This window comes from Haemaphysalis longicornis, unplaced genomic scaffold (genome assembly GCF_048455015.1).
Source record: "Haemaphysalis longicornis isolate Haplotype H1 unplaced genomic scaffold, Haemaphysalis longicornis Haplotype H1 scaffold_6, whole genome shotgun sequence".
Classification (NCBI taxonomy): domain Eukaryota; kingdom Metazoa; phylum Arthropoda; class Arachnida; order Ixodida; family Ixodidae; genus Haemaphysalis; species Haemaphysalis longicornis.
In genome coordinates this window covers 199,747,591-199,891,769 of record NW_027526407.1, presented here as the reverse complement: position 1 = coordinate 199,891,769, position 144,179 = coordinate 199,747,591, and the positions used below count along the sequence as shown (strand labels likewise).

At 48.4% G+C, this 144,179-nt stretch overlaps 2 protein-coding genes and 1 pseudogene across 2 annotated transcripts; all 3 read right to left on the bottom strand.

The window, feature by feature from the left end:
* Positions 1–35,080: 35,080 nt before the first annotated feature.
* Positions 35,081–112,059, bottom strand: LOC144143433 (juvenile hormone acid O-methyltransferase-like). Its single transcript, XM_077675189.1, has 5 exons — positions 111,898–112,059; positions 110,096–110,400; positions 105,774–106,068; positions 38,674–38,842; positions 35,081–35,256 (listed from the first exon to the last, which is right to left on the bottom strand). The coding sequence occupies exons 2-5, from the start codon at positions 110,377–110,379 to the stop codon at positions 35,081–35,083; spliced, it is 924 nt and encodes a 307-aa protein (XP_077531315.1). The 5' UTR covers positions 110,380–110,400; positions 111,898–112,059.
* LOC144141696 (uncharacterized) lies at positions 40,494–89,642 on the bottom strand. Its single transcript, XM_077673212.1, has 4 exons — positions 89,316–89,642; positions 45,703–46,007; positions 41,256–41,550; positions 40,494–40,508 (listed from the first exon to the last, which is right to left on the bottom strand). Exons 1-4 carry the CDS (start codon positions 89,640–89,642, stop codon positions 40,494–40,496), a joined length of 942 nt encoding a protein of 313 aa, XP_077529338.1.
* A 15,932-nt stretch (positions 112,060–127,991) lies between the features above and the next one.
* Positions 127,992–129,506, bottom strand: LOC144142156 (uncharacterized; annotated as a pseudogene).
* Between the last annotated feature and the right edge of the window lie 14,673 nt (positions 129,507–144,179).

Below are 144,179 nucleotides of genomic sequence, written 5' to 3'. Positions count from 1 at the left end.
GGGGAAAGTTGCTGGGATTTTCTTGGCAGTGCAGTTTTATCTGACTTAGTTTTGGTTTGTGGATTAGGTTCATTTCGAAAAAAAAAAGATGTCTCATTTGGTGATCAACGTGAGATAAAAAAAACAAACAAACAAACAAACAAAAAAAACAGGCGAGGTATGTTTACTCCGTTCACGCGGAAGCCAGTACCGCTGTACACTGGCTTCGCGCTCTGCTGCCGGCCTGCCACTTGCAATTCGCTGCACCCCCTTTACCCTGTTCGTCTGCAACCGGTGCTTCGGTTCTCTCGACGGCAGTACTTATCGCCTGTTTCGCCAGGGTGGCGGTTTCAGCGGCTCGGGTCGCATATCCCTCCATGGGCCCTATTCTCGACTGCACAAATTGCCGGCAATTCAGGCAATTTTCCGGAAGTCTTTTCTGATTGGCTTTCAATTTTGGTCACGTGCTTCCGGTTGACAAAGCGGTTGTGTGTGCTGTCGTCATTTTGACGTTTCATGTCGTCTACGGACACCAGTTCTAAAGTTTGCCTTATTTCTCGTTACTAAAGGCGCATAATTCTTGACCGGCAATGAAAAACCAGACTAAATGCAGCGGACATGACAACGTAAGCCTGTCTTTGCTATTCAACATACCTCCTGTGTGATTGGCTGAGAAGGCGTGACGTAATTTAAACAGTTGGCGGGAACGATTACGTCATGCATTGGCAACTTCAGCCTGCGTAAAAGTGACGTAATGCTACGTAACAGCTTGAAAATGGCGGCTGTTTTTGTCGCAAAATACAAGCAAAATAGGGCACAATATTGCCCGGCTTACGGCGCTGCGAAATGTGCGGCAATTTGCAGCAGGTGCAGTTTCGCATGCGCGCTGTTTAAAGCATGTTTCCTACCGAAACAAATTATAGTTTCAACTGCTTCCAAGTCAGCGATCATGGAACATACAAATAACATGCAGTATATTGCTTTTAGGTTTGGCAATGAAATAGAAATTATTTGTTTGGCGTAACCGCAACATAAGAGGGCAGTACAAGCCTCTCCATGACAAAGAGAACCCAATGCATGGCATTTGTCCATTCTTGTCCTAGCAAGCTGCTGGGTCACATGATCGAACTCAAGAGAAAAATAACAATGAAAAGTGACTATTTAGTTCATTACAGCGCTGATTGCAGTCGAGCTTGACGAATGAAAGAATCGGCGACATCGGTGCGCTCCGCTGTTATCAGGCGTAGTGCTTCGCTGCTCTTATGTCTCATAGAAGCGATGGTCGCGGCCGTCTTTTTCTGTGATCACGCCATAAACTTTTAACATAGCAGCAGACGATGGCGTGGCGGCGGTGGCTGCAGGGAAGGTGATAACGCAACAAAGCTTGCATTGAAGCAGAGAGCCCAGCTATGTTAATAAAAGCGATTGAAAGAAATAAATCGATACGGTAAAAAAATTGTGCGGTGTTCTTTAGCTCGACATCTGCCTTTCGCTCGCTTTTGGATCAACGTTACTCGATCGCCTTGTGGTGTTGGCGCCAAATTTGACCTCCAGAAATGTGTTTTTCTTGTCAGTCTCAGCTACCGTCTTAATTTTTATAGTACATGCCAAGTGTTTTTATATCTTTCTTGCACAATATTTGATACCTTGGTAGCTATCTTCATGAGTGACTCGTCAAATTACACTGCATGTCGTCATCGCTATAGGTGCAGCACGTCACTGATTGCTTACGTCGTGCTTACGCAAAAAAACATGGGCGAAATGCCGGCAATTTGTGCAGTCGAGAATAGGGCCCCATCATAGCGCGCCGTGGTGTCGGCCGGTACTATCGCCCATGCCTAGTGTTTGTGGCTCAACAAATTCCTTCTCTGAGCCGAACTCACAGCGCGTTTTTCACTTGTTTTTGTGGAAATGCTGCTTTTGCGTTTGTCGGCAAGAAGGGTAAAAAGTCTTCTGCCCGCAGATAAACCCGCTGAAGGGCTTCTCTACGCAATGCCTTCCAACGTCCGGCTCGCGCACGTGTGCAGCGTCCGCCGAACAAGCCAAGGCGACACAAGGGCTTGGAACCGGATGGCGACGAGCGGAGTGGCGCGAGGGGATGCTTGACCCCACCGTCCGGCGCCTCTAACATTACGCCCGCTTAGGGAAAGCTGCCGTGGGAGTACAAAAGCCTTGTTCCACAGTCGGCGCGTCCGTCTGGACAAGAAGGATCGCTCAAAAAGGAAGCGCAACAACATCACCAAGCCCGGCGACGGCAGGGTGACAAAGTGAATGCGCGCATCGCAGTTGTACGGCGGCAAGAGACACCGGCGGTATTCCTTTGGACAACTAAAGGCAGTGACAGCGGCACTGTTGATTGACAGCCAGTGTGGTTAATGGCTGCTATGCACAGCGGCGGTGTAGTGATGCCAGCGCCGGTGGACCCCGTCGGGGCGATGACCCTCCTCCCTTCTCGTCGCTTTGCCGTGTCCCCCAAGGCGTCGGCGGAGTGGCAGCCCTTTGGGACGGCCTTGCCGGCAACCTTCTACGCGGCTTTTGGGAAGACTCGTTTCCTCCCGACTTTCTGGGTAGGCGGATGGGGGGAGCGGGGGTCGAAATCCTATTTGGTACGTGTGTTGTTGTGTGGAGGCTGCTTCGCTTGCGACTGCATGCGCAATTTTGCTGAGTTTGTCCGGAGCTGCGGCCAAGAGCGGTCGCATCAAGAATTGCTCTCGTGGCAGTTTCTGGGCGCCAGAGCCCCACGAATTTCTCGCCAACCGCGCGGCGGTTCGGCACCCGTTTTGGACCCCGGGCCCCCATCAGGGATCATGCCGCGATACCCTTTTTGTGCGCGACGGCACTTTTTAATTGTAATCCAGTTTTCATTGTCTTGTGTTATCTTATGTTCATGCTTCGTCATCTCCTGCCAATAAGTGTAAATAGACTTTTTCTTCATCATCTACTTGCCTCGTCTCATCATCGGGTCCTTCACCATTCTCCACGACGACACCACCCACCTCAAAAACGAACCAAACTTTACTGGCGGGTTTACGGACCCCGAGCTGCATTCCTATGAACAGACCTCGAGAACACCGGGCTTCAGCGGGGAAGGGCACGGAGTCAAGGTGGCCAATGGTCAACATGAGAGAGACGGGTGTGCAGCTGGTGATCGGTGAAAATGAACCCGGGCCGGACATCTCGACGGACACCAACTAGACATTTGGCCGAGAGAAATTTCGGCTTGAAAATTGGACTGCGAACTGTCTTTGTATTAGAGAGGTTATAAACACACGGGTACATATGATAGCTTAATCTCGCGATGTCGGGGTGTCGTCAAGGTGTCGGCAGAGAGCACCGAGTTTACTTCACCAACCGGCCGAACGAGAGGACAGAGCAGAAGCTCATTCCCGCCTTGCAGGACAAGCCACGCTGCGACGCCGAGGAAGCGACAAGACGCATCCCTGGATATAACAAGGTTCTTTACAAAACTGCCAGAGGTAAGCGCTGATGCGGTGGCGCGTGCCACCGTTTTTTTATTTCCATTTACTGCAGTCCAGTGCGTCTCGATCGTGCAATTTCTGAGGCCTGAATCATTGGTGCTTTGAATGGCAGACCATTAAACGTCGAACTCGTAGGCTGTTTAAGCGGTAACCACATGCACGCGCCTGCGCGCTAGATTTTACGCGCTCGCGCGTTCACGCGCTACCTCGCACCGGCCGGAGACGGCGCCTGGCGAAGCGCGTCGCGTTCTCGAAGATCTGGCTGTGCCAGATATTTCGCGCGCTCCTCTACGCGCCTACCGGCCGGGACCAATCAGAGCCGCCGCTCGACGCGCTTGCGTTTCCCGGGCCGGGCGGGCTGGGCGGGCTGCGGCGGCCGCGAGTGAATCCGCCGGTGGCCGCAGCTGACAACGTCGCTGCTTCAAAGTTTCCGTCTCCTCGTTGTGATAAATCGGCGTAGTTGCTTCGTTAGCTGCAAAGGTTTATTGGGTGTATGCGCTTCCTCCGTGTCGCACCAGCAAAATACACCATCGGCGAATAACAACGCACGCGAACAAACTTCGTCGCCCATCAGCCGGAGGCAAACATGGCTTTCCGCCGTCGTGTGTGCCTAGCGACGCGGCGATGCTGTTGTGTTTTAGTCCGAAGCTGGCGTTATAGGTAATGTTGCTCTGCTGTAAGACGAAAAGCCGACGTTTGTGTGTGTTACGATGACAGTGTAACAGAGTTGGGAGCTGTAAAGTTGGGCCATGTCGACAAGGCGGCCCCGTCAAGCGCGGGGCGGAGCATGCTCACGCGCCTCCGTCGCCTCCGTGTGGCTGCGTGCCCTCGCCCTCGTCAAGCGCTTGGGCGCGTAGACACGAGAACGCGTGTGGAATCGAGCGCGCGGGCGCGTGCGTGTGGTTACCGCTTAATTAGGGTAATAACACACGGAATTAGGCGTATGACATCTCCGATTTAACTAGCATTTTGTTTCCTTCCTTCATAACTAGTAGCCACAGGTTTTGTTTGGAGAAAAATATGGAAGCGCAAGAGGTTTGCCACGGAGATCTGAACTCTCGAGTGCCTACATGCGCTTCCGTTTCTGCCGACTTCGATTGCGTATAACATGTGGGATGCTCCGGAAATGTATAGTTACTGTGAAGTACGCGTATTTATTCCCGTAAATATTTTAATTACTTCCGTTCTTTTTTTAATTTTGCAAACTACGCGTAGTGATCTTTAACGTGCGCAGAAATCTCAAACATACGAGTGTTTTCGCTTTCGCCTCCATCACAAGGGCGGATAAACTTAATTTCATTTCTCTATGCAGGTTTACGCGCATTTACGGTAAACGCTGGGCGTTCATCGTGTTTGTACTAGTAACGGCGGGTACCCTCGCCCTGTCCCCTAATTTGCATAAAAAAGTTACCTTCCAAGGTCCCCCCCCCCAAGAAAAAAAATCCTGGGTACGTGCCTGTCGAGGGCTAAGGGTGAAGTAGGATGGGAGAAAGGGCCTGCTGTGGAGGTGATCGGGGGGCCAGCGGGGCTAGCCATAATTACACAAGCAGTGGAGCCCAGAGTAGGGTTATATGCGGCGTCAACATAGCATGTGGCAGTGTCCGGAGAGAAGGGTTGGTGGTGGTGGGCATGAGCTTGTCGTCTTCCCTCGAGAGAACGAAGTTGGTTCCCAGGATCTAACCCCAGCACTGCGTCTGCGTCTCCTTTCTCCGCGGCCCTGGCCCGTCGGCCACAGGCGCCGTGGAACATTTGCGGGTTCCGTCTGCCGGCCTCGCGTATACAGAACCTTTAAGCCTCCCTAAGCACCTATGAGAGAAAACTTGCAAAGGAACAATTACAATATGTACAATGCTGAGGTACAGGAATTGGAGTCATGGATTGCAGAACGACCAGCCTTGGTGGCCGAGTGGCTAAGGCGTTGGGCTGCCGAGCCAGAGGACGCGGGTTCGATCCAGGTTGCGGTGGCTGCTTTTCTGATGGAGGCGAAAAGCGAAAACACCCGTGTGTCGAGATATCAGCGCACGTTAGAGATCCCCAGGTGATTAAAATTAGTCCGGAACCCTCCGCTACGGCGCGCTTCGTAGCCCAGGTGTGGCTTGGGTGCGTTACCCCCATAACATAATCGTACTGGGGAACACGTCTAGTGAAAGGAACCTTAGCTCCATTAATTAAGCGTAACTTGTGGTCACGTAACGGACTCCATCGCACATAATGAATAAAATCGTACTGTTTTTGAGATCAGGAGCATCCACTACCATCGAGTAAAGCTTGCCAGCTGGAAGCTTTCGGAGGAGGAAATATGGCCATGCTCTTGCGGCCCATCGATCCCCTCCGATACAGAGAGGAGTGCGTGATAATAAAGTGTGTGTGTGCTTGTGCGTGTGTGCGCGCGTGCGTGCGTGCGAGGGCGTGTGTGTGCGTGTTATTTCCCTGCTATTTGGTTGGCCTTCGTCTTCTATTCCAGCTTAGTAAAAAGTCCAGCCGTGCAATATTCTAATAGTGAACTTTAGTACAATCCGCATGGTAATGAGCTCCTACATTTTACTCGTACTGTCAATTTGTGGATCGATGTTACCTATCGAATGCGCTTTTGTAGTACATTCATGGTTACTTTGGCCCGTTTCGGCGTGTGAAAACAACCGTCGCAGCGGGCAAATCTCAAGGTCTGCTGGACTAAGCGCCCGCCCCTCTGTTGATTACAATACACGCTTTCCGTCCATCCATCCATCCATCCATCCACCCATCCATCCATCCATCCGTCCGTCCGTCCGTCCGTCCGTCCGGTGAAGCGGAATTCCCACGACGGAGAAACCCTCTCTTTCTGGCCCGCGGGGCCCGCTCACGTGACCAGTTTTAAGCTCCGCCCCTCTGTGGGAATTGCCCGCGGATGCTCCGGGAAAGAAAATGCCTCCGCATGTTTTCGCTTGGCGGCGGCGGCCCTCCGCAGGAAATGGAACCTGCTTTTGGCACATATGCCGGCACTGAGTCTGGCAACGCGTGGTCATTGCGGTCACGTGGCTTTATGTCGAAGCGGGTGGAATAGCGGCTTTTTCGACGTGGTGTGGTCGACACGTGGTGAAGTGACAGGTGCGGGCACCGCTTGGAATATCGCCATTACTGCAGGTGCTGTTGTCCGGAAAAAATGCAAAAGAGCGCCTTGGCGTTCGGGGGCGCAATGGGCGAACGAAAGCAAGGCAAAAAAAAAAAAAAAAAACCGGTCCCGCAGGGTGCCTCGCCGAGAATCCCCTCGCTTCCTACGTGCTGTCGTCTGCTAGTCACTCCGCGTAGCTCCGCACGTGTGGATGCGCCGCCAAGCCGGAGAATCCGGTCACGTGCTGTTGACGCCACATATCCGTCCGCCTCTGCGCGCATCCTAATCCATCGTGTGAATTCCGCTTGACGGACGGACGGACGGACGGACGGACGGAGCGCTATTTGCTCTCTCTTTGTCAAACGTTTTGCGCGCGTATGACTAAGGTGTCATGTGTACCTCGCTAGCCCAACGTCAAGCTTTAGTGCAGAGAAGAACAAGATTTCCGCAATACGAACTATGTAAAAGTGGCAGATTTATCATTTGGGAATGCACGGATGCATAGAAAGGCCGCTAGATCGCAACGTCACCAGCTGGGCACCATGGCACTCTACTCTTTTTGTACTTTCCTGGACTTCACCACCAAGCACAGATACGAAGTACAAAACATCTAACATTAAACTAAGCTCTGAGGCCACCGCTTCAAATGAATTGACATTGTTATTTTTAATGCTCTCAGTTCAATAAGCGGTTCATTTCTGGGTAGTCACTCGCACACACTCCGTACACTTTTAGTGGCTTCAACAAAGGAAGAGATGATCTCTTTGAAGTACTGCCATCCCAACCTCGCATCAACATCGTTGTAAATCCTGGCTGTGCGGCTTAGCCGTATACTTTGGAGTCCAATAAATATGGGTAAGTAAAAGGGTACGCCGTAAAGATTACCCATTCTGATAAAACGGATTTGATGGGTGTATAGGAAGAATTCCTTACGATGTAATGGGATGAACAAGGCATCCGTGCTGGAAGTCGAAACGTTAGTATACGCTATTGTTTGGACTGGTGGGCATCTCTTCTTGCTCCGAATGTAACCTCCCGGCCAGACGGAATTCCCTTTTGCTCTCGATTTCACAAAGCTCTGTAATCCTAGCAATGTCGTGGCTTTGTGGGCAGCATGCCACGAGGCGACGGCATAGTCAGTGTTTGGGAAGCAAGTAAACTGCGTAACTATCAACACCTGGCTTGCTTCTTTGTTTGAAAATTGCTTAGATTTCTTTTCTCGTCGAAAAGAGTCGTAGTAGATAAAGTTCTTACCCAGATACCTTGTATTCTCATCGTGGGTGTTTTGTTGAATGGGCATTGTTATGTGGTGTTGTTATTAACTTGTTGAGAACCATTTCTGTATGCATGCAATTGCTTTTGAATAATTTGTATACCGGCAGAAAACAAAGGTCCTGCGTTTTGCCATTGCAATTTTCAAGAAATCCCAGAAATTACTCCCAATACGGTGTAGAGGAGGGTTCCGAAATAATTTCGACCACCAGGATTTATTTTGTGTGCACTGGCATTACGCTGCACGCAGCACGTGCATTTTGCCTCTTCGGAATTTCGTCCACAGCTGCCGGGCTTCAATAGCGGGACTTTGATCTAGTTTTCTGTTGTCTTTTTTTCACATATATGAATCTCGTGCATCGAAGAGACGGTTCAAGCATCCGCCCAGAAAGCGGGTCTCACGCACCCAGCACGATCGTCCTACTATCCGGCAGCGTACTGGACTAGCGTCCCAGTCTAGTCTACTGCATTATAATGCATATATTATTGGTTGCGCTGCGTACCTGGCTAGGTATTGGGAACAGCGGCTCTACCCTTTGTTGCAATCTTCTCCGTATCCTTCTTTCGTTTGTTGGTCACATGAGTTTGTTGTTCACACTAGAGTCGCATCAAGCAGTCAGCGTACGCCTTCGGGCTAGACTGAGCTGGTGAACGCTCCGATAAACAAAAGTCAGCCGGATGTCATATCTTGGCATATGGCCATTTGCTTTAGAGAGCACACGTAGAAAATAATGCCTTGCTTCGCGAAGCCATTTACTTCCATAATGCAGTCAAGTCCTGAGAATGCCCTACCGCGGTGTCTCACTGGTTACGGTTGTTGTATATACTGAGCTGAGAGACCCATGATCGATCCCGGAGGCAGGTGACCTGTTTCCATATAGGTGAAATGCAAGAACGCGCGTTTGCTGCGAGATATCAGTGGTCGTTATATGTCCTCGGGTGGTTATCCCGAACCGTCCTGTACAGAGTCTTCTTAGCCAGAATCGTTTTGAGTCGTTAAACCCGGTAACCGGAACCAAACCAGTCTTAAAATGTTTGCAACGATTATGCATTTAAGTGGGATCGTGGCACTGAAAAGAGGACGCGCTCAGTTGTCGTACGCAACTACAGAACCGGGCGCAGAGGGTGAAGAACGCTTTCCCGCAACGCGGTCGCGGCACGCTAAAACGCTACAACCAAGCGTGCCGTGAGTTAAGCTCTAACCACATGGACGCGAAATCACGCGTGGAGCGAGCGGCGGCTTCGTTCGGCGGCAAGCGCGGACACGAAGGATAGAGTAACCGCATGAGACCGGTGAGCGCATGCGCCAGCCGCTCCGTCGGCGTACGTTGCTGGGAACATTTGTATAAATCATGCCATTATGTTCAAGGTATTTATGAGAAGTTATTGTCGATTGTTGAACTTTAGTTATCACGACCCTAGCTTTACAAAAAGGATCACTTGGCAGTGAATATGCATTGCTAAGTATGTTTGCGGGCAAATATTGCAATGCTGCGAAATGTATTTTAACTAATTAGCATCAAATCTGAACAAAATGAGATAGGATGATAAACGAGCGCACACTTCGCACAAGTTCTTTACTTGCTACTTGATTTAACCTTGATGCTATGTACCGAATGCAGCTTGATGAATTCAGAGTGTAAGCAAAACAAATTTCAGCGCTGCCTTGATACTGAAGTTGGCGTCGAACGTCATCTGTATGTTAAAAGGAAAGGACCTCTGGCACCCTTTGTTTACCCTGTAAAAAGGAAAGAGACCAAACCCTCACCGCAAAAAAAGAAAATAAACAGCGAGGTTATGCAAGATTCGAACCATGGACTTTCAAAACAAAAGTCCAGCATCAAGCGCACAACCGCTCGGCCACGTCAGTTTTTTTGTCTTTATTTCCTTTTGAACATATTTACAAGTCATCGATGTAATAAAACGCGCTTACCATGTTTTGGTTTGCGGAAACTACTAAAACGTCATATGATGCCAATGTTTGAAGTACAGGCAAGATTCCAGCGTCCGGATTTTGCACTTTTGCAATTTACACAAATAGTTCACTTTTTCACTGAAATATGCGCTCACGGTTTGCGCATTGACATCGTCATGGTGCACCGCCATTCAGAAACGCCAGATGCTGTACAATCCTAAAAGCATACACAATCATATCATGCGGTACATCGTCTTCATTATTTACTCTGAGGAACCTCATTTCGTGGGGTGTCACCGGTTCTCATAAGGACGCCCCAAAAGAAAATGGCACCTCCACAATCCATAAACACCTGTTCTGTAGTTCCATGTTTTTGACAGAGGACGCACAAGTTGTTCCAAGCGATGAAGACCTCGCTCTTCCATCCCTGCTTTCACAAGAAGTTTGTTGGTGTGCAATTTAAAAAAAGGTTTTCACTGACGCTGGGATTACCATAGCTTTCATCCTGTACAAAACATCCTTTCATCTGCCAGCAGACTACACTGCTCGGTACAGAGGTACAGGAAAGACAATTTCTTTCAGATCTTTTTTGAGACCCTTCTTGGAAAAATTTGAGAGATACTCAAAAGAAAACCGCACAGAAGGCAATGCGGGGGCCAATATTCGGTACACACTAAGCTTTCTTACACCCTTTCAGCCAAAAAGGATGTAGCATAAGTGGAAAAAAGGTAGTTGCGATGCCTTTACACCATTTTTCTTGAATCGCAACACCATTTTCCTAGCTCTGCACCCTTTTTGTGAAAAAAGTGTGTTGATCAACTTCAACACCCTTGGTTTTTTCTTAGGGTGTTCAAAGAGTGTGGAAAAGGTGTTCAGCTGTTCATTGAATAAGGCCATGCTTGTATGCATAATATCACTGTAAAGAAAATGACATCCCCTCATATACCTCTACTCGGAATAAATTTTCAAACGCAAAAAAACAATTGCTGGTATGCAATGATCGCTCGTTTTCGTATGCGGTGCACCTCATGCCCAAAGTTTAGCTTTGGCACGGGAAACACCAATTTGAACCTTCAAAATTAAAAAAAACTATAGTCGTGGGGTGAAACGGGTGTTTACCGATATCAACACGCTTGGATTTCTGTAGGGAGTTGAAACGGTGTGAAATAGGCGTTCAGTTGCAAAATAACAACAGCGGAGTGGGAGGTCGACCTTGTTTCTTCCGGTGCTGCTAAGTTTTGTTATGTTTGCTAAGCTTTGCAATGTTCTTGCTAAGCTAGGATGACCGCTGAGTGGTGAGGCCAAGTTTAACCGGATATTACAAGGCTGTTCCAGTGTGCCCCTCATCCCCCCCGCCCTACTGCCAGGGGATCCAAGGTGGAAATAAGTTAGGTCGGCCACCAGCTATGCTGTTTCTCCAGCCTTGCACCACTATTGCAAGGTGTGCCAATTTTTGGCCTTTTAGAATCCAAAAAAGACTGGTACCCTTGTATAGTAAGAGGTGCGCATACCCCTACGCCCCTTGTGCTCACACTCTAACAAAATCGAAAGCTGACTTCCCTGTTATAATAACCTATATGCGGTGGTGCACCCTTTACAGGTGCCGCAGCTCTTTTTCTTTGTATTGTTTTGCTAACGCCACCGAAACTAGCTCAAGCTTAAACAGCTTCACTGATAATAAATTATGCCAATTCATATTGCTTTAAACATCGTGAGGTACAAAACACCACCGCTTGTAGAAATGTTCAGTCCACCTGTATAAACAGGTACATAATGCCTCCAAAGTTTTTGATCTCTTCACCTGATTTCTTAGTTGGCGGTCTTTTCTGACGCCCTTTTTCTCACACCCTTTTTCTTTACGTCCTTTTTGTTAGTTTCGATCACCCTAATTTGTAGCTTTACACCCTTATGGGAAAAATGGTGTTGAAGTAATGAACACCCTTTTTGAAGGGTGTTGATGTGGCGCGGAAGATTTGTTTGGTATTTAATAAAATTCTATAAGTTATGAAACATAAAAACTACCTCGTGTATAAAATGTTTCTGCAAAACCGCGCGTTGATTTGTATATTTTCGTATTAAAATTCATAGTTACAAAATTAGCGCTAAAATATCTGTTTTTTGCGACAAGCCCACCGAATCGATCGGGGGGCTTTCCTCTGCTGGATATAAAATGCAAGAGCACATTTATTACTATGTAATGGCGAATTCCATTGTGAGAACAGGAGCAAGTGGAGCGAGCAGCCAGAGCAGCACACGGGAGTAACGGGGACGTGTGCTTTCGTTCCGCGAATGAAACATTCGCGCTGCTCCGGGAGCAGTGAAAAAGGGAGAGGGGGTGATGTCAAGAGTCATGTGACCAAACTTTTCCTGCTCTCGCTTCCCGGAGCATGTCGCGCGCTCGTGTTGTCCGCACGCTGTTCCTCGCCAGTTTTGCCAGATACGTGCCGGTGGTTTTGTGTCTGTCTTCCATATGGCGACGAATGAAGAAGCCGAGCGGATGTTCATGTCCATGATAGGGTCACCATCGTATCTCCCAAAAATTAGCTGCGAACGATAACAGCATCCGCCGTCTTTTCCAGATACGACTCTACCTTCGGTCGCTGCTCCGGCGTGGTGAACAGGTGCTCGAACATAAATTGATGCAATGTCAAATCGTCGTCGTCGTCGCTGCTGCTGCTGCTGCTTTCCGATGATGAATTTGCGCTTGAATCTGTGGTGCTTTTATCATCTAACTGTAGCAGCATCGTCCAGACGGCCGCGCTTAGCTGCTGCCGTACGCACTGAGCGACTATCGCGGCTGCTGGATTCCGCCATTTTTCCTCCGCCGCCCGGGGTTAAAACCAGAAATGACGTAAAAGAGGTCATGTGACTTCCTCGGCGTTCCCTGTTACTCCGCCGCTGGCGACGGAGCACCGAGAACCGCTCTCGGCTGCTCTCGGCGCCAAAAAAGTGCTCCTCCTCGACCAATGAAACACAACGCCCCTGCTCCTGCCCGACCACTGGAAGACGCCAGAACTCGCGAGAGCACTTTGGGTGCAGTTAGAAGTGCTCCTGTTCGCCCAATGGAAAGCGCTATAAGTATGCACTCTCTGTACCGCTTGCATCCCGTTGGTTTCTTTTCTCAATTCATTTGTGTTCTAAGTGTAAATTGTGCGTATTGACTGCTTGTGTTGAATGCTGCGTGCTCGGCCGAATCACATTGCCATGCGTAGCGGCTGCCCTGGCCACACCTTTACTTTAGGGTGTTGAGCAACCTTACACCCTTTCTTAGGGTGTTCACATTAACACCCTTGTTTCATCCGTGCACCCTTTTTTCGCCAAAACACCTCTTAAAGGTGTTCGCCATGGGACAAGATGTTTACACCCTTTTCGGCCAAAAAGGGTGGAAGAAAGTTTAGTGTGTACCCTAACCAAGGCTGCCAACGGATATTGTCGGGTGTGTTTTGTTTTGGTCGTATTTGAGAGATTTAAGCAGTGTTAACGCTTGTTTTTTACGCACTAATCTTGCAGCTGAGGACAATTATGCAAGCTAGCACTAGAAGTGATGTAACCACAACTCCCTTGTTTGAGTCCCGCAAAGCTATCGCACGTCCTCGGTCACCCGTACTAAAGCCACGGTAGCCACGAGTGGAATGGATTGTGCCGCTAGCATAAAGCCACGGTAGCCACGAGTGGAATGGATTGTGCCGCTAGCATTCTGGCGTGGATAACGCTTGGTCATCACGCACCGATCTTGCACACAAGCCCCTTCGTGCTAACACTACAAGCGATGTAGCCAGAGCTCCGTTATGTAACTCAGAAAAGGCTATCGCAAATCCCCGATCTCCGCAATGAACGCCGAACAAGCCACAGATGAATGACTGCTTTCGGACAGAAATAGCTTGCAATTTCTCTCAAGGCAACCGATTACCACAAGTTAAAATGACAATGTTTTCTGCTAAAAGGAACAACCCCAAACCACGAGAAGGACCGGAAACCCGGCCGCTGCCACCCGCTTTTCGATGCTTCCTCGCGCTGCGTCGACACCGATATCTCGCGAGCGTAGACATCGGCGGTGCTCATGCCTCAGCTCGCGTCGCCATACATTTCTGGCGACGAGCGCTGACGCGAGTCGACGCGGGACGAGGTCGCCGGATGAAAACGCGGAACCTAGGCTGGATGTGATTGGGTCTTTAGGTGCGCTTCATAGAAAAGGAAGCACGCTTCGCTCCCGCGCTTCAGCAGACGACACGAAGCCCTGCCTCCAAGCCCCTGTGCGCCTGCGCTGCTTAGCTTAGATGCGAGGACGCCGCCTCCGCGCAGGCGCTGAGCAGAACGTGGAAGCGGCGTACGTCTTCCACTACATGATCAGCATGTGTAGCGGTGAATACAAAAATCACAACTGGTGGCTCTTTCGACACCGAAATCCGGTGACGTTTTTCTCCAATATTGCTAATCCACGGGGCGCTCCCGCGGTTGTAGCCCAAAAGCTTGGAAGTGAAAAATCGCAGTCACCTGCAAGTCAAAATAGAATGTGTGACGTTTCGGAGCACGCACAACGTCCTTGTCCACAGTGAAGCGGCCAAGATGCTGTCATTAGGTTATATGCACAGGATACGCACGATGGCCTCGAGTAGATTGTAGGCCAATTGTCATTATTCCTGTTCAGATATGTGGGGTGGCTTGAATTATCATGTGACTCGAGAGAAAGTCAATTAGCCAAATTTTGTTCTTTTGATACGATAGCACCGTCGCCCCATTGATGCGGTGATTATGATAGCAGGCGTGCTCTGCTTGAACATTCGTTTTTTTATTTTTTTTTGGCTACATGACGTTGATGCTTCCTTATTCTTTAATGAAATAAGCCCGTTTAGCCGATATAAACGCATTCGCCATCAGCACGAGATATCTTCTATACGACTCCCTGGAACCTGACCCTTTGCAGCTCACTTAACTTTCATCAGCTTGTTGCGTAGATTGCCTCAGGCGCGTGCACTACAACTAAATCGTATTTCGAGAATACGCAGGAAAGTGCTTCGCTGACACCAAGAATATAAGGAATAGCGGAGCCCATGGCTGCCGTCTTGCGGGCGATATCGCTAGGTAAAGTTAGGTAATCCAAGCCGTTAGGTAATTCAAGCCACTTCACATACTTTCAATCACACTGATGGCAACTTGCCTACAATCTACTCGAGGTCATTGCGCCATCTTGCCCGCTTCATTGTGAGTAAGCAAGAAACCCGTGGGGGCTCCGAAACCTGAGTCATTCTATTTCGACTTGATCAGCGATTGCGATTTTACACTCCCAAATATTACCCCAGGATAGACGAAGTTTCGTTGAACACCTGACTGCGCTAGTTATCGGAGCAAACATAGACAAGAGGTTGTCACAAAGGTTCCGCGATTTGTTTCCTTCACTTCCCGAGTAACGGCTTTGAAGAAGCATCTGAGCTTCTTGAAGCGCCCGTACGAGGTGCATGATGACGCAAGTACGCGGGCTATTGGTGTTCTCTAGAGCTGAAGAAGCGAACACAGGGGCCGCGATGTAGTTCTGTGGAGAAACAAGCCATTTAAAACTTTGCAACAACGACAGTATTGCCAATATAGCTGCCGACAAGAGTAACGCCACCGCTACTCTCAACCAAAGCGACTACCCCGACAAGATTTTGCACCTGTAGAGCGATGCAGATACCTACGCCCTTCTTGCAAAGACTCCAATCAGCAGTCTGACCTTCAAAGGCTGACCTTCAAATCCTGCTTTACAGGTTGCTTAAGTTGGTTCCTATGCGATATAAATATTGTATTACGGCTTGGTATGAACAAACGAATGTGCTACCGACAGTTATGGCCGCCTGAATGTGCACAAATCCCGGTGTACCATTTAGGCCGACCATGGAGAGACAGACTAAACATGTTTATTGTTTCTTATTAAAGAGTCCTTAGGGTGGCCTCCTCATTCCAGGAGTCCATTGGCACGGGCCGCGTCTTCTGCCCTCTCCACCAACTTGCGCTGGACGTCGAGGGAAGAGCTGGCCAAGGGGCTCTCCCAAAGCTCATAGATGTGGAAGGGATTGGGCGGGTCAAGTGGGCTTTGTGTACAGCCGCCGACCACGTGAAAAAGTGTTCCGAACTCCCCGCAGAAGCGCCACAAATGGGGACACAGGGTGGGGGCTATGCAGTCGTTTCTGCTAGGGCGGGGGTAAGTATTAGTTTGCAGGGCACGAAGTATTCTATCGTGGCCCTTGGGTAGTTATTTGTGCGGTGGGGCGTACGTTTGTCTTTGTAGCCGATAGTGCGTGGCAATCTCACGAAACGAGACTAGAGGAAGCGGACGCAGATCTTCTTCTTCAGGTGCTCGGACGGTCAATTCTCGAGCTGTGAGATCGGCAATCTCGTTCCCTGAGAGTCCAATGTGCGCAGGCGCCCAGATTATCTTGGCTGGTCTTCTTAGTGGCTTCTGTTGAAGTATTTTAAGTGCAGTTTTGTGTATTCTCCCGTTGGAAAAGTTGCGACAAGCCTGTTGAGAGTCAGTAATTACGGTCTCAACCTGAATTTGGGTAAGCGCCAAGGCAATGGCCACTTCCTCGGCGAGTAGAGGGTTGGCTCGGTCCAGTGATACGCTGGTGGGGTGCTCTTGGCCTATAATAACTGTTGCTACTGAGGCCCGCCTTCCGGGATAGAGGGCCGCGTCCGTGTACGCCACGGCAGAATGGCTTCCATACCGCTTTGAGATAGCACGGGCTCTTGCTTCTCCATGGACTTTACATGGTCCCCGCTGCTCCATCTATCTTGGTGTCTTCACTAAGAGTTGAGCCCGGTAGATGGCATGACAACGACGCAGATTTCCAATTCAGCGGAATTTGTCGAACTGGTATGGGTCGTGGCTTTTTGCTAAAACGAGGATATTATGGAGTCTTTCAACGTGAACGCTTTCTTCATTAGCATTCCAGTGGATCTTGCAGTGCAAACCTGGGCAGAAGCCCTGCGTTTCGGACTGTAAACTCCGTGACCAGACTCCCTTCGATGTTCCTAAACTGAGTGAGCTACTTCCCTATGGCCACAGAAATACATACTTTTCTTAGGGGTGCAATCATCATCATCATCACCAGCCTATCTACGCCCACTGCAGGGCAAAGGTCTCTCCCAATTTTCTCCAATTACCTCGTTCCTGTGCCAACTGTGACCAATTTATCCCCGCAAACTTCTTGATCTCATCTGCCCATCTAACTTTCTGCCGCCCCCTGCAACGCTTGCCTTCTCTAGGGATCCACTCTGTTACCCTTAATGACCAGCGGTTATCTTGACTTCGCATTACATGCCCTGCCCACGTCCATTTCTTCTTCTTAATTTATACTAATATGTCTTTAACACCCATTTGCTCCCTGACCCACTCCGCTCTCTTCTTGTCCCTTAATGTTACACCTATCATTTTTCGCTCCATTGCCCGCGGAGTCGTTCTCAATTTAAGTTGAACCCTCATAGTGAGCCTCCAAGTTTCTGCCCCGTAGGTGAGTACCGGTAAGATGCAGCTGTCATACACTTTCTTCTTCAGCGACAATGGTAGGCTGCTATTCATTATCTGAGAATGTCTGCCATATGCACCCCACACCATTCTGATCCTTCTAATTATCTCTGCCTCATGGTTGGGATCTGGGGTCACAACTTGGCCTAAGTAGATATATTCGCTCACCACTTCCACTGCCTTGCCACCTATATCAAACTGCTGTGCTTTCCCGAGGTTATTGATCATTACTTTAGTTTTCTGCATATTAATTTTAAGGCCCATGGTTCTACTCTGTTCGCGCAGTGCGGAAAGCATGCTTTGCAATTCGTCCCCCGAGTTACTTAGCAAGGCAACGTCATCAGCAAATCTGAGGTTACTGAGATATTCTCCATTAACCCTTACTCCCACCTGTTCCCAATCCAACGTTCTGAATACTTCTTGTAAGCATGCTGTGAATAACATTGCAGAAAATGTGTCTCCTTGTCTGACACCCTTCCTTATAGGTATTTTACTGCTCTCCCTATGGAGGATGATGGCAGCTGTAGACCCATTGTAGATATCCTCTAGTATTCTTACATAATGCTCATCTACCCCCTGGTTCCGTAATGCCTGAATGACTGCTAGGGTTTCGACCGAGTCAAATGCTTTCTCATAATCTATGAAGGCTAAATATAGGGGTTCAAAATACTCAGCGCACTTCTCTGTCACCTGATTGATCGTGTGAATATGGTCCATTGTTGAATAACCTTTACGCAACCCTGCTTGTTCTTTAGGTTGACTGAAATCTAAGGTTGCAGAGATTCGGTTAGCGATTACCTCGGTAAATACCTTGTAGACGACTGAGAGTAAGCTGATCGGCCTGTAATTTTTCAAGTCCTTCATGTCGCCTTTCTTATGGATTAGGATGATGTTCGCGTTCTTCCAAGATTCCGGTACCATTGCGGTCATTAGGCATTGCGTATACAGGTTTGCCAGTTTTTTAAGTACAATTTCTCCGCCATCCTTCAAGAGGTCTGCTGTTATCTGATCCTCACCAGGTGCTTTGCCCCCTTTCATTTCTTTCAAAGCCTTCCTTACTTCTTCGGTCGTTACTGGTGGGATGTCTATCTCCTGTGAACTACTGTCTCGTTCGGCATTATCCTGTATGTCCCGGCTACTGTACAGATCCCTATAGAACTCCTCGGCCACTGTGACTATTTTATCCCTATTTGTGATGACATTGCCTTGCTTATCCTTAAGTGCATACATCTGATTTTTCCCAACGCCAAGACGTCTCTTCACTGCTTTCAGGCTACCTCCGTTCTTTACAGCGTATTCGATCCTCTCCATATTACACTTCCGTATGTCAGCTGTCTTACTCCTTATTGATTAACTTCGAGAGCTCGGCTGGTTCTATTCTGTCAGCTGCGGTAGCGATTCTCATGGTTTGCCGTTTCCTGATTAGATCTTTCGTCTCCTGTGAAGGTTTACCAGCATCCTGTCTAGTCATAGTGCCCCCGACTTCTACTGCATACTCCGTGATAATGCGTGTAAGGTTGTCGCTGGATTACTGTGTCGTAAGCTCGGCTTCCTCGTTAAGGGCGGAATATCGGTTCTGCAGTGCGATCCTGAATTCTTCTACTTTACGTCTTACTGTTAGCTCATTTATTGGCTTCTTTCGTACTAGCTTGTTGCTGTCCCTCCTCAAATCTAGCCTAATTCGAGATCTTACCATACGGTGTTCACTACACCTTACCCTTCCGAGCACTTCCACATCCTGCACGACGCCTGGGTTATCGCATAATATGAGGTCTATTTCATTTTTGTGCTCCCCATTCGGGCTCCTCCAGGTCCACTTCCGACTCTCCCGTTTACAGAAGAAGGTATTCATTATGCGTAGGTTATTCCGTTCTGCAAACTCAACTAGTAGGTCCCCCCTGCTATTTTTATAGCCCAGACTATAGTTCCCAACTGCCTTGTCTCCAGCCTGATTCTTGCCTACTTTAGCATTGAAGTCCCCCATAACTACGGCATACTGTGTTTTTACTTTGGCCATTGCCGATTCCACATCTTCATAGAGGCGTTCCACTACTTGGTCGTCATGGCTGGATGTGGGCGCGTATCCCTGCACTACCTTGAGCTTGTACCTCTTATTGAGTCTAATTACAAGACCTGCTGCCCTTTCGTTAATCCTACAATATTCTTCTATGCTGCCAGCTACGCTTTTATTGACTAGAAATCCCACTCCCAGTTCTCTTCTGTCCTCTAGACCACGGTAACATAGGACGCGTCCATTTTTCAGAACCGTAAGGGCTTCGCCTGCCCTCCTAGCCTCGCTAAGCCCTATTACATCCCATTTAATGCCCTCTAATTCCTCGAACAACACCTCGAGACTTGCTTCGCTAGATCAGGTTCGCGCTTTAAACGTTGCCAGGTTCAGATTCCATTGGCGGCCTGTCCGGATCGAGGCATACTTAGCACCCTCTGCTGCGTCACAGGTCTGACCGCCGTCGTGGTCAGTTGCTTCGCAGCCGCTGGGGACTGAGGGCCGAGGGTTAATTGGCGTCTTCATGGGAGGTTGTGGCCGTTACTACACCAGGGTGGCCAATCCTGCTCTGGTGAGGGAGTGCAGTACCGGCAATGGTCGCCGGGGTCAGGCCGCACCCCAAGCCCCTTTGTGCAATTCCATCAATACGCGGATTTTTTTTTAATCCGGTGGGAATTGTTCAGCACCGGGATTCGAACCACGGTCCTTCGGCACGCGAGGCGGGTGTTCTACCTCTACGACATCGCTGCAGGGGTGCAATATGTACAGACCAATCCACGGAACAGCTATGGGCGCCTCTCTATCGGTCGCCACCGCAAAAATTGTTATGGAAGCGGTCGAGCAGAAAGTTCCGGACAATTTTACGCCCGCTCAAAATGTCTTGCTACGTGATGTTGGCAAGTGCCTCTGCAACCTCCCTAAGGAAAATGTACCGAGATTTTTGGGAGCTATAATCTAGGTTCAGCCTCACATACAATTTACGTGTGAAGAAAAGACAGAAGAGGGCCTTCTGTTCTTTGATGTATGCGTTCGTTGCTCAAACGGCTACACATCGTTCACCGCTTACCGCGAGAAGATGCATACCGGGCGCCACCTGCAGTAATTTTCGTGCCAACTAATTGCCCAGAAGAGGTCGGTGGTCTCTTCACTGATCCTCAGATTCACATGCATGTGCTTCAATCAAGAGAGCTTGAAGCAAGAATTAACGGCTTTGCAACAAGAGCCGTCAGTGAATGAGTACCTTGGGCATTTCGTGGTGGCTATACAAGGACAGATTGTACGACCTAAAGCCACCGCCAGCAATACGACAACCATGCGCGCCGGCATTCGTTATGTTCAAAGTGTCAGCGAGGCACCTTCAACATTGAGCACTTGCGCCCGTCGCCTCCTTCTGTCCTTGTCCATTTTTAAAGCAAAGCTTTTTACCTCTACCCGCCAAGGGTTCTTTCGCGACCGTTGGTGTCACCAGAAAACTCCAGCGAACAAATAAAAGAATTTACTGGCACCGCCGGCAATCGAACCTGGAACTAATAGACTAACAAAGCGAGAGCCCGCTGTCTTACCGATGTAGCTACGAGCCCACGCAGAGACAGAGAAGACAGGTGGTGTACTCAACAAGCACATCTACGGGTTTACCCCCTGCGTTCTGGCTTAATGCCACGTGAAAGCGTCACGCGACCACTCACACCCGTCTAGCGTCCCTGTCCGCACCTTGCTCATGTGCTAAGAGTTACAAAAATTAAAAGAAGCTCACACCAATGCATGGCACCTCACTTCTACTACGCCAATGTGCTAAAGCCTGTGGTCTCCAGTGTTCACGTAAAAAATCACAGCTCCTTGTCATCCGCCCTCACGCCAAATCAAGGAATACATTCAAATACTCCTTGATGGCCAGGCTATCACTCCAAGCCCCAACATCAAGAACCTGGGCCTACATCTCGAGGCTAACACCAAGAGTGACGTCTCTTTGCAGCGCCTCAAAAGCAGCATTAATCAAATCCTACACATGATCAGGCGAGTTGCCACCAAGAAGCGAGGCCTAAAGGAGTCCGGTACTTTTCGATTAATTGAAGCTTTTGTCCTCTTGAGAGTCACTTACGTCAACCCGCTGTCTTCTTCTCGACAAGGAAGACATAGAGATGCTTTATATAATAATTAAAAAGGTGGTCGAGCGGGCCATTGGTCTTCTCATGAGTGCCTCCACACAGAGGCTGCTTAGCACGGGGCTCCACAACACGGTGGAACAGCTAATAAAAGGCCATCTTTCTAACCAGAAGGTCCGGCTCAGAACTGCGGTGGGTAACCGCATGCTTCACCAGATTGGCTGGGCAGCCCACAATGTCACTCCGCTTGACGTACTCTCAGACTCTTGGCGACTAAAACTAAAGATGCTCCCTTTGCTCAGAAATATAAACCCCTCACATGACGAGGGTCACCGAAAAGCACGGGCTCAAGCGCTAAACACCACCCTCGGTGGGGATCATGCAGTTATCTACACAAAGGCCTCCAAACATTGAGGGCAGCAATACGCCGTCATCGTGGCTACCTCCAGAACCAACCTCTTTGCGTGTACCTCGCTTAGGACCCAAGAAATGACGGCAGCAGAAGAGGCAGCCATCACCTTGGCTCTCACTCAACCAGGGGTTCGGAGGGCAGTCACCGATTCCCAGCAAGCCTACTGGAATTACCAGTCGGTTTGGGTGGCCTGACCTGCGCTGCGCGTGCTAAAAAACCACTCCCCAAGTGGTTCCATTCAGCTCATCTGGACACCCCCTCACGCTTAAATGAAGGGAAACAAATACGCCCACCCAACAAGCCTGCACTTTTACCCACCGTGCTATGGAGCTGCACGACGACAGTCACCCGCTTGTCACGTTCAGAGAGATAACGCAGCATTATCGCCTTTTGAGACAGACAGTACCTTCGCCTTACCCTGACCTTTCCAGAGAACAACAAACTACCCTATGGCTCATACAATCCGGGCTCCTTCCCACAGCCTACGCGTCTTCACTTAATGCATCCGAATCGCTGTGACGCTGAATGTAAATTTTGCTCAGAAGTAGGAACAGTCCACCCCGTAATCGGGGTGTGCGACTTTAGCCCTGAGCACCCTCCTCTCTTTCCGTCAACTACCCAAGTAGAGCAATAGGAGATGCTGCTGTCCAGGCCCTCTATACGTACCCAGCTTCAGCGGGTGGACAGAACACATGCCGCGCGGACTGCATATGGGCCCCACAGAAGAAGGAATCACTACCCAGGGCTGCACTCTAGGGCGTTCAGAAATCTGAACAGAAGTATTTCTTCCTCCTGCTCTCCCTTCCCTGCCGCAAATCTTTGTCGCCTCCGTCCACGGCTCCGAGACGGAGAAGTCAGATCGTCTAACACTGGGTTGGAGCTTACTTTAATTTTATAAAAAAAGTTTCCACTCTTGTGCCACACCAATACAACTCAACCAAACACCGTTCATGCATAATGCCCTGATTTAACCTTACCAAGAATATCTCTTTGAAGTAATAAATGATGTGGTTAAGTGCATTTCACTTCTTTCTGGTTTTACTATTTGTAGAGCGATGTGAGTGAATTTAGGTGACGTCGCATGGGTAATCGTTATGGGTGCCGTTTAGTGCTTTGCTTTCCAACAACATTCATGGGGTGAATTGGCGCGATTTTTTTTGCGGTACGCGAAACCTTGCAGGCACTTTTCCGCGTATTTTCGAAATACGATTTAAATGGAGCGCATGAGCCTGCAAGGAAGATACGCAAGAAGCTCATTAATGTTGAGGACAAGCTCGAAAGTAATAACATTCGAGGAGTCGTATGCAATATTCCTTGAGCTAACGTTTTGCATTTGTATCGTCGAAACAGAAAATTTTCCACAAAGAGTGAAGGAGCATCAACTTGATTTCGTCAAGCAAACTCGAACAGCGAATGTGCTAGCAGCGCACGTCTGCCAGCATAATCACCGAATCAATTGGGACTACACTGTTATCATAGAAAAAGAAAGAAATTTGGCCTCTCAACTTTGCTTCTAGTCACTCAAAATTGACACCACAACATATACACTTAACCCGGCTAATGACAACCTTCCTGCAATCTACTCGAGGTCGTTGTGCTTTATCTTGTGCATATAAATTCACTACGGCACCGTGCCCACTTCATTCGAAACAAGGAAGCAGTAGGGGCTTTGAAAACTGAAACTTTTCATTTCGACAATGTCAGTGACGGCGATTTTACACTCCCTAATATGACCCATGACCAGAAGAAGTAACGTCGGGCACATGAATAAGCAAGCTTGTTTTGCGTGCACACCCTTATGCGCTGTTTCGTAATCAAGGCTTAAAGTCAGTCGTTCTTTGTGGGCGCTGCTGACGGTATTTGGTACGTTTCCCAATGTCAATGATTGGCCGTCCAACGAATTAACGCTTTGAGGGGGACCAGCAAATGGCAGCCATAATCAGTCCCTACTTGAGCCGGGTGCTCCCATGGCATCCGTTAGAAGCGGCGATACCGATAAGAGGAATCCGCCAAAAGGAATGACCGTCTCTACAACCACAAGCGCAGATAAATGTAGCGGAAAAAGCCCATTACAACGTCCGTTGTAATGGGGAGGCCAACAGTTTGCTTCTCAGAAACTCGCGTGCACTTTTGTCGTCTCGTTACTGCTTCCGAGATTGCTATGCGTCGGAGATGAAATTTATACAACGTTACTTGTCTCTTTACGGGATGCACAACTGAGGCAGATGTTGATAGCGAGATGAGCGGAAGGAGCGGCGGCGCGACATTTTTTGGCTTGCTCAGAGAGTGATTAACAGCTCTACATCTCGTTTTAGTATGGAGGCTTTCAAATACGGTTACAAAAGAGCGATAGTCGCATTTCTGCAGAAGTATTTCGGCTTCCTTTTTCATTACTATGAATCAGAAACAACCTAAACATTCTTGTCGATTACAGCTCCCAGCCGGTCGAAGCGACGTGCAGTTCGGAAGCGGCGGCGCTCCAGTGAGGAGATGCGCGCGGCGAATGCGTAATCTCTACCAATGCGCACTACGCACGAGCGATGCGCCGTTTAGCATCGAGGTACCTGTTGTATGTGGTACTACGTCCTCACGTCTTCACCCAAAGCCGGCTCACGGCCGTATAGGTGACAGTCGGCGTGCGCGTCCGGAGTCCGTTGCTTCAAATATGCGTCCAGTAGGTTTTGGTGAATGTTGACTTCTTCAAGCTCAACAAGGGATATTCAGTGCATTTCCTAGGGGACTCTGGGAATGCGATCATCCGCCGCAACGGGCGTGATTGGTAGTGGTGGATTCAGAATGGCCCTGGGTGGCCTGCTAAATGCACTATGGAATGAATGTGCAACCAGTTCAGATTTTGTGCTGGTCTTTTTGGTCGCCTTGACGAGTCCGCATCACCAGCACCGTGTTGGTAACCAGTGGTTGAAAAACCAGTATTTGAACTCAACGTCCTGTTGGTATGGAGCAGTTCTAGGAAGGAATAGTTCGTTAAATACACTCGTGAATTGGGTGTGTTTTGATCAATTTACCGCTGACAGAATTAGCACGAAAGAGAAGGTGGATCTGAATGATAGGAAAAAGTAGGGCGGTGCGTCGGGCTGATGAGTAAAACATACGGATACGATAACAGGATGCGTTCCTAAATGTAGCAAATGATTGGTTTTTGGAAACTGACACATTTTATTTCATAAAACGCTGGTTTAGCATAAACATACCAGGTCCGGGATACTTCAGTATACACTTTTCAAGTTCCCTCCGGCTTGTTTGACAGCAAACTGGAGGTGTACTCCGCACTTGACTTCACCTATACGTGGTGCTTTATAAAAAATGACACGAGAAAAATGCTAAAAAATTAGTGCCTTTCAACTCTGTGAAGGAGTACCTGCAAAGCTGGACGCAGTCCACGGAGCGCACGAAACAAAACACGTTTGTCGTAAGTTGCGATGGAGCATATTTCCTAGTCCATTAGCTGAATCGCCCTCTGACGGATCCAAGCTTTGTTCTTGCAGATAAACATGGAACTACCTGTGTCCCTCCCGCGTCGTAAGCATCTTACTGTTTGTGTAAGGCCGGGTTCAGACTGTTGCCCCAACTGTCGCATTGACCTAAAGAATGACGTAATTTCACATCTCAGCTAACCGAACTGCGTGACATGGCATTTTTTACGTCCATAGATCACGATATGGGTTTTGCGTCCGTGATCTGAACTTAGCGTAATACACAAACCCAATCCGCTCTACCACTATGGACTCCGGACAGGTCCCATTGGGAAGTTTAACGTCGGCGTTTAAATCTCGTACCAGCACAACAGACATACCATCCATCAGTACGGGCATGAAACCTATAGCTGCGCGTGCACGCCTCCCCTCATCCCTACCACTATTTTTCACTACAAAACTGCGCACGCATAAACTGGGAACCGCTCATGTACGCATGCTTAGAGGTGACATACGCCGCGACGGCGGGTTTCAGTCGTTTTAGGGGGTAGCCCTTTGGCAGCCGTGGGCTTCGCGGGAGCGGCGTCTGTTTATGTCTGCGTAACCGATTGAGCGAGCGCAGCAGCGACGAAAGAAAGAAAATGGAGAGGAGCGTCTAGCGAAGAGTGAAGTGGAGTACGACACGTGCGGCTACCAGGTCATCTCTCTCACTGCCTTTCTTTCACACAAGTTTCATGTGTCGCCACCAAGGAGCGTCCTCGCCCTACACTTTCCCCAGACGCTGTTCCTTTCTCCGTTAATCCAAACTTCTTGACGTTTGCGTGGGAGGTTCAAACACGATATGCAACAACATGCTCGCTGCTCCCTTGCGCGGGGCTAACCTTAACCACGGGAAATTTGCGCGCTGAGATTCGAACACGATTTGCAACATGCTGGCCGGCGGCGGCGGTGCGCTGCAAGGTAGCAGCGGAGTAGCGCATGCCGTCGTACGTTCGCTGATCACGCGAACACTTCCTTAGACGCAGTAAAAATGCGCCGTGACCGAGAAGACTGCCGCTCGTGCTGTGCACAATTTGTAGTAATCGTCAGTGCATTGTTTAACGCCCATCCGTGCTTCAGTTTATTTTTCGCAATCATCTGATAGCCGCATATCACCGTTACCTGCCGCCTGCGCTACTTTACCAGGGGGAATCGGTGGAGGCGAGAAGGAAAATAGTTGTGAAAGAGGTGCCAACGGTGGGGGAAAGGAGCCCTGAAACGGCTCCGAGTAAATCGAGGACACCGGAATGAAAACTGAGGGGGGGGGTGTTAGACATATACTGCTTTGCCGTAATAGGAGAGTGTAATGGCGTGCATACACCGGGAGAAAACACATTAGGCCGCGATGCAGTAGCCTTGGCAAACAGGCAGAACGCGTCTCGACACTCCTCCTTGTCTTCCTTTCTGTCCTTTTCTTAGACGCGCTATGGCACATGCCTAGATGGGGGGATTCTAACGGGGAAGCCGCCGTGAGACATACACCATACACTCATGGGCTCGCACGATGACAGCACTGCGGCATTTCCTCCTGCCTTTCATTTACGCACAGGTTTTTTAAACGGAAAAACAAGAGAAAGGACACTTTTACGCAACACCACAGTTGTCCGAGGTTGAGTTCAACGAGCGTGAAGTGAGTTCACCCGTGCAACCTGGACAACCTCAGCTCGCACAGGGGCCCGCGGGGAACGCACTGTTCCTTCAGGAATAACCTCCTAATTTACGCACTCATCCGGCTGTGTGGTCTGAAGTAGCGTCGCAGTAAATTCCCAGAGTGGCCGGTAAGTGACTTCTCTGTGCCGAAGGTTGCACCGCCGCGCATCACGGGTTTGCTGGTGTCGAATGCGCTGACGTGCTAGCTGGCGTGAGGCTTCTGCGTGCTGAACGATTTCTTCAGCACCATCAGTGACATTCGCGCACCCTTCAGGAAGAAGCATCGAGTCGACATTGTGATGTCATCCCGACCATATACTAAACGGAAAGGAGAAAGCACATCGTTTCTTGAGCCGCCGTATTGTAGGCGAACGTCACATATGGAAGAATGTCATTCCGGTTACGGCGGTCTATGTCTAATTACATAGAAAGCATATCTGCAATGGTCTTGTTCAACCATTGTGTAAGTCCATTAGACTGAGGGCAATACGCGGTTGTTTTACGGTGGCTGGTGCAGCAAAGCTTCAGGACTTCGTCAAGCAGTTGCGCAGCGAAAGCAGTTCGTCTGTCTGTTATGACTACCCGTCTGAGCACCATGGCGAAGTACTATGTTTTCAACGAAGAACTTCGCTACCCATGTGGCAGTGTCCCAGGAAATAGCTTTGGTCTCACAATAACGAGTCAAGTAATCAGTAGCAACAATGACCCACTTGTTGCCAGACGAGGACAGAGGAAAAGGACCCAAAAGGTCCATTCCCACTTGTTGAAATGGTGCTTCTGGGGGATCTATGGGCTGCAGAAATCCCGCTGGCTTTGTCGGTGGCGTCCTGCGCCTCTGACAGTCACGACAGGTTCTAGCATACCGTTTCACGCTCTGAGTCAGTTTCGGCCAGTAATACTTGAGGGGTATGCGCGCCAAGGTGCGGGAGAAGCCGAGATGACCGGAGGACGGCTCGTCGTGACAGGCGCCGACAATGTCCTCACGGAGTGTTTTGGGAGCGACGAGCAGGTACGTTGTTTGCGTGGGACCAAAATTCTTCTTGTACAGGACGTTGTTCAGGAGACAAAACGATGTACGGCAGCGTGCGAAAATTGGAGGTAACCGAGAGATTTGCCCTTCGAGGTAATCAATTAGGGGACTGAGCTCTGAATCATCTCGCTGCTCTTGAGCCAGATCCATTGGGTTTATGGCACCGAGGAAGCCGCCATGATCGTCTGCATCGGTTGAGTCGTGAGCAACAGGGGCGCGAGACAAGCAGTCTGCGTCGCTGTGCTTGCGGCCCGACTCGTACACTATCGTGACGTCGAACTCCTGTAATCGGAGGCTCCAGCGGGCTAGACGCCCTGAAGGATCTTTCAGGTTCGCCAGCCAACAGAGGGAGTGATGATCTGTTGCCACTTTAAAAGGTCGCCCGTATAAATATGGCCGGAATTTGGTGACCGCCCACACGACTGCCAAGTATTCTTTTTCTGTTGTGGAGTAGTTGCCTTCGGCGCGTGAAAGCGTTCGGCTGGCGTATGCTATTACACGCTCGACACCATCTTGCCACTGTACAAGTACCGCTCCTAGGCCGATATTGCTTGCATCGGTGTGTATTTCCGTTTCTGCATCTTCATCAAAGTGGCCAAGGAGAGGCGTGCTCTGTAACCGATTTTTGAGTTCGCCAAATGATCCGGACCCCTCCGGGCCCCAACTGAAGAGAACGTCGTTTCTCGTCAAACGGGTTAAAAGCTGTGCTGACAGACAGACAATAAACTTTATTGTAGACAATGAACTTGCTATTTTAGAAAAATTCTGCACGAAGCGTTGATAGTGTGCACAGAGCCCCAAAAAAGCGGCGGACAGCTCCTTTGCCATTTGGAACTGCAAATGCGGCTACCGCAACTGTTTTCTCTGGATCGGGACGGATGCCTGCAGTACTGACAACATGGCCTGAAAATTTCAGTTCCTTGTACCCAAAGTGGCACTTTTCTGGCTTGAGAGAAAGTCGCACAGAACGAATGGCTTGCAGAACTGAACGGAGTCGCACTAGGTGCTCTTCGAAAGTTTGAGAAAGCACCACCACGTCGTCTAGATAGACAAGGCACGTCTGCCATTTGAGGCCATATAAAACAGCGTCCATCATTCTCTGGAACGTGGCAGGAGCGGTACACAAGCCGAATGGGAGCACTTTAAATTCGTAGAGCCCGGCTGGAGTAATAAATGCGGTTTTCTCGCGGTCTTGTTAGCCGGCCTCAATTTGCCAATATCCACTGCTAAGTCAATCGATGAGAAGAACGTAGCTTGGCGGAGGCGATCTAAGAGTCGTCGATGCGCGGGAGAGGATACACATCTTTTTTTGTCACCGTGTTCAGTTTCCTGTGATTTACAGAGAAACGGAGAGTACCGTGTTTCGTTTCTACGAGGACCACAGGTGAGGCCCAAAGACTCGTTGACGATTGTATGACGTCGTCGGCGAGCATTTCTTTCACCTGCCGGCGAATAGCACCCTGTTCTTTTCCCGAAACTCGGTAAGGGCGCTGGTGTATCGGTCGGTCGTTTTCTTCTGTAATGATACGTTTTGTTATGGTGGTCTGCCGTACTTTAGATGACGTAGCAAAGAAATCGCTAAAAAAGCGCATAATCTCGAGAAGCTGCCGCTGTTGTTGTACGGTCAGGTTTGGGTTCACGTCAACCTTTGCAGTGCTTGCGACATGAGTTGAGGTGGATGACTACGCTAAAATGGGACCGTAGCTGGCTTCTTCGAAGTAGGCGACGGCTGTATGGAATGTCAGATGCTGGTGTTCTACGCTGAAATTCGTCAAGAGAATTTCGGTTTGTCTGTTAATAAGGTCAACCAAGCCACGGGCGGCGCAAACTTGCCGAGCGTGGAGATGCGAAACGTTTTGCTCCACAATGCCACAACTTGCCGGGGCTCGCTAGCATTCAACCGTGACAAACATGCTGGCTTGAGGCGGTAGCGTCACGTTGTGTTCGCAGAAGCGGAGTGCCGGTCTTGGCTGAGCCTTCTCGTCGTACAGTTTTTGTGGGGCGGAAAATGTGACGACCAGCTCCCGTAGGTTTATTATTGCGCCGTACTCGCGAAGGATGTCCAGGCCGAGTATACGCTGCTTTTAGCACTCATGCAGCACAACGAAACAACCGGTTAAGGTCACACCGCGAATTTCGATCCTCGCGGTACACATGCCAATGGGCTCCACGAGGTGACCGCCCGCTGTACGGATAGCCGAGCCATTCAAGGGTGTCGTAACTTACCGGAGCTTTGCGGCGAGGAAGCCATTTATGACAGAATAATCGGCACCAGTATCGACTAGATCGGTTAGTGGGTGATTATCGACGAATACTGGAATGCCGGCGCAAATTATTTCGTTTTCCTTAAAGTTCGTTATTTGTGTCGGGTCAGCTGGAGGAGTTCGTCTCGTCGATGGCGGCTCCGGATCTTGATACGCAGCGGCCTTGTCCCCGGAGGTCGCAGGCGTCAGTTTCCCCGGCGTGGGCTCGGGGACCTGCTCCCAGTCTGGCCATAACTGAGGGGACGGCCAGGCGAGGAGTACCGGCGGGGTGAGGGAGACCTGGATTGGTGCACTACTCAGGGTGTTGAGGGTAGCTCGTTGGCAGCCAGGTACTCCTGAATATCCCGTGGACGTTCCCCATAGCGCGGTCGCGGCGCATCCTGCGAAAACCCACTGAGCCTCATACGGCGATGAGGGCTGTGGCGGATTAGATAATCGCCTTCGCCACAATTGTAGTAGAGGGGCCGGTTGCCCGAAATGCGCCACAAGGCCGCTTTACGTTCCAGACATATTGGTTCGTAGCGGATCGCAGGTTTCAAGACGCGCTGAAATGGCTGTGGGGCAGCAGGCCGAAACACAGGCGCTACAGAAGCAGGAGTGCGGACCACATCAGCGTAAGCTGTTACTGGGCGCGTCATGTGAGCTGCTGGTCGCAGTAAATCCACGCAGGTTGGAACCGGTTGTTCTACTTAAGATGTTGGTGGTTCCGCTGCTCGGCGAACTTGTTCACGGATAACATCGGCAATGGCAGCGACGGTTGGCTGGTTGTCTCCTCCTTGTTGCAGCTGCAGTTCTTCGCGCAGAACGCTACGCACAAGTTCCCGGAGGGCTCTCATGTCGTCAAATGGTGATCCGCAATCGGCAATCTTCACTTGCCGTCCGTACTGCGTGGCGCGTTGCCACAGCGAGCGTTCCATTGTGGATGCTTCTCGCCCGAATTCGGCTACTGTCGTAGGAGGCCTTTGAGCAAGTCCAGCGAAAAGCTGTTCCTTGACACCGCGCATGAGGTGGCGCACCTTGACTGCTTCACTCATTTCGGGGTCAGCGCGCCTGAACAAGAACGACATGTCTTCCACAAACATGGCCACGCTCTCATTTGGCTTCTGAGCCCGGGACTGAAGAGCCCGCTCTGCCTTCTTTTTCCGCTCGTCGCTGCCGTAGCTCTTCAGCAACCTACGCCGGAACTCTGGCCAGCTGGTCATCTTGCGCCTAATATTCACGAAGCATATTCGAGCGGACTCTTCCAGCGAAAAGTAAATGTGGCCGAGCTTGCGATTGTCGTCCCAATCGTTAAACTCGGCTACACGATTGAAATCGTCCAGACAGTCCTCCACGTCCTCAAAGGGTTCTCCGTGAAACGGCCGTGGTGTGCGTGGTGCGTGAAAAACCACCGGCGAGGTGGAACCGCTGCACTGGGTGGTTTGGCTGGCGGTGCTGGTCATGATGGCCCTTGTTCGAGTTGTGATACAGCCGAACTCGGGTTCAAGGCCTCGCAGGCGGCCGCTGACCTTGTGGACGGGTGTTGTGTCCACTCCGCTTGGTTTGAAGGCGACAGTACTTTCGGGGTCGAAGTGCATGGGTTGGTACCCAGCACATCCACCAAAAATGCCACAGAAAAAATGAAATAGGAGAGTTTAATGGCGTATATACGTCGGGAGAAAACACACTAGGCCGCGATGCAGTAGCACTCTGAAACAGGCAGAACACGTCTGGATACTCCTCCTTGTCTTACTTTCAGTCCTTTTCTTACAGGCGCTAAGAGGCATACCCAGATGGGGGGATTGTAATAGGGAAGCCGCCGTGAGACATACACTCATGGGCTCGCAGGATGACAGCACTGCGGCAGTGCCCCTGCGGCAATATCATACAACACATTTCGTAGCGAGTAAGGTCCGCATGATCATTTTTAAACAGCAAATCTTTTGAGGAATGTGTCACTGAAAAAAACGGCATTCGGGCAGCCATGGCATAGTTTCAAGGTGAAACGTTCCGAATCCCCCCTATACATTGCTCCCGTCAAAGCGTAGCGCCCACTAGAGTTCCTGGACACTAGCGCCACATTTGTATGTGGGTATTATGGTGTAACTCTATGCTTTATTGTGGATCGTACAATAATAAGTCAGCAACATTCATCAAATGCGTTTCAATTTTCGGTTGTACTATAGATTTGATGGTTTATGGGTACGTTGAGGGCATTTTTTTTTCAGAATAGTTTCGGGCCTGGTTCTCATCAGGCTAGCAGTTAGGACATTCTTGAATGGCGGCTGCACGCCAAGGAAGAGGACCCTGCGGCGGAGTCCGGCAGTTTATCGAACGTCCCTTTAACGCACGACGTTTGATTCAACGGTGTTTTGTCGAAGTTGGTTTTACGGAAGCCGTTTTATCCAAAATGATTCTCGCAGTGTTTTTAGCGAACAAAATTTGCAGTATTTCATTAATTAGTCTCTCCTTGCTTTTTATGTGCGTGAATTGAACGAAGTTTTCTTGCACGCCGTGTTTATTTATTTAACGGCACGAGGTTGCGGGTTCGATTCCCGGCCACGGCGGCCGCTTTTCTGATGGAGGCGAAAAGCAAAAACGCCCGTGTGTACAAGATTTCGGCGCACGGTAAAGATCCCCAGGTGGTCAATTAATCCGTAGCCCTCCATTCCGGCATGCCTCATCGCCTGCGCTGCGTGGGCGCGTTAACCCCCACAGTCCATCAATCATTATTTATGTAACAAAAATATTACTTTCTTTTTGTATGATCATTTTACCTTGAAGTAATCACTAAGGGTAATCTCCCCAAAATTCTATTGCGCTGGTGGAACTGTTATCAGAAATATACTTTTCGTTCTCGTTCCGCCTGTGAACCGGAGCGTTTCACAGCATTCCATGCTATAGGCTTGTAGGCCGTTGTTTCATTACTGTTTGCGATAGGTTTTTAGCGCGCGCCTGGTGAAGCGGCGTACGGTTTGGGAAATGCATCTCCAAGAACAGGTTGCCATTTTCTTATCTGGTATCGTGTTTTTTTTTTTCGCTTCACTCTGTCAAAACGAACATCTTACATTTCCTTCTCTGAAAGGTAGACAAAAAGACAGGCTAACTGCGAATTTCGTTTTTAAAGTCCTAGCAGCCTGCTGCACGCCATACCTGTGTTGACGCAGTTTTTTAGCACAGGGCACTAAAAATGTTCCGTTTATCACTGAAAATAACGCGAGAAATAAACAATATGCTCACGGAGCCATTCCGGTACAGTTTATCTTTAACACATGAAAGTGATGGCGTCATATGTTGCTTGGATGTTCCGACAAGTTGAAACTGTTCATTGGTTATCACAAAGTGAAAGCGCTATAGAAAAAAATGGACGCGGTCCAGCCCTGTGAATGTGTATGCCGCGCGCGGCTGTTGTAAAGCGTTACACACGGTTATGGGGGAAGGTATGAAATGTTTTTCGTTGCCTCGGCGGGCTTGTCGCTTCCGCTCGGCTTCTCTGACGGCAAATGTTTTATCCTGACGCATGCGCTCGGCGTCTTGGGCGAGAACTGCTGGGTACTACTACCTTGCCTGACACATGCGCTAGCCCTGGAATGACGTCAACCCCCCAACCTTTCCTACAGGAGCTGCAAACGTAATCTTTACAACCACACGTGCAGTTCCCGTTGTTCATCGGTGCTTTATCATCGATCACGAGGTTTCGATGGTCCTTTTGTCGTTTTTCCTTACACGTATACTCAGCTCTATGCTGCATGCCTGATTATCCTGACGCATGCCGAGCCTTGGACAAGAACTGCTGGCTGTTGTTTGGGTTTTATGTTTACGACACGAAATATTCCTACCATGGAGAGGCTAACAGATTCGATGTAAAATGGACGCTATCCCGCCCTGCGAAAGTGGATGTGCAGCGCAGTTGTTGTAAACCACTACACTTGCTGTTGGGGGAGGGTATGAAATGTTCCTCTGTCTCGGTGGGCTGGTCTTGCACTCGGCTTTTCTGGCTGCCTATGCTAGGTCCTGCCTGCCCTGAAGCATGCGCGCTAGCCCTCGAATGATACCAGCCCTTACAAGAGCAGCTGCAAACATAACCGTTTTCCGTAGGGGCTGGTTCCCATATTCACCAGCGCCTCACCATTCATCACGCGGTTTCAATGCTTGTTTTTTTTTTGTTACGCGAATGTTGAGCTCTATGCTGCACGCCTGATCAGCCGGACGCAAGGGCCGGGCGTGTTGGTTGTAGACTGCTTTTCCTTCCGGGATTTTTTGTTTGCGACAAAAAATCTTCCCGACCGATGAGGAGCTAACAGCTTTTCTGTATAATTGTGTCAACCAATGAAGTTGCCATTGCGGTTATTCGTGAGATAGGAGCCATTTCGTGCGGGGTGCTTCCGTGGGGTGTGGGTGTTTCTTTCTGATATATGTTTCTGCTACATTAAATGCCTTGCCGGAGCCCCAGGAACTACAATGTCGACAATATACATATAGTAAACTAGTCGAAGAAATACGTCTTTGGATTCTAGCTCAATCCCATGTTTTTTGTTGCCATGACTTGAGCGGTATGCCTAAACAGCGTCACCTCTTTTTACCAAGTAGCCTGTGTATTGCGGTCACATTCCTGTTCAGATGACCTGGTTATAGCCCCGATTCACTCCACTTGTTTTTTAGTTACAGCATAAATATTGTCACTACCTTCAATGTAGGTAGCAACTAGGATGTGTGGTGGTGACTGCCCCTCATTTTCACTTCTCTCCTGCAGATAAAGCAGAGATGATAAACGTGATGTAGACGCTCATACACAGCAACAGGAGTGAAAATATCTCATGAACGATGTGACGAAAACTACATCTGATATGCACTAGTGGCCTCATTATTTCTAAAATACCGGGAAGGATGACTAAGCAGATGTTGCAGGCAAATTTCTCAGGCTTTTAATTGACGCCGGGCTTTTGTGCATGGACAATCTCCAAAGTGTAGGTCACTTCAATCTGCCCTCCGGTTGCTGTCCGTGTTCTTTGCAGCATGAGTTGAATCCAGAGGTCCCTGAAGGCCGTGCGATCTTCGTGCGGAACACCGTCGTAGGCGTTGAACGACTCCATAAAATTGTCTGCAAAATATACAAGCAGGGAGCACAATAATTTATTGGAATGAGGATCCTTTTTTTAAGAATTAATTTTAGGAGAGGGAGTTGTCACTTCTTTAGTAGCAGCTAATCAGAAAATGAGGGGATGCTCAATCCGTTCCTTAGCCCGCATCAACAAAAAGGAGATCCCTGTTCAGTTCATTAGAAGTTCGGTTTGTGAATGTCGAGGTATTTTATTCAAGTAGAAATTGTCCGAAGACGGTGTCATAACGAAAATATGTATTTGAGCATTATCTTGCCATCATCAAATGGACATAATGAAGTCGTTGCTGACCAAATAGAGTGTATCGTTGGCAATATTTCAAGGTCGCGCTTTTTCGTTTTGACAAGAAGATAATTTTTATTGTAATTTTGATACCTACTGGTACTGTAAAAATTTATTACTTCCTTTTGGTGCACAACCACGACTGATATCACGAAGCTACACCAATTACAAAGACCCTCTTTTATGACAATACGAAACTTATAAAATGCCACCCATGCTCTACCTACTTTTAGGGAACTTTATGTTGGTGAATTTTCGTCCTTCTAAAACTACAAGTAGTTCACGTGCCACCACGCAGTAGAAAAATTTACGGGCCCAACCACTCATTTCTTGGATGATTACCCAGTGAAGGTGCTTCGGATTCATTGGCTTACAATACTTCTCAAAACAAAAGTCCGATGATATCTTTGCACTTTTTATGTTTATTTAGGCACCTGCGGTGCCTCGCTCCCGCCTCGCGTTGCCAAAAGGCTTTGTAATCTTGCCAGTTTCGACGCCTTGTTTTGCTATCTGCTTTAATTCTTTGGAATTGCTTCGATCTGCCTCACACGCGTTGCGCTGCTGTTTGCTCTGGCCACAAGGCAATAGGAGAGTTGACGATGATGGCGACTTCTGTGCTTTTGCGTTTGCTCTGCCCACATTTTTTCGCTTCCGTCATTTAAGATGTACTGGTTTGGCTGGCCACATTTCTACTGCTAGTGCAATGAAACGCCTTGTGCTCTAGGAGCCATAGTACAACAAAACCTTCTCTCCGCGCCCTATCTTCCTACCAAAATTTTTGTTCGCGGACAATTCCCGGGTGGGTTACCTCCCCTCAAAACGCATGCAGGTCATGAATGTCGGGGTGGAGTGTACCAGGTTCTCTGTAAAAAACAACAAAGCAAATTTATGTACACACTCTTTATCTGCCAAATAAACTGTCATAACCATAACCCACGTTGCAGTGAACATGGCCTCTTCCTTAAGTTCGAACCACCAGCCTAATCTAAAAATGTTGGTACCAGCTATGAGCGTGAGTTGTTTTAAACGTTACCTTCATTTCTTAATTCATCCCAGTACAGCTTCGTGTCCTATTGGTACTGCTGTGCGGAATAGAATAAACTAAACCTATATGACTACGTTACACATTTCTTCGTTGCATGTATAACCTTATAATTTTCTTTTACGCCCGTCGTCAAATATCGGCCATAAATGACAACCTCAGCGTTTTGTAAACCCTGCATTGCCCCTGCTGCAACACCCATTGAACGCCGAACTTGCTTAATTTATTCTGCAAATACGCTAATTTGATCGGTGGTGGCACGTGGTTCTCAAGAAATGACTGCCCAGCCACGACCGAAGGGGACCCCAAGAAGTGAGGGAGAACGGATCCTTCACTTCTTGAACAGTTCGTCGAATACGCCTTAGCGAAAGGTTTATACAAGCTGTTTGATCGGTCTGAGCCGAATTCCCTCATGACTGCTACCCTGAAAAACGACGTGCACCTTTCAGTAAATTATGACTACCAGCTGGGTGCTCTACAAAAAGCCAAATAGACACGTGAACCTGCCGTTGTTGAGTGAACTTCATTGTGGCCAATGGTTTTTAGGGGCATCTGGAGTTTTCGAAGTGCCTTTCTTTTCCAAATTCCTCTCTATGCTCTCCAGGACCTACAAAGCTCATTTTTATAATAAATGTTTACTAGTACTGTTCAATATTCTTACCGGTGTGAAACGACAGATCCTAATATGTTAAATCGCTCTGCTTACTCGGTATAATTATCACGCAGTTGTTGCAGCTAGAATTCCTAATCTAATTATGAAAGAGCCATCTGTATCTATGTCATTGATGATTGGACGTTTGGCATATTCATCGACAATATTCTTTCATGTGCTACGTCAACGCGAAAAATTTAGTTTGTTTCCTGCGCTTCAATTAATTCTTACACTTCGCGAACTTTGATACAATCCTTGAACAATACTTACATGCAACACTTCCCAAACGACTAAAGCTTGTGACACGCTTCATATATGTTCAACTTATGAGGCAAGAAGGAAATATTAGGCTTATTTAGAACAGAAAAGTACTGCATAGCTCACAGTTTTTTAATTTAGAAAAGGACGTGGGCTTGGTAAGAAACATGTGGGAAACGGCGCTGAAGTCAGGTGGCATAAACCAAAATTACAAATTGACTAGCTCAACTTCGTGCATCAGGGTTCCAAGCCCAAGAGTCACCGAAGGTCTCTACAGGTGTAGGGAAGCAGCGGGAACTCATAAACACTAATCTTTCGACGCAATTTGCCACGAGTGAAGCGGATATGCGACCATTTTTAAATGTATAGATATCTGTATGAAGGGGCCCGCCAAATCGCCGAGGGGCAAGCCTAATTAGCTTGCAACCCGGCAAGCCGAATCTTGGTAAACCTAGAGGTGTCCCCGTCATTCATAACACCGGTCCAGAAAAAAATAAAGTTTGGTTTAATATTTACAGCGAATCGCGTCCACTGGCCACGAGAGGGCTCATTAACAATCTGTTTAACCAACCACTGTTACACTGTATTCATGGTCCTTTAATACACCCAACACAAAAAGAAAACGGAGCCACATTGCACATCATGTAGGAGTTGAGTTTTGGCTTCGCTATCGATTTCCGACGACCCGTCGGCGAACCGGTCAACCAGCGGATTTGGTCCGAGGTTCAGCGAGGCCAAGCTGAACCAAGCTGAGGCGAAGCTGAGCAGGGCACGCTGAAAAGAAGTCGCTTGACTTCTGAAAAGCTTTCCTATCATAAGAACCTTTACAGGAAATCAAGAAACCCAAAAAATGAGCCTCAATGCACCTAGAGTGGGGGAAAAATGAGGCCTACAGACCCTCGACACGAGTATTCTGCAGAAGTAATCCCATTATATTAACAAACAGTTTCATAGTTCCTTTAATTATATCTTGTCCGCATTTTTCAATATAGGCGTACAATGTGCATATTGAACGCGGGCGGAAACTTGATTAATCGATTTACAGTGTTGCGTAGCCAGTATTTGAAACCTATCGTTCGGCAGCCTGAAAATGTATTTGAGTTAGACACATGTATATATCCATTAAAATAATCGGTATTTTCACTAGATAGGGTTTATGCTCACCAAGGAAGTCCTCGATCCGATTGAACTTCCACCGAGTCTCGTATTGTCTGTATGCCACGCAGCGAAGACCAGCTGCCGCAAGGCTACTCCTGGTCTCAGCATCCCTCTGCGCTGAATACCCGGATTTGCCACCGCAGCGATACATCCCCGGGAAAAGGTCTCTGGGGTTCTGAAAGCAAGTGCGCGAAAATTGCATCTGTGCGCCGATTTTGCAAGAGCTCTAAGACAATTTACTGGTGAAGTGGTATTTGTATCAAAATAACGCTTGGCAAAGTAAAAATCCGGCCGAGGTGTTGATGGATGTTGACCTAAAGCGCGATGACTCGAGATAACATCGAAGGAAAACAAATTCACGCATCTCCACGAAGTGAATCCTGATAAGTGGGCGGAGCACTGGGGATCATTATTACCGTAAATCCCCCGTGACATTACCCACTCGCGCATGTAAGTGAGTGACAACGCGTGTGTACAGTATGTACCCCGGAATAGCTTGTTGTCGGCTTTGCCGTTGAGCCGCTGCTTCCCGAGCTCTCAACTCCATGTCCGCTTGGAGTTTTGGCCGTTTTGCCGCTTCCCGAGCTCTCGCCTCCGGGGTAGCTTGTTGTCTGTGGAGACGTTGAGCGGCCGCATGCCGCGCCATACGTTCGTTTTCATCCATGGCAGAAAGAGAATGTGTTGTCTGTAAAGCGCTTATATACGCATTTGCACCGCAGCGCTCTCTCTCTCTCTCTCTCTCTCTCTCTCTCTCTCTCTCTCTCTCTAAGTTATTGTGAACCTTCTATTTTGTTCTTGTTAACCTTTTGTGAACCTTTTGTTCACAGATATTTAGATTTACACAGTGCTGTGCGTCTCCCCCTCTCTCTTTTCTCCCCCCCCCTCTCTCTCTCTCTCTCTCTCTCTCTCTTTCTCTCTCTCTCTCTCTTTCTCTCTCTATCTCTCTCTCTAACCTTTTGTGAACCTTTTATTTCGTTCTTGATACCCTTTTATGAACCTTTGTTCACAAATGTTTCGATTTGCATGGTGCTGTGCCGTGAGCACGGACGCTGGACGGACGGACGGACAAGCCTCGTCCTTAAGGTGATTCGCCCGTAAAACTAGCATCTTCGTCTATCTGTAATTTGAGTGTCGTGAGTGCACCCAAACCTATAAACAAACACAAAGATACGCACGCCTACACACTCAGTGTTGCTAAATTGTGCGAGACTGAACCTGCTTCGTATACAAACCAAGGCACAGCAGGTTCAGAGACGCACGCACAGGTCGCTGGCAATGGAAATGCTGCTAACAGTCGTGTGTTTTCTTAGGCGCTGCTGGTGATTCTTCTCACACTAGAGATGTCGCTTTCGCCGATTCTGGACCTAGCATACTGCCGTTCTCATGTGTCTAGTGCCTACATGCGCTGTCTGCAATTATGGAGCCGCTGCTCTAAGCCGCCACATGTGGATATTTAGTTGGAGAAAGGCATTGCTAGACTTCAGCCTTGAAGGTGTCTGTTGGAGCAGTTGATTGATTGTAGTGTTTAACGCGCCTACGCTAGACAGGCGATGAGGCGCGGCGTAGTGGAGGGCTCCGGATTCATTTTAACCAGGTGGGAATCTCTGACGTGCACTGCAATCTCGAACTCGCGGGAGGTTTTGCTTTTCGCCTCCATCAGAAAAGCGGGCACACCGGCCGGGAGTCAAACCCGTGTCTTTGTGCTCAAAACCACAACGCCATAGCCACTGAGCTAGACGGGTTCTGTTAGAGCAGTTACTGAAAAACAAAGCGAGTCAGCCTTTCTAATTCGCTACTACAGTTGGTTGGACGAATTAAAAATTGCATCAAATGATCTTGACCTGTGGATTTGACGTTTTAAACCTAGTTAGGTTTCTATCACACGAAGAAAGGAACACAGTGCTGCTGCTTATGATTGCTAGAATGTATACTGTGAGCAGTTAGTCGTGCGCCAGCCCTTTGGGACATTGACCGCTACCACAGTTACCTAGGGGCCACTATCCCATACCTCATCTTCCTCTGATAGTCATCCTCATCATCATCTTCCACCTCGGGGCTCGTGTCCGCCTCTTCGCCGCCAGCTGAGTGTGTGTTCCGCGAGAGCTGCTACGCCTAATAAACGTCCTTTACCGGCCGTCCTTCAAGGCCCTTACAATACTCACACCTGATATTACACAATGTGTGAAACGTGACGCAGTGCAGCGGCTTCCTCAGAGTTTTTAAAAATATTTTTCACATTTCAAACAGGTGTTTGGATACCTGATAGTTCAGGAATGTCATATGTGGTAATTTCTATACGACTTGAATGGACAGGGTTTCTTCGATAATGACCGGTTAGTTCTAACAGCTGGCTTTGCAGCTTCGGTAGTTTCACCTCCCGCACAGTCTTAACAAAGCTCAAAGCTCGAAATGCAAAAAATGGCTCTATTGTTGTTAAGCTTTGCTTAACAAAAAAGCAAGCTTCGAATAGAGCTCCGACTGGGCAACGTCAAGCACTGCGCAGACGAAGCTCATTCAGCCTTTCCATGGGTCTCGTGAATTCGACATTGGGAAGTGACATGTATGCACGGGCAAATTTCAGTACTCACAATCATTTGTCTCCACTCTGCCATCCTGTACACAGCATCCCAGACGTCGATGACGTCACCGCCGGTCAGAGCTGCGATAGCGCAGTCCCCTCCCGGCTTCAACAGCCCAGCTACGTTGCGGTACGCTTTTTCTAGGTCCACGATGTAGTGGAAAGTATAAAAGGAGTATATGCGGTCCGAAGGGCCGTAGCGTTGCAGAATGGGTGTGAAGTCGTCGTACTCCACGTCAAACACGTCATAGGCGATGCGGCTGTGAGAGAAGTTGGCTTTGGCGTAGTCCACTGAATGACGACTTCTGCATAAAAAAACAAGAAAGGGACAAATCAGGCCTAAATTTCAGTGTTTCGTTTCCATGGCACGTGAATATGTCTTTGTGATAGCCCCAGGGGGATACCAGAAAGAAAGAGATGCTTCGTGTGTACTTGTGTCGCGCCTACGCACGTGCTCTCAACTGCCTCTACCGAGAATCAGGGACTGCGGCATAGTGACCTCAACCCATATCGTTCCGCATTCCCGTGTGACCCCTGGGTTTTTAGCAACTAGGTCACTCTTTTGCGGTCTGAAATTCTCGTCAGGGCAGACTGCAAACTCATGCAGAAGAACAACTTGTTGGGTAGGCATTTGGGAAGGAGGGGTATGAAAAGCTTGTTTTTATTTATTTATTTATTTATTTGCAGGGTACTGCCAGCTTCATTTAAGAAGCCCTAGGCAGGAGTGGACAAACATAATGATACAAAAACAGGGAAACAGGAGTAGTTTTAGCCAACTGCGGGAAATAACGCGCATAGAACAAACAGAGGAACGCATTTGTTCGCGTGGCAAAATAAAACAGCAATAAAGAACGGGGAACTTCAAAGACGACAACTTTGTCACTCGGCACAACATCAATTCAACACGCAAATCACACAGGGAAGCAAACCAGTGGAAAACACAATTGCAAATAATTTAGAAAGAACCCTGAACAAGAAAAGCATTCAATCAGGCACAGCCAATCAGGCAGAGCCAGGCACAGCCAGGCACAGCCTATTTTTATAAAAATAGGCAGCTGCGGCTGCTGGACCGCCCAAACGTGGCCGGGCAGACCTTTTGTGAGGCACAGCACCACGTTGTGATGTTATGGGGCGCGACTGCTTTTGGACACGCCGCATACGCGCGAACACCTTTCATCGTTTGCACCTTGACGAAGCTCGAGAACAAATAACTCTGAACAATAACAATGGCTGTGCTTCGTTTCGTCAGTGTGCAGAAAGCTGAAGCATGGTTCGTTTTTCAAGCTGATTTCCAGATCGATCCACATACGTACGCCAGAATCTGCAAAATCTGCAACCTCCCTAGACGACGAATACCTGTGGAAATAGTTTTATGTGATGTGAGTTTTCCAAAACAGTAGTTAAAATTTGAGGCAGCTGTACACAGTTTCACGTTGTAAAGTCTTGTTTGTAAAAAAAAAAAAACATGTCTTCAACTTAACAGACCGAACAGCATTAGTGGCTTTGGTTTGCTCGTCGAATTTGGTGGTAATTTACACTAGTGATCATTATCAATGGTGCCTACTAGAGCCTCTGAAAGGGTGCTTCAACCGTTGTTGTCCGTATATGAGGTGGTATTACCAACATGGCTTAACATAACTTTCTTTTACTTGAACCTTTCCGGTAAGAAAAATAATAGAATATGTGTTACTCGCGTGCGAATTATCTTCCTCTTAAATTATCTGTCTTTTTCGTATTAATTTTTGTGAAGGGTTAACTTATACGTTGCATATAGACGGTGCTGGTATGAGTTGTTTACATTGTTGATTTGGGCGAGCCATCCGATTGGCAGGGGCGAGGGCCTTGGGCCTTGGAAATATTGGCCTGTTACACTGAAAACATTTGCTGCAGTAGTAACCGGAAACGTTTTCTGATACACATCACACCACACAGCAAGTTATTAATGATGTTGATGCTTGATGTCACGTATTCCCATAGTAGTCTAACTCCTGTCACCATAACCATGTTTGGTGCCGTGCGGGCCACAGTCGCGAAGTATATGTCGAATTAACAGCGAATAATGTGCGGTGGTTCTCTAGAAAACAATCCGGTCATATCGAATCCTTGCTTCACTGTGATAAAGTTATTCCACTTTTTAAGCTAGATGTATAGGTACAAATATTTGAGGAAAAATACAGTGCCAGATCTACTTGTTGCTGGTTCTCAGTACAAATAATAAACTGATATTAATCACAATAATACAAACTTTAAATTGGATAAATGTATAGATTTAAGGTAATAGTGGAAGATAAATAACGCTTGCCACATTGAAGAACATGAATGGTATATATCAGTAAAGAGCACTGCAGCCTCGAGGATCACTAATTAGCACCTGGTTGTAAGGGTTATACTCTGACGATTATGCCTTCAGATGTATGTAGATACCCGCTTACAGTTGAGGACTAACTAAATGTGTTACAAACGTTCGCCGATTTCTGACCATGGGAGCGAAGAAAGTAATAGATTAGGTGCACATACGTTCAAAATATATGTAAAAAACTGCTGATCTGTCTAGATAAAAATTTGCCTAAGATGTCGTCCGCTTCATGCATCCTTGGTAGCAGTGGTCGAACTAAATTGAGGCCCTGCGTGACCTCCTGAGCCATAATACTGAGTAATTACCACATTCAGAATAACAGATAAGGCTACAACTGTAACCAAAACTTACCGAATAATGCCGTTAATAATCTTGTCACCATTATTACCTACTAGCGCCATTCACGAAGGAGGAGGGAGAAACACGTTGACCGGAGCATCCTCTCGAAAACCTCCTGTGCGACTTACCTCGGCAATCCGATTTGGTAGGCAGCGCCATCTACCCGCTTGCCTAGCGGCTCCATTTCTGCAGTCGTCGGTGCAGTGAAGCCTTAACTAGTGAATGACGCGTGCGTTTACTTTCCCGATGACGTTGGCGGGGTCCTCTGCTCAAGTACACGTGGAAGATGTGAGAAAAAAGAAAACGCTGGGTATTCCCTAGCTCACAATTGAACTCGGGTTCTCTTCCCTACGAGGTAGGATTCTAGCCGATTTCTCCACACGACTACTGTTGGTTCAGCTGTATCCGCCCTAAGGCATGCGATTACGTGAAACGCGCTCACAACGCGTAGGATACAAATACGTTGTGCTGTCGGTGCAGGAATTTATTGGAGGTAGGGCAGCCCTGGCGGATCACGTTTCTAGAGTGGAACTGTATATGACTGGAATATCATGAAATTTCTTGTTTGCGAACAAAACCAGGTAGCGGGCACACGCACGTTTCTATAAGAAAACACTGGGCTGAGATTTACCTAGATTTAATAAAGGCTCCACACACTATGGTAAGGCTTCTGTTCTTCTCTAGTGTTATCACCGAGAGCGACGTGCACGGGACATTCCATCTGAATCCTAGACGCCCCCTAAGGGCCACGGATAGTTACGACTCCCGTAGTGCTTTGTGCCAATGAAAAAAAAAAAGGAACCGAGAAGGCACTGTGATCGACGCGATACTGTGTCGCAGGAGGCCAAAGACTCCACGAGCAGGCGCAAAAGTTTTCTTAGTGAATATTTGGAGGCCTTCGTGTGCCTGAGTAATAGAGGCTGGTGCCGCTCGTCTTCGTCATCTTCCTGTCCTTCCACTAAACCATGGCTTTATTCAAAGATATCAATTACTCTTTTTTTGTAACTAAGCAAAGGCTGCTTTTTAAATGCGAAAACCTTGATTAGGCTTAGTAAACGCGAAAGTTAGTCTGCTTGTCCCTTTGCCAGCCGAATCAGCCGGCAAAATTTTTAAACAGGAAGCCCTAAATGCGTCACCAAACGCGAACCTCCCCGTCATCCTAGTGCAGCTACTGAATGGTACCGAAGAGGCCGCCACTATAACCGAAAAGAAACAAAGAAAACACATTTGGGATTGCGGCGAATATGAAGCCGGGTCCCAAAGCCGTAGGCTATCTTATTAACCACTGCTCTATTTTGACACTCTGCCAGAATGGAAGCAGAATCAGTGTTATGCTTGGCCATTTCTTTCTTAGCAGTTTACTTTAGAGGGGTGAGGCTTAAATGTGTGCTCATTGCGCTCATACGCTTTTCTCTTGAGGCATAGCGAACTGTTAAGCCAAATTTCGAGCGTCGGCTTCGTGAAGTCACTGCGAGTACATAAGGCATCAAATGTCGTGCGTACAGAATGGCTGCCTGCTAATTCAGTTGCTTATAATCACTCACAGCGACTAAGGTACCTACGATATACCTCATATTTACACGGCTTGTCAGATACGTGGGGCATTCGATTTGGAGATGAATGAAGAGGATACGGTGTTGGAATATGCAGAGGAACCAAAATTTTGCAGGATGACCCTTTAACGGGAATAGAAAAAGCAGTACTAGCCCAACGTATTGAAATGCAATATAAACAATGTATAAAAGTGCGCCATGAATGTTACCTGTCCAGGGCCACGATGCGAGAGGAATCGGGATGTGAGATGGACAGCAGCTTCTCTTTGGTGAAGTTGCCCGGACCGCAGCCTATGTCGACGTACTGATGCCGGCACATGTTGTTACAGCGCGCCGTGCATATCGGTTCGCAAAGCTGAATTCTTGTGAGCGCCCTTAGGTTTTCCTTGTAGACGTATGACTTGAGCCCTTCGTAGGCGTCTTCATCCATGTGCCAGTCGTCCTTGAGGGTCAATCGACTGGTGTCAAGTTGGATCAAATGCGGCGTGCACATATTGGTTGTCGCAACGGGTGGCTGCCAAAAGAAAAGGAAAGAAAAAAGAAAAATAAAGTTAGAAAGCTGTAAAAAGTTTTTTTTGTGTTCTATAAAACACGAAGACATACGTTGTGGTGCCTGTGGGTAAGACAAAAGTTAACAAAAGGGAAGTCCAGTTAAGATTGTTTCACTTCTTTGGGCACTGGCGCACACAGACGCCAGGGAGGTGGGCTCGGGTGCCGTCCTCGTCCTAAACCACAACGACTGCAAAAATGTAACCTATAATGCTAGCCATGGTCTGGCATCACCAAAAACTACAGGACGTCTGAAAAATAGTGCCGTGACATGACAGGCGCAATTTTTAAATTTCTCTCGCACGTATAGGGCAGGGGAATAAATGTGCTCGGAGACCATCATGCGCTTTGCTGGCTCAACAATTAGGGATCACTTTTACCGTGTAGCGCGATGTATCCTGCGCTCGGAAGAATTGAATGTCACAATTACAATTGAACCCCGCTAATACGTCCCCCAGACTTACGACGACCCGCTTCTTACGACGGATCACGGCGGTCCCGGCATACTCCCCATAGAAACAATGCATTAAAAACCCCGATGATGTGACGCTCGGGAGCATGCGGTCCACTTCATACGAAGCACCCTGGCGCGTATAAACCGGCGCTTTCCCCATATTTCACCCCACTTCACCGCTCGTACCGATCTTCTTTATTATGAACCACCGTTTTACGCTGCTTGATGTGCAAAGGCCAGCGGGCGGCCCAGATCACTTGCTTAACAGATGCAAGCAAGCAGGCGGGTATTCGTGAGCGGGAGTAAACCTGCGGCGGCCCCACGCCGTAACAGTACTCCAATGCGCCAACCGCGAGAAGTTCAAGTGGCCGGCGGACCGTGAATTTGAAGCTTCCTTCGAGCCGCCGACGAACGCGAAAACGCATACGACGCAACCCCACGGCGATGAACCAACAGGCGCTTTCCCCGCCCTCTCGATCCAAGTTTCTTCGTTTCACGACGCTCCCTGTCTCAAATCACGCTCTTCCACTGCAAGGGTGGAGACGCATACCAGTTGGCACCACCGTTCTGGGTAACTCGCTGGCCGCCGCAGAAACTCAGTGTAGCAACTGTAGTAAGACCCCGCTTTAATTTTTCCGCTACCCGGCTTATTCCCAAAGTTTGAATCATCTTATCTATTTCGCGTGGCTGGGTCTTGTGGGAAAAGAAAACAGCTATGTATTGGGCACTTTGACCCAATAGCGACGAATGTCTTTTTTTTTCATCTCCGCCTTGCACTATCAGTCGTTTCGCATGGCCTTGACAGTTTCACACTCCCCTTTTCTCCTCTCAATATGCTTGACCACGACCACGTCGGCTTTATCTCGCGCGCACGCACGGCGCGGGGCTGGCGGGCTAGCTGGACGCTATGGCGAGGAGGGAGGCACATCATGTTTTTTTTTTAAAAAAACTCGGGATTTCAGTTAGATGTTCGGTTATCACGCGCGAACGCGTTAGATATAGTAGCCTAAATAAGTTCTTAACCTACCTGTCGCATGAGGCCGTCTATCACGCCGGAATTTACCCGCACCGCGGTTGTACGACATCCCGGTCATACGACGCTTTCTCACGGTCCCTTGAAAGTCGTATTATCGGGGTTCCACTGTATCTACAAGTCGGGCCTAAGCCTTTCGGATGCCGATTGCCCATGACGCGTGCAGGAAGACTGCCGCCAAAGGACCCTGAGGAACACAACGCGTTTTTCAGCATCGTGTCATAAAGCCCTAGCCACCATGCAGTGTACCGAACCCGACCTGCGCGACACGATTGATTACCTCGATGGGCGCAACGTCACCATTATGAGGGCCTTCAAACGCAACTCCCCTGCATCTCTCTCAAAAATAAGGTGCTAGTCAAGGTAAATGTCGACCCTAAATCGAGAACAAACTACCTTCTCGTGATCCCTCATAGTCTCCGTGATTAAATCTTCGTACAGGCCACTACGACTCATAAATAGGGTTCCTCGGCACAGCATGCACGTTGCAGGAGATCTAGACGACATCCAAGGGACCCCCTACTCACATCCGGCGTCGTCCAGTACGTGCGTACCGGCGGTTACTGGCAGCGAAGGAAAACACCGGTGACTAGACCCATTGGACTCCTGCTGCCCTTTGCCGCACCATCTAGAACCTTCCACCAGATTGGAATGAACCTCCTATGCACTTTCCCTACATCACGAGCCACGTGCTAAGGATTGTCGTAGCCGCAGACTACCCGACGCGCTCTGCAGTTGCCGCATCTCTTCCAAACAGGCTTTCTTAAATGTCTTTAAATTCTCCATCAACCAAGTTAGTCTGCGTCATGGAGCCCCTGAAGCCCTAACACAAACTACGGAACAGCCTTTACTGCAGAACTAATGCGAACACTTTTGTGGCACAACACAGATCACCGAACAACCGCGGCGATGCACACTTCAAACAAATAAACGAACCGAGCACCCGAACCTCACTGTCGCGTATATGCTGTCTGTGTGTGTCTACGTTACACACAAAATGGGGGACGAAATCCTCTGCATGTGTGAGCTGCGTACCACCATGACGAACAGAGTAGAACCGTGGGCCTGAAAATTAATATGCAGAAAACTACTAAAGTACAGATCAATAACCTCGGGACAGCAGAGCGGTTTGAGATAGGTGGCGAGGCAGTGGAAGTGGTAAGCGACTATATCTGCTTAGCCCAAGTTGTGACGTCAGATCCCAACCATGAGGCAGTCATAATTACAGGATCAGAATGGGGTGGAGTGCATCCGGCAGACATTCTCAGATAATGAATAGCAGCCTACCATTGTCCCTGAAGAAGAAAGTGTACAACAGCTGCGTCTTACCGGTGCTCACCTACGGGGCAGAAACTTGGAGGCTCACTAAGAGGGTTCAACTTCAATTGAGAACGACTCAGAGGGCAATGCAGCGGAAAATGATAGGTGTAACATTAAGAGACAGGAAGAGGGCGGAGTGGGTCAGGGAGCAAACTGGTGTTAAAGACATACTAGTAGAAATTAAGAAGAAGAAATGGACGTGGGTAGGGCATATAATGCGCAGGGAGGATAACCTGGGAGGATAAAGGGAGGATAAAGAGGGAGGGAGGGAGGATAAAGAGGGATAAAGAGTAACGCAGGGAGGATAAAGAGGGATGGCGTTACTCAAAGAAAACCTAGTGCATAATGTTTGCAGTGCTGTGGAGAAGCGGACAGTAATTTTTTCGTTAATGAGACTTAACTAATTAGTTGTAATTAATTATCTAACTAGAGAATTACTGTCCTAATCACTAAAGTGTCAATGAGGCACTTGTAGATACCCACGAGGGGCATCTAACTGCGGTATTTCCAGCGACGAACTAATTGCGTGCTCATTTATTCTGACTGATAAAGAAAACCAGCGAAATACGAAAAATACCACGTGACGGCGCTTCCGCACGCATCTTCCACCTCAACGACGTAGAATCACGGCGTCATATATCTAGACTGTCTTTTTCACAAATTTTATCACGCTCCTTTTAACGTTCCAGCTATCTTGCCCGCTCATCGATTGTCCAGCCGTACAAACCATCACCGAGCCGTTTATCCACCACCAGCACAAACAACTGCACATCTTCGCTCCCTTTTTGTAGCAACCGCCCGGGACTGCAACAACTTCTTGGATAAAACCAGCGCGAATTCAGACGAAGACGAAAGAAGTAACCACAAGTACAGCCGCTGGTCTAACAACTTTTAATATCAGTAAGGGTGAATATAAATACTGAACACAAACAAAAAAGAAATAAAAAGACAATGCGCATGGGCAAACAAGTTTGCAAAGGTCACGCTGATACCACAAGTACATGTGCGCATGTTACAATCAAGGCACACGCAGATACGCAATCTCTTTAGGATGGAGACACATGCTTGTTTGGCTTATACACTTGTCACCTCCTTCGGCTATGTGGAATGCCTCCATGATTTCGCGGGTTGCTTGATTACGGTGCCTAAATAAAATGCTAGTGGCAGGAAAATTAGGTTCGCATTGGCTGGACTTAGCGCAATGTGAAGAAAGATGGGATGATAGAGGGCCTTTGCACTTAGCTCAATGTGAAGAAAGATGGGATGATACAGGTCCTTTCAATGACAATTCATGTTCTCTTAAACGCACGTTGATACAGCGGCCAGTTTACCCAACATAGGTTCGGCCACAAGGCAAAGGAATGCTATACACAACTCCCGTTGCGTATGGGACATACCGGTTCTTGTGGTTGACACCACAACCAACCCCTTTCTTCTCACTTCCCTGCTCGAACTTTCGGTCAAGCCTGCCACATACAGAACGCAACTTGTTGCGGGCCGGGATAGCCACTTGCACTCCATAGCGATGGCCCACTTTTTTTTAGGCGGTGTGTGATCGTATGAATGTATGGAATGACGGCAACTTTTTTGGTCTTTTGTGTGTCCTCAGCAACATCCCGGCCGCCGGACTTTGTTTTTAGGATTTTTACAAGTTTTTCACACGACTATGACAAGGGATGCTGTGGAAATCCCGCCTCCCTTAACTTTTTAACTTGCTCATTGAAGCTGTGTGTTATCAAGTGCTGGCACGATTTCGAAATGGCTGAGCGAAAACATGACAAGGCAATAGCGTTTTTTACAAGCTTGGTATGGCCCGATGAGTAGTTCATCAAAGGCTTGCCGATCGTGGCGCATACATCCAGCAGACATGCTCCTTATCAAACCGAAGATAGAGATTCAGATACTGGATGCCATTCTGCTTTGTAGTTTCAATCGTGAAATTGAGTCCCAAACCCCTTTGCTTAAATACCTTTAAAATATCCACAGTCGCTCGTAGGCTGGAGGAATCCTCAAAAATAACCAGGTAGTCGTCTACGTAACGGAAAACTTGAGGGGCCATACCGTTCAGGTCCCTCTCAAGAGAGCGATCAACTTTGGCAAGAAAAATGTCGCTTAGAATTGAAAAAAAAAGCTTGCAACCCAGCTGCAACCCTCCTGGAACAACTTGCCTGGCTTCGCCGTGCACAACTCCGACCCACATCTATTGAAGACTGTTGTGGAATCGCTAATCTGTTGCTAATTATGCCCATCCCTCATGTAATACCCCGACTGGGTACTTTGAGGAGAAATAAATAAATAAATAAATAAATAAATAAATAAATAAATAAATAAATAAATAAATAAATAAATAAATTGTAGTGTGAAGAGGTGACAGTGGTCAACAGCTCTATGCTAACTATCTCCTACCCTTGCAAGGAGATTGGCCGTCGTGCAATAACGGCAAGGAAGATGAAGCACCGGTGAACTGGACAGGTATCATCTTCAGCTTCAAGAAAATTAAAAAGAGCGCAAAGGACGAGGACAAAGAAACACAGTAGACGGGACGCGCGCTACTGTGTTTCTTTGTCCTCGTCCTTTGCGCTCTTTTTAATTTTCTTGAAGCCATGAACCAACTCGCCCAACAATCCATTTTATTAAATCATCTTCAGCGTGGACCGCGAGAAGAGCGCGTGAGAGCCAGTCGTGTGCCCCGCTTGCTTTGCACTGCCTTCTCTGAGCATCCTGCCGCATTTCCATCCGCAATAAACCCATCTTACAGTTACGTAACAAAATAAACAAATAACACGTAACAAAATAAATAAATAAATAAATAAACAAATAAAATGTTTCACCACCACCTTCACAAATGGCCTGCAATTTAGACCGGCTGCACAGGGCTTACACCTTTTGAAGACGTTCGTCCAGTGCTCTACCCCGGGTTGATGTTGAGTTTACCTCGGCAAAGGACTAGCGGAAAATGCCATGAGCTGTATGAAGTGCACAAGAAGGGAGAAGCAGGCGGGAGTTGCGCGTGAGGACGCAATAACGACGCAGAATTCCTTCGATATCGCATCAAGGCTGTGGGCCTCTTCAACTGCATGAGATATAGGCGTTCTTTTCTTCTACTTGTGTAGAACAGCCAAGAACAGCAGCAACAACAGCTGGTCACAATAATTCGATAAACCGATCGAGAAAGAAAGGGTTTCCGCCAAATTGCTTCCAATATTGCAGTTGCTACTTTATAACAACCTCTGAACACCACAATTCGGCGACGTCGGAGATGCGGAAATTTCGATCTTTCTTAGAAATAATAGCAATACTGCTTAAGCCAATTATGAAACAGACGACCCTAAAGTTGAGGCGTTCCCCCTAAACCTATTTAACAATACCCAAAAGCTGTTCTCAAAGAACATTGAGCATGCATTGTCCGGAGAATACATATTGAGGCTTTCTGTTCAGACGCAAAACATTTCCAGACACTGCTTCAATCCTCCACGATGGCACCACATGGTTTACAAAATCATACTCCACACGAACTCCGTCTGCCCTATTTTAAACAACAGCGCTAACAGAGCGAACACTCTCGAGAGCTCTTTCTTGATTGCTATTCTCGTCTGCGAAAACAAGCATTGTGAAATGGATAAATTAATAGGCAGTTTTAGAATAGCGGAAGCTGGCGTTGTGAGCCCCCAAGAAGTTAGGGGATCCCAAACGCAACGCGCTAGCGCGCGGCGAGTTTTAGAAGAGGGTCGTCCCCAATAGCCCGCAAGCGGCTTGCGTTGCTCAGGTCGGTTCGGGTGATGGGAACTTTAGGCTTAGCATCGTGGCGGACATTTGATCGCCGCTATCTGTGCCACTGCGGATGACAATCCGTAACACAACTTTTCACCAGACCATGAACCCCTTTCTCGCATGTTGAAGTTTATTTGAGCTATAATTGCTGTTTGAGCGATCGGTGACCCAGACATCTGCCGTAGCCTGTTTCGGTGATGATGATCATTATTATTATGAGTGGCTCTCCCATTTTATCAGGTGTCGGTTGTCAGCAACCGACTTACCTGTGTTATTACACTTATTTGCCCTACTTCTAGCTAACTTAATAGATGTGCTTCCTCCGCTGTCCTCCCTCACCCCTGTTTAAATTCTCATCGTTCCCACCCCCTTTTTTTTCTCCTACCGCTGTTCTAAATTCTCATCCGCATGATTACTCCACTTGCTTACCCATCCATTCCCTACTTTTCTTCCGCCACCACTCCAGTCGCCTCTTCGTCACCTCTATGGCCTTGAAGTTGACCGTGCCCCTCGCCCCAAATCGCAAAGCCTCTGCCAGCGTTGTTTCGCCCTCACCCCGCGGTAGTCGTATGTCCGTGCAGCCCCTTACAATATGGTGTATAAATTCCCGATCACTGCCGCAGCATGAACATGTGTCATCCTACTGCCCTTAGATACCCGTGTATGCCCGGGTTATCAGGCACCCCGCCGTGCTTCGAAGAGCAGTGCACTGCCTTTCGTATTGCCATAGAATCATTCCTTCCTAATTTTCAGTTTCTCTGTCCTATAAGTCTCCAGGGTTTTTTTTTCTGCCATTCTCTGTGTCCACTTTGCGTCTCTGCTGCCTTTACCTGCTTCTTAAATATTGTGTAAACCCCACTTTCCCCTACCGACTTTCCGTACTGCTTGGTAAGATGTCTAGTCCTCCGTCTCCACCGCGTGTCCAAGCTCCTCATTAACAGGTACTTAAAGACCCTCGCTGGCCATTTTTCGTCCACCATGCCACGAAGTCGCTCCTCGAACTTAATCTTGCTCAGCGCCTCTCTTGGCTCGAAAGACGGCCAGCCCATATCCAGCAGTACCGCTTCGTTTGTAGTTTCGCTGTGGGCCTCTCGGGCCAATCAGCCTACCGCCCTCTCATTTACCTTAAGGCCAACTTGGGCCTCTAGTTTCACCCGCAGAACGGAATTTGCGAAAATTAATCCTGGTAGCATGACCACCTTCCGAACTTCCCTTATAACCTAGTGTTTGTTGAAACCCCAGAGGGCTCTATGCTTCATTATAGACGCGTTCCGTCTTCCGTTCGTCTTAAGGTGAGCCTTATGCGCGTGCGTGTAATCTTCGCTTTCGTTCCGCCATAACCCTGAATATTTATACACTTTTACCCGTGGTAATTCTAGTTGTTGCACTGATACTGCTTTGTGCTTCGTGCCGGTGCTTCCGCGCAGGTAGCCCTATCTTTCGGCTGCTCGGCGCACCGCACGCCGCAGCGACTGTTCGGACGCCGAACCTTCACGGCCGGTCAGCGTAGGCTTATGATCGCGGCAGATATCTCATCGCCGCTTTTAAAAAAAGCTCTGATATCAATCCCCAGCACAATCTTTCACCACCCTAACACCCAATTTCTCGTCAGTGGTAGTTGTTTTTAGCGATCAGATTGATTCGGAAGAGCAGCAACAAGGTGCTGCTACCGTGGCCTGCGCCAGTTCGAGCCGCTTAGTGGACCCAGCGGACAGTCGCGGCCGGTGTGTGCGCGGACTGTTTCTGAAGGCGGAAAACGCTTCACGATTGCCTGGTTTATCCATTTTGCACGAACGACCCGCGGAATCTACAAATTAAGCTCGGCGATCGTCGTAGTTTATCGGGTGTATCATGGCCTTGTCATGATACATGGCCTTGTCGTGATCGAGGAACGAGCCGCAGGTTTCACTTCAACGATGGTCACGCACAATCTCGCTGGCTGCGAGAGCGACGAAAGAACGCAAGCTCCAGCTTGGGGCGCCCGCTATCTCGACCAAAGAGCGTGCGCGTTAAACGCAAACCCAAAAATTCCAAGGACGGCTTGGGTTCCGCGCATGCGCAGTACGGCGCCCCAAGGCTCTTTGGGACCCCACAGCATTGGGGCCCCCTATTCGAAAACTCCCTAATAAAATTGACTCCCGGAACAAATGCACATTTAGCGTAGTGGGTACCCTTTTCCAGAATAGATAATTTGCTTTCAAATGAGTTCTGGACATGATAACAGAACAGGAAAGAAGTGCTCGCACAAACTCTTCCGGACGGCTCTCTTCTTTTCACTGGCCCTTCCCACCTCGTAGGTGCAGCAAACCTGTCCTTGTTATAAGATCCAAATGTGAGGCAAGTAACGCAGGCAACAACTAAGAGTGCAGGGAATGGCGCATCACGGTTTCGTATCTAGCTTCTACGCAGAGGAGGTGGGGGCCGGGTCAGTCCAGAGCCACGGCGCCCTTCGAAATAGCCACATCAAGCGTGGTATCTTTTAACCTCTGACGACGCGCCAACAACCCAGCATTCTACTGTACATCGGCTGAAACACACCACAAACTTACCTTTTTCACATTCGCGAAGACCTCTCGTTAGTGCTCCATGGGGTTATAAGAACGACCGAGCAGAAATGATAACCGTATGCTTGATCTTCTGCATTTGATCTATGATATCTTCGTGATTATAGCCGCTCGGCTTAACGACGAGCAACAAAGTAAAGTGGACTACCATTGCAGGAGTGGATTTAGATGTAGGAGCACGTCATTAAAGTTTTTTCTCAACGTCACTTGCAGCGCTGTCATTAAGTGGTACCGACGGTGTCACGAAGAACGAGTTTGCGAATAAACCCGATGTTTCTGTCTCTTCAGACCCCAGTTTTCCTGAAAGCGGATTCTCGCTGAGGGAAATGTAGAGCATCAAGACCACCACCGCAGTGACAAGGCCAAGGACTATCGCCAGAGTGGTTAGGCACGATACGGTGCAAGGAATGTCCGGAAGGTTTGGCGAATCACCGATTGTCTGTGTGGTCGTAGCGGAATCGTCCATCGTCCGGTTGAGAAGGGATGCCCAGCGTACACGCTCTCCCGAGCTGGGCCGGCCCCTCTGCCCATGCTGGTCTCTGGTCACAAGAATGGGATCCACACCGGCCGGCTCTATCGGGTCGACGTCCACTGTAGGAACTACGTTGAAAGGTTCCAGGTGTGCAGGTCCTGTTGGTGGTGTCATCAACCCACTGTAAAAGTATTCCTTGTACCGAGGGTCCCAGTAAATGGATCTAGTTTCATCGCAGTCAACGCGTCCTTCGTTAGCCATGACTAGCGACGTTCTTCTTCTCTTCTTCTTCTTCGGTATCTTTAACATAAAAAAACGATGACAGGCTCCGCTTCTGAATGTTCAGTTATCTGCTCTAATAAAGTGGCGTCTCCACTCTCCTTTCAAAACAGAGCACTGTAAGGTTGAGAAAAAGTGAAACTAAGGAAGTGATTGATTGATTGTGGGATTTAACGCGCCGATGCAACGGAGGCGATGAGGCGCGCCGTAGTGGAGGGCTCCGGATTAATTTCGACCACCTGGGGATGTTTAGCGTGCACCGAAATCTCGTACACACGGGCGTTTTTGCTTTTCGCCTCCATCAGAAAAGCGGCCGCCGCGGCCGGGAATCCAACCCGCGACCTCGTGCTCAGCAGCCCAACGCCTTAGCCACTGAGCTCTAACTAAGGAAGTGTATAAAGTTTCCAGTACAGTTTTATTATTTTCACTTTATACTGCCAAAAAATAGTGAAATAGTTTTCCGCATTTATCGATAAAGGAGTGATCGTCGTCCTAATATCATTCTTCAATGAAGTTAATCACCTAAAATTGAATGGTAACGACTTTCAGCTCCCAAAATAGAAATACTCTAAGATGGTCCAGCTTCCCACCCCCCAAATCCTTTGAATGCAGCATAGATGCAGAAAGTCAGTCATTAAATTTTATTGATGTTCCTTTATGCCCTCCGCTAACCAATACGCAACAGCGGGTATGTGCTGCCCTGTGGAATAAACGAAATTTTCTTGTTAGGACGTCTAAACTGACGGATCACCGGGAAGAAGAACACGGACGACTGGGATGCCTAAAATCTGGATTTATAGTGCGAAGAACACGTAATTTATTATGCATGCAGCGCATGAATCAAACACACAGTGTTTAATGTCATTCGCCGGAAAATATGATCAAGACAACCACTACACCATTTAAGGGTCAACCGACGCTTGGCTAGGAAACGTTAGTGTACGCTTTGGGACAGACGCGACATTTTTCGCGAAACACCAATGGAATTCGCTTTAGTGGAGTGCTTTTTGTACCATCGGCCGGCACTCTAGACAGAGCCTAATTAAACCGTTTCTGCCATCTCGCTCACAGTCTGCTTCGTGGGCCTGTGCATCACAACGCACACAGGACAGAAGAATCTCTCCAGTACCAGACCGTAAACTCCATATTCAAAACTTTCCTATTCCCGCTTGCGCATACTCGGACTCACCATCCCGCAGTACGGATCGGGCTCCCATACAATCCTACAACTTCAACGCACAATGACTCCGCTAACTCAAATAATTCACCGTATCACACACAAACGGACCGGAATGAAGGAACTAGACCACATCGGTCTCATTGAAGCCTTGCTTATCAATCGTGTTACGTACGGTACGCCTTACCTGTCCCTCAAGACAGCCGAACGGTGAAAGCTAAATATTCTTATACTACAAACACACAAGACGTCCCTCGGACTTCCAACATGCACATCGAACGCCAAGTTGTTGCAACTGGGCTTACACAACACCTGGGAAGAGCTCTGTGAGGAGCAACGCGCTTCACAACTCGAACGGCTCCAACTCACTGATTCTGCACGTGCGGCCCTAGTGCGCCTTGGATATTTATCGCCTCCGGTCTCCAGATGCAGAGTACGTGTTCCACTGTCTTTATGGATGCACATCCGCGTTTCCAGAATTCCTAGAAATATGCCCCCTCCCTATGCCACTCGAAGACAAAGGGCTCGCGCCAACTATCTTCAGGATGAATTTAAAAGTCAAAATGATGTGCTGTCCGCAGATGCCTCTCCCTACGTAACCAAAAACGTCTATGCGACATCAGTGGTGAATAATACACTTGAGACCGTAGCCGCAGCAACTGCCTTTTCCACGGACACCGCCATTGCCGAGGAAGCAGCAATAGCCATGGCATCTAGCACAACGCAGAGCGACTACGTTACCATACTGAAGATTCTCAAGAGGCTTTTCGCAACTTCCTGCGAGGCACTCTTTCTCCGGCAGCCCTCCATATTCTGTAAAACAAGACTTACCTACCTGACCTCTGCATTATCTGGGCACCAAGTCATTCAGGCATAGTCGGCAATGGAGCGGCACATACCGTGGCTCGAGAAGCAGTACACTGGGCCATTGCGGATAGCCACAACCTTCTGCCAGCCACCCCACTATCTCTACGCCTCAACCCCTGCTAACATACAACGACATCCTCTCTCACTACTGACTATCCCGCCAACAGTGTACTCCCCCACATAAGCAACTCACCAAAGAGGAAGGAGTTATACTTTGCCAGCTCCAAACTAACACCTTACCAGTGTTGTACACGTTCCTCTAAAATAGGAACGAAAGCTCGTTCCTCGTTCCTTCCCCATTTTGAAACGAGTTCCCGTTACAAGTTCCTTTATTGCGAAAGGAACGCGTTCCAGTTCCACTTCGAAAATTGGAACGTGTCGTTACATTAACGTTACCATTAGGTTTTTAAATTAAAATATAGTGTCGGATAATCCTGGGGCGAAATTAAGTGAGAAATTTAAAACTCAACTCGAATTACGTATATTATACGAATATTAACACCGCCGGCAGCAGATTATCTGGAGATAAAAATAATCAAAAGAAAATCTCCGAGGCGAATTTTTTCAGCGAGCACCGGACGAACTCCAGACGGCTCTAGGACATTTTGGTGCAGGATGTTTCGGTGCGGAAATTCCGGCGTACGGACATATCAGTTACGGGCGTTTCGGTGCACGGACATTTCGGTGTACGGACATTTCGGTGCGCAACCTTTTCGGGGACCAAATTAGCCGGTGCTTGTCTGTTCGCGACCGCCGTTATATTTTTATTCCCTCTTAACGTGGGTTATGGACAACAATCTGGAGCAGTGAATTTACTTTTTTGATTGATGCCATGTTTGATCTTTCCCAGGTATTTTTAGAAATTCTACATTTATATATTTTTGTTTAATACCTATTCCTGGGGACACCTGTTATTCAGCCGATTGAATTCTTTAGCACACGTGTTTTTTCATTCACAACAGGTTGTTATTTATATTCGCACTTTTTCAGCTAAGACAATTAACCGGTGCTTACGATGGTCCGACGGCTTTTTTGTATTTTTTTTAAATTTACACACCCTCAAATTACATAAATTACATGCACACTCTCAGTATCAAAAACGTAACGTTAGCTAGCCCCCCAGAATGCAGAAAACCCTATGAAGGGCATTACGTAGGCTGGGCTGTTTTGCTAAAATGAATTGGCGGACTCTGGCCTAGGATATTCTCGTGGAGGAAGAACAGGCCTATTTGAAAACAGCCGCAGCTTCTAATGTCCTAAATGTTTATTAGGCGCGTACGGGTTGTGCGTACAAATTCCACCCATCCTGTTCGGGAAAACCAACCTTCTTTTGATGTTTACATGCCTACATTCACCACATTTTAATTATTTGTCCTAGCGCCCCTCCGCCCACCTCCCCGCCTGCACGCTCGAATCTCGGCCAGATTTCTGTTTCAGTCATATTATTTTCGGTTTCCTCTGAAAATCCTACACGCGTGGCGGAGTTCACGGTCTGCGAAGCCTCACCGCAGTGATACAGGAAAAAGCTTTACATTCGCCAGGAGCTCACGAAACCTCTATAATGTGCAACAAAAAGCCACCCAAAAAGCCGCTGAGAACACAATGACCACTATCGTTTGCTGGCTACGCCCTTCCGCGGGTCGCGGTCATACCGATAGCGCCCCCACTCCAGGAATCGCTCTTTCTTCGCCTTAAGTCGCCCCATTGGGAATTAACTCTTCAAGTCTCGCATATCATGGAAACCCCAGGCATACATTGCTTTCTCCCATTATAAGGAGCGAAAAAATTGAATAGGCTAGTGTGACGAGAGCGGCAACAGCCGTCTTCAAGTTTTCGAAGTGCAGTTGACGCAATGGTGAAGCACAAGTGACACCCCTCTCTCTCTACCAAGGGGGCTGGTAGCCGGCGGGACTCAGCCTTCCCCTCCCCTAAGTAACGCCACCGTAAGTGCGATCGTTGGTTGGTTTGTTTTAAGTTGAACCGACACCGAATGCAGCGAATACGAGATTGATCGAGAAAATAATTAAAACGGAATGCACACGCGCTTAATCTACCTCGTTTTTCTGTTGTTATTTTTCGCGGATGTTTTGCTGAGGGGGGGGGGGGAGGGAGGGGGGATAGACTAAAAGCAGCAGCGCTTAGGTAACACTTAAAGTAGTAGGGTTGTTCACATGAATGTTAAAAAAGGGTTGAACGGATGCAAATTAACAACGTTAATTTTTACCATCTACTACAGAAATTGGGTTTTACGTAGCAATGCTCCGCCAGGTTTTAGCGTTCGTTTCCACGCACGGCGGCGCAAGCACAAGTCTCGAACGTAAAATCATATCAAGTCACGAAATTACAATATTAAAGCTAAAATGTTCAAAGAATGCCTGGGACATCCCGTGACTCAAAATGTCTGGCCCAAGACGTCGTGCACCAAAATGTCCGTGCACAGAAATGTCTGCACCGAAACGTCCTGCAACTAAATGTCCAACACCGAAATCTCCGGATCCCGTATTAGACAATCTTTCCCCGCCAGGGACCAATTCTATCGGCCAGACGCGCGTCCTGGCCTCGCCAGGCAAACGATGGAAGGTGAAAAGCGTTCTCGCGGCTACGCTATTCACCCGTCGAACGCCGCGTAAGTTCAACCAGCATGAAAGCAAGCACAAGCTGCGGCCTGCTGCGTGGTTATTCTTCTGCCTTTGACCTTCGAGGAAGCACTTACGGCTGAAGGGCGGGCAAATTGACCAGCTTATAGGAAGAGAAACTCAGTAGCGACTTGTCGATTTTTGTACTCGAGCCTTGGCATCAAAAACAGCCAAATGCTAGCGATGTAACGGCAGGAACGCCGTTCCTGCCGTTCCTTCAAAAACCTAACGAGTTCCCGTTACAGTTCCACCGACCCTTAAAGGGGCACTGACACAAAATTTTGAAGGCGAGATAACTTCGGAGATAGATTGGTGGGAACACATATACATCATCTGCAAAATATCAGCGCTGAATACAGCCTAGAACATATTTAAAATCAATTTTGAAGTGTGCGAAACGCAACCGAGCGGCCAGCAGAGGACCACGCGCAAGTGTAAATAAACAACATCCAAACACGTCACGAGTTTGTGTTTGCCGCTTCCGCACTGCCGGCTCGCCGCTCCAATCGGAGGGCCGGAGGGCGGAGCTTCTGCTCTCGAGAACGAACGACCCGATCGTTGGCGGCGGAGGCGCCGTGATTTCGTCAGCTCATCGGGCAGCTGGCCGCGACCAAAGTTCTACAGCGATTCCAGGCACTCTGTTTCTATTACTGTTTATTACCATTGGATGCGGAAACGCGCCGGAGGCACAAAAGCCCACTGAGCAAGCCGCACGGTCGCTGTGCAGGCGGCGGCCACGGCCGCGAAGTGGCCCACGCCGGCGCAGGTAGCTCGAGTGATAGCTTGTTACCGCTGCACGAAATTGTCCCCAAGTCCCGACCATGGTGGCTTACATGAGAAAGGAGTTAATGATGCCATGGCGGGTTGCATTAAAAATTGTCATCTGCACCGCTTACGAGAGCGGCACTCGAATATCCGCCGCAGTGCTAAGCCGAACACATCTGTAGGCGGACCTGTAGGCAGACCGGCCGGCTGCTCCCAGCGCGTGTCTTGCCACCCACCGTCTCGAGCGTCGCGCCTCGTTCGTTAGCCGCGGTAGCATTTGCACTCGCAGCGCCTGCGTCACATCCACGGTCGCTTTTTAATTAGGCGCCTCACGAGATCAGTACGGGGGGGCATTCGCAGAAACTGCCGTCGATGCGGATTCGACAGTGCTACGGCGGCTCTGCTCTGTAACTGTGATATCCCTCCGACGGTCACGTGGTCAGCTTTGTTCACACAAAATCCACAAAATCCATCGTTTCGCGGCACTCGCTGAAACCGAAACTGCGACTGGCCGCATTGAAAATGCCTCTAATTAAACAACCGTCGCACGCTGAAGCAAATGAGGTTTCTACAGGTTATAAGTAGGTCACTAGCTACTTATCGCAACAAAAAAAACAAGATGCAAAATTTTTGTGTCAGTGCCCCTTTAATGGAACGGTGGCGTTCCTCCGTTCCTCCAAAAAGGAACTAGTTCCAGGAACGCCGTTCCTTGTAACGCCGTTCCGTACAACACTGCACCTTACCCCACAACACGCTCTGGCACAAAACATTCCCCACCCAATTCTCCCCTTAGCGCATCTTCTTCCGCACATTACAACACTATACCACATAGTGTGGGCATGCGCGAACAACCCAGACCGCCCTACCAGCGCCGCCGCCCACGGCTTCACAGTGGGCGGCGGCGCTGGCCAGCTTTGACCCCTGCTTCCAGCTTCGGCTGGTGAATAGGGCATGGAAGGCCGGCTACAGGCTGGGAGTCCTGGACGGAGTACACCCCTCACTGGCCCGGAGTGACTGCACTCAACGGATGGGATAAATAAAGTTTTCCTCCGTCTCACACCATGGTGTACACCCGCAAGTCCTACAGTGACTGGCTGAGCTCCTGCACCAGTGAAAAGTAAACCTGCGCATCGTCTCCCTCTATCCAGTAGGAATAGTAAAATTGCAATGTCATTCTTGTTCAGCGCGGGAGTAAGCATACAGATGCACTGCTGCCATTCAAACACACCAATGCATCAGCGATGTTTTATTTACATACGTATATATTGTTACGTGATGCTCCAAATACAGGCAAACGACGAAGACGAAGAGAGGCACTGGACGGTGCTCGGTTCGAGAAAGAAGAGAAGGTTGATCGGCCAGCTTGAGAACCGTTCCTTCATGCGGGACGTCATCATCACCCTGCTCCGGCGGACGTGTCTTCACCGAGCTCCTGCTTCTTCAATAAATTTCGGTGGTTATTATGCCAACGAAACGCCAAAAACATCACCAACGCAAAGAGAAGCCTGTCCGATCACCACCACTGCAAACGTTTCTTCGGTGAGTGGTTTTTACGGCACTTTTTGTGAAAACCACGCCACCGCTCGGCTAGGCCTAACCGGCTATGCCAAGCTGCGCAGCGGCAGAGGCGGCTATTGACATGCCAGTAACCTACAGCAGCATAGAAATTGTTGAAGAAGAGGTAATCTCCGAAGAGGGGGCCCGCCTCCCACGCTGGAACGAGCAAACGCGTAAAAAGAAGCGCGGTTTTGAAGAAAATGGCAGAGTGGTTTGCCCGATGAGCTTCGGCAGGGACCCGCCGCGCCGCAACGGCAACCCTACAGGCACCCTCAAACGCCTAACTACCGAAGCCAGGCTCTCGAAACTACCTGCGGACCATTTTCGGGTCATCGTCCGCCAGGGGGATGGAATCGGGGTAAAGAAAATTGATAAAATGACCTTCGTGAAGGCGACCGCCATGGCCACCGGCGTATCATACGAGCAAGGAAAGCTCGACATGCTCTGCCCGAATAACGGGCAGAACTTTTACACCATATCGACGCAAAGGATGGAGAACGCCAAATGCGTACGTGCAGCTGAAGCAACTGCAGATTGGGGGAAAGACTTCCGGAGTAGCGGCATATCTGGCCGTCCAGGAAAATACATGCAAAGCAGTCGTGCGAGAATGAGGCCTACTGCACACGGACGAAGACCTCGAGAAAATGTTCGTGAACGAGAGGAACCCCCCCATATTGGATGCGAGAAGAATCACGAACTCGAAGACGGTGGTCCTGCTCTTCAATTGAATGAAGGTGCCACGATATGTATTGATTGACAAATGCCTGGTGTAGTGCTCGCTATTCCGTAGACAACACGACGTATGCTACGCGTGCGGGAAAGCGGGCCATCCGACCGATGTGTGTATCAACCCCATGGGTAATGCGTGCAAGCACTGCGGTACGCAAGTCCCTCAGGAAGTCATCAATGCACACCGACATGTAGTCTATGCGGAGGGGCGCGTGCCACCGGAGACAAAAGGTGCAAGAAAGGATTCTAAGTCCCCTGAGTCGAGGCCACTCAATGACCCCGCCAGGGAGAACGATACCAGAGACAACCTGACCTGGGCCGAATGAGCAGCGGATGCGAGAGCGGACAAAGCACCCATGGACAGGGAAGAGATCCAGGTAACGCGTGCGGCTTTGCCAGAGCATGTAACAGCACAAATCAAGGGGATAGAGACAATGCTCCAAACGGTAATGAGACAAATTGAGGAACTTAAGCAAGCCAACACAGAAATTAGAGCGGAGATCGCAGAGATCAAACGTAAACAAACCGAAGAACGAAGAGATTACAACCAATACAGGAAAGTCGCCAGACACCGATTAAACAATGGTGAGACAGAGGAGAAAGAGGAGGAATCATTCACGAAGATTCTAGCAGCAATTAACAGACGACTTGACAAAATTGAGGATAACATTACTAAACATGGGGAGGAGATCCCAGCAGTTCACAGACGTCAATCAGCCATAAAGGACGGTATGGGAAATTATAACCTCAGAATCAGAGAGGAATCTAGATATACTGAACAAAGGGGCGTCACCGATCACACATACAATGGCACCCAAAACTAAGGAGTTCATTATATGGCAGTGGATTTGTGCGAGCTTTAAGCAAAGAAGAGAGGTACTCAAGCAATACATACAAGCACAGAAGAAGAAACCACAGGTGATCCTCCTCCAGGAAACACTACCCAAAAAATGCGACTTCCCGGGGTATAGAACGGCCAGCAGACGTGAGCAAGATTATCGAGGAATAGCCACGCTAATCAACAAGCAATGTTCCTACATTATACATCAGATACAACTGAGAAGCAAAAATTTAGAAGCCCTATTAATTGAAAATGATCCCGAATCGTGAATGGATAGCAAGAATATACGTACTCAACATATAGACGGTATTCGTTGAAAACTTTAGCGGTCATTTTCTTCGCTTGGCAACACTGGAAACGGCCACAAAAATGGCCGATGCGCCACGTGCACGGCGCGGCTTGGGAACCTGCGCCCGCACACCGAAGAAAAAAATTTCCCCGCATTTCCCCGAGGGGAAGAATGTGAAAGTGCGAATGCACGAGTTGAATTTGCGCGGTTCGGTAATGTTCGCGAAAGAGAGATCACACACACACACACAACTACAAAGAAAGAAAGATGCATTTATTCACAGACACCTATTTGTGTTGTCGTTGTACTTGATTGCTAGAGCGGATCTGAGCTTTGAAATGTCGTGTCAGTACTCCTTTAAGCGGGTGCATTAGCCCTTCTCACGCCCGATTCCTGGCCAATCCCCCACGTGGGTATGTGCCATGTCAGCGGCCAGGCAGCGCGCGCTCATCTTCCCCTCGTTGCCAAGGGAGACGAGGAGCGCGCGCACCCGCAGCTGTTGCTATGCGGACGGCGGCGGACGCTTCAGGCTCGCTTAAGAAGTGCATTCGCACTTAAAACACCGGCGTGCGTCATTTGCTCCGTTCCATTTCGATGCGTGAGTGTGGAGTCAACAGAGATGTTATTAATCGCACTCACATTGAACTCGAGGCAATACTTCGCGTTCGTGAAATAGAGTTTCTAACGTGAAACACAGTCATGTGTTTCACAGTCGTGCTTAGCATGGACAAGTACCGCCATCCCACGGAGCCGGACGTAACGAGTGACGGCGCACCAAGGCCGGCTAGAGCGGTGGCGTGCGATGTGTTGACACGGCCTTCGCAGCGGCGGCGAGAACAATGCAGCCCAGTCTCGACATAAAGTTCCGCCACCAACGCGCGCACGCCGCTGCTCTTGGCTGCTCTAGCACGGCCGTGGGAGCACTCACACGGTTGCATGGAGAAGAGGGGTGCCTGATCTGCGGGCCGTGCGCACAACGTCGCCAAGCAACAGACGCTTGGCCACAGATATGGCGGCGCACACCTGATTTTGGGTGCCTGCATGCATTCCACGCCATTGAATACCGGCTATACAGCCCACAGTCGGACTACCAGCAGACCTTCACGGAGATCCTACACAAGGCAGTGGCAGTTTCCAAAGACGTAAAGAGGTCAAAACCTGATCGTCGCCGGCGACTTCTACACGAAGCACGAAGCTTGGGGACAATTGAGACAGGCCAGCACAAAGAAGGGAGCCGGACTACTACAGGCCACAATCAACCACTCACTAACTCTAATAACTGACCCAAACTTTGCCACTAGGCTAGGTAACTCTATAATAGTGTGCAACACGACCCCGGACTTAACTTTTGTCCGGAACAGCGGGAATGCCAAATAGGTTAACCTGCAGGACAACCTGATCCATGACCACGCAATACTCCAAACAACGATAGAAGGAGACACTGTCGACCCCGGTACCAGGAAACACAAAATCATAGACTGGTACGCCTTCAGAAAATGACGCCAAAATGACAAGCGGGAGGTCCTTAACCGAACTCATCAGGATCATCAAAGACGACGTCCAAGCGGTCACTAAGAAATTGAAGCACCGGCGGAGTACGAAGCGATGGACAATAAAGTAGCGCACCTGCTACAAGCCAAAAACGAACTCAGGAAGAGGTGGGGAACGCAGAAGCCCAATAGGAGACTTCGAAAGAAAATCGCGCCCCTAAACAAGCAAATAGAAAAGTATGCCAGGGAACTTAACAAGCAGAAGTCGAATGAAATATGCACACAACTGGACGGCCGTATGAGAGCGGGGTGGATGGAATCTCCTCAAACTTCTCATCGACGCTACGCAAACCAAGAGCAATCAACAGATATCGATCGACAGGATCCTACATCAACAGCGCGAGACAGACGACGACACCGTACAAGAACTAGCAAATAACTACCTCCCCCTTGGGACAAGCGGAGAGGAGGACTACCCGGAGTACAAGGGCGAAGCGAACACTGGAATGGACAAGCTGACCTCGGAACAAGAAGTCAGGGAAGCCTTGCAAAACCTAAATTGCAGATCGGCCCCGGACTGGTTGGGATCACCAACACGCTCCTCCACAACCTGGATGCTACGTCAGTAAGAACGCTGACGAATGCGGCCAACCAGGCGTGGGAAACCGGACATGCTCCTGATTAATGAAAAACGGCATCAATGATACTGATGCCCAAACCAAGCAAACCTCGGGGCCCCAGCAACTTGAGACCCTGATCGCTTGCGTCCTGCATTGGAAAGGTACCCGAGCACGTCGTACAAAACAGTGTATCGGACTACATAGAAAAACACGATATCTTCAAGCACAACATGGTGGGTTTCCGGCCGGGGTTATCGACCCAGGACGTGATGCTAACGCTAGGCCACCAGATACATAACAACTACTCCGAAGACGTTAGAGGCGTCATAGCACTCGACTTCAAAGGCATTCGACACTGTTAAGCACAAATTCATACTTGAAGTCATTTCCAAAGAGAGCCTGGGGGCGAAATTCCATTCGTACATTAAGTCGTTCCTCTGATACCGGAAAGCAACGATCAAGATCGGACTCCTCCAATCACAAGAATTCAAGCTGGGGCCGCAAGGAACACGGCAAGGAGCCATCGTGTTTCCCTTGCTATTTAACCTCACTATGGAATGACTGTCAGACAGACTAAGTAAAATTAAAGGAATGAACCACGCCATCTATGCAGACGACATCATGGTATGGAGTCTTCGAGGATTGGAACCAGAAACCGAACACGCCCTGCAGATTGCACAGGAGACAAAGGAGAGCTACATCCGTGACTCGGGTCTCAAGCTGTAGCGGCGACATCGGAACTGCTCCTGTACTGATCTATCACGAAGGGCGGTAGAGGTCAACCACCCCCTAACCAAGCGAGCATACGCATCGAAACACAATACTGGCAAACATAGGTCGGCAAACTCACTCATGAGTGCACTCACACACCCCCCCCTCACCACTCACGAGTGAGTGGTGAGTGAGCCTCACCGTCGCTTTGGCCGGGTGAGTGCGAGTGCGAGTGAGTGCGAGCGTAACTCACGGCGAGCCCCGCTCACCACTCGCGAGTGCGAGTTCCACTCGCGGCGAGCCCCGCTCAGCACTCGCGAGTGCGAAAGCCACTCGCGGTGAACCACACTCACCACTCGCGGGTGCGAGTTCCACTCGCGGTGAGCCCCACTCACCACTCGCGAGTGCACGTTGCACTCGCGGGAAGCTCCACTCGCCACTCGTGAGTGCGACTACCACTCGCGGCGAGCCCCGCTCAGCAATCGCGAGTGCGAAAGCCACTCGAGGTGAACACCACTCACCACTCGCGAGTGCGAGCCCCGCTCGCGGCGAGCCCCGCTCATCACTCATGAGTGGCCAGTGAACGTGCGCTTGTTGCGCCATGTGCGGGGCTTACCGCGGTGAACATCACTTGCTGTTGGCATTCGTCGCACGAGCCGCTCGCTATGGCAATTGCTGCTGGCGATATCCACTCGTACGCACAGCCACTAGTTAATGGAACGACTGCCTTTAGCTTCGGGAATATGTGGCTACTCCCCTTTATAAATAAGGCACCGTGGAATCAACTCTCCACTGACCTGTTGATTTAGGAATACGATTTGGATGGACGTCTCACGCCATAATGCACTGACACTCTCACTGTCATGATTTATTGAGGGGCTGTTGCGCGCACTCTCGCCGAACGATGTTTCTGGCTCGCAGCGTTTTGTTTGGGAATTAGTGTCGGTAACGTCGTCGCAACAAAGCAATTGCACTTTACTACCGCTAAGCGCTGCGACGGAGGCATTAGGAAGCACCGTGGTCTAGGGCCGTAGTACTTGGTGTACATAATTGGCCGGCTTACTGCAGCTGTCACTAGGCCGGCTGTTCTGAAGCGCAAATTGTGAGTGCCCGCATTTGTTTGAAAAGGTATCGCAGATTTTCACGGATTCGCGTATCAGGATGGCGAAACGGTTCGGATGGGTGAGTTGCGTGTCATGGAAGCAGTAGCTCATTTTCGAGGCCTTGGCGTATTAAACGTATCAGTGTTTGCCATTACTTGTTACGGCGGCGCTCTGTTTTGATGCTCGCTTCCACGCGGACTTGGCGTCACACATACTTCTACGGCAGTTACGGTGCGTGCATGTTATTTGCTGCTGTCCGGGAGTTCCACACACCGGAAAACTTCACCGCTGCTGCTTTATTGCAAACTTCACCAGAATGTTTACGTTTCGTTAGGTTGCGTGAATGTTGCATTGACTCATATACGCCGATGCGCGTACCTTTCGCAAGCAAACAAAGTAAGCTCGCCTTAGCATCACCTCACATAGTATTTGTCATGATGACTCGCCGACTGCACCCCTTCGTTATGTTCCCTGCCCCCTGATGAAGTTTGTGTATCCGTTCGTGCAGATTTACAAGAATCGTACGTTATGTCTGACTCCTCATTCGCCTTACCGAATCGCGGAGTTCGAATCGTTCCTGCTGCGTGCATTTTGTGAAATATATATTTCATATCTTCAGATCGCGAAACCTAAGATACGCGCTGTTCGCGCTGCTCTGTTGTCATCGACCGTCATTTACCATTACGCTTGTGAATTTCCCTGCCAAAGTTGAAATTGGGGCCATGGGCTCACGCATTTTGCTTTTTTCATTCTGTCCGTTCACGTTCGCCAACCAGCTAGTTATGAAGGCGAAATTGCTTCTGCTGCTTCATTTTCGTATTTAGCGTTGTGGTCAGCCCAAACACTGTAGTCCCTGTCATTCTTGCTGCGCTGATTCGCTGAAAAGGGCTTCGCCGTCTAGTGTTCTTCATATTTTGTGCCCCGTATGTAGATCGTCGTCCGCGTGCCGATGGTGTGCAGACTAGAGGAGGGGTACTGTGACCCCTGTGGGGCGTGACGAATAGTACGTGTTCTCGGCAGTCGGATAGCGTAATTTGTGAGTGGGTGAGTGAGGGAATTCGTGCGTGCGTGCGGGCGCGCGTGCGTGCGTGCGATTTCGTATGTGTGTGCGTCGGTGTGTGTGTTGCGTGTGTGTTCGTGCTTGTGTGCGTGCGTGCGTGTGCGTAAGTGTGCGTGTGTGTGTCTAATGACTTATTCTCCCCGTTATTTTGTATGAACTTTCGACATGAACTTGTCTCGGTGCCCGGTGCCGGCGCCTGACGGTGTAGTTTAGGATCAAGCTGAGGTTTCGCCCTGTGGCAGGTTGGCGCCGTTTAGGGAGGAGGACGGAAGGGAGGCGGGCGCCAGGCAACTCGTCTCCATGAGGACGCCTGTGTTAAAGTCAGGCGGCGCCGATTTGGCGCGACCACGTGGCACCGCCTGTCTCCGTCGCCTTGTCTCTGCCAAGTGCTCAAGGCCAAGAGCTCCAGTAGCCTTCCTCCACCTTGCTTGCCGTTTTCAATCTTTTCGTGGCGGGGTTTTTCTGGATACTCTTGCTCTGCGCCCCTTTCACCTGGGATTACTCTTGAAATAAACCGTTTGGACGGTTGTCAAGAGCTTATTGACTGCGCAACTTTAGTGGCTTGGATAGCGCGCTTCGAGATAGGAATAGGTGCGCGCGATAGCCAGTATTTTGACAGATGGCAACAGCTTATCCAAGCTTTCCTTCCGAACTGGACTATTTCTTTTGAGTTTTCCACCACTTTCAAAACTTGCAGTGTTTCTTTTGTTTGGTAGAATCTGAGCGAAATAGCATAGACAATATTAAAAAGTTATGATGAATGGCTTCAGGCAAATTTGCGAGAAATTGTTCGTTTCGTAAGAGAGTTCAGGGACGATTACCGCTTGGAAAGTGACATATCAAGACATGTGCTTATAATACCCGAATACATAATTAGAAAAAAGTGAGACCCCATTCCTGAGAAAGGTGAATTTTAGCTCAAATCAGTAAGTATTTTATGACCGAATATATTTGTATTGCCGACAGCGAAATCGACGAATGCCGCTCATAACAAAATGGACGTATTAGTACTTGCAAAAATCACAACCTACTTTAACGTCGACACAATCAAAGTACAGAAAAATAAAATCAGGGCCTATTGATGACCACGCGAGATAGGACGTGACAGATAGGACGTGACGCATCTTTTGTTGACCAAATGTCTACATAACCCATATGAGCTGCTACATAGGCTAGATAAATAAAGGCTGTCTTACCCTCTTTGAATGTATTTAACATCTTTATTTCTGACGGCTACGCAGTTTCATTAAACGGAGGGCATTTCAGAGAAAAGAAGTAAAAACGGATACAAAACATGAGCGCACAGACATATAGATATATACACGAAAAGTAATCAGGAACGAAAGTAATTGCCTTCAAAACTCGCCACATTTATTTACTCATTTATTTATTTACAGTGTCCCTAAATGTCCTCGTGAGAGCATATTTTACACAATGGGGTCACATGAGAAACAACGCTCAAGTTACGCTAACAGCCTAATGCAAAATGATAACAAAAAAATTGGGACAGCTTCACACCAGTGGAGCGAATGCTTGGAAAACAGCGAAGCTTGCGGCGCCATCTATAGCTTATTCTTGGTTCGGCTAAGTAGATGCCTGGTTATGAAGACTCGGCCAAGTTTTTGCGTGGTTATGCTTCAGGATAAGGTCAAGATCAATGAACCCTCGGTCATTAATGTACCTACAATGGACGTGAGCTCGTAACTCCGGATATTCTGCAACTCGCTGATGTTTCGCCGCCATTTCAACGGCGCGATATTCGGGATTGGACCAAATTCTTCGCCTCCGTTTTCAAGTAGCGGCGCTAGTGGCTTTTGCACCAAGCTTCCTCTGTTTCGGAAATGACACTCCTTTTCTGTCGCCCCATCTCTCCCTTTGTTGGAGACCAGGCTTTTTGCACCTCACACGGATTTCCGAACTTGCTGCTGAAAGTTCCCTATGACTGGCACGCGCGGACAGTGTTCTCCAAGGTCGAGAGGTTGTTTTTCTGCGCACAGTCGCTGGCTCAACCGCCAGCCAAAACAGCATTCGCTGTTGAAAAATTATAAATTCCCATTCGTATAACCACAAAAATGGTTGGAACGCGAAGCTTTTGAGGCGTGGACGTGAGCGCGATGAGTGAGCGCAATCAGGCGTGAGCGCGGATGAGTGCGAGTGGTGACGATGAGTGGTGAACGTGAGCAATTCCCATTCGTATAACCACAAAAATGGTTGGAACGCGAAGCTTTTGAGGCGTGGACGTGAGCGCGATGAGTGAGCGCAATCAGGCGTGAGCGCGGATGAGTGCGAGTGGTGACGATGAGTGGTGAACGTGAGCGCGAGTGTGAGTGATGGGGATGAGTGGTGAGCGTTGGCATGAGGGAGTGCGAGTTGTGACGACGTGTGTTGAGCGTGAGCACGAGTGAGTGCGAGTGATGAGGACGAGTTGCGAGTGTGAGCACGAGTGAGTGCGAGTGGTGAGGGCGGAGTAGCGAGCGTGAGTGCGAATGAGTGTGAATGGTGACGACGAGTGGTGAGCGTGAACGGGAGTGAGTGCGAGTAGTGAGGCCCGAGTGGCGAGCGTGAGTGCGAGTGAGTGCGAGTGGTGGGGATGAGTGGAGAGCGTGAGCGGGAGTGAGTGGCGAATGGTGAGGGTGGAGGGGTGAGCGTGAGCGCGAGTGAGCGCGAGTGGTGAGAGCGGAGGGGTGAGCGTAAACGTGAGTGAGTGCGAGTGGTGGGGACGACTGGCCAGCGTGAGCGCGAGTGAGTGGGAGTAGTAAGGGCGGAGTGGCGAGGGTGAGTGCGAGTGAGTGCGAGTGGTGACGATGAGTGGTGAACGTGAGCGCGAGTGTGAGTGATGGGGATGAGTGGTGAGCGTTGACATGAGGGAGTGCGAGTTGTGACGACGTGTGTTGAGCGTGAGCACGAGTGAGTGCGAGTGATGAGGACGAGTTGCGAGCGTGAGCACGAGTGAGTGCGAGTGGTGAGGGCGGAGTAGCGAGCGTGAGTGCGAATGAGTGTGAATGGTGACGACGAGTGGTGAGCGTGAACGGGAGTGAGTGCGAGTAGTGAGGCCCGAGTGGCGAGCGTGAGTGCGAGTGAGTGCGAGTGGTGGGGATGAGTGGAGAGCGTGAGCGGGAGTGAGTGGCGAATGGTGAGGGTGGAGGGGTGAGCGTGAGCGCGAGTGAGCGCGAGTGGTGAGAGCGGAGGGGTGAGCGTGAACGTGAGTGAGTGCGAGTGGTGGGGACGACTGGCCAGCGTGAGCGCGAGTGGGAGTAGTAAGGGCGGAGTGGCGAGGGTGAGTGCGAGTGAGTGCGAGTGGTGACGATGAGTGGTGAACGTGAGCGCGAGTGTGAGTGATGGGGATGAGTGGTGAGCGTTGGCATGAGGGAGTGCGAGTTGTGACGACGTGTGTTGAGCGTGAGCACGAGTGAGTGCGAGTGATGAGGACGAGTTGCGAGCGTGAGCACGAGTGAGTGCGAGTGGTGAGGGCGGAGTAGCGAGCGTGAGTGCGAATGAGTGTGAATGGTGACGACGAGTGGTGAGCGTGAACGGGAGTGAGTGCGAGTAGTGAGGCCCGAGTGGCGAGCGTGAGTGCGAGTGAGTGCGAGTGGTGGGGATGAGTGGAGAGCGTGAGCGAGAGTGAGTGGCGAATGGTGAGGGTGGAGGGGTGAGCGTGAGCGCGAGTGAGCGCGAGTGGTGAGAGCGGAGGGGTGAGCGTGAACGTGAGTGAGTGCGAGTGGTGGGGACGACTGGCCAGCGTGAGCGCGTGAGTGGGAGTAGTAAGGGCGGAGTGGCGAGCGTATGCGCGAGTGAGTGCGCGTGGTGAGGGCGGAGTGGCGAGTGCGAGTGCGAGTGAGTGCGTTAGGATAAATATACTTTTTTTGAGTTAGTGTGAGTGAGTGGCATCCGGGTTTGCCGAGCTATATCCCTACCTGAACTGGACCGATGTGATAAAGGCGCGATCCGCGAGGTTGCGCGTGAGGTTCCCCAGAAGGAGGTGCGGAAGTCTTTTCCCACTGGACAACGAGCAGCGTCCATTTCAATTGCAGAGATGGTCCGAGAAGTGCGACGAGCACTCATTCTTTAAATCGCCTTCGACCAGCTCCCGAGAATCCTGCCGTGATATACGCCATAGCTACCCGCCATCCGCCAGTCACTCGGGCTTATGCACGATGCACTCGGGCTTATGTACGACTAGCGGTAGTACCAGGCGGTGCCCGGGTGGGCCATTATATGAAGGACAGCAATGGGTATTTGTTAGTCGCCATATTAGGCTACTCCATTGGGAAGTGGTGCACACTCGGAAGCGCCTGCCCGCTGTCAGTACATGGGCTCTAACTGCAGGCGCGTCGTGGTAATGTGCAACGACTGGCACTCGTGTTTTACTCCAGCTCTCGCTAAACAAATTGCACCAAGATGGTGCGCTCGAGCGAGTGAGTCAGTGAGTGAAAAAATTTTATTGAGCCGGCGAAGTGAGAGTGGTTCCCATTTTCAGAAAGCCATGTGATGAGCGGGCAGCCATCGCTCTGGAGGAAGTATTGTCTGGACATCCAGATCGCTGTTAGTCACCAGGATCCTTTTAGCGGCGTCGAAGGGCTAAATCCTTAAAAAGGGCTCTGTGTATTTGTATGAGTAACATATTATAGCAAAAATCAGTTGGGTAACTGAATCCGTGAAAGATTTATTTGAGAATCTTTAGCAACACCATTTGATTTCCGGAATGCGGAATCACCTTGCTGGTGTAGGTTAGGGCTAAATCCAAAAACAAATTTTTAGATATTCTTAAGGGCTACTTATATCAGCAAAAAGCGCTTCTATATGTGAATGGGTGACAGAGAAAATCACGAATTCGTGAAACCACAATTTCGCCCTTTTCCTCGGTTAGAGGTGCAATTTCTTTAAAACCCGCCTTGGTGAGCACTTTCTCAATGACGTAAATAAACTCGCGAAATTTCAAGTCTCTAGATCTAACAGTTTTGGCTGGGCGTTGATGAGTCAGTCAGTCAGTCAGTCAGTCAGTCAGTCAGTCAGTCAGTCAGTCAGTCAGTCAGTCAGTCAGTCAGTCAGTCAGTCAGTCAGTCAGTCAGTCGGGCACTTCTTTTTATAGGTATAGATAATACGATGGCCCCTGGTGCATCGTATTATCCGCCACACCGGCAACAGCCATGCAGTACACGAAAAAAAATTAGTAATGGCTTAGCTCGGATATGCCAGGATATACGCAGCGTGAGCTAAGGTTCAGCTGGTTATTCTTATCTTTCCTGGTTGTCTAGGATTAGCTTGATTTTCATGCTTACTTGTACTGCAATAACATACACACGGTATACGCATCATGCGACACACGTATATTTATCAAGCTGCTCCAGTTCATTGTCACCAATCTCCCTAGAGCTAAGCTGGTTCCACAGGCACATGCCGGTGTTGCTGCGACGCACGAGCTATCGGTTTCACATCCGGCCACCCATCGCATGATCCTCAACGGAGGTCGGCGAAGACGCTGCGCGCGTGGGGTGTGTGAGTTACGCCGGGCAGCCAGCAACGTTCTGTGCGCCGTGTGACGTCACTGCTCCCCGCGCATGCGCAGCACGGCTCTCCAGGTTTAGCCACGCGAAACTGCTCAACCTCGGCCAGTGTAGCTTACGCTACGAAACCAACGTCTGGAGGATGGCGGACAACCACCCGCTGCGCTTCCACTGCGGCGTGGCTGACCACGTATATCGCCGCTGCCCCTATTGGTAACTTGGGCTTCGCGGTTCCCACCCGAATGCTCCATGTCCCCGGCGCGTTGACGAGCTGCGTGAAATCGAAGATTATACCTCCGACATCTGTCTCCTCCGCTACAGGGCTCAACTCGCGGTCTTCGCTCGCCATCATCTCATCACCCGACTTCGCCTCTCCGCCGCTGCCGCCGTAACAGCCTGCCGCCCCGGCCTCATCGGGAAAACTACACTCTAAGCTGGGTAACCCTTAATAGAGGTGCACATTTTCGAATTTTTGTAATCTATAATTTATAAGGTACAAAGGTAACCTATATTTTGGTAACCTTTATATACGTATACACGTAAACGTTACTTAGTTATAGGTTACTTTGCAGCTTTCAGCATGTATACCTTTATATAGGTGACATCTACCACCGTTTAAGGACGCCTGGAAGTTATCATGTTGCGTGCCACGCGCGCTTTCGCCGGTGCCGCTGTGCAGAGCCCCCGATGGCGCCTTTCGGGCGCGGTAGACAAACAGTGGGTCAGTGGAAGATATTTGCGACCACGGTCTCCATTGCGTAATATGAACTCAGAAGGCCTCGGGTGTCTTTCTTCGTCCCCTGAATAAACTTTCGGCCACACAGCTGTGGCTAAAATTGAAGTATACTTTTATACATCCTAAAATGGCGGTGCCAGAAAGATTGAAAATGTTCTCTTAATATATATGCATTGCATGACCTGTTGAGATAATCATTACCCATGTTGTAATTAAAAAATCTTCGCGAATGTTGGCAACGCTTAAGCCTTATGGACAGGCATAACTACATTTGATGTTTGCATCAGCTTTGTGCCGTTTACGAAACGAGCATCAAACATGCAGATAGTTCTTTTAGTAAATTGTGGGCATAAATTTGAGCTTTAGTTAAACAACATTAAGCTTTAGTGAAACCAAGCTTTAGCGGAAACATGCACTTGACAGCGTACTTCAAAAGGCCCGCAATGTTGTGATAACATAACTTTAAGCCAAAAATTCTTGTGTGACAACTTAGGTCATGATTACCAAAAAAGAATTGCAGTACATGCACACATGTTTGCACATTAAACAGGAGCACATTTCCAGAAGTTTGGCATCAGTAGTTTTGAACATTCACATTTAACATTATGAAACACCTGTCGTTTATTTATTAAAAAGCAAAGCAGCGAACCACTATAATGGTATTATCGTACCTTAATGACTATTAGACTTTTCCTATATTGCTTTAGATTCCCAGGTAAAGTTTAATGTATTCATATATCCTTATCACACCTATTTAATAAATGTTGCGTGAACAGCTTCACAAACGTGGGCAAATGTACAGATTCTTTACCTTAATATTTGCACGGATGTATGCAAAGTATTTAGAATTGTTTAGATACTGCCATTGAACAATTTGTGACGAATTCGAATTTGAGCTAAATTGATGACATGGTTCTCAGATGTGCATTTTCCCAGTACAGAGTTATTGTCATGGTTCCGCACAGAAAAACCCAGAATGTGGGAAAGTAGAAAGAACATTTATAACAAAAGCACTGGTTCATCCAAAGCAGTGTTTATGACTATATTCGCTACATTTTCCGGGCCACTCAGAGTCTGTAATATTACACTCGGAATTCATTCGTCTTTACGAATCCATTTTTACACTTCCCTCTTAGGTTCCTCTTTGCAATTCCACCAGAGTTGTGATTCCAACGCCAAGTTATCTTTTTTTATGCAGCACTAACAAGTTTTTAGGCAGATTGCAATCTGTCTTCTGGAAAAACTCAATGGGATCTAAAATTTCCTGCATGAAAAAAGGCACTTGAAAAAATTCAAAGAGATCAGCTTCGCAATTTACGTAGTACAGAAGCAGGCACAAAATCAGGGCACGCTGAAGATTTCCCGAGGTCATCTGAATAACTTGTTCCCTGCTGCCATAGATGGAGGTGTATATGTGAGGGGTCGTCACTTGGATTTCCCCACCTTGAAGAGCCATCTACAGAAAACTTCAGAAGAACAAAATCCAGTGCAAGTATAAGCCCCTCACAACAAACCACAGGCATATGTAGTACAAAAAATATATTGCACGGAAATGAAGACGCAGACCAGAGAATGAAATGAGAGGCCACACCAGAGATTTACGGCCTTTGAAATGATTTCACATCACTTCAGTAATCGTTACACAGAGTAATTTGGCCGCATCGTTCAGAACAAGCGAAAAAAACTGTAGTCATACCAGCTAACCCTCCAGAGTTTTAATCCCGCCGTGTTCCAGTTTATCTCGCGCAGTGTTTCTCCATGCTCACCCAGAACAGGCAGAAACTTTGGGCTACGAGATAAACTGGGGTGCCGAACATACATTTGCAAAAAAAGAAAACAAAAACATTTCCTTGCCTACATGTGGAATCACTAGCACACGCAACAGAGCGAACGTCGCACTAAACCGAGGAAACGTGCTTGCACGATGCTGACCCCGTCTGCGTCACAATTTTGGCTGTACTTAAGCATCGCTCTCCCCCCCTTGTACTGGCAGTTTCATTTTGAACAAGAATTCCTCGTGGAAACCGAGAAGTTTTTCATTTCAGTAAAGTGTTCTGATCGGGGGTTTCTTCCTCGGCTATCAGTAAAAAGGAATCGCCAACTTAAATATTTTCTTCGTCCAGATGTGCTGTGGGAGTGGACCCATTTAGAACTTGCACCGATCTTCAAGTGGCATTTCCAGAAGGTCTGTTCCTGTAATGACCCGAAGGGTTATTTGGGTTAAAACGCAATAGGCTTGACAGCTGGGCAGTTGGTATACATTTATAATGAAAGAACACCACAAACTTGGCAAGACGAAGAAAAGAACACACCAAAAGCACTCACTAACAACTGCAGCTTTATTAAGAGCTCTTTTTCGTTATAAGAGCTCTTTTCGAAAAAAGAGCTCTTTTTCTGGTTGGCTCTGCAAAACTACCCATCTTATAGGATAGCTAGAGTTGCTCAAAAACTACAAAGCTCCATGCTGAGGACATTGTTATGTAAATTCATAGCCTACATGCAGTAACGAACTGATAGAAAGAGTCACTAAACATTAGGCAAAATAAGATACGAAATATAACACCATAATACTTGAAGAACGAAGGCCTCACATTTTTACAAGTGAATCATACTTTTGTCTGTGCAGGCCTGGTTGCCATCTTTACAAAGAATGAATGTGTTTTAGTTATTGCATTTTCATGCCGTTGTTTCCACTTGAATCAGACTTAATTTCGACTGGTGTCATACCCAGGGGAGTCCTGGTTGTTAGCTCAAGGAACACTGCCTGCAAGGAAAACAGTAGTGCTGATAAGTCATTGCATCGGTAGTCAGATGCAACGACACTGTTCTAACAGCCAGGAACCGATGAGGGTGCAGCAGCCATTTTTACACCTGCGCCTGTCTCTGTGTAACTTGGCCAGCCCATCCTGTAACCAAATTCGTCACAATTTCTGTATCATCGAAAAACTAACAACAACCAAACAGCCTGCATGCTGGCTCATACATACCACAACTCTGTAAAGTCGCTTTACTGCATTACACTACGATACATTACTACGATGCATTACACTACGATACTGCATTACACTACGATTACACTACGATAAACACCGCACATAGGTCTCGACGTTGACTCGAAGCTTTTATCCCAGCAAATGTGGAAGTTGTTTGATATTCTGGCCGAGTTTTCGGACTATTTTGCAACGTCTTCTGGTGTTGGCCGCACGAGCATCGCTAAACACAGAATACAAACTGACGACGCTACACACCCAACCCGGCAGTCCCCATACCGAGTTTCGCCGAAAGAGCGGCAAGAGATAGAGGATCAGGTGGGAGACATGCTGAAAGACGACGTAATTCAGCCATCCAACAGTCCCTGAGCTGCGCCAGTGGTGCTCGTTAAAAAGAAAGATTGCGATTTTGCGTTTATTATCGGCGACTAAATAAAATAAAAAAAGGATCTGTACCCACTACCCCGAATAGGCGTCACCCTTGATCACCTGCTATTTCTCGTCGATAGACCTGAAGAGCAGATATTGGCAAACATAGGTGGATGAGCGCGACAGGGAAAAAAATTACACCATCTTCCCACGTGGGAACCCTGAGGAGATGCAAAGCCTCTCGAGTTTGCATTTCCTCAGGGTTCCCAGATGGGAAGATGGTGTAATTTTTTTGCTTTTCACCTCCATCAGAAAAGCGACAGCCGCGGCAGGGAATCGAACCCGCGACCTCGGGCTCAGCAGCGCAACGCCTGAGCCACTGAGCCATCGCGGCGGGTCACTGCCAGAACCGAAGCAGCAACTGAAGGGAGCACGGCGCGGACCTGGTTTATCTGAAGTGGTGGGGAGGAGGGGAGAGGAGGAGCAGCGCGAACAGCGGTTGGGGAGATGAGAGAGGGACGTTATCACAGCTGGCGTAGAGAGGGGGAGAGGAGAAGCAGCGCACGCAGGTGGTGTGGAGAGGAGGAGGGGAGAGACTGACGTTATCACAGCTGGCGTGGAGAGGAGAAGAGGTGCAGACGGACGCCGGAAGGACAGCGGACATAGTCCCGAGCAAGAGATGCTTTGCATCTAAAATTGGTCGCCCCCCCCCCGCCCTGCGAAAGTGATGTCCAGCGAAGCTTTTGTAAACCACCCCACATGCGGATATGGGAGGGCATGAAATGCTCCCCGTCATCTCGGCGGGATTAAATGTCACTTGCACTCGGCTTCTCTGGTGGCAGAACCTGACGCATGCGCTCGCCCTCGAATGACGTCAACCACCCCTTTTCGCGAGCAGCTGCAAACCTGCTTTACCGGGAACCCATATGTAGGGGGGGTCGCATTGTTCACAGGCGCCTTATCATCTATCGTGCGGTTTTGATGCTTGTTTGGTGTTTTTTAACGAATACCTATCTCTATGCTGTATGCCTGATTGCTAAGAAAGATTACGCTGGGATACTCTGGCGGCAAATGCTGGGTCCTGCTTAGCCTGACGCATGCGCTCGGTGTCTTGGACGAGAACTGCTGTGTCTTGCCTGGGTTTTTTGTTAATGACGAGAAATTTTCAGACCAACCAGAGGCTAACAGCTCCGCTGTAAGACAGTTTTATCACCGCAATCATACTTTACGAATTTAAGGTCATGCCGTTTGGACACTGCACTGCGCCTGCAACATTTCAGCCGTGAGTGATGGACACTGTTCTCACCGGCCTGAAATGGCAGACTTGTCTTGTGTATTTACACGATATCGTCCTCTTTTCTCAAACGTTTGAAGAACAGAACATTTAAGTCGCCTTAGAGTGGTCCTACAGCCTCACAAAACCGCCGGTCACATGCTTAACCTAACGAAATGTCGTTTCGCCTATGATGAACCGAAGTGTCTTGGTCACGTCGTGAGCCACAAAGGTGTCAGCGCTGACGCCACTAAAATGGCTGCCGTTCGTGCCTTCGATACCGGACTGGAGCGGCGAAGCATCCTTGAATGTTGATCTTGTTGCGTGAAAAATTCCGCAATGTCACCGGTGTTGGCTGGAACGGTGGTGAACGCTTCAGTTTGGTGTACGTGTAGGCATCCATAACTGAAACTACAGACCCTGTGTCCACGAGAAGATCGACGAGCGTTCATTTAACGTCTACTTGTATGCGCACTCCGGTGCTGTGCTCACCGTTAAGTTGCAGTCTCCTGAGAGCTTCTGAATCGCGGTACTCAACTTACCAGCGAGCGACTTGCTGCTAAACTTGTCGCTGCGACAGACTCACTCGAAGTGGCCTACCTTGGCACAGTAGTTACAAGTCTTCTTCCTAGATTTGTAAATACTAGAATTGGTTAAGTGTTTCGCAGAGCCGCATCTAAAACAAGTGTTTTTTTGGCCTGACGAGGCGCGCTCATCTGACCCTGGCGCCAGGCGCTTATCCACTTTTTGCGCGTACCCTGTAACAATTGCGTGGCTGCTTCGATACTTCTCCTAATGGTGAGGGCCCTTTCAACGCCAGCGAAGAGCCTTCCAAGTGTAGCCGCTGTCGAAGTGCTGTTCTGCTCGTCCTTGCACAAGTTCGTCGCGTAAGAAGGCGTCCTCCCTGTCATTGACGGCGCAGGTAAGCGAAAGTTCTCGTAATGCAGAAACGAACATATCCGCGGCCTCGCCCGGCAACCGAACGTTTTGACCTAAGCGCACGCATTCGATGACAACGTTTGTACTTGCTAGATAGTAGGCCTCGACCGTCTGTAGAACAGTCTTGAATTCGTCGTCCACCTCTGTAGATTTCCTCTTGTCTGGTGTGTAGTATTTTCATTGTCACGTGACCCCCAGGTAATGTAGAAGGAGCACCTCCGGCGTACTGGCCGGTACGCGTCGCTTGCCGACGCTACGACGCAGTTATCGAACATCCGACGCAATTCCGTCCATGGTATGACGGGCTTCCCCGGCGTCAGTAGAAACGACAGCGGTGGTGTCAGTACCATCGAAGACGAGTGCAGTGTGCGCCTCTGAACTTGAGTGCTGAAGTGGCGTTCTACCCGCAGCCAAAAGTGTTACGCCGTCGCCGTATGCTCTATACAACGCCCGCCGAGTCACCGAACTAAGAAAGGGTCCCGCTGATGCTACCTCGAACCCACAGACAAAGACCTTTTGTTCTTTTTACAGTGTATATAACTATAGTGCCTAGAATATAATATAACCTACCTGCAGTCAATAATGATGATGGTGGAACTTAGCCACCTTAACACTGTGCGCCACGTGTGGTACGAACGTAAATTGAATTACACATTACCACGCTCCTACCGTTGCTTCAAGGGCGCACGATTGCAGCGCCAATTTCCGTTCCCCGTTGCTAGCTCTGAAAAAGCTGTATGCACACGATTTCTTTTTGTTTCAACAACCCAGTGTCATCGCACATGCGTTCTGCGTTTTAAGGTTTTCTGGTGGTTTCTATGTCATTTTTGTTTAGATTAATGTTATTGTGGATTAGGTTGACAAGGGTCACATGCTTTGGTCAATACCACAGAGTGGGTACGTGCCACCATTTTTATAAAATTGACATCACCAACCATTAGCTGACACCCTGCAGGTAGAGCGAAGGGACCTGCTAGTAAAGGGACAGCTCCACGACTGGGAGAGCTGCCTCTGCGAGAAACCTTCGCGACATTGGTCTTCTCTAGCTGCGTCTTCTAGCGCTTGAGGAGGCCCCGTTCACGGCATCGGGGAGCCGACCTAGGGCCGAAGGAACCCGCCGGGTTGGAGCTTCCGGTGGTGCTAGCCGGAATCATCGATCTTCTCTTGACGGGACTGAGGCAGGGAAGGCAGGTCTACACGACGTTTCCAGAGGAAGGCGCACCTGCCGAGCCATGGCGTAAGCCTCGATCTCTTCATGAACGCTGTCGTAGGGCCATCCTCGCCCGGGCTACGCTACGGGGACTGAAAGGCTCTGACACCCCCGAACTACCATCGATTATGAGACACCGCCTAACGACGCTTAAGGCTAAAGACTATGTAGAGGTTGACTGTGCACCTTTTGAGGACACGTTTGATTGTTTTCTCTACCACAGGACCCTTGCCTACCGCGTCCGATGCTCTCTGGATGGCAGCGAGTACATGGCTACGTACGGGGGAACCTGCAGGTTGATGCAGCTTGCTCAATACTTCTGGAGGTGGCAGTGGGTCGACGTGATGCACAAAAACGTTATGTGCATCTACTCCGTAGCCCTAGAAAAGCGCACTTCGAACCTTTTCGCCATCATGGACGTGCCGGAGATGACACTGGAAGGACTGGAGATAGTCGTGGTCTTACGCAGACTATGCTTTCCAAAGCACTTCCTATGGAAAGTCTTCCAGCAAACCACATCCGTCAGCAATTACGTCGAGGAACACCAGCTCTCGTTTGGGCGCTTTGAACGTAAGAATATTTATATTATCCAAAACAGGATCCTAATGTATAACCAACTAACCTGGAAGTCAAACATAGACATATCGTCGCACCAGAACAGCGCACAATCTGTCATTCTGGGAGACAAGGTTAGCATCGGCGGATGGTATAAACTTCAGACCAACTCGCCATGGCATGTATCGGTCAATTGGCTGGGCATCGTGCTCTCGCGTCTCGCCTACAACGGCCTGGTCGACAGGACAAGGCAGCTGCCACCGCCACTGGTGGATCTGGAGACCGCCGTTGGTGCGAGTACGGTGCCGTACAATATGCTCGACGACATACCCGTCTTTGACGCATTCAAGTCCACGGCTCCCGAAGGCTCCTTCACGTACTCCAGAGACCTCTGGGACCTGCTCTCGTCGTTTCATGCTACGAAGCGGCCGCCTCTGGCCGCTGTCCATGCTAAAGCCGTGAACATGATGACATCAATTGCGGCCCAAAGGCCCACTTAGCGGCGCAGTGAAGGCTAAAGTGGCAGTGACGTGTTTAGAAGGATTAGCATGTGTAATGTGACGCACTAGTCCATCTTATCTTGCAGGTGATTCGTTTTCAACGCTGCAGCGCGTTTATACTTGGCCCGTGTCCAGGATCGCTCGTGTTACTCCCTTTTAGTGTCTCCAGCAAAGTAAAAAAAACCTTGTAGCCCATTGAACGCTGTGTCGTCTATTACTACACGTGGCTTTATAGCCAGAAGTTGCTGGAAATGCTTTAAAGCTTGCAGTCTAAATCTTCTCTGCATGTGGTAGGTATACGTATACACAATAGTAGTAGTAGAGCCACTTTATTTTACACTGGGTTCAGGGTAGGGGGTGGCGGAGGCCCAAATGGCCCCCGCGACGTCCAGGGCTCTGTCCGTGACGGCTTCTTGCGTTGCGAGGTTAGAGCTCCCCAGAGCCTGCTCCCAGTGAGAAGAGGAGGGGAAATGATTGATTGATTGATTGTAGGGTTTAACGCGCCGACGCAACGCAGGCGATGAGGCGCGCCGTAGTGGAGGGCTCCGGATTAATTTTGACCACCTGGGAATCTTCAACGTGCGCCGAAATCTCGTACACACGGGCGTTTTTGCTTTTCGCCTTCATCAGAAAAGCGGCCGCCGCGGCCGGGAATCGAACCCGCGACCTCGTGCTCAGCAGCGCAACGCCTTAGCCACTGAGCCACCGCGGCGGGTAGGAGGGGAAATGGGGGAAGGGGTCGCGCGGACACTCACAGAGCGAGTGGAAGAGAGTGTCCAGCGCGCCACATGAGGGGCAGTGAGGGGAGGTGAATTGGTGTGGGTGAGTGTGCACAAGGAGAGTGCGGTGTGGGAAAGTGTGGGTTTGTAAGAGCCGCCACATGTGCGCTGCCGGCGGAGTAAGTGAAGGGTGCGGGGGAGGAAGGTTCCTGCGGAGGAGGCGGTAATGTTGAGTTATGTCCCTGTACGTAAGTAGGTACGCGTGGCACATTTCGGGGATGCCGTGTGTAGGCGTAAAAGAAACGGGAGCCCGGGATATCAAAGCTCGGGCGTGTTGGTGTGCCGTCTCATTACAACCTACGCCGGTGTGGGCCGGAGTCCACAGCAGCATCACGGGGTGGGCAGGGGGATTCTGAAGAAGAACTTTGAGGGCAGCTGTGGAAATGACACCCTTTGTGTAACTCTCCAATAAATAATTATTTTTCTCTCTCTCGTATGGCAGTTTGGGAGTCAGATAAAATGATCTGGGGGGTAGGTAATTGAGTTAGGGCAAGGGCAATGGCTGCCTCTTCCGCAGTTACCGATGAGGTGGTGGCGACTGTAGCTGAAGCCTGAGGGATTTTCGGAGAAGCGCCTACTACAGCGAGTGCGAAGGTCGGATGGGTGGGGTAGGCCGCTGCGTCTACGTAGAGCGTATGCTCAGAGGGAGGGTAGCGGGAGAGGTGTACTTGGGCTCGAGCTAGACGGCGTCCGCGGTGGTAAGCTGGATGCATATTTCGCGGGATCGGCTTAATGTGGAGACGCCCGCGGAGAAGCCGGGGGATGTGAGCTGGAGGATCTAGTATAAGCGGGGGGTTGGCATGAATTCGATCGAGGATCTGCCGACCAGCCGGGGTCTGGGAAAGGCGCGTAAGCTGGGCCAGGCGATGGGCTTCGATTAGTTCGTCTATGGTATTATGTATACCAAGCGCGAGGAGTCGTTGGGTGGGTGCGTGGGGGGGCAGTAGCAGCACGGAGCGATAGGCTCTCCGAAGTAAGGCATCGAGGGAGGTACGTTGAGAGGGGGTGAGCTGTGCGTACGGGAGGTGATAGCAAAAACGGCTCACCAGGAAGCACTGCACAATTCGCAGCCGTTCTAATTTCGTTAGCCCATGTTTCCTAGACGTGATACGTTTAATGAGACCAATAGTCTGGATGGTGGGAGTGCGCAAGAGATGTATGGTGTCTGTGCTGCTCCTGTTGGCTTGGAGATGCATGCCGAGAAGGCGAAGCTGGGAGACCCGGGGGATTGGTTGTCCGTCCAGCATTACCTGAATGGTGGTCATGGGAGTGGGTCTAATTCTAGGTGGAGGAAGGAGTAGGTGGAACAAGTCAAGCCTGCTTGTGCAGCAAGACGGGAGACTGTGGCAGCCCCTGCTGAGAGTGTGGCCTCTATGTGGGCGTCGCTGCCTTGCGTGACCCAAAGTGTAATGTCGTCCGCGTATATTGTCGAGTGGAGGGACGGTATATTTTCTAGAGCATTCGCGAGAGGGAGCATGGAGAGATTGAATAAGAACGGCCCCTTGGGGGTGCCTCTGTTGGGCATGTCGAAAATGTTTGATTTGACGGTGCCCAGTCGGAGAGTGGCGGTGCGATCAGTGAGGAAATTGCGTATGTAGGTGTATGTTCGATCGCCTAGGTGCAGTGTGTTGATGGAGCTAAGAATGGCGGAGTGCCCTACCTGATCAAATGTCTTATGGAGATCTAAGGCGAGGATTGCCGCATAGTCTCTGGTGGGGGGGGGGGTGTTGTAGAATATCATGGTGGATTTGCAGAAGGGCGTCCTGTGTGGACAGTCCGGGGCGGAAGCCTATGAGGTTGGGGGGAAAGAGAGAATGTTCTTCAAGGTGTGCGGATAGCCGATTATGAATGACGTGTTCGAAAAGTTTTCCGAGACAGGAGGTGAGCGAGATTGGTCGTAGATTGGGCAGTGCGAGGGGTTTGGCTGGCTTAGGAATCACAGTGATATCGGAGTGTTTCCAACTACGAGGTAGTGTACCAGCGTTCCAGTGTGTATTGAAGAATTGGGTGAGGTGGTCTATAGATGTGTCATCCAGATGGCGAAGAATTTTATTCGAGATTTTATCCGGGCCGGGAGCCGTTTGCCGTCGAAGGGCGCGTAATGCTTCCTCTACCTCCTGGCGCGTAATTTCAGCATCTAGCTCCGAATTAGGGGTGCCGGTGTAGAAAAGGGGGGTGGAGTCAGAAGGAAATGGCTTCGGGATGTATGTAGTGTGGATCTGTCGAAGGATGGCCTCTTGGGACAGGTTTAAACCATGGAGAAGCTGGGTTATACGCGTGTGTTGATGCGTTCGGGATTTTGTGGGATCGAGGAGATGACGGAGTAATGCCCATGTGCGACCATGGAAAGCTTGCCCCTCATATCGTCGCATAGTTGGATCCAGCTGGTTCTGGCCAGATAGGTTGCATGTTTCGTGATTTCCTGCCGAAGTAAATTTAACTTTCGGCGGAGGCGATGGCGGTGTTTGTGACGCTTCCACCGTCGCTCGAGACTGGAATATGCTTCCCAAAGGTGAAGCATTTTGGATTCTACATACTCCGCTGGAATGTCGGGGTCGATTGGGCGATCGTGCTCTTGTTTTGTACGCAGAATGTTAGAGACCCACTCATCTAAGTCCTCCTCTGTGCTCCCTTGTGGGGGTGGTATGTGTTGGCTTTCTAATCGGAAGGCGTCCCAATCTGTGATCGTAGTGTGGGTGGGATGTTCATGGGGGGATAGCTGTAGCGAGGTGCTTAGCTCGGTAATATAATGATCACTTCCCAGTGTATGTGGAGTAGGTTGCCAAGCGGCCGGACCAAAGCAGTGGGAGAGTGTAAGGTCGGGTGCCGTGTCGCGTTGGACGCTGGTACCAATTCGGGTGGCTAGATCGGGCTCATTGTGTGCTGTAATGGGGAGGGTTAGAATAGTGTCCCAGAGGAGGTGACCCTTCTTGGTGGTGCGGTGATAACCCCAGGCGATGTGAGGGGCGTTAAAATCACCTAGGATGACGAGTGGGTGACGGTTGGCGATTGTGAGAGCAGAGTGGAAGAGGTCGCGGAAGGCATGTTTTGTTTGCTTTGTGTGGAAGAGGTCGCGGAAGGCATGTTTTGTTTGCTTCGGAGAACTGTATATATTGTGAACGTGGAGCCTGGTCTGTCCGAGTTTCTTCGGCAGTATAACGGTGAAAATGTGGGGGATGTCCGAAGAGAGAGTGTGCTGCTCTACGCTATAGTTGCGTTGAATTAGCGTGGCCACTTGAGGAAAGTTAGGGTTAAGGTAGGGTGTGTAATTAAGTAGTTTTACATTGGGTCCAGTCTCTTGTAAAGCTATAATATCAGGGGTTTTGGGCAATGTGGTGAGGAGCGCCTGCAGAGTGTACCGCTTGTGTCGGTATCCACGGCAGTTCCGTTGCCAGAAAACAGTGCATTTAGAGTTCTTGGTCGGCGTCAGCATCAATAGGAAGGGGGGCGTCTATGGGTGCTAGTAAGGGAGGAGCTGTGATCAGGGGCTGTTGGGTGACGGTGCGCATCCATTCAAGTACCTCTGTGTGAAGGTCATGCATTAATTGTTGGAGCGCAGTTATTTTCAGTCGTTTTGTTTTGAAATGATAGAAAAAGCTCTTGATATTCGGCACGTAGTTCCTGCGTGGTGGGGGCAGAGGCCGCAGTTTGGAGAGGTTGATCGGTTTCTGCTTTTCGTTTGAGAGGGGGAGGGTGGGAGTCCGATGCAAGGGTAGCTTGTGCTTCTGGCTGCGTTGGTGCAGCAGGGGAGTTAAGGGTGGGGGAGTTGAGACGTTGGCGGAGAGCATGGTTTTCCTGCGCGAGGCGCGCGTTCTCTTGGCGAAGTTGGAGGATTGTTTCGCGCATTGTTTGCATTTCGCGAAGTAAGTGTTTAGTGTCTAGTGCACTGCGCGCAAGGTGTGTGGAATTGGATAGAGATGGAGGGGATAGTTTGGGAGGGCTCTGGGGGCTCACTTGTGATGTGGGGCCTCCGGGTGAGCGAGAAGGGAATCCTTGTGTGACTTGGCTGTAGGAAGGTTGGCCGGTGGTATTGGTGATGGTTCGGGTGAGTGCTGAAGTGGCAGGCGGCGTGCTACTTGTCTTCAGGGAAGCGAGGTGTTGCCCAGTCATGGCTTGTGAAGTGGTCCTGCGCCGTGGTTTGAAGCGGTTGGTGCATCCAGTCGACCCAGTGAGGTGGGCCGCGCCACATGGGATACACAACGGCGTGCAGGGGTGGTTTGGCTGGGGTGCTAGCGTGCCGCAGGTGGTGCAACGGTTCTCGGTGAGTGGATGAGGGCATACGTCTTTGCGGTGGCCGGGGCGCCAGCAGGCAAAGCATGCCTCTTGTTTTCTTTTGAAAGGGTAGCAGCGCATAGTGGCTGCCCTGTAGCGGATCCAGTAGGGTACTACATTGCATTGAAAGAGCACTTGCACAATTGTAGAGCCGTTCAGCCGCTTTGCGTCGATGATTCGAAGTGACTGGTTGTAATTCAACAGGCTCTCAAGGATAGTGTTTGCATCATCTTCTGGCGGTACCGTGAAGATGGCACCTACTACAGTGGCGCTGGGAGGAGGAATGTGGTTGGCTAGGGCGTAAGTGGCTTCCTTCCAGAGGAGGGAGGGGAGTTCAAGGTAGCACTGCGCCCGAGCTTCCGAAGGGGTGCTCACGACAATGAAGTTAGATCTGTAGTGCAGGCGTACTTGGTCTGCCGCGTGTCGAGGTAGCTTGGCTTGGTCTTGCAGGACATCAGCTAGAGTCGCTGCGTTGACGCTGGTAAGGTCAAGGCCTCCTTGTGGACGAAGGATCACCTTAATGTCATTGTCCGGTAGAGGGTCTTCAGGTGGTGTGGGCTTGCGTTTGTGCCGTTCCTGGCGGCGCTTGCGTGGCTGGTCGCCAGCGGTGGGGGCTTGGGTGGTCCGTGTTGCTGCTGTGGCTTCAGCTGCGGCGATCTTGCGGCGAATGTTGAGCCATCCCGGTTCCGTGAGCACCTGGGGGTCAATGTCTTCGCCCTCGACCACGTACTCCATTCGGTGGGAAGGCGAAGCCGACGAATCGCTTGCATCGGCAGGAGCGAAATAATTTGAACCGTCTGCCATGAAGGCCGACGAGGAGGAGGTGGGCGCCGGAGCCGGAGGTGCGCGCGCTAGTAGCACGCGCCCGTGCACAGCCAGGCGCACGTGATCAGGCCGGTGCGGCGAGGAACTGGTGGAACCGAGCTGGCGCTGAAGGTCAGGCTTAGCTCCGCGTCGGCGTGGTCGCGAGAGAAATATGTTTCTTTCGGGCGTAAAAAAACACCGGAGAGTCCAGAAACTCACTGTTTAGGTTCCCGAAAGGTTAATGTTCATCGAGGCGGTTCAGTTGTCCGGTGTAGAGGCTCACTAATTGAATAAACATGGCTTTTGTTCGGAGCTGCCACGAGGGGCATTCGAACAGCTCGGCCACCTGGTGGCGAGTACGTATACACAAGAAGTTTGAACTGCAACGCCCGCGGCAACGTGAAAACGTATGCTTGCGGCTGCTGAATTTTTGTAGCGTAAGCTACACTGGCCGAGGTTGAGTAGTTTCGCGTGGACCCCGAAGGGCCGTGCTGCGCACGCGCGAGTTCCATTGGACTGGATTGGCTTGGCTGGGATTGGGTTGGATTGGCGTGGCCTGGATTGCATTGGATTTGGAGTGAATTAGATTAAATTGGATTGCACTGGAAATCCAATTTATTTGGAGTACGGGTGTGTAAAGAATTGGGTCTGCGCATTCGTCGGTCTCGCATTCCAGAGGAATGACGTTGTGCAGTAGCCAAGTCTGACGCTGCGCCGGAGCCGCTTGAAAGCCTTTTCGCGTGGCTCCTGGAGAGCCGTGCTGCGGATGCGCGAGGAGTAGTGACTGCGCTGGACCGCACGGGACTGTATTGGATTGAATTGGATTGGATTGCTGAACCTTAGCTCACGCTACGTATATCCTCGCATAGCCGAACTAAGCCACTGCTAATTTTTCTTCATTACAGTTGAATCTATCCGAATAGGAGAGTAATCAGGCTTGGCAGAACTTGACGTTTGCCTATAACGTGTCCGCAGCCACACTGAATGTGGCACATCCCTCTTGCGTGGAGCCGAGCAGTGCACGGGGGATTTCAAGCAAACTCAAGCTGTAGTATAATAATGCTGTGTCTGCCTCACCACTTCCAGTACTGAAAACAGAAGCACCGTGATTGTAGCCTAAACTATGGCCGTATCGTCTTAGCGAGTTTGGGGGGGGGGACCCAGCTGGGAAAATAGTTCAGGACATGGCATTTAAGGAAGCTCGAGCATGCGTTAGAAATAAAGTCCACATAACAAATTTTACAACCGAGTAGTGGAGCGAGTTTTCGCCTCTATAACAAAATACTAAAACAGGTGCCTTCATATAGTTTTCGAAAAGTTAGTGCTGATGAAAAGGAGAAAGGAAATGAGGAGTATGGGACGCGGTGCATAGGGCGTGGTGCATGCCGGGAGCCCATCCGAATAATGACTACTTTACTTCTTTGAATAAAAAAAAAGATGACATTAAATGTCCACTTCGTCTCCTAACATACAGAAGAACTGTAGCAGCAACCGCAATTGCACCAGCGTGATCGGTAGGCTGTTGTGTGGTCTAAGTAAGAAGAGAACAAAGTTAGTTTCCAGCCTGGAACCTGACATCTTATTAATGATTTACCGAATGTACGGCCGACCAATCCTTGAATTTGGATGTGTGGTGTTCATAGGAAGCGCACATCCTGGATCACATTTCATCATGGGGCGACACGTGGCTAATGAGGTTAAACGTTACCAAATGTAAAACAATGCGGATTTCACGTTTCACTTCTCATGATGTACCATGTGACTACACACTTAATAAAAGCTACCTCAATCACGTTTCGTCCTACAAGTACCTTGGCGTGTATATGTCTAACAATCTTTTCTAGTTACATTACAAATATCGTAAGTCGCACTTTAGGTTACTTACGCAGAAACCTTTCTTTAGCTCCGACTAACCTCAAGTTTTTACTTTATCAAACGCTGGTAAGACCTAAGCTTCAATATGCGTCATCGATTTGAAATCCTCATACTAACTGCCTCATTGACAGCATCGAGGTGATACAGAATCATTTATTACCCAGCGCTTGATGCCCGGCTGTTAGTTTGAACAGTTTTTTTGTAAACTGTTTGTTACGTCAAGAAACAAAAATGAGGGATGGTTTTTATTATTTTCTCTTCATTGTATTCTGACCCTTTCGTAGGGGCGGGTGATCGGTCGATTAACTTTCCGATGAATAGGTTTTTAGTTGTAAATGATTCTTTCAACTGGTCAGTTGGCTGAAGTTGAGTGAGCAACATGAACCAAACGCGTCATGTTAACATTTTGTTCAAGCATGTCGAGGCTCATAATCGTGTTCAAATAACACGCCTCACGCGACAGCCGAAACGATGAAAGTATGTGAAAACCGCAAGATGGTAGCCACGACAGACTGGAACATGTTTATTGCGAATGCACCCGCAGCGGTGGCTCAGTGGCTAAGGCGTTGTGCTGCTGAGCTCAAGGACCCGGATTCGACTGCCGGCAGCGGCCGGCTTTCTGGCGGAGGCGAAAAGAGAAAGCGCTCGCGTGTTCAAGGTTTCGGCTCCCGTTAAAAATCCCCAGGTGGTGAAAGTAATTCCGGAGCCCTCCACTACGGCATGCGTCATCGCCTGCGTTGCGTCGGCGCGTTGAACCTCATAATCAATCAATTATTGAAAATAAGGATGCCCACGATACAAAATTCCCCGCATTTCCCCGAGGGGAAGAATGTGAAAGTGCGAATGCACGAGTTGAATTTGCGCGGTTCGGTAATGTTCACGGAAGAGAGATCACACACACACACACACAACTACAAAGAAAGAAAGATGCATTTATTCACAGACACCTATTTGTGTTGTCGTTGTACTGGATTGCTAGAGCGGATCTCAGCTTTGAAATTTCGTGTCAGTACTCCTTTAAGCAGGTGCATTAGCCCTTCTCACGCCCGATTCTTGGACAATCCCCCACGTGGGTATGTGCCATGTTAGCGGCCAGGCTGCGCGCGCCCATCTCCACGTGCGCGGACATCGCCGGTGGACGCAGGTTCAGGGTCGCTTAAGAAGTGCATTGCACTTAAAAAAAAAACTGTGAGTGGGCACTCACACCGCATTACCATTGCACAGAGTGCCTCTGGCGTAATTAAACCGCTATTAACCGGTAAGCCTTGCGATTACGGCGAATGCCGATGTTCCCGATTCAATAAAAAGTGCGAATAACGAACATGGGGATAAGCCTCCCGGCCACATCAGCGCCAAGATGATGATTAGCCTGTGAACAAGCCTAGAGCCGAGGAGCATATTGATATTACTTCATTCTTACGTCATTATAAATTTAATTTAAACGACTTTTTAATTTTCTCCGCAGCCCATTGAATGATTGATTGATTGTAGGGTTTAACGCGCCGACGCAACGCACGCGATGAGGGGCGCTGTAGAGCAGGGCTCAGGATTATTTTTGATCACCTCGGGATCTTTAACGTGCGCCCAAATCTCGTACACACGGGCGTTTTTGCTTTTCGCCTCCACCAGAAAAGCGGCCGCCGCGGCCGGGAGTCGAACCCGCGACCTCGTGATCAGCAGCGCAACGCCTTAACAACTGAGCCACCGCGGCGGGTCCCTCCACAAACATACGCAACCAATTAGTCGATCAGTTAACCGATTAAGACCTGCCCGTTAACCGATTAAGACCTGCCGGGCTAATGTGCTAATAACCAACAGAACGTCTGGCGACGCAGCAGGATGCGAAGACACCGGTGCTATACAATGATTGCATACTTACAATATGAGAGGACACGTGATGTCCGCACGCTACATGCCAAGCTTTGCACTCCAGCCACTTCTTCTCCTCTCTTCCTCGACATTGACTACTTCTTCGCTTGCGGGTCAGCAATATGTCCTGAATGGGTGTGGTAGCGCTGCCAACGAATGTATGTTTTCGTAACGTATGACCCATAGGCGGGCTGCCAATTTTTGATATTTCAGACAGACAGGGGTGAATTTGAGGAAGGGGGTGGTGTGGGCGCCCTGTTTCGCTCACAAATATCCGAAAATGCGCTTCCGTTTTCCGGACCACATAAATACCACAAAATAACACCTTGGAAACAGCGCGGAAAACTTGGAGAAAGAGAAGGCAAACAGGCAGAGGCGCTATTTTCTCTCTCTTTGTCCAAGTTTTGCGCGTGGTTGACTAAGCTTGACCAACGTCAAGCTTTATTGCATAGAAGAAGAAGATTTCCGCAATACGAACTATGTAAAAGTGGTAGATTTATCCTTTGCGAATGCCCGGATGCATATAAAGGCCGCTGGATTGAAATGTCACCAGCTGGGCACCATGACGCTCTACTCTTTTTGTACTTTCCTGGACTTCACCACCAAGCACAGATACAAAGGACAAAACATCTAACATTAAACTAAGCTCTGGGGCCACCGCTTCAAATGAATTGACATTGTTATTTTTAATGCTCTCAGTTCAATTAGCGGTTCAGTTCTGGGTAGTCACTCGCACACACTCCTTACACTTTTAGTGGTTTCAACAAAGGAAGAGATGATCTTTTTGAAGTAGTGCCGTTCCAACCTGGCATCAACATCGTTGTAAACTCTGGCTGTGCGGGTGAGCCGTATACTTTTGAGTCCAATAAATATGAGTAAGTAAAAGGGTACACAGTCCTGATTACCTATTGCGATAAAATGGATTTGATGGGTGTATAGGGATAATTCCTTACGATGTAATGGGATGAACAAAACTTCCGTGCTGGAAGTCAAAATGTCAGTACGTTATTGTTTGGACTGATCGGTGTCTCTTCTTGTCCCGAATGTACCCGCCCGTCCAGAGGGAATTGTGTCATGCTCTCGACTTCATGATCGAGGTTGAAGACCCCTGTAATCCTAGGAATGCCGTGGATTCGGGCGGCGGCATAGTCAGTGCTTGGGAAGCAAGCAAACAGCGTAACTATCAACGCCTGGCTTACTTCATTGTTTGCAGATTGCTTAGAGTTCTTTTTTTTTGTCGAAGAGAGTCGTAGTAAGTAATGTTCTAACCCACATACCTTGTATTCTCACTGTACCTGTTTTCTTCAATGAGAATTTTTATGTTGTGTTGTTATTCACTTGTTCAGAACCATTTCTGTATGTATGCAATTGCTTTTCAATAAATTGCATATCGGCAGAAACCAAAGATCTTGCGTTTTGCCATTGCAATGTTCAAAAAATCCTAGACATTACTCCCAATACTGTGTAGAGGAGGACTCTGTATAATTTAGACCACTAGGATTTATTTCATGTGCACTGGCATTACGCTGCACGCAGCACGTGCATTCCGCCTCTTCGGAATTTCGTCCACAGCTCGTGGGATTCGATCCCGCGACTTTGATCTCAATTTATGTAATCTTTTTTCACATACATGAATGTCGTGCATCTCCGAGACGGTTCAAGCATCCGCCCAAGAAAGCGGGTCTTACGCAACCAGCACGTTCGTCCTACTATTCAGCAGGATACTGAAATGGCGTGCCACTCTACTCTGCTGCATTATAATGCATATATAATTGGTTGCACTGCCTACCTGGCTAGTTGTTGGGAGACATCGGCCCTACCCGGTTAATGCCACTTTCTCCGTATCCTTCTTATGTTCAATGGTCTCGTGAGTTCGTTGGTCTCATTAGAGTCGCATCGAGCAGTCCGCGTACGCCTTCGGGCTAGACTGAGCTGGTGAACGCTCTGATAAACAAAAGCGAGCCGGATGTCATATCTGGGCATATGGCCATCTGCTTTAGAGAGCACACGCAGAAAATAATGCCTTGCTTCGCGACGCCATTTACTTCCAGAATGTAGTCAAGTCCTGTGAATGCCCCACCGCGGTGTCTCAGTGGTTACAGTTCCTGGCTATACTGAGCCGAGAGATCCATGATCGATCCCGGAAGCAGGTAACGTGTCACAACAGAGGTGAAATGCAACGACGCGCGTTTGCTGCGAGATATCAGGGGTCGTTAAAAAGCTAGTACCAGTTTGGTTGTGTTTTAACAGGTATTACAAAAGACGACTGGAGCAACTGGTTCTGATAAATAGCGGTTATAAATGTTCCGTCAGCTTTCTCGCAATTCTCAAATTACGAAACTATTTAGCTTAAATCTGTATAATGGGAATCACTAAGCTCACATGCCGAATTGTTTCGGTGTGTGCGCTTGTGTCGCGCGGTGGTGTAGCCCCGAGCTAGCATATCAGGTTGTCTAGGTTCATCTGTCTCACTCTTCAAAGGACTCTCGTCTCCGTTTTTTTTCCTTCCGACGCACGGCCGGGCTACAGTGGCGGCGTCCGCCGCTCTAACCCGGCCGTGGCCGACGCTGCGGCGTTCGGGACGGCACTCCGGGAATCCCAGGTAACGGCTGGCAGGATCTCTGGTTTCCCTCTTCCTAGAGCCACGTGTGTGAATTCAAACGACGTCGCATGTGGAATCGTTGTGGGGGTCGTTCACAGCTTTGCTTTCCAACCACCTTCACAGCGTGGATCGGAGCCAATTTTTTTTCTCGAGGTAATATGGCATAAAAATATGTGCTTCATTGTTGTTTCCGATAGTGAGGTGTTCGTCGGTTAATAAATCAGCAACCTTTATAAACTGCGTTACCTGTTCCGGTTGCACTTAATTTATATTAGATGGTTTCTGGCTGCGCTGTGGACAGTTTTTTAAGAATATTTTTTGGGCCTGGTTCTCAATAAGCTAGTAGTTCGGAAATTCTTGAATGGCGGCTGAAGGCCAAGGAAGAGGAACTCGCGGCGGGGTTTAGCGGTTTATCGAACGTCACTTTAACGAACGCCTTTTGATCTAATGGTCGACGGTCGTTTTACGGAAGCCGTTTTATCCAACTAGATTCTCACAGGACTTTTAGCCAAGATTTTTAGTATTTCCTTGAGGAGTCTCTTCTTGCTTTTACGTCTGTGTAGTGAACGAAGTTTTATTCTATGGCGTGTGTATTTATTTAACAAAAATTTTAGCTTTTTATTCTTTATGATCAATTTACGTTTAACTGATGACTAAAGGTGGCGCCAGGGGAACTGTTAACAGAAGTATACCTTTAGTTCTCGATCCCCCTGTGAACCGAAGCGTATCATAGCATTCCAAGCTATAGGCTTGTAGGCCGTTGTTTCATTGCTGTTTGTAATAGCTTTCTGGCATGCCTGGTGAAGTGGCCTACGGTTGGGGCAATGTATATCGAAGAGCAGGTTGCCATTTTCGTCGCTGGTGTCGTGTTTTCTTGCGCTTCACTCTATCAATACTAACTTCTTACATTTCCTTCTTTGAATGGTAGACAAAAAGAAAAGTTAACTGCGAATATTGGTTTTGTAGTCCTCGCAGCCTGCTGTACCTGTGCTGACGCAGTTTTTTACCACAGGGTAATAACAATTTTGCGTTTATCACTGAAAAAAAATGCGAGAAGTAAGAAATGTGCTCGCGGAGCCATTACTGTCGAGTTTCTCTTTAATACATGAAGCTGGTGCCGTCGTATGTTGCTTGAATGTTCCGGTAAATTGAAACTGTTAATTGGTTATCACAAAATGAAAGCGCTGTAGAAAAAAATGGACGCCGTCCAGCCCTACGAAAGTGTTTGTCGCGCGCAGCTGTTGTAAAGTGCTACACATGGTGATGGGTTATGAAATGTTTTTCGTTGCCTCGGTGGGCTTGTCGCTTCCGCTCGGCTTCTCTGACGGCAAATGTTTGATCCTGACGCATGCGCTCGGTGTCTTGGGCGAGAACTGCTGGTTACTGTCTTGCCTGACTCATGCGCTAGCCCTTGAATGACGTCAACTCCCATACTCTTTCGACAGAAGCTGCAAACGTAATCTTTACAACCACACGGGGGTTCCCATTGTTCAAAGGTGCTTTATCACCGATCATGCTGTTTCCTTGGTCGGTTGGTGGTTTTTGTTTACACGAATACTGAGCTCTATGCGGCATGCCTGATTATCTTGACGCACGTGCTCGGCGTCTTGGACAAGAACTGCTGGCTCCTGTCTGGGTTTTATGTTTACGACACGAAATTCTCCTACCAAGGAGAGGCTAACAGCTTCGATGTAAAATGGACGCCATCCCGCCCTTCCAAAGTGGATGTGCAGCGCAGCTGTTGCTGTTGGGGGAGCGTATGAAATGTTCCTCGTTGTCTGGTTGGGCGCATCACTTGCACTCGGTTGTTTTGGCTGCATGTGCTAGGTCCTGCCTTTCCTGACGCATGCTCTAGCCGTCGAATGATACCAGCCCGCTCCCCTTTCAAGAGCAGCTGCAAACTTAATCGTTCCCAGTAGGGGGTGGTTCCCATATTCACCGGCGCCTCATCATTCATCACGTGGTTTAGATGCTTGCTTTGGTTTTTTTTTTGTAACACGAATGCTGAGCTCCATGCTGCACGCCTGATCATCCTAAAGCATGGGCTCGGCGTCTTGCGTGAAGACTGCTTCTCCTTCCTGGGTTTTTTGTTTACGACAAAATTTTTTTCCTACTTATGAGGGGCTAATAGCTTCTCTGTAAAATGTGTCAACCAATGAAGTTGCCATTGGGGTTATTCGTAAGATACCAGCCATTTCGTGCGGAGTGCTTGCGTGGGATGGGGTTGTTTCTTTCTGATATATGTTTGTGCTGCATTAAATGTCTTGCAGGAGCCCCAGGAACTGCAAGGTCCATAATATACATTTAGTAAACAAGTGGACGAAGTACGTCTTTGCATTCTAGCTCTATTCCATGTTTTTTATCGCGATGACTTAAGCGGTATGCCCAAACAGCGTCACCTTTTTTTTACCAAGTAGCCCGTGTAATGCGGTCGCATTCCTGTTCAGATGACTTTGTTACAGCCCCGCTTCACTGTGCTTGTTTTTTAGTTGCAGCATAAATATCGCCACTCCCTTCGATGTAGGTAGCAGCTTGGATGTGTGGTGGTGACTGCCCCTCATTTTCACTTCTCTCATGCAGATGATGCGGAGATGATAAACGTGATGCAGACGCTCATACACAGCAACAGGAGTGAAGGTATCTCATGAACGATGTGACGAAAACTACACCTGAAATGACTAGTGGCCTCATCATTTCCAAAACACCGGGAAGGATGACTGAGCAGATGTTGCAGGCGAATTTCTCAGGCTTTTAATTGGCGCCATGCTTTTGTGCATGCACAATGTCCAAAGTGTAGGTGATTTCAATCTGCCCTCCGGTTGATGTCCGTGTTCTTTGCAGCATGAGTTGAATCCAGAGGTCCCTGAAGGCCGTGCGATCTTCGTGCGGAACACCATCGTAGGCGTTGAACGACTCCATAAAATTGTCTGCGAAATACACAAGCAGGGAGCACAATAATTTATTAGAACGAGGATCTTGTTTTTAAGAATTAAGTTTGCGAAAGAGAGTTGTCACTTCTTTAGTAGCAGGTAATCAGAAAATGAGGGGATGCTCAATCCGTTCCTTAACCCGGGTCAACAAAAAGAAGATCCCTGTTCACTTCATTACAAGTTCGGATTGTGAATGTTGAGGTGTTTTATTCAAGTAAAAATAGTCCGAAGACAGTGTCATAACGGAAATATGTATTTGAGCGTTATCTTGGTATCATCAAATGGACGTAATGAAGTCGTTGCTGACCAAGTAGCGTGTATCGTTGGCAATACGTCAAGGTCGCGCTTTTTCCTTTTGACCAGAAGATAATTTTTTATTGTTAGTTTGATACCTACTGGCACTGTAAAAATTTATTACTTCCTGGGGACGCACAACCGCGACTGATATCACCAAGCTACACCAATTACAAAGACCATCTTTTGTGACAATACGAACTTATAAAATGCAACCGATGCTCTACCCACTTTTAGGAAACGTGATGTCTGAAATTTCGTCCTTTTAAAACTACACGTAGCTCACATGCCACTACGCAGTAGAAAAATTTAAGGGGCCAACCATTCATTAGTTGGCTGATTACCCAGTCAAGGTGCTTCGGATTCACTGGCTGACAATAATTCTGAAAACAAAACGGCTAATGACATCTCAGCACTTGTAATGTTCATTTAGGCATCCCGCCTCACGTTGTCAAAGGCTGCTTTGTATTCTTGCCAGTTCCGACGCCTTGTTTTGCTATCTGCTTTAACTCTTTGGAATATCTTCCATCTGCCTCAGACTCGTTGCGCTGCTGCTCCCTCTGGTCACCACGTAATAGGAGAGTTGATGACGATGGCGACTTTTTTGCGTTTGCTCTGCCCACATTTTTCCACTTCCGTCATTTAAGGTTTACTGGTGTGGCCGGCCACCTTTTTATTGCTAGTGCAATGAAACGCCTTGTGCTATAGAACCCATAGTACAACAAAACCTTTCCTCCGCGCCCTCTCTTCCTACCGAAATTTTTGTTCGCGGACAATTCCCGGCTTGGTTACCTCCCCGGAAAACGCATGCGGGTCATGCATTTCGGGGTTGAGTGAACCAGGTTCTCTGTATAAAACAACAGCGCAAATTTATGTGCAGACTCTTTATCTTCGAAATAAACTGTCATACCCATAACCCACGTTGCACTGAACATGGTCTCTTCCTTAAGTTCGTACCAGCTATGAGCATGAATTGTTTTAAGTGGTACCGTCATTTCTTAATTCATCTCAGTACAGCTTCGTGTCCCATTAGTACTGCTGTGCGGAATAGAAGAAACTAAACCTATATGACCATGTTACACCTTTCTTCGTTGCATGTATAACCTTCTAAGTTTCTTTTACGCCCGTCGTCATACTCTATTTATTCAAATATCGGGCATAAATGACAGCCTCAGCGTTATCTGTACCCTGAATAGCCCCTGTTGCAACAACCATTGACGCCGAACACTTTAATTTACTCTGGAAATGCCTTAATTTGATTGGTGGCGGCGCGCATCTCTCAACAAATGGCTCCCCAGCCGGGGCCGGAGGGGACCACTAGCAGTGAGGGCGACCGTATTCTTCACTTCTTGAACAGTTCGTCGAATACGCCTTAGCGAATGGTTTATACTTGCAGTTTGATCAGCCTGAGCCGACTTCCCGCTTGACTGCTACCCTAAAAACCCCCGTGCACCTGTCAGTAAATTCTGACTACCAGCTAGGTGCTCTACAAAAAGCCAATGAAACATGTGAACCTGCAGTTGATGAGGAAATTTCATTGTGGCAAATTCCCTTTAAGGAGCATCAGGAAGTTTTGAAGTGCCTTTCTTTTCCAAATCCCTCTGCTTGCTCTCCAGGGCCTACAAAGCTCATTTTTAATAATAAAAGTTTACTAGTACTGTTCGCTATTCTTACCGGTGGGAAACGTGGGATCGTAATCTGTTTAAATCACTGTGCTTACTCGGTATAATTATCCCGCAATTGTTGCAGCTAGAATTCATAGGCTAATTATGAAAGTGCCATCTGTATCTATGTCAACGATGCTCGGACGTTTGGCATATTCATCGGCAATATTCATTCATGGGCTACGTCAATGCGAAAAATTTAGTTTGTTTCCTGCGCTTCAATTGATTCTTACACTTCGCCAAATTTGATAGAATCCTTGAACAATAATTACATGCAAACTTCCCAAACGACTAAAACTGGTGACACGCTTCGTATATGTCCAACCTATGCGGCCAGAAGGAAACATTAGGCTAAATTAGAGCAGACAATTACTGAATAGCTCACAGTTTTTTAATTTAAAAACGACGTGGGCTTCGTACATGTGCGAAACGGCGGTGAAGTAAGGCGAGATAAACCAAAATTACAAATTGGCTAGCTCAAGTTCGTACATCAGGGTTCCAAGCCCTACAGTCGCCAAAGATCTCAATACATGTAGTGAAGTAGCGGCAACTAAGGAACCGTAATCTTTCGACGCAATTTGCCGCAAGTGAAGCAGATATGCGACCATTTTTAAATGTACAGATATCAGTATGAAGGGGCCCGCCCAGTCGCAGAGGGGCAAGCCTAAGTAGCTTGCAACCCGGCAAGCCTAATCTTGGTAAATTTGGGGATGTCCCCGTCATTCATAACGCCGTTCCAGAAAAAAAAAAGTTTGGTTTATTATTTACAGCGAATCGCGTCCAGTGGCTACCAAAGGGCTCATTAACAGTTTCTTTAACCAACCACTACTACATTGTATTTGTGGCCCTTTAATACACCCTACAAACAAAGAAAACTAAGCCACATTGCACATAATGTAGGAGTCGAGTTTTGGCTTCGCTATCGATTTCCGACGACCCGTCGGTGAACCAGTCAACCAACGCACTTGGTCGGAGGTTCAGCGAGGCCAAGCTGAACCAAGCTGAGGCGAAGCTGACCAGAGCACGCTGAAAAGAAGTCACTTGACTTCTGAAAAGCTTTCCTATCATTAGAACCATTACGGGAAATCAATAAACCCAAAAACTGTGCCTAAATGCACCTAGAGTGGTTGAAGAACGAGGCCTACAGGCGTTAGACACGAGTATTCTGCGGAAGCAATACCGGAATATTAAATAACAGTTTCAGGGTTCGTTGAATTAGGACCTGTCAACGTTTTTCAGTATAGGTGTACTTTGTGCATATTCAACTGGGGCGAAAACTTGATCAATCGATTTACAGCGTCAAATGTTGAAACCTATCGTTCGGCAGCCTGAAAATGTATTTGAGTTAGACACATGTATATATCCATTAAAATAATTTATATTGTCACTAGATAGGGTTTATGCTCACCAAGGAAGTCCTCAATCCGATTGAACTTCCACCGAGTCTCGTATTGTCTGTATGCCACGCAGTGAAGTCCAGCTGCAGCAAGGCTACTCCTGGTCTCAGCATCTCTCTGCGCTGAATACCCGGATTTGCCCCCGCAGCGATACATCCCCGGGAAAAGGTCTCTGGGGTTCTGAAAGCAAGTGCGCGAAAATTGCATCCGTGTACCAATTTTTCAAGAGCTTTAAGACAGAGAACTTACTGGTGAAGTGGTATTTGTATCATACTAACGCTTGGGAAAGTAAAAATTCGGCCGAAGTGGTGATGGATGTTCACCTAAAGCGCAATGGCTCGAGATAACATCGAAGGAAAAAAAATCACGCATTTACACGAAGTAAATCATGACGAATGGACGAAGCACTGGAGATCGTTATTACCGTAGATCCCCCGTGACATTACCCACTCGCGCATGTAAGTGAGTGACAACGCGTGTGTACAGTATGTATTCCGGGATAGCTTGTTGTCGGCGTTGCCGTTGAACCGCTGCTTCCCGAGCGCTCAACTCCGGGTCCGCTTGGCGTTTCTGCCGTTTTGCCGCTTCCCGAGCTCTCGCCTCCGGGGTAGCTTGTTGTCTGTGTAGACGTTTAGCAGCCGCACGCCGCGCCATACTTTAGTTTTCATCCAAGGCAGAAAGAGAATGTGTTGTCTGTAACGCGCTTATATACGCGTATGCACCGCAGCGCTCTCTCTCTCTCTCTCTTTCTCTAACCTACTGTGAACCTTCTATTTTGTTCTTGTTAACCTTTTGTGAACCTTTTGTTCCCAGATGTTTAGCTTTACACAGTGCTGTGCGTCTCCCCCCCCCTCTCTCTCTATCTCTCTCTCTCTCTCTCTCTAGCCTTTTGTCAACCTTTTATTTCGTTCTTGATAACCTTTTGTGAACCTTCTGTTCACAGATGTTTCGATTTACACGGTGGTGTGCCGTGAGCACGGATGCCGGACGGACGGACGCACAAGCCTCAGCCTTAAGGTGCTTCGGCCGTTAAACGAGCATCTTCGTCTGTCTAATTTGGTAGTGTCTTGAGTGCACCCAAACCAAAAAAAACAAACACAAAGATGCGCACGACTACACACTCATTGTTGCTAAATTGTGCGAGACTGAAGCTGTTTAGTATACAAACCAAGGCACAGCACGTTCAGAGACGCACGCATAGGTGGCTGGCAATGCTGCTAACAGTCGTGTGTTTTCTTGGGCGGTGCTGGTGATTCTTCTCAAACTAGTGATGTCGCTTTCGCCGATTCTGGATCTAGCATACTGCCGTTCTCATGTGTCTAGTACCTACATGCACTGTCTGCAATTGTGGAGCCGCTGCTCTAAGCCGCCACATGCGGATATTTAGTTGGAGAAAGGCATTGCTAGACTTCAGCCTTGAAGGTGTGTGTTGGAGCAGTTGATTGATTGTAGTGTTTAACGCGCCTATGCTAAACAGGCGATGAGGTGCGGCGTAGTGGAGGGCTCCGGACTCAGATGTACCCCAAGGAAGCGTCCTGGGGCCATTGCTTTTTCTTTTATACATAAATGATATAGTAAATGTCATCACCCCTTCTGTACAAATTAGATTATTTGCAGACTATTGTGTTTTGTTCTGGGTAATTAACGCTCTTGATGATCAAAATGAACTTAACTCAAACCTTCATAATATTCATCAGTGGTGCAATGAGTGGGGAATGATCCTTAATGCAGAAAAGAGTGTCTGCATGCGTTTGACACGTAAGAAAGTTCCACTGAATAATATGTACCAGCTTGGCTCTTCAACTCTGAGAGAGGTTACTAGCTACAAATACTTGGGCCTAACTATAACTAATAATTTATCTTGGAATTTGCATGTAGACAACGTATGTTCAGCTGCCTTTCGGAAACTTGGTTTCTTAAGACATAAACTGCGTACCTGTCCTGCTAATGTAAAGCTTCTTAGTTATTATTCTTTTATACGACCTAAACTGGAATACGCCAGCTTTGTATGGGACCCTTACACTAAGCTTAATATTACCAAACTTGAGCGAGTTCAAAGGAAAGCTGTTCGGTTTATATATTCAAAATACTTACCGTCGGATTCACCTTCCGCGCTGATGTCTGCAAACGACATTCAGACCCTTGAATCCCGCAGACGCGAACAACGGCTGGATTTCCTTCAATTATTACTTAATGGTAAACTCGCCATCGATTCATCGCCTTACTTATCTTTTCTATCAACAAGGAACACACGACATTATCATTCCCATTTGCTAACGCCCATTTCTTGCGAGAACCGATGCCTTTATGTATTCATTTTTTCCGCGAACAGTGTCGGACTGGAACAAGTTATGCGAACCTCATTTATTGTAACATATGTATAATGAAGTGTATTGTTTTTGTTTGGCGTACGTTACTACTTGTCAAAGTGTAATGTAGTGTTGTAGAACCAATTGTGTTGTTGCAACGCATAGCGAAGTGTATTGTGGTGTATAAAACGAAACGCATTGTTGATACACAACGAAGTGTATTGTAGCATGTAAACCAAAGTTTCATTTTCGTATGATGTATATCATTACTTTTGTGGTATGCGTGACGTGCCCTTCCTGCTTGGACCCCTTAGGGTCCGCAGTATGTATTAAATAAATAAATAAATAAACCAGGTTGGAATCTCTGAGCTGCACTGCAATCTCGAACTCACGGGAGTTTTTGCTTTTCGCCCCCATCAGAAAAGCGGGCACACCGGCCGGGAATCGAACCAGTGTCTTTGTGCTCAAAACCAGAACGCCATAGCCACTGAGCCAGACGGGTTCTGTTAGATCAGTAGCTGAGAAATAAAACGAGCCAGCCTTTCTAATTCGCTACTACAGTAAGTTTTAAGAATTAAAAAGGGCATCAAATGATCTTCTCTGGTGGAATTGACGTTATGAACCTGGTTAGCTTTCTATCACACAAAGAAAGAAACACAGTGCTGCTGCTTATGATTGCTAGAATGTGTACTCACACGTTATATTACACAATGTGTGAAACGTTCCGCAGTGCAGTGGTTTCCTCAGAGTTTTTAAAATATTTTTCACATCTTAAACAAGTGTTTGGATACCCGATTGTTCAGGAATGTCATATGTGGTAATTTCTATACGACTGGAATGGACAGGATTTCTTCGATAATGACTGGTTAGTTCACAGCAGCTGGCTTTGCAGCTTCGGTAGTTTTGCCTTCCGCACAGTCTTAATAAAGCTCAAAGCTCGAAATGCAGAACAATGGGTCCATTGTTGAGGTTTGCTTAACAAAAAAAAACAGCTTCGAATAGAGCTCCGACTGGGCACCGTCAAGCAGTGCGGAGACGATGCTCATTCAACTTTTCCATGGTGCTCGTGAATTCGAAAAAATGCGAAGTGACATGTATACACGGGCAAGTTTCAGTACTCACGATCATTTGTCTCCACTCCGCCATCCTGTACACAGCATCCCAGACGTCGATGGCGTCACCGCCGGTCAGAGCAGCAATAGCGCAGTCCCCTCCCGGCTTCAACAGCCCAGCTACGTTGCGGTACGCCTTTTCTAGGTCCACGATGTAGTGGAAAGTATAAAAGGAGTATATGCGGTCCGAAGGGCCGTAGCGTTGCAGAATGGGCGTGAAGTCGTCGTACTCCACGTCAAACACGTCATATGCGATGCGGCTGTGAGAGAAGTTGGCTTTGGCGTAGTCCACTGCATGACGACTTCTGTGTAATAAAAACAAGAAAGGGACAAAGCAGGCCTAAATTTCAGTGTTTCGTTTTCGTGACACGTTAATATGTCTTTGTTTGTGATAGCCCCACGGGGATACCAGAAAGAAACACATGCTTCGTTTGATTGATTGATTGATTGATTGATTGTAGGGTTTAACGCGCCGACGCAACGCAGGCGATGAGGCGCGCCGGAGTGAAGGGCTCTGGATTAATTTTGACCACCTGGGGATCTTTAACGTGCGCCGAAATCTGGTACACACGGGCATTGTCGCTTGTCACTTCCATCAGAAAAGCGGCCGCCGCGGCCGGGAATCGAACCGGCGACCTCGTGCTCAGCAGCGCAAGAAACACATGCTTCGTGTGTACATGTGTCGCGCCTACGCACGTGCTCTCAACTGCCGCTACCGAGGACCAGTGACTGCAGCACAGTGACCTCAACCCATATCGTTCCGCATTTGCGCGTGAGCCCTGGTTTTTTAACAACTAGGTCACTCTTTCGCGGTCTGAAATGCTCGTAAGGGCAGACTGCAAAGTCATGCAGAAGAACAGCTTGTTGGGTAGGCATTTTGGAAGGAGGGGTATGAAAACGATTGTTTGATTATAAAAATAGGCAGCTGCGGCCACTGGACCACCCAAACGTGGCTGGGCAGACCTTTTGTCATGCACAGCAACGCATCAGGATGTTATGGGGCGTGACTGATTTGGACATGCAGCATGCGCGCGAACAACTTTCACCGTTAGTACCTTGATGAAGCTCGAGAACAAATAATTCGGAACAATAACAATGGCTGGGCTTCGTTTCGTCAGCATGCAGAAAGCTGAAGCATGGTTAGTTTTTCAAGCTGATTTCCAGATCGATCCACATACGTACACCAAAATCTGCAAAATATTCAACCTCCCTAGAGGACGAATACCTGTGGAAATAGTTTTATGTGATCTAAGTTTTCCAAAACAGTAGTTAAAACTTGAGGTAGCTGTACGAATTTTCACATTGCAAAATGTTGTTTGTAAAAAAACATGTCTTCAACTTAACAGACTGATCAGCATTAGTGGCTTTGGTTTACCCGTCGAATTTGGTACTAATGTACACTAGTGATCATTATCAATGGTGTCTACTAGAGCCTCTGAATGGGTGCTTCAACCGTTGTTGTCCGTATATGAAGTGGAATTGGCAACATGGCCTAACATAACGTTCTTTTACTTGAAGCTTTCTGGAAAGAAAAAGAATATAATTTGTGTTAATTCCGTGCGAATTATCTTCCCCTTGAATTAACAGTCTCTTTCGTATCAATTTTTGTGAAGGGTTAACTTATGCGTTGCAAATAGATGGTGCTGGTATGAGCTGTTTACACTGCTGATTTGGGCGAGCTATCCGATTGGAAGGAGAGAGGGTCTTGGGCCTTTAAATACTGGCCTGTTGCACTAAAAGTATTTGCTGCAGTAATAATCGGAAACGTTAGCTGAAACACATCACACCACACAGCATGTTAATAATTATGTTGATGCTTGATGCCAGGTATTCCCATAGTAGCCTAACTCCTGTCACCATAAATCTGTTTGGTGGACGTGCGTGCCACAGTCGCGAAGTGTATGTAGAATAACAGCGAATCGTTTTTGGTGGTTCTCTAGAAAACTATCCGGTCATGTCGAATCCTTGCTTCACTTTGATAAAGTTATTCCACTTTTTAAGCTTGATGTACATGTACAAATCTTTGAGGAAAAATATGGTGCAAGTTCTACTAGTTGTTGGTTCTCAGTACAAATACTAAACTGATATTAATCATAATAATAACACCCTAAATTCGATAAATGCATAGGTTTAAGGTACCAGTGGAAGATAAATAATGCTTGCCATACTGAAGAACATGAATGGTATCTATAAGTAAAGGCCACTGCAGCCCTGATGATCGCTAATTACCACCTGGTTGTAGGGGTTGTACACTGACGATTATGCTTTCAGATGTATCGAGATACCCGTTTAAACTTGAGGACTAACTTAATGTGTTACAAACGTTCGCCGATTTCTGACCACGGGAGCATATAAAAGAACAGCGTAGGTGCACATACGTTCAAAATAAATGTAAAAAAACTGCTGATCTGTCTAAAATTTGCTTAAAATGTGCGCATAATGCTTCCTTGGTAGCAGTGGCGGAACTAAACTGAGGCACTGCGCGAACTCATGAGCCATAATACTGGGTAATTAACCCACTCAAAACAATAGATAAGGCTGCAACTGTAACCAAAACTTTCCGAATAATGCCGTCACAGTCGTTATCACCTTACCACCGTTATTACACACTAGCGCCATTCACGAAGGAGCAGGGAGAAAAACCTTGACCGAAGCATCCTCTCCAATGCCTCCTGTGTGACGTATCTCGGAAATCCGGTTTGGTAGGCAGCGCCATCTACCCGCTTGCGTAGCGGCTCTATTTCTGGAGTCGTCGGTGCAGTGAAACCTTTACAGTTGCCTTTACTACTAAATGACGTGTGCGTTCACTTTCCCGATGACGTTGGCGGGGTCCTCTGCTCGAGTACACGTGTAAAATGTGAGAAAAAAGAAAACGCTAGAGATTCCCTAGCTTAAAATTGAACTCGGGTTCTCTTCGCAACGAGGCAGGATTCTAACCGATTGCAACACACTGCTACTAGTTAGTTCACCTGTATCCGCCCTGCGGCTTGCGATTGCGTGAAACGCGCTCACAACGCGTAGGATATAAATACGTTGTGCTGTCGGTGCAGGTATTTATTGGAGGTACGGCAGTCATAGCAGATCACGTTTCTAGGGTGGAACTGTATATGACTGCAATGGCAAGATATTTCTTGCTCGCGAACAAAACCAAGTAGCGGGCACGCGCACGTTTCTATAAGAAAAGACTGGGCGGAGATTCCCCTAGATAAATTGAAGGCTCAGCACACCATGGTAAGGCTGATGTTCTTATCTAGTATTACCACCGAGAGTGACTTGCACGAGACATACCATCTGAATCCCAGACGCCACCTTAGGTCCACGGATAGTTAAGACTCCCGTAGCGCTTTGTCACAATGAAGATAAAAAAGAGAACCGAGAAGGCAATGTGATCGACGTGATACTGAGTGGCAGGAGGCCAGAGACTCCATGAGCAGGTTATAAAGTTGTCTTCGTGAATATTTGGAGGCCTTCGTGTGCCTCTGTAACAGAGGCGGCTGCCGCTCGTCTTCGCCGTCTCCCTGTCCTTCCATTAAACCATGGCTTTATTCAAAGATGTGCATTACTCTTTTTTGTTACTTAGCAACGGCTGCTTTTTAAAGGCGAAAACCTTGATTAGGCTTAATAAACGCGAAAGTTAGTCTGCTTGCCCCTTTGCCACCCGAATCAGCCGGCAAAGTCTCTAAACAGGAAGCCCTAAATGCGTTACCAAAAGCGCAAAGACCCCATTATCCTAGTGCAGCTACTGAATGGTACCGAAGAGCCCGCCGCTATGACCGAAAAGAAACAAAGAAAACACATTTGTGATTGTGGAGAATATGAAGCCGGGTCCCAAAGCCGCAGCCTATCTTGTTAACCACTGCTCTATCTTGACACTCTGTCAGAATGGAAGTAGAATCAACGTTATGTTTGCCCATTTTTTGTTAGCAGTTTACATTAGAGAGGTGAGGCTTAAAATGTGTGCTGATTGCGCTCACACGCTTTCTCCTCAGGCATGGCAAACAGTTAAGCTACATTTCGAGCGTCGGCTTCGTGAACTGAGTGCGAGTACATAAGGCATGAAATGTCATGCGTACAGAATGACTACTTGCTAATTGGGTTGCTTATAATTACTCACAGCGACTAAGGTACCTATGATAAACCTCATATTTACAGGGCTTGCCAGATACACGGGACATTCGATTTGAAGATGAATGAAGAGGATTCGGTGCTTGAAAATGCAGAGGAACCAAAATTTTGCGGGATGACCCTTTAACGGGAATAGAAAAAGCAGTACTAGCCCAACGTATTCAAATGCAATATAAACAATGTATAAAAGTACGCCATGAATGTTACCTGTCCAGGGCCACGATGCGAGAGGAATCGGGATGTGAGATGGACAGCAGCTTCTCTTTGGTGAAGTTTCCCGGACCGCAGCCTATGTCGACGTACTGATGCCGGCACATGTTGTTACAGAGCGCCGTGCATATCGGTTCGCGAAGTTGAATACTTCTGAGCGCGCTTAGGTTTTCCTTGTAGATGTATGACTTGAGCCCTTCGTAGGCGTCTTCGTCCATGTGCCAGCTGTCCTTGAGGGTCAATAGACTGTTGTCAAGTTGGATCAAATGCGGCGTGCACATATTGGTTGTCGCAACGGGTGGCTGCCAAAAGATTAGATAAAGGAAAGAAAAGAAAAAAAAGAAAAAGAAAGTTAGAAAGCTGTAAAAAGTTGTTGTTTGTGTTCTATAAAACACGAAAACATATGTTGTAGTGCCCACGCGTAAGACAAAAGTTTTATGTGTCCAGTTAAGATTGTTTCACTTTTTTTGGCACTGGCACACACAGACGCAAAGGAGGTGGGCTCGGGTGCCGTCCTCGTCCTAAACCACAAGGACTGCAAAAATGTAACCGCTTATGCTAGCCATGGTCTGTCATCACCAGACACTACAGAACGTCTGAAAAATAGTGCCGTGACATGACAGGCGCAATTTTTAAATTTCTCCCGCTCGTATAAGGCAGGAGAATACAGGTGGTTGCAGACCATTATGCGCTTTGCTGACTCAACAATTAGGGATCACCTTTGCCATGTAGCGCGATGTAGCTTGCGCTCGGAGGAATTGAATGTCAGAATTACAATGGAACCCCGCTAATACGTCCCCCAGACATACGACAACCCGATTCTTACGACGGATCACCACGGTCCCGGCAAACTTCCCATAGAAACAATACATTAAAAAAAACCCTGATGATGTGACGCTCGGGAGCACGCGGTCCGCTTCACACGAAGGACCCTGGCGCGGATAAACCGGCGTTTTCCCCATATTTCACACCGCTTCGCCGCTCGTTCCGACCTTCTTTATCATGAACCATCGTTTGACGCTGCTTGATGTGCAAAGGTCAGCAGGTGGGCCAGACCCCTTGCTGAACAGACGCAAGCAAGCAGGCGGGTACTCGTGAGCGGGGGTTAACCTGCGACGGCCCCACGCGGCAACAGTACGCCAAGGCGCCAACCGCGAGAAGTCTAAGTACACGTGGCTGGAGGACCATGAATTTGAAGCTTCCGTCGAGCCGCCGACGAACGCGAAAACACATACGACGCAACCACACGGCGATGAACGAACATCCGCTTTCCAAGTTTCTTCGTTTCACAACGCTCTCTGTCTCAAATCACGCTCGTCCACTGCAAGGGGGGAGGCACGTACGAGTTGGCACCGCCATTGTGGGTCACTCGCTGGCCGCCACGGCAAGTCACTGTACCAACTGCAGTAAGACCTTGCTATAATTTTTGCCGCTACACGGTTTATTCGCGAAGTTTGAATCATCCTATCTATTTCGCGTGGCTGGGTTTTGTGGGAAAAGAAAACAGCTATGTATTGGGCACTTTGACCCAATAGCGACGAATGTCGTTTTTTTTTCGTCGCCGCCTTGCACTATTATTCGTTTCGCATGTCCTTGGCAGTTTCACACTCGCCTTTTATCCTCTCTATATGCTTGACCACGACCACGTCGGCCTTATCTTGCGCGCGCGCAAGGCGCCGGGCTGGTGGGCTAGCTGGACGCAATGGCGAGGAGGGAGGCACATCATGTTTTTTTTTAAAAACTTGGGATTTCAGTTAGATGTGAGGCTCGGCAACACGTCAAGGATGGCGGACGCTTACCTGCGACGCCTGTTTTTCGTGCAGATGATCGCCTGGGTGTGTTTCGCACCAGCCTCCTGCACGGAGCCTCACGGTACCGACGGAGGTATGGTCCGGCTGCACCCACGGCCACTACGCCAAACGAACTTGCCGCTACCGCCCTTCACGGATATTCACTCGGATGATGCGCAATGCACCGCCAAACTACCACCTGATCTGCCCCTCTTCGCCCCCTTCCGGATGTCACGTGCGAACCACGTCACCGATTCAACGCCGACACCTCACCGCCCAGATAAAAGCACGAACATCACTCATGGTCACACCAGTGGGCTCGGCAACACGTCAAGGATGGCGGACGCTTACCTGCGACGCCTGTTTTTTGTGCAGGTAACTAACCGTTACTCCATATTCGCCTAACCAACACGGTACTATGCATTGATAGTGTTGCCGAGCCCACGGTATTTGCCTTGTGTCAATACAGCTACTGTTTTCTAAATTTGCTGCTTCTTTCCGGCGATACAGAAGAAAATCCAGGTCCTACTACACGTTCCGCTTCCAATGAAACTCCTGGTGATATCTTGGCCGGTCTCGATGAAATTAGATTAAATCAAGACTCGCTTATGAAAGAAATGAAAGGCATCCAAACTACACTGTCCCAGAATGTTAAAACGTTTGACGATATTAACCAACGGCTTGCTAAAATAGAAAAAGAATGTGCCGCCGTAGGCACACTTCAGGCAGACGTCGAGGTCATTCGTTCAGTTGCTGTCAAAACTTCCGAACAAATATCGGAACTAACCTGCAGTCTTGACGATTCAAACGATCGCGCCCGGCGAAACAACCTTATATTCTATGGACACACTGATTCGGAACGCGAAAACTGGGCCCAGTCCGAGGAACTAATCATAAATCACTGCAAAGATACGCTCAAAGTAACGCTCAACCCACGTGACATTGACCGCGCACATCGACTAGGATCTTTCCAGCCTAACAAAAATAGGCCGATCATTGTGAAGTTCACGCATTTCAAAGATAAAGACTGTATTCTTTCTAACGCAAATAAGCTGAAAAATACTGCGTACAGCATTTCGCAAGATCACTCGCCTAGCACCCGCTTGATACACAAGCAGCTGATTGCTTTTGGCAAAGCCCAGTCCCGACCCTATAAACTTGGATACCGAAAATTAACCATCGATAAGGCCACTTATATTCTTGATCCGACTACGCAAACGGTAGTCCCACGTGCCCCGTAGCTATCTACTAAATTCCGTGCTGAGTCTAATGTAAACTATATTTCGCTCATTTATAGCAACATTAGGAGCTTACTGCCCAAACGCGATGCCTTGCACAACCTAATTCAAGCAAGCGACTGTAACTTGGTTCTGCTAACCGAAACATGGCTTACTGCATCTATCTTGGACTCTGAATTGCTTCCTGCGTTCAACGACTTCGATATTTTCCGTTGCGATAGCAAAAACAAGCGGGGCGGTGGAGTGTTAATCGCCGCTCACCACAGTTTTCAATGCTGCGCTGTCGACATTCCTTCGAGTCTTGAAGTGGTCTTTATTCACTGCAAAGCTGCCGTTCCACCCGTTGTCATTGGCGTCTGCTACCGCCCCCCTGATTCCGATCCTTCTTTCGGTGGCGAGCTTCATGATGCTCTACAACTATTAACATCAGCCTCGGATAACGCCCCTATCCTCCTCCTTGGTGATTTTAACTTCCCCGCGATAACTTGGTCTGACCTAGCATTAGTGATGTCAAAACAGAACACTGAAAGTGACTTCATAGACACTTGCCTTACTTTCAACTTACCTCAAATGATTAGCTTTCCTGCACGAACGACCTTTAATTCATCAAGCTTATTAGATTGATTTCTAACGACCCAACCAGATAAAGTTTCTTCCGTTTCTAGTCCGAGCAGCCTGAGTGATCATGCCGTCATTCATGCCACTTTTCAAGGCAACTTGCCCAATCCAAAAAAAGTAAAAAAGACGATAACCCTATACGACAAAGCAGATTATCAAGGTATGAATGATGAACTAGCTTCCTTTTACGATTGGTTCCTCGTGGATGTTTCCAAACGTTCTGTTGACGAAAACTGGGAGCTCTTCAAAAACAAAATGCAGCAATTAGTAAACATGTACATCCCCACAATTACCATCACAGAACGGCCTACTTCGCCATGGTACAATAATACTTTAAAACGGCTTAGCAACAAAAAGAAAAGACAATTCCGGTCAGCCAAAAAATCAAAGTTCAATCACGCTTGGGAAAAATATTGTGAGACTGAAAAACTTTACGCATCCATGATCTCGGACGCTAAGCGGACGTTCTTCTCGTCAACCCTACCAGACATGCTACGCACAAACCCCAAAAAGTTTTGGAACACTATACACCCAACTCATGCTAAACCCATTTCCTTATTGGATCAAGAAAACATTCCAATCCCAGAGTTCAAGGTCGCCGAAACACTAAACTCTACGTTTTGCTCAGTGTTTACCGATGAACCTGACGATCTATTTCCATGTGTGCCCGATGTATTTCCAAATGTACCGTCCCGTGATTACCCTGCTATGCCCAGTGTCATTTTCGAACAAAATGGCATCACACAAGTCATTGATTCCTTAAAAGTGACGTCATCAGCTGGTATAGACTGTATAAATTCCAAAGTTTTAAAAAATACCAAACATCTCTCTGCTGTCATATTGTCGCACATCTTCCAGCAATCACTGTCATCTGGAGTGGTGCCACGGGACTGGAAGGTTGGCAAGGTCATCCCGATACTCAAGAAAGGTCCGTCATCCTCACCTTCAAACTACCGCCCCATATCACTAACATGCGTGTGCTGTAAAATAATAGAACACATAATTTATTCTCAAACAGTCAAATTCCTCATCTCTGTAAACGTTTTCCATCCCAGTCAGCACGGATTTCAGAAAGGCCTCTCCTGTGACACACAACTAGCGCTATTTATTAACGACATCAGCTCAAGTATCGATCACAATATTCCTGTAGATGCCCTTTTCCTAGATTTCGAAAAGGCTTTCGATAAAGTACCCCATAAACGCCTTTTTTAAAACTTTCTCGTTTAAACATCGACCCAGAAGTTCTAGAATGGATACGAAATTTTTTGTCAAACCGGGAACAGTTCGTTTACTCCAACCAGGTATCATCTACCATGCGTCCCGTCCTTTCAGGTGTACCTCAGGGTACGGTGCTCGGTCCCCTTCTATTTTTAATTTATGTTAACGACTTACCTAGCAATATATCTTCCCAAATCCGTCTATTCGCTGACGATTGCGTGATCTATCGCCCTATTAACTGCCCTAGTGACTCTCCGATCCTTCAAAATGATCTAATAACTATCGAAACGTGCTGCAAAAATTGGCTCATGATTCTGAACATTAAGAAAACATCCGTCATTTCTTTTCATCGCAGGGAATCCCACCCGGCTCCTTCATATATTTTTTCTGGTTGCGAAATATCCCCCGTGAATTCCTACAAATATTTAGGTGTAAACATTACTCCAGATCTTACTTGGTCCTCCCACATAATAAACATTTCTAACGAAGCAAACAAAGTCCTTGAATACCTAAGAAGAAAATTACGACTTGCTCCCCCTTCTGTTAAACTTTTCGCATATCAAACACTAGTCCGTCCGAAACTTGAATACGCTTGCGCCGTCTGGGATCCCCACCAATCTAATCTATCGAAAACATTAGAATCTGTCCAAAATAGAGCATCTAGGTTTATATATTCAGATTACTCGCGCCACTCAAGCGTTACTAACTTAAAGATCAAAGCCCATCTTCCCTACCTTGAACTTCGACGCAAAGCCGCTAGATTAGCTCTTCATAAATTTTTTCACTCACTGTCCGACGCATCTGTTATCATGCCCGCGCATCGCATATCTTGCCGCACGAACCACAACAACCCAGTTTACCCTGCGCATGCCCGTACAACTGCTCACCTTCGGTCATTCTTTGTTCAGACAGCGAAGGATTGGAACGACCTTCCGCCCCACGTCGTGCGCCACTCCAGCCCCATACGTTTCAAAGCGCACATCGAAGAAACCCAGTATGAAATGCCCACCCCTCATGTAACACCCCGCCCTGGGGTTTTTGAGGTATAATAAATAAATAAATAAATAAATAAATAAATAAATAAATAAATAAATAAATAAATAAATAAATAAATAAATAAATAAATAAATAAATAAATAAATAAATAAATAAATAAATAAATAAATAAATAAATAAATAAATAAATAAATAAATAAATAAATAAATAAATAAATAAATAAATAAATAAATAAATAAATAAATAAATAAATAAATAAATAAATAAATAAATAAATAAATAAATAAATAAATAAATAAATAAATAAATAAATAAATAAATAAATAAATAAATAAATAAATAAATAAATAAATAAATAAATAAATAAAAAAAAAATAAATAAATAAATAAATAAATAAAAAAAAATAAATAAATAAATAAATAAATAAATAAATAAATAAATAAATAAATAAATAACGCGCGAACGCGTTAGATGTAGTAGCTTAAATACGTTCTTGACCTACCTGTCGCGTGAGGCTGTCTATCACGCCGGAATTTACCCACACCGTGGTTGTACGACATCCCGGTCATACGACGCTTTCTCACGGTCCCTTGAAAGTCGTATTATCGGGGTTCCATTGTATCTACAAGTCGGGCCTAAGGCTTTCAGATGCCGAATGCCCATAACGCGTGCAAGAAGACTACGGCCACAGGACCCCGAGGAACACAACCCGTTTTTCAGCATCGTGACATAGAGCCCTAGCCACCATGCAGTGTACCGAACCAGACCAGCGCAACACGATTGATTACCTCGATGGGCGCAACGTTACAATTATGAGGGCCTTCAAACGCACCGCCCCTGCATCTCTCTCAAAAATAAGGTGCTAGTCAAGGTAAATGTCGACCCTAAATCGAGAACAAACTACCTTCTCGTCATCCCTCATAGTCTCCGTGATTAAATCTTCGTACAGGCCACTACGACTCATAAATAGGGTTCCTCGGCACAGCATGCACGTTGCAGGAGATCTAGACGACATCCAAGGGACCCCCTACTCACATCCGGCGTCGTCCAGTACGTGCGTACCGGCGGTTACTGGCAGCGAAGGAAAACACCGGTGACTAGACCCATTGGACTCCTGCTGCCCTTTGCCGTACCATCTAGAACCTTCCACCAGATTGGAATGAACCTCCTATGCACATTCCCTACATCACGAGCCAAGTGCTAAGGATTGTCGTAGCCGCAGACTACCGACGCGCTCTGCAGTTGCCGCCGCTCTTCCCAACAGGCTTTCTTAAATGTCTTTAAATTCTCCATCAACCAAGTTAGTCTGCGTCATGGAGCCCCTGGAGCCGTAACACGAACTACGGAACAGCCTTTACTGCAGAACTACTAATGCGGATACTTTTGTGGCACAACACAGATCACCGAACAACCGCGGCGATGCACACTTCAAACAAATAAACGAACCGAGCACCTGAACCACACTATCGCGTATATGCTGTCTGTGTGTGTCTACGTTACACACAAAATGGGGGACGAAATCCTCTTTATGTGTGATTTGCGTACCACCATGACGAACAGAGTAGAACCGTGGGCCTGAAAATTAATATCCAGAAAACTAAAGTAATGACCAATAACCTCGGTACAGCACAGAAGTTTGGGATAGGGGCGAGGTAGTAGAAGTGGTAAGCGGATATATCTACTTAGGCCAACTTGTGACCCCGGATCCCAACCATGAGGCAGACATAATTAGAAGGATCAGAATGGGGTAGAGAGCATACAACAGACATTCTCAGATAATGAATAGCAGCCTACCATTGTCGCTGAAGAAGCAAGTGTATGACAGCTGCATCTTACCGGTACTCACCTACGGGGCAGAAACGTGGAGGCTCACTAAGAGGGTTCAACTTAAATTGAGAACGACTCAGCGGGCAATGGAGCGGAAAATGATAGGTGTAAGATTAAGGGACAAGAAGAGAGCGGAGTGCGTCAGGGAGCAAACTGGTGTTAAAGACATGTTAGTAGAAATTAAGAAGAAGAAATGGACGTGGGCAGGGCATGTAATGCGCAGGCAAGATAACCGTTGGTCATTAGGGGAACAGAGTGGATCCCTAGAGAAGGCAAGCGTAGCAGGGGGCGGCAGAAAGTTCGATGGGCAGATGAGATCAAGAAGTTTGCAGGGACTAATTGGTCACTGTTGGCACAGGACCGGGGTAATTGGAGAATAATGGGAGAGGCCTTTGCCGTGCAGTGGGCGTAGATAGGCTGGTGATGATGATCTGTTAGGAAACTTTGAGATGACTACGTTCGAGCTTGTCTACGGACGACTGCCGATAGCGGTGCTTGAGGTCATGGTGCCAGGCGTTGAATGCGACAACATAAACGCAGATGTCCAAGGATACCGTCAGAGTGCGGATGATATCTGTCAGCTTGCTCGCATGCGCTCAAAAAAAATTAGTAAGCTCTTGTATGCCGCACGGGACACTCTTCGACGACGAGACGCAAAATATAACTCGGAGACATTTTGTGGGTTTGGACGTGTCCAACGACGTGGTCTCAGCGAGAAGCTTCTGTGACGGCATTTTAAACCGTACCATGTTCAACGACGTGTTTAGCAGATCGTCTAAGAGGTTGTTCTTAACGGCGACAAATGGACAGCAGGACGACCGACGCAGGATGATCAGTACTCCTTTAAATTGGGCCCAGATTGGATGTTATGATGCCAACGTAGGCATTAAAAATGCCACTTTTTCTGCTGTATTCTTTTTTTTATTGTACTAGTCTGTCAAGAAATCGCTTCTCTTTTATACAAAACACACCATAATTTATACAAATTTGAGGGAAGTCGCTACCACTATAATACGTCGTGGAGAGCCGGGCAGATAGGGCTCTTTTGTCGAGCTCGAAGCTCCCCAGGAACACAGTTATGCAGCATGTTTTTGATGATTGTGCAAGTAAATGTACAGGCCTACGTCTAGGAATGGTTCCAAAAATATAGAAGGTGAGCTTTTTTTATATTAGCTCCTAAAAGTTGTATTTTTATTTTTTTTTCTTCAAACCTGCGTGTCCATGAAATCGTTACTGTACTTTATAGAATTACAATATTCCGTGTGTTTATTTAGAACTGTAAGGTACACACGTGAGTAAAATATTAAGTGCCAAGTTGAGCACTTTTTGTATAATTCAGCCTCAAAGTTTGAAGAAAATTGCACTGTACAAACGCATTTGAATTTTTTTTCTGATAAATGTATACATTTGAAAAAGTAAAATATTAAAGTTGCAATTTGAGTACTTTTTGGAATATTTAGCCTAAAAGTTTGAACAAAAGTGCACTGTGAGCCGTATTTGACTTTTTATTGCAACAATGTATGCGTTTGACGGCACCAAAACATTTTATATAAATGTACACCAGGCGGAGATTACGCATACCATTTAGGAATTGCTCCTCATAAAATGTTCCGTAGCTAGAGTCACTAAATTGTCCCAGGTGCATCAATATGTAGGTGTCCACGTTGTCGCGTTCCAAATTTTTTAAAAGTGACATCAAATTTTCCCCAGAGAAAATATTGCTGAATCTTGACAATGGAGTAATCACAAAACGATATAAATCTTTTTCAAGCAAATTGAAGTGGTCGACCAGCCACACTTCGTTCGATGTTATCTGCACTAACCCAACTTGGATTTTCTCAGGTCTGCCGCTTTCTTCAGAGAAAGATGGTTAAAAAGTGAAGGTTCCTCCATTCAAAATCAACCAAATCAAACTCCCCAGTCAACCGACCAAAACACCAAAGTCCAAGCTGCCAAAATCCCAGGCTAATGTGCGCTTAAGCTCGGCCAAGGTCCAAAGCCAGCGCCCACGCTACGAACCCATACAAAATGCTGTGCGCCTGGAATGCGTTGATAGGTCATTCCGATAGACGCCCGTTTCAAAATGCGGAGGACCCAAGTTCGAATCCCACTACGGGAAGCATTTCCTTTCCAATTGGCTGCACATGTTACAGGTTCCCGCTTCAGCTAACCCCGCACCCGTCGGGCGTTTTGGTTGGCCCTGGGGTTAGGTTTCCGGTTTCACGGCATAAAGGTCCCGGGTTCGATTTCAGGAACTCCCAAACCACAAGTTCTCTTGAGACAAAAAACTCCCAATGCCTACTCGTCGAATCCTTGCCTCTTTGCCGCTTTCCCTCACTTCGTGGCCTAGCATTTTGCCCCTGTCTACTTCGCTGATGATGGCGGTTATTTGTTAACGATGAGCACGGACATAACTTAAGCTGAAACAGCTTCTCTAATAAATGTGCACACAAAATAACCGTAACGGTGCCTCCCGCTTACGCCAGTATTGGTGCAGCGGGCTTAGCATGGAAAGTAAATCTATGTCGCTCAATGGACAGCTGCCAAAAATGCCCGAGTAGTGAGTGGTGAGGGCAAATAGAGTACGTTAGCACTGATCGCATTCGTTATCAACTGGAAAGTAGCGCAAAGTAGATAAAACGGCACGCATCGTATATCGCAACGTTATGGTATCACAAAGGGTTATAACCAACTAAAAGCGCTATTTAGAGTCTACTTGTAAGCTTCCCAATAGGGTACGTTCAAACTTATGAGGTAAAGCAACTGTTCAAAAATAACAAATATGTATAAAATGAACGTTGCACGTACTCTACAGGGACATAAGTTTTATTGGAAATAGACACTAGGAGGTACTATGTGACCTTTGCATTATTAATTTGGGAGTTTCATTCGCCCCACCTAGAGTCGGGTATGAACTAGCCGCGATGGCGCATTGTCTTAGGCAGTGGTTCTCGAATGGGGTTCAGCGGACCCCAGGGGGCTCGCGAAGCCTCCCTGAAAAATTGCCCCTCCCCCATTGTTTTCGCGATTTTGCCATAACTTGCTTGCAATGCAAAAAGGCGGTGTCGACGCCTTACATGTACGTTAAGTTGCTTCGCGTAGCACGTATTTCCGCATTTCCTTTTTGCAAAAGACGCCACCTTCGAGAAAAAAACACACCGAAAAGGCAGCGTATAGGTGTTTAGAAGACTTCGATTCAAGAGATAAATTCTGTAGCATCATGTCGTGCATTATTATTAACGTCAAGCAGAAAAGGTGGTCATAGGATAAGTGTGCGGGCGACGTATACGCTGAAAGTGCAAATTATGTGACATTATAACACCGAGCAACATAGGCTCCATTGTGGGGTCCGCCATCACTCTTGCAAGCCAGAAAGGGTTCGCCGAGTCATGGCTGAGAACCACTGGTCTAAGGCGTTCGTAGCTGAGCGGAAATGCGGGCTTTCGATCCCGGAAGAAGTGGCTGCTTTTGTGATGGAGGCAAAAAGCGAAAACGCCCCTGTGTCGAGATTTCGCCGCACGTAATTATCTCCGGGTTGTCAAACTTACTCAAGAGCCCTCTCATAACCCACGTGTAGCTGCGGCGCGTTAACCCCCCATAAACTGACTGTTGGGATATGAGATGCGACGCAGTTGAGGAGTACAAAATAATTTATACCAACTCAGTATCTTATAAGGTTAGTGATAACTCGACAGAAAGCAGTTAGTTGGTGTTCGCCTCAATCTAAAAAAAGGCTGTGGACGATATCAGGGGGATATCAGGGCCAAAGGCTAACGAACCATGTTATCTGGCTGTGTTCAGAACTCGAGGCATTGACATTCACAATCCAACCTACCTTGGCGAACTGTCAATACATGGTAAAAATGCGAAAATTTTATCAATTAACACGCCCTTAAAAGTTAAGTCCCCGTCGTGGCGTCATGAACTAACGTTAGCACTGGAAAGAGGAAATGCTGCTTGTTTACCTTATCGTGATGCCAGTCAGTGACTCCAAAAAAAAGTGACCCGAGCGAAAATGAAGTTTTCATTTTATAGTACCTCCGAACTCTAAACTTTTCCATCTGTGTGCAATTTCATATCCTTTCTGACGCGTCGCACTGTTTTTTAGCTGGTTGACATAAAAGTAATATTTTATTCTTCCCGCAGTGCGCACGCAAACGGGTTGAGAGATTTATATTTTATTTGCTCTGTGTTTACTTGCAATCGCGCAGCTGACGGTCGTGCTTAGGTCATCCACGTGGCAAACAGTTGGATTGCCCTTTTTCTTCATTTATCGCTCCGGTCGCATCCACTACGAGGCTGCGTCATGCGAACTGAGTGCCCAGTTTCACGACGTCATCGCAGACTTTATTAGGGGGAAGTTGTATTCTTCACAATGGCGTTTTCGGCACAAGCGTTTACGTTTGATGGCCCTTGCGTTTTGGCACAGGCGTTCATGTTTGATGTCAAGTAAGATTTGGGACCGTAATTGCATACTTTTCTATATGCAGTTATGAAAAACCGACGGCTCCCTACGTCAGAATATTTAGCCTTATATTCTCAGGACTCTGTGTGCTGACCTTCCCCTGCCAGCCGCACTATTTCCGGAAATGTTGCTTCAACGGTGTTACAGCACCGGCGTATTTCGGAATTATTTTTATTTGCATGGAGAAAAAATGGTCGCCATGCTTAGTTTCATTAGCCTATATGGTCGACTGCGGGAAGAAGGCTTCCTGCCCTGCGCCACGGCAGTCCATTCCTCCCAGCCGATCTCCCTTCTTTCGTCCCTCCATTGAGTTAATGGCCTTTTGCTTTACGAAGACTCGCTTTCGCGGGTCCATAAAAAGTGTGCCCCGTAAAAGGTGATCTTAGCTAATTCGAGCGTCGACAGTGAAGTATTTGCTCATTCACCCTTGTTGTTCACCGGATGTCACTTCTCCGATTGTCTGTGATGTGGCAGATTCATCATAATCATCATCATCATCATCATCATCATCCTATCTACGCCCACTGCAAGGCAAACGTCTATCCCAAGGATCTCCAATTCTCCCGGTCCTGTGCTAACTGCGACCAGTTTATCCCAGCAAACCTTTCTATCTCATCTGCCCATCTAACTTTCTGTCCCTCCTGCCCCACTTGCCTTTTCTGGGGATCCGCTCTGTTACCGTTAATGGCCAACGGGTCGTTATCTTGCCGTGACATTGCATGCCCGGCCCACGTTCATTTATTTTTCTGAATTTCTGCTCATGTGTCCTTAATACGCGTTTGTTTCCTGACCCACTCCACTCTTTTTTCGTCCCTTAATTGATGGAATTGCAAAATGAGGCCAACGGTGCTGCCTAATATCGGCGACCATCGCTGGTAACGCCCTCCCTCACCAGACCAGGATTGCCACCTTAGTGTAGCAACGGCCACAACATCTCATGAATACGTCAGTTAACCCTCGCCGTGACAGATTGTTGCGGTCTTAATGATATTTTATGTGGGTGATGTTAACACATAAATCAATCCGTGAAGACTCCGGAGGATAACCGTATGTTCCTGCACGTTGGCATGAGAATGCACTTCGAATGGGCGTGGGTGTCGAGCTGTGGTCGGTTGCGGCCGTACTGTGAAGGAGTCACGAAGGGCGAACACTTCTATGTATGCGGCTTTTGTCCATATCAGTGGAACTTGATATCATTGAGATGGTAGTAACGCCAGAAATAGTGACGCCACAGCGAGCATAAGGGCGTGATAAAGTGTGCTATAAATCGTCTACGCAAACTGCGCCCAAGCACTATTCTCCAACACAAATATTCGTCAGCACGGAACTGCGGCCGCCAAACAGTGAGTCAAGTGAACAGAGTTTTTGTTCACGTCTTGCGTATGGCAAAGTAGACAACGAATTTGCTGTCGTGGAAATGCGCGCTTGCCTATTACAGCCACAAGGAACTGTTGTAAAGATGGCCAATATAACAGGTGAGTACAAACGAGCAAACCGCTCTGCACGGCTGCTGTTCGTTTAGGGCCGCTCGCTTGCCGACCTCAGTAGGGCAGGGCTCAATCTCAGCGTCGACATCGTCAAGCTCTGTTCGCATGCATAACCAGGGGAAATATAGCCCTCTGTGTTTGCTCGGTGCAAGGCACACACTCATGCCTTTTTCCAATGAGGGATGAGGCATGGGCAGTGGGAGTCATTGATGCAGTGCAAAGGAAAATTTATTGAATATATATTTCAGAAACATATGAGGCGTTTTTTTAAATGGGCCAGATGCACCTAACGCGAATTGGAGAAACAAGCGAAGTATTTTACCGGACCTAAATGCAACGCCGTGAAAACTATTATTTGGCATTCTTTACATGTCATCTAGGGGAAGGTTATGGCCACAAGGAATTAAAAATTATTCCGTCCATTTGAGCAATACCAGGATGATAAGTTTTAATTTGTCTCCTGTTGAATTGAAACACTTAAGTTGATGCGGCATTCATATGAAAACTTTATGTTAATTGACTAACATGCATGGAGCCATTGCGTTTTGGTGGAAAAGGCACTAGAATATGCAACAGGGCTTCAAGAACCCTAGAGCTAAATAAGGAGAGCAGGTGATTCCTCTTGGCACCATTAGCAGCTCTTTTCGAAGTTTACCCTAGGAGAATTTTTGGGGGCATGCCATGAGGCACTCATGAATTAGGCAAGCTCTTCATTGCTTTGCCATGAATTCCCAAAACGCTTCACAAGAAGCCTGCTCATGTCCTCTTCTTCACCCTAATGAAGTGCGTCCTACTGTCAGAAGGAAGGGGGGGGGGTAGTTGCCAGTGCTTGTAAGCTGCGGCTTTCAGTTAAGTACCAAAATAGTAAATATGAATGAAAAAATAAATATAACTCGTCGTATTTCGTAGGGACTAGTGAGACTAAGTGAACTCATTGTTTGATATCTCTCAGTTTTATTTCGTTCACTTTTTCTTCCATTCACTTCCCCATTGACATCTTGGGTCAGAAATTTCGCCGATCTCCTAATGGCCGTCTGAATTCATAATAGGCCAGCTCCGAAAAGATAAAGAAAAACTTTCGGAAACACCCACGAAACAGACTAAGCAGTAAAGCCAAAAGCAAACTCCCATTCGGCAAATGGATCTGGCTAATTTTGATCCGTGAAACCGGAGGATCTGCTTATTTTCGATACGAACTAGAATTTCCGTACACGTTTTCAGCACGTCTTCTCAACTATTTTCTGGCTACGCGTTTTTTTAAGGGAAAGTTGTCGAGTTCTTCTTGTCAATTTTATCCGACTCAGTTTCGGTTTCTGGATCTGGCTCATTTCGAAAAAAGAAACACCTCATTTGTCCTGCAGTGGGGACAGATTGGAGGGAGAAAATTGGAATAGTATATGGTTTTTACTGCGTAGATAGGCTGGTGATGATGATGGCGATAATGATTACTTCGTGAGCTGTAGATGACGCATGTCACTGCGAAGACAAAATGCAACAGCGCGCGCCCAGAAGGCTGACTTATGGTAAGCTGCGTTTGAAGGTCCTAGGTACGGCGACGTTGCATCCCTCGAGGTAGTCGGTTATGACGCGTAAGTCGGGGTCGGCACGCTGCTGGGCGGCTAGGTCGCTCTCCGTCACGATACCGAAGGACGCGCTGTCGTCATCGGAGTCTTGTGCTGGTGGGTCGACGGGGGCGCGGGACAGGCAGTCGGCGTTGAAGTGTTTCCTGCCGGATTTATAGACGACTGTACCGTCAAACTCCTACAGGCGCAAGCTCCACCGCCCAAGACGGCCACAGGGGTCCTTCAAATTGGCGAGCCAACACAGCACGTGGTGGTCCGTCACAACCTTGAATGGTCTTCCACCCGCCGCGGTGGCTCAGTGGCTAAGGCGTTGCGCTGCTGAGCACGAGGTCGCGGGTTCGATTCCCGGCGGTTGCGGCCGCTTTTCTGATGGAGGCGAAAAGCAAAAACGCCCGTGTGTACGAGATTTCGGCGCACGTTAAAGATCCCCAGGTGGTCGAAATTAATCTGGAGCCCTCCACTACAGCGCGCCTCATCGCCTGCGTTGCGTCGGCGCGTTAAACCCTACAATCAATCAATGAATGGTCTTCCATACACGTATGGGAGAAATTTTGAAATCGCCCATATAATAGCCAGGCACTCTTTCTCAGAGGCAGAGTAGTTTTTCTCCTCCTTCGACAGACCACGGCTGGCATAGGCGATTACCTTTTCGCACCCGCTTTGTTTTTGGACGAGGATGGCACCCAAACCTATATCACTGGCGTCCGTGTGTATTTCCGTTTCGGCGTTTTCGTCGAAATGAGCGAGCACGGGCGGGCTTTGCAGGTGTTTTTGCAACTCGCAGAATGCTTTTTCTTGGTCGTTTTCCCAGATGAAATGGGTGCTATCTTTCTTCAAGCGCGTGAATGGTTCTGCAATGCGTGCAAAGTTTGCGACGAAGCGCCGGTAGTATGCGCACAATCCGAGAAACCTTCTCACGCCCTTGTCTTTCGGCCTTGGGAAGTTCGCAACGGCTGAAGTTTTTGCTGGGTCATGTAAGACTCCCGTGGCGTTGACGACGTGGCCCAAGAACTTGAGTTCCTCGTACGCAAAACGGCACTTTTCAGGCTTCAGCGTTAACCCCGACGTACGAATGGCCTCAAGTACAGACTCCAAGCTTGCGAGGTGTTCGTCGAAAGTCCGGGCGAATACGACAAAGTCATCGAGGTATTCGAGGCAAGTGTGCCACTTCAGGCCAGCTAGCACAGTGTCCATGACTCTTTGAAACGTTGCTGGCGCCGTGCACAGACCGAAAGGCATCACTTTGAACACGTATAGGCCATCCGGGGTTATAAATGCAGTCTTCTCTCGGTCTTTCTCGTCCACTTCAATTTTTCAGTAGCCGGTCTTCAGATCCATCGATGAGAAGTACTTCGCATGACAGAGGTGGTCGAGGGCGAAGTCGATTCGTGGCAGGGGTACACGTCCTTTTTGGTGAATTTGTTCCCACGGACTTTCGATGGCTGTATTATGTCGTCACTGAGCATGTCGTCGACTTGAGTCCGGATGGCTTCCCGCTCGTGTGAAGAGACGCGGTACGGTGACTGTCGGGTAGGTCGGGCTCCATCTTCGGTTATAATCCGGTGTTTCGCTAGCGGTGTCTGACGTTTTTTGAGTTTGCCGAAAAACACTCGCTGTAGCGACGGAGCAAATCCAGTAATCTGTCCCGAGTTCCTTGCGGCAGCGCCGGGTTCACGTCGAAAGGTTGCGGCGGTTTGGAAGCATCTGCGCGTGCGCATTCAAAGTTAGCGACGCGACCACTTGACTTGCTTCTTGGGTTTCTTTGAGGAACGCAATTACAGCGCCCTTGTTTAGATGCTGGTACTTCTCGGTAAAATTGGTGACCAAAACATGGGATTTGCATTGCTTAAAGCGCGCGATGCCTCTTGCGGCGGAGACACCGTGGTGGAGAAGCAACCTTTGGTCACCCTCTACGATAGCGTCGATGTCAGGAGCAGCATTCTCAATTAGACGGTGATCATCAAGCTTGCGCGGGGTGGCAGGGTGACGTGATCGTCGGCGATCCTTAGAGCAGCACGCTGATCAGGGTTCAGTGGCGGCGTCGTGAGTGATCAGAGGAAAAAAAGTTATGGACTTGGTCTGCAGATCAATTATTGCGCCGTTGTCCGTCAAAAAGTCCATTCCAAGTATTACGTCGCGGAAGCAGTTAGGTAAAATTACGAACGCAGCAGGGTACGTGATGCAGTCTATGGTGACGCGGGATGTGCACGTTCCACTTGGCGTTACGAGATGACCTCCTGCTGTGCGTATATGCGGACCGTCCCATCTTGTAACTTTCTTCCGCTTAGACGCGAACGACCCCCTCATCACCGAGTAGCCGGCTCCCGTGTCGATGAGGGCGACTACGTCAAAGCCGTCGATGGACAACTGGACGTCGGACGCTGCCTTCCTCGAGTTCCGGGTGCGTCGGGGCGTCGCATCTCGGCTTGTGCGTTTTGACGGTCGGGTACTGTGCGTCGTCGTTGTCGTCGTCTCACCGGCAGGTTCGGTCATGTGAAGTACGCGTCGCGCCGTGTGGTTGTCGTCATGTTCAGGAGTCACGTCAGGGTTAGGTCGGGTCGTCGCGATGAGGGCATGTCGTAAGTCACAGTCGTCGGCGAATCGTTGCGTCGTTGGAGGGTTTTCGTTTTTCCGCCGTTGTGCAACTTCACCTCCAGATGTTGCCGCCTTTAGTTTCCCCCGCGTGGGCTGGGGGACCTTCCACGTGCGAAGTCAGCAATGCTACGGTGGTCCGGCGACTGGTACGGGTAGGGCGACGGCGAACGGTTGAAACGGGCTGGTCCACGGCTGGTGTTCGACAGGTATTCTTCAATCTGAGACGGGCGCTGGCCGGGTCGGGGACGTGGTGCGTCAACGGAAAAACCACGAAGTCCGAGTCTCTTGTATGGGCAGCGACGGCAGATGTGGTCGGCCTCTCCGCAGTGGTAGCACAGAGGAAGATTATCCGGGGTTCGCCATACGTCAGTCTGCCTCGGTGTCTGGTTTCGTACTTCAGGGGGTCGGGAGGGAGACAGTGGGCGGCGGTAGGGCTCTTGACGACGTGTTGGAGGAGGGCGGGGTCGATGAACAGCCGCGGAGTACGTCATAGCTTGGGGCTCGCAGTGAACTTCGGATGGCACAGAAGTTCACAAAGCGTTTTGAACTTCTTCCCGGATCACGTCAGTTAGGCAAGCGACTTGAGGTGTCGGCGTAGTCGGGAAAAGTTTCCGCAGCTCCTCTCTCACTACTGCGCGGATGGTCTCGCGTAGGCTATCAGCCGGAATCCGCATGTTGTCGACGTAGTTCGCATTGGCCGCGCCAACGAAGTTCCGGTCATACTACCTAGCATGCATGTCGAGAGCCTTCTCAATCGTGCTGGCTTCGGTCACGAATTCAGCGATGGTTTTGGGCGGGTTGCGGACAAGTCCAGCAAACAGCTCCTCCTTCACACCGCGCATCAAGAAGCGTACCTTCTTTTCTTCCCGAGGATGGCTTGGTGGGCTAGTTGGTGTAGCATCATAAAGGATTGACAGCGCATAAACACGACGGCACAAGGAAGAGGAGACAGGACAAGCGCTGAAAAGGTATCAGCGCTTGTCCTGTCTCCTCTTCCTTGTGCCGTCGTGTTTATGCGCTGTCAACCCTTTATGATTCTTTTCTTCCGTAATTTCGGGGTCTGCGCGGGAAAATAGTTGTTTCATCTCCTCAACGAAGATCACGACCCCTTCGTTGGGGTGTTGTGACAGTTGTGTGCGGGTTTCCAACAAAAGGGCGGCTCGCTCTTTCCGTATGAGAGTGGCGAATGTTTTGAGGAACTCCCTCTTAAAGAGGGTTCAGTCGGTTAGTGAGCTTTCATGGTTTTCAAACCATGTTCGGGCCGTATCTTCTAAATAGAAGAAAACATGGCGGAAAGTCTCTTCGTCATCCCACCTGCTAAATATGCGGACGCGCTCCATTTTCTCCAACCAGTCCTCAGGGTCTTCTTCGGGGGATCCGCGGAACGATGGTGGTTCCCGGAGCTGTTGAAGAATGAGGGCAGGATTGGTAGTGCTGGTCATGGTGCCTGCGTTGATCATAGCGGTGGTGACGACGTCTTCTTTCTTCACTTTATCCGGAAGCAGTCCAAACTCCGGCTCAAGACCTTGCTGTCGGCGGCTGGCACGAGTGATACTTGCTTGTCGGCTTGACGAGGGCGTAGGGTGCATGTACCCTGCACCTCCACGCGATGTCACGTGGCCAAAGACGACGCGGCTGTCTTAGAGGAAAACACGTTTATCGGAGCGAACTTGTGCTCCCCTAACAACTCAAAGAATACAGAGGCGGCGAAGCAGCAGTCAACAAAGTGACGTACGCATGCGAGCTATGGCGAGTCGAATACCCCGGCGTCTGCTCTGCAGGCTTTTTATCTTTCGGCGCGCGTGGTTCTCGAACCGTCGATTCGCATCGAGAACATTGTAGATCCAAGAAGATTATTCCGGCCTGTTTACGTTAGATCGCAATGCTCTCCGTATCAGAACAGATAACACATGCGGCACAGAAAGAAAGAATGGAAAACGCGCTTCCCTTGGCACTGAGATAACTGACCGGCGCAGCCGGGCGGTAAAAGCAAAACATAAATAAACAAACCCAATGAATGGTTCGCGGCAATATATGCATGCAGGCCGATACTATGGTACATATGGGTACAAAAACAAAGGAACACACACTACAACTACAGGATTTCCCGCTCAATATAATCCAAACGCCAGTGAATATAATCCCAGCGCCAGTGAATATAATACAGGTGCCAACCAATATAATTCAGGCGCCAACCAATATAATCCAGGACCCACGCAGTGGAGAAAACATGCCAGCGCTTTTAATTTAGTTGGCAACCACTACAAATCCGGGCGCAGTGTATTTTCATCAAAGTTAGATAAACTAGGTTACATGACCAGTTTAAGCAGATGACCTAAGAACTGCGCAATAAAACAGTCACGTGACTATCCAGCACTCTCGCCTAATTACTATATTGAATTAGGATGGTGTCATGGGTATGAATTACCGCATTTAATTTACTCACTTACTCGAAATTTTCGGGAAAACTGTCTGAACGCCTAACTCTCGAAACCCAATACGGGCCCGAACGTGGGACAGACAGGTGGCGCTGCTGCTGATGATGATGATTAGTGGCTTTCCCTTTGAATCGGGGCGTCGTTTGTCAGCAATCGACTTGCCTGTTTTATTACGTTTACATGCCCTACTCCCAGGTTAACCTATAGATTTGCTTCCTCCCTCCCATTTCGCCCTCTTTTCTGTTTTAAACTCATCGCTCCCACCCCCCTTTTTTCTCCCCTCGCTGTTCTAAATTCTCGTCCGCATGATTACTCCACCTGCGTACCTATCCCTTCCCTGCTTTTCCTCCACCACCACTCCAGTCGCCTCTTCGTCACCTCTATGGCCTTGAAGTTGAGGTTCCCCCTCGGCCCAATTCCCAAAGCCTCCGCCAGCGTCGTTTCCCCCTCACCCCACGGTGGCCGTATCTCTGTGCAGCTCCTGACAATATGTTCTATAGTTTCCCGATCACTGCCGCAGCATGCACACGTTTCATCCTGTTGCCTGTAGCTACCCGTGTATGCCCGGGTTCTCAGGCACCCTGCCCGTGCCTCGAAGAGCAACGCACTGCCTCTCGTATTGCCATAGAATCCCTCCTTCTTAATTTCCCGTTTCTCTGTCCTATAAGTCTCCAGGGTTTTTTTCGCTTCCATTCTCTCTGCCCACTTCGTCGCCTCTGCTGCCTTTACCTGCTTTTTAACTGTTGTGTAAACCCCGCTTTCCCCTACCGACTTTCCGTACCGCTTGGTCAGCTGTCTGGTCCTCCGTCTCCACCGCGTGTCCACGCTCCTCAAATACAGGTACTTAAACACCCTCGCGGCCCATTTTTCGTCCTCCATGTCACGAAGTCGCTCCTCAAACTTTATCTTGCTCTGCGCCTCCCTCGCCTCGAAAGACGACCAGCCCATATCCCCTTGTACCGCTTCATTTGTAGTTTTACTGTGGGCCCCTAGGGCCAATCTGCCTACCGCCCTCTGATTTACTTCCAGGCCCGCTTCGGTCTCTGACTTCATGCAAAGAACCGAATTAGCGAAAGTTAATCCTGGTACCATGACCCCTTTCCAGACTCCCCTTACCACCTCGTATTTGCTCTATCCCCAGAGGGCTCTATGCTTTATTATAGCCGCGTTCCGTCTTCCTTTCGTCTTAAGGTGAGCCTCATGCGCCTGCGTGTAATCTTCGCTGTTGTTCAGTCATACTCCTAAATAGTTATACTCTTTCACCGATGGTATTTCTACTTGCTGCACTGATACTGTTTTGTGCTCCTCGCCGTCATTAAAGACCATGATCCCCGATTTTTCTCTGCTAAAGGATAGCCCTAGGTGCGTCGCTTCTTCACCGCATATATCCATCAAGCCCTGCATACTTATCCGGTTGTCCGCCATCAACATTATGTCGTCTGCATACATTAGTCCCGGAACCCGTTGTTCCGCCACCTGCCCGTTTTTCATGTAGGATAAGTCGACCCCATCGTGCTGACTTCTAGCTTCCTTTCTAACCCCGTCATGTAGATCATGAACAGCAGCGGGGAGAGAGGACATCCTTGCTTCAGACCCTTGTAGGTGTATACAGGCCTATTGTATGTTACCCCCTCCCACACTATTTGCACTTGGTTCTCCCGGTATAGCTCCCTGAGTAAGCTAATGAATTCTGCCCCAACTCCCTCGTCCTCCAGGATACTCCAAAGCCGCTCCCTGTCTACATTATCATAAGCCGCTTTAATGTCCAGAAAGGCTAACCACAGAGGTCGGTTTTGCATTTTCGCCACATCTATGCATTGGCTTACCAGGAATAAGTTGTCGTCTAGTCTTCTGTCCTTTCGAAACCCATTTTGAAGCTCCCCTAATATCCTATTTTCTTCCACCCACTGCTCTAGTTCGAACTTCACTGCCTGCATTGCTAACCTGTACAGCACTGACGTGACGGTTACTGGCCTATACGAGCTTGGGTTTGTCCTGACTCCTTTGCCCTTGTACACTAAGTTCATCCTGCTCATTTGCCACGCGGCTGGTATTGCCTTTTCTTCTATCCTTGTTCTGATGGCTTGCAGTAGCTTTCCCTTGCTCTTTGGTCCTAACTGGTTAATCAACTCCATCGGTATCCCATCCGTGCCTGCCGCGGTATTCTTGGGGACCTTTTCCTCTGCTCTTTTCCATTTCAGCTTGTCCCCATCTATCTCCAGACATTTCGGCCTACCCGCCGCGACATCTCTGTGTCGCTGCGGGGCCTCTTCATCCACCTTACCGAACTTCTCCGTGATGATTTTGTGCAGGTATGCTAATGCTTCCTCTCCCTTGAGCATCTGTACCTGCTCGTTTTCTATAGTACCGCCTTCTGTGGGACTCGTACGTTTCCCTAATGCCTGCACATGGTTCCAAAACCTTTTCGGCGCGTCTCTACCCCTTCCTCGTATTTGCGCTACCCATCGCTCGCTGTCTCCCTTTATTTTCGCCTGCACTAATTGCTGCACTTCCTGTTTCATTTGCTTATACTGCTCCCATTTTAGGTCCACCTCCTCCTGATGTCTCCCCATCCTCTTGGCCTGCCTGTGCTCTCTAGACGCCTGTTTACGCCTCTCTATCGCCGCCTTTGTTTTCTTTGTTCCACCAGCTTTTGGGTGTTTTTTTTCCTCTCCATCGATTGGCCCCCTCTGCCTTGACTATTTTTTCCTGCATAGTCTTGATGAGCCTGTCATATTCCCACTCTTCTCCAGGATTTCTTTCTATGTCAGCCTCAATGCTTTTGGCTATATCCGCAATTTGTTTGCTGTTTAACTTTGTGCGCTGCTCCGGTCGACCCGTTTTTTCACCCTCCAGTTTCCCAAAACTCAGGTTTATGCGCTTGTGGTCACTGCCCAGACTGTGGCCCCCTTCCTCATCTATGGTCATGCCATCCAACCATTCATAAAGTCCCGCTGAAATAAGGCAGTAGTCAATACTCGACTGTCTCCTACCACACTCCCACGTTATTTGACCCGCGGGTGGCGCCGTTCAACAGCGCCACCCGCGGAAGAAAATCGCAAAAATGGTCGGGACATGTCGTGGCGTGTAGGTGTGGAGAACTCCTGTTTCCTTGTTGTTAAAGGGGCAACCTCTCCTTACCGTGATGATGTTAGTCATACGAAACTGACATTTTTTGTCAGACATTAGGTCGGGGCGACGCGCGTTCAGTTTGACAAATTACCTGATATAGGTACCTTATTCATTATTTATTAGTAATTGATTTGGTAAAAAGTCAAATTGATTTAACCAGGGCTTGTGAGGTACCAAATTAAAGGTCTCGATAAGAAAAATCACGTGGAAGAAATCAAAATTGCTTCCTGCTTATAGTCATGCTATAGTAACGTGAGTCATAGATGACGTTAAAAGCCAATGTGATTCCACTAGGGCTTGCGTGGTATCAAATTAAAGGTTTCGATAATTGGAATCATGCGGGACAAATAAAAAATAGCTTCCCGGTTGTAGTCATGAGATAGTAACGTGAGCCCTAGATTGGGTGAAAAGTCAAAGTGTTGGCACAAGGGCTTGTGAGTTATCAAATTAAAGGTCTCCATGAGAGGAATCTCGTACAAAAAAATAAAAATTGCTTCCTGGATATAGTCACAGAAGTAGTCACATGGAAGTAGTCACGGAAGTAGTCACAACACGAAAGTAGTCACGTGATTCACAAATAGGGTTAAAAGTCAATCTGAAGCCACTAGTGCTTATGAGGTATCAAGTTAAAGGTCTCTATAAGGGGAATCATGTGGGACAAATTAAAAATTGCTTGCTGATTACAGTCATGAGTGGTCACGTGATTCACAAATTGGGTTAAAAGTAAATGTGACGCTAGTAGGGCTTGTGAGGCACCAAATTAAAGGTTTCGAATAGGAGAATCACGTGGGACTCATTAAATATTGCTTCCTGGTTATAGTCATGATAACAGTCACGTGACTCACAAATTGGGTAAAAAGTCAAAGTGACGCCACTAGGGCTTGTGAGGAATTAAACAACACGGAAACACGCGTTCTCCACACCTACACGCCAGGTCATGTCCCGAGCATTTTTGCGATTTTATTCTGGTGGTGGCGCTGTTGAACGGCGCCAGCAGCGCCACCTGTCCCACGTTCGGGCCCGTATTGGGTTTGGAGAGTTAGGCATTCTGGTAGTTTCCCCTAAAATTTCGAGCAAGTGAGCCATGTAAGTCCGGTAATTAATGCCCATGACGCCATCCTCGGATTCAGTATAGTAATCAGGCGATAGTGCTGGATAGTCACGTGACTGTTTTATTGCGCAGTTTTTAGGTCGTCTCGTTAACTGGTCACGTAACCTAGTTTATCCAACTTGGCAGAAAATACACTGCGCCCGGATTTGTAGTGGTTACCAACTAAATTACAAAGCGCTGGCATGTTTTCTCCACTGCGTCGGTCCTGGATTATATTGGTTGGCGCCTGGATTATATTAACTGGCGCTGGGATTATATTCACTGGCGCTTGGATTATATTGAGGGGGAAATACTGTAGAAAGAAATTAGAGCAAGACAGCAGACAAAGGCTTGCTACAAAGTACGCTAAACTGCTACGAAAATTACATTATGTGCAAAAATGCCGAGGAGTCGGTTTCGCGGGTCTCGCCAATGTCCGGCAATTGGGAGCGCAAAAGGTTCTCGGTGAAAGGTCTGCTGTGACCCAGAATTCGAGATAATGGCTCAAGGTGCGGGAACAAACTCACCCCTATGTCGACACAGCAGCGGACCCGTGCCGGCACAGGGGTAAGCAGGCTTGTGTAAAGCCATGTCCCGACGGCAGGGCGACAGAGCCCACCTTCTCAGGCAAGTGACGACTTGTGACGAGGGGGTAGCGGCCAGCAGGGCACGTGGCCAACAGTACGCAGGCAGGTACGATGACCACGGTGGCGCTTCTCAGGTGTGGGCCTCGCGGGGCACTCGATGGGTGCCCCGCCGAGGAGCGACCTGCGTGGTGGTCGCCGCTGCTCTGCGTGAGCGAGGCAGCAGCCGGACGACAGTGTTTGAGCCCTGGTGCCCATGAGTCATGGTGCGGTTCCGATGACCCCGCCATATTGTCCGCATCTGGAGAGGGCACCTATGCCGCAACTCGCAACTGGCCGCCAGTCCCGCCCTCGTCAGTGCAGGGTAGCCCGGCCACGTTTGCCTGCTGAAGCCGATGCCCAGGGGGTACATGTCGTTGACCCCCGAGTCAGCACAGCTGATCAGGGCCCGGTCAAGTTCAGGACGCGGGAACCCTTCTCCCATCCGTCAGTGTCTCTGCCCGCGGACTCTTAACCACACTGACGAGGCACAACGTGACGGCGGGCGCACCGGACGAAGCAGAATCCACTCGCGGAATGCACCGTTGGGTTCGCTGAAGCCGGCAGAAGCACACACCACACGCACTCACGAATACCCCCACAACATGCGCGTCACAGTGTTCGTGCCACCGGGGACAAGTTCCTTCGCCACAACGCGTTGCGCCCCAGTCGTAGCGTACGCCCCGCCCGCGTTTTCCAGGAAAACACCACCTCCCGTTGGCATTGAGTATATGGTTCCCCAACGTCTGGCCTGCTCTCCCAACTTCACACAGTTCACGTAACGGCCTCCAAAACATGCTGCTCGCCTGAACACCGGGGCCGTGGATGACCGACGTACGAAACGTTCATAAACAAGCCCATTACTTTTCGAACCCCGCGCGCGAGGAGCAGGGGGATATCCTCGAAGACCGACCGAGCTTCCACCTCCTCAATATCGCTCTCCAGCCAACACCATACGCCTCCGAAAGAGCAACTAAAAAAAAAAAGCTAGCCCTTGTGGCTACTTGGAAGTAAATAAGACGAACCATAGAACATACCTTGTCCTACATGCAAGGAGTAAAGAGCGTTTCTGTACGAAACTAATAACCCAAAAACAAAGACAAAAAAAGACATTGCTTTACATCGTGGAACAAAAAAAATGTAACGCTTAACGCCATCAACAAGGCTAACACGCGAACCATACAGAACTTGTTACTAAGCAAATGCGAATGCGTTCACGCCCCGTATGGTCCAACAGGGTCGACACTACTTCAGCCTGTTCGTTAAAGCGAGCACACAAAACAGTTGCACAGACGAATAGGTACATAATACATCATGCGCCCTCAGAAGGCGTAAATATGAACACGATAATACAAACAACGCCCCGTAATATGAACACTCTTACAAAACAAGCAAAAAGAGAAGACATTTGCTTACAACTTGCTGGCCACACTCTATGGGCTGGGGCGGCCAGGGTGGCAGCGCTGACTGAGACTGAAAGAAGCGAAGTCAGCACGGGCGGGTAAAGTACCTGTCGCTTAGTGTGCTATGATTCCTGAGGGGTCCTCTTCGTGACGTTATATTGATGAGCCGGCCGAGATAAGCCTGGATCAGCGTGCGTGCCTTGTCATCGCCGCTCAAAGCCACGGTGCTCTAGCGCCAAAAAGTCAGCCCGCGACAGCATATCAGTATAGCTCTGCTTGCTTCCCGGCAAAGGTGCCTTCACGTCGCAAGCGACTACCTGCCAAGGACGCACAGTGTCAATTCGTTTCACAATTCCAGGCGGTTTCCCACTGCCCGCCCTCACCGTTTGACAGACATGACAGGATCGGCAACAGCGAAAATGTCTCGCTTCATGCCACGCCACGTCACGGAGCGACCCAGTTTGCAAAAAAACAGCCGCTTAAATTACCGGCCAGTGTTTCATCATGATCGTAGCACAGCAGTGCGCGCCTCAGACTTTGGGGGTTAACATGCCAAACAGGCCAATTGCCTCATCATTAGCGGCTACGTACTTCAGCACGAGTCCTTCACCGTCCAGCAGAAATGAGTCCCCCGGGGCGTCGGCGACACACGATGACTTCAGCCCTCCTCCCGCGCCTGCTAAAAGACAAGTGGCATTTCGGCGCACGCCCGCAGCAGTACAAGCTACGTCTCGGCGTCAAAAAAAAAAAAAAAATCAAATTAAAATCATTGTTATCAGAGACCATCGCAAATCCGGCGACAAAACGGGTCATTCTGCTGGCCGGCTACCAGCTCTTTCCGGCTGAATACAACCGCCGTGCAACGGGGCATTCCCCCTTGTTTCACCTCCAAAACCCATCCACTTCCTGGCGGCACGGAGTCAGCGAGAAGCGCCTGCCCCCTCTCTGCGGGGTGTCCGCGCGGCTTTTCTCAACCCTGGGCTCTCTTTCTCACTCGACGGCTGTGCTAATTTCGCCTGCTTCGCGGGCCCTCGCTTTGGCGTCGCCGGCTAAAGTCACATTTTGACAATGAATGTCGGTGCACTAAGAGGCACGAGATAGTGCGTGAGCTACCACAATCGTTCTCTACCCACAGGGGCCGGCAACAAGCATAAATCTCGCATGCACTACTCCTAGTGGCGGCTGTGGTCTTTCTCCCGGAATACGTACAACGCCGCTCCGGTGGAGCGCGGTCACACCGTCGTACTTCCCGGTGGGGCAGCGTCAACGAGGGGTGCACGCAAATTTGCTTACGGAGAAGCAGTCTCCCCGTCCCCGTGCAGCGACTTCTAGCGGACGGTGGTCCCGTGGCAAAGCGGTGCAAAGCATCAAACTGATTCCGATTGCGCACTCAGCTGAGCTAATTATCGGCCAAAGGCTAATGAGCCAATGACCCCACTATGGGAGCCAGTTTGTGGTCTCCCTACCGCACAATATGCATAACCCCAGCATTGCACAAGGCAGGCACTAATGCACACTGGGAGGAACCACCGTGGGTACGAGCTAACTGAGCACGCTCACGATACTGAAGCGCCGTCGCGCCAACTCAACACCGTCTCTATTAGGCAGTTGGAGTAGGGGCGACAAAGGAATATGCCCAGGGTACGGAGGGAAGACGTTTATTTTACACCAGTGTCCCAGTTACACGATTAACAATACAAATACGCACTTCCCTTGAGGTGAACCGGCGATGGGGCGCCACACGCAAGTGTGCGCGTCGTCGGCGTAGAGCCAGTGGGCTCTTCGGTCAGGGCAAAATCCGGGGTGTGGCGCACGTTGTACACCCGCATCGGCGTGCTGGCCAGATTGGCTCGCAGCAGCGAGGGAGGCGGGGCCCATTCAATCACAGGCGCGTACCGCACGGCGCGATCGTCGAGTGGAAGGTACGGCCTTACTATGTGCAAGGGTAGGGACAAGAGGAGCAGCCTAAGGCACGGGCCGCCAGCGGGAAGGGCTCGTCGGCTTTCGGCGGCGCAACAGAGTTGCAGCCGGCTGGTAAAGAACGCGTCACATAGCTTCGGCCAACCCCTACGGCGTCCTCAAAGCGTCTCCCCGAACCGACCCCCGCGCAGGGCGCGCGTTCGCGTCCCGGTGAGAGGGGGAGTTCGGTAATCGTTCAAACGGGCCAATAAGTTGAGGTTAGGTCCATTACCAGGGGGAGCACCTGCTGCGCGACAGTGTTTTATCGCCGCAACGGTCGCTGCAGCCTTCAGCTCAGGCAGGAGCTTGAGAAGAGTGCTCGGCTCTACACAGTGACATCGAGACGAGCCGGCATTTCGAGGAGAGAGGGAAAAAGCGCCGCGAAACGGCACAAACGTAGCGATCGCGCAATGGCTCGGGCGCCAGGATCCCCACAATATATCCCTAAAAACTTCGAAACATTACGGTGAAGCCAAAGGACACGAAATTATGCCTTTTTTTAATTCTACAAACACACTTCGGCACGGTGTTGCATATATCAACCACTTTCTCTATTACAACACCCATGAAAGGTATGTGGTCGGCCACAGCCATGAGGCCTTGTTGTTCTGCTTTCTAAAAACTAAATTTTTTTGTCGCCTGCAAATATATTCCGAGCACATTGGAATAAGTGGAAATTCACGAGATGACCAACTAGCAGCAACCGCTTATCCAAATTCCACGTGTAGCGCCGTGCCTTTTATCAGAGGTGGTGTTAAAGATTATTTGAACAAACTAAGGACGCACATTACTTACGAAACCAGGTTTATCGATAAATATCGTTCATCGCTGTTATACCAACTGGACCCGTACTTTGCATACCCGCGTGCGTCTCATCTCCCTCGTTCCGTCGACACGTTATTACATCGCCTTCGTCTTGACGTGGCCTACACCAGGAAATGCTTTTATCGTATTCGATTTGCTGATGACACCTACTGTGCTTGTGGACACCAAACTGAAGATGGGCGTCATGTTCTACTTGAGTGCCCTATATCGAAAAAATTAAGGGACAAGCTTAGCCTGCTATCTCGGACACCCCTATCATTGCCGAAACTGTTGGGTCCGTGGGACAATGTATGCAACCAAACGAAAGCCTTCATTGCCTTAAGGAAGTTTTTTCAAGGGACGAAGATGTGCGAACACTATTAAATGCGTGTACATTCCTCTGAATGGGTGTGGAAACAAACAAGGGTGTATGTATATTGGCGAAAGTATCTGTGTCGCATCGTGGATATTTTGTATTGTTTGTAAATAGATGTATATAGGTTTTTTGGGACTATATTCCGCTGCTGTAAGGAATCCTGTGTATATATATGTGTGTGCTTGTGTTCTATACCGAGCAAGTAGTTAGTGAGTGTGCATGTGATCTTTCAGCCGCTGCTGTCGCAATGTACTTAATCTAACCGTGTGGTTCCTTAGGGCAAGTATTCTACCTTTTGTATACTCCAATGCCTGGAGTAGCCAGCTCCTGTTTGGGGTGAAGCTAAACTCTCCAATAAATTATTATTTCTCTGTCTCTCTCATTCCCAAATGGTGACGCCGACGTTCATCGTGAACAGGAAGCAAAAGGCAATTGATTTATTGGATTAAAATAATAAAGACGATAGGCTTTCTTGGGCTACTTAAACCCAGAAATTTTGGTCTGTCTGTCTGTCTCTCTGTCTGTTTGTCTGTCTGTCTGTGACTCGATTCAGCCTCCCGGCCAAAGCAAAGTAGACATTGTGCAATAGTCTTATAGACTCACAGCCAAAGGTAAACGTCTAAGCGCGGTTTATATGTTCATACTTGTCAACTTTGTTGAAAGAGAACAAGACATTACGCAAATATAAGACAGGAAATTAGTACACAAGGGATATTTGCAGTGTTCCTTTATTAAAAAATTAAGGGATGCTTTTTCATTCCAGGAACGTCTACATGCTTGTTACTACTCGAAAATATCGGTGGCATTGTTGGCGCACTCAAATTCAGTGTGTGCGAAGCAGCGAAATATCCTGGAAACTTTTTTGACTACCAGATACTATACGGTCATATGTAATGAGATACCAGGATACCATGAACGACGAAGAAAGAGTAGCACGCGGAGGAACACGGGACGCTGGGAGAAACCAGACCAGCATGAGCTCGGGCTGTCTCTAAGACTACGCCCAGAAACAGCGAGGGCCCCACACATGATGAGCCTCCCGCGCTAGAGCGCTGGTGCACCGACAGGCTCTGCCAGCGCAGCGAGAGCCGCGCCAAAGACACGGGCAACCCATACCTGCCCCATAATCACGTTCCTGAGCGTTGAAGCGCGCTGGCTGGCCTCGTACCCTTCATTGGTGGGCCTCAACGTCGTGTTGCGTCCATCAATTGCTGTCATATTTCAGGCACCACAATTTTGCAACGGGAGTGTGGAGCGATATACCAGATGGTCGGGGGCCACCACTTTTTCCGGTGGACCACCCATTGAGGCTACATCGCGTGGCATCTCTCCCGAATTACCCCTACCGGCAGGTGTAATACTGCACCGAGTAGCCAACCACTCCCGCTGATATGGCAATACCCACCCGGGGTGCAGCTCTGCCGCTACCGGTCAATGCCACCATCACCTTCGATTCACTCCACCTTTATGAAGACGAGCGTTCTACGCGGGACACTAAATATCGGACAATTGATTTCGGCGCACGTTAAATACCTCAAAATTAACCCGGAGCCCTCCACTACGGCGCGCCTCATCGCCCGCGTTGAGTCGCGACGTTAAACCCTGCAATCAATCAAATCATCAAATATCAGACAATTTCTTTTTTCAGAACCGTCACATTTCTCTTCTTTGAGAACTGTTTTCTGCACAAAGTCGTCAACATTCAGCTTCCCTGTTTTAGAGTTGTGTTGTGTGTTTGGCTTCTTTATTTCCAGCCCTAATCGTACAAGTGCTCCACGTCGTATTTTAAGTTTTACCGGCTTTCCTCGGAAACCGCGTTTCCTTTCTTTCTTTGCCTATCTCTAGCGGGAGACTTCTGTAACACGTTCAGCATTAGTGAGATCACGTCATAATATCAGCTGAGCAGACACTTTTACCTGCTTCTACCAGCATCCCTTTGCATATCAGCTTAGTTTTGCTCACCTCCAACATGGCTCCTGAATTCCTTCCGTAGTAAGCACTATTGCTTTCTTAATAACTAGAAAAAAAATGTCCCAGATCTTGTGTCTTGAGTTTTCTGGACTTTTTTTTCATTTTTGGGAGGATGCAGTAGCACTTTGTTTGAAAGTAACGTATTCATATTGAGTGGCTTTATTATTCTGTATATTTTCAAAGTCCTCAGGGAATGCGTCGGCACTAGCAGCTTTACCCGCCGCGGTGGCTCAGTGGGCGTTGCGCTGCTGAGCACGGGGTCGCGGGTTCGATTCCCGGCCGCGGCGGCCGCTTTTCTGATGGAGGCGAAAAGCAAAAACGCCCGTGTGTACGAGATTTCGGCGCACGATAAAGATCCCCCGGTGGTCAAAATTAATCCGGAGCCCTCCACTGCGGCGCACCTCATCGCCTGCGTTGCGTCGGCGCGTTAAATCCCACAATCAATCAATCAATCAATCAATCACTAGCAGCTTTACAGAAGTTCGCATGAGCAGTCGAATTCTTTCATGATATTCACCTGGTTTGAAAAACAAACAATCTGGCACAAGTATTCCTTACTGTATGAGCGTGCTGTGAAACGTTTGTAAAAGTGTTTCTATAACCAAATATTTCTGTCACTGGCTTCTTGCTATGGTAAGGATAGCATTGGAAAAAATTTCTTCCGTCGTTTGTAATAAAGTTATACATTAATGTTGACAAATCTGGATGAGAAATTTAACGTAAGCCGTAAAATAGCTCACACGTTAGTAATAGCGGAAAAATTGTATGCAATCTTGTTCGCTTCTGACGCAATTAGGGAACCGGTTTAAAGCTACCCCCTCTGTAGAAGAGATTGCAAAGAGAAGGGCGGTTGAAGTTGGAAAAGGTCAATAAGTCTTGGAGAGGACGGAATAACAGCTGGTCTCTTGCGGTATTGTTGAGTAATCATTGTAGAACAGCTCAGTGAAGTATTCTCATAAAATATATGTACTTCAAAAGTGCGCCTGGAGTAACAAATCACGAATGCAATTTTAATACACAAAGAAGGTTATACAAAAGCGGTATAACAAAAAAAGGACAGTCTGCCTCAACTACGGTGCCGTGCACCATCAGGTATCATCAGCAAGGCCATGTATCTGGCCTCCTATCAGTATATCACCATCAGAAGTGTTTGGAAGAAGAAAAGAAGATCAAGCGGTTCCGTGCTGAAGACTTCTTTAATCATCGCGCCCTATTCAGCTCAATGATAAGCCCCATACAGCGTTTATAAATTACAGGCCACCGCACGACCCAGGTGACAGCAGCTGTTATCATCATCGCCCAACATTTCGAGTGGGCGTGTCCTAGTCCGAAGACTAGGTACAATCCCAAGCACCGGAGACGCCTAGATACTCGAGATACTAAAGTATATGAGAATATTTAGATGCACCTTGACAGCCTTTTTTGCGTGGTTTAGTGTATTGTATTTTGTAAAGGGCGGAGTGGGGGCTGTCAACAAATTAAATTAAATTTCGGCATTTTGTGGGAAGTACGTGGCCTCTACTGCACTGGAAACGGAATGTCGTCCTTGGCCAATCCACGAAGTTGGGTATGGGACCAGTCCGAAGAACATTCGGAGCTGTACACTTGAATCCAGGAATCCGCTACATATTTTCACGGAAACTGCATAACACAAACTTAAACTGCAGTAAGTATTGTCTACCGAGGGGAATCACAATGCCTTCTCACTTCATTTAACACGTATAAAACTCAAGGGCTCATTGCAATCCGTGTTATCGCCATGGGGCGATCGCCATGAGTTAAACCATCGGGGAGATCAATCGGAGGTACGTACGAAAAAAAGGTCCTAATCCTTCTCTGGTATCATAAAAGCAGCATGGACGCTCGCGATAGGGAAATAGAGTCCGCACTGCTTTGGAATTTAAAGCACGTAAACGTATCTAAGTGCACCACTAGGGGCGTCTTATCGTAAATGTCCAATCTCCTAAAAGGGGCAAAGAAACAGGTAAATTTACATTTCATGTGGTATATTTTGAATCGCACGTGTTTGGTTTTCGTGGGGGCAATTCTCGATGTTTGTACAATACCTGTTTCTGTTCATATTATCCAACCATTGTTACTACTTACATTTGGCTTAAGAATGCACCCGAAAAAAATCGATGACAGCTAAGCACAAAGGTGCAGCGGCGCGTATATAGGCAAGGCAAAAAGCTGTGCATCGAGGCCACTTTTTCAGAGAAATACGACTATACCCACAACATCGGTGTGATCAAAGAACCCGTACGGGTTCCGAAACGTCTCTGTGTTTTTCACCTTGACTTGGTCAGTGACCGCATTTTGTTCTCATCATGATACCTGACCAGACGAACTTTCGTCGAACTCTTGACTAAACATCGGTTAGCCCGCCGTCATTGGCTGTATGCACGATGTTCATGGGCATCAGTTACGAAGTTAATGTTCGCTGGAATTCATGGTGCCAAGGTAGAG

Coding starts and splice junctions, on each gene's coding strand:
- LOC144141696 (XM_077673212.1), bottom strand. CDS start 89,642: ATGGAGTACGTGGTCGAGGGCGAAGACATTGACCCCCAGGTGCTCACG. Junction 46,008..89,315: donor CTCGACACGCGGCAGACCAA/GTACGCCTGCAC, acceptor TTCTTTTGGCAG/CCACCCGTTGCGACAACCAA. Junction 41,551..45,702: donor CGCATCGTGGCCCTGGACAG/GTAACATTCATG, acceptor TTTTTTATGCAG/AAGTCGTCATTCAGTGGACT.
- LOC144143433 (XM_077675189.1), bottom strand. CDS start 110,379: ATGTGCACGCCGCATTTGATCCAACTTGACAACAGTCTATTGACCCTC. Junction 106,069..110,095: donor CGCATCGTGGCCCTGGACAG/GTAACATTCATG, acceptor TTTATTACACAG/AAGTCGTCATGCAGTGGACT. Junction 35,257..38,673: donor TCGGATCGAGGACTTCCTTG/GTGAGCATAAAC, acceptor TATATTTTGCAG/ACAATTTTATGGAGTCGTTC.